Genomic DNA, 144179 nt, shown 5'->3' on the forward strand with positions numbered 1-144179 from the left:
AAGAACCAACCATATAATGTGGACCACAAAACCAGTCTTAAGTAGCACGGTTTATATTTGTAGCAATAGCCAAAAATAAACTGCATTGGACAAAATTATCGATTTTTCTTTTATGCCAAAAATCATTTGGATATTTAGTAAAGATAATGGTACATTTCCTACTAATATATCAAAACTTAATTTTTGATTAGTAATATGCATTGCTAAGAACTTCATTTGGACAACTTTAAAGGTGATTTGCAGTATTTTGAATTTTTTTTTTTTTTTTTTTTTTTTTTGCACCCTCAGATTCCAGATTTTTAGATAATGGCATCTTGGGCCAAATATTGTCCTATCCTAACAAACCATACTTCATTGGATTAAAATATAAAAATTATACTTTAAAAAAATATAAAAATTGCAAAAAAAAAAAGGGGTGCAAAGGCCATCAAACAGTGGATATTAATACTCCCGAGGTGTGTTAGTACATTAAATGTACATATTAGTACAAAAATAGTACAAATGTATACCTTTTGAGAGGGTACTGCCCCAATGACAGCTTTTGTAACTTTTTTACTGAGACTGAAACAGAAAAATCCACAAGCCATGTAAAAATCCATTGCATTTATCTTAGAATTAGAATTACGCTGCACAAAAAAATGCTTTTCTTACTTAGATTTTTTGTCTTGTTTCAAGCTAAAATATCTACAATTTCTTAAATCAATAAGGATTTTCTAGACAAGTAAAAATTATTGTCTTGTTTTCAGAAAAAAAAGTCAAAATTAAGTGAGTTTTTGCTTAGAACAAGCAAAATAATCTACCAATGGGGTAAGCAAAAAAATCCTATTTCAAACAGAAAACAAGATTTTTTTTTTTTTTTAGCCCATTGGCAGATTATTTAGCTTAGATAAACACACTTAATTTTCACTTGTTTTTTCTGATAATAAGCAATAATTTTTACTCGTCTAGAAAATCCTTCTAGATTTAAGAATTTTTTGATATTTTGGCTTGGAAGAAGAGACAAAATCTAAGTGAGAAATGCATTTTTTGCAGTGTACTAGTAGAATGATCCTCGAAGGAGGAAAGCCCAAACTGTGATTCCACAGAGAAGAGGATGCATAACAGCTCAGAAAAATGGTGGCACCCAGAGACAATGATAATGAAACCTGATCACAGACGATCTGTTATTGAACATTTAAGTGATCCATGGCTATAGGGCCGTCATGCTCCTAGTTTTTAGGGGACAGCAATGACAGCGCTAGTATGTCATCTGAAGACTGTGAAATGTGATAGTGGAGTCATTTTTGTTTAGTATGCATAGGGAACATCTTCAAATCCTGAAATAAATTATTAGAATGAAGCAAGCAAAACTGAACTGCAATGCCTGGTGTTTTCATGTTTTAAATTTTGACCAAGAAAGGATTCTCTTTTTCCTGAAAATGCTAGTTAATGTTATCACATTGGACCAAAATCTACTGACTTTGCTCACACAGAGTATAATATGACTGCAATTTAGTGCTACGTAAAAAAAGAAAAAATTTTTGAGAATAAAGTCGAAACCATGAGAATAAAGTCAAAATGTTTCAAGAATAAAGCAGAAATTACGAGAATAAAGTTCAAATGTTTCAAGAATAAAGTCTAAATTATGAGAATTAATTAGGATTATTAATTAGTATTAATTATAATTATTAGCAGAAATCATACCAGGTGTTGTACTCACAGGGACAGTTTTATTTTTTTTATAACTTTAATCTTGTAATTGCTATAAATTAATTCTAATAACTTTGACTTCATTCTTATAACATTTTGAATTTATTCTCAAAACATTTAGACTTTGTTCTTGAAACACTTCGACTTTATTCTCGTAATTTTGATTTTATTCTCAACATTTCGAATTTATTCGCATAATTTTGACTTTATTCTCAAAACATTTCGAATTTATTTTTGAAATACTTTAACTTTACTCTCATAATTTTGATTTTATTCTCATAATTTCTACTTTATTCTTGTCATTTTGATTTTATTCTCAACATTTCGAATTTATTCGCATAATTTTGACTTTATTCTCAAAACATTTCGACTTTATTTAAAAAAAAAAACTTCGACTTTATTCTCATAATTTCGACTTTATTCTTGTCATTTTGATTTTATTTTCTAAACATTTCAAATGTATTCTTAGAATTTTGACTTTATTCCGAAAACATTTTGACTTTATTTTCCAAACACTTCGACTTTATTCTCGTAATTTTGATTTTATTCTCAACATTTTAAATTTATTCGCATAATTTTGACTTTATTCTCAAAACATTTCGAATTTATTTTTGAAATACTTTAATTTTTTTCTCATAATTTTGACTTTATTCTCAAAACATTTCGACTTTATTTTTGAAATACTTTAACTTTATTCTCATAATTTCGACTTTATTCTCGTAATTTTGACTTTATTCTCTAAACATTTCAAATTTATTTGCATAATTTTGACTTTATTCTCAAAACATTTCGACTTTATTTTTGAAATACTTTAACTTTATTCTCATAATTTTGACTTTATTCTCGTCATTTTGATTTTATTTTCTAAACATTTCGACTTCATTCTCGTAATTTTGACTTTATTCCCAAAACATTTTTTTATGGATTTTTTTCCAACTTGTGGTCCGCATAATCAAAAATTATTGGTCTGCAAAAAGTGTCTCAGTGACAGTGTTAGGGATAAGTTATGTAATCAGATTACTTTTCTCAAGTAACCAGTAAAGTAACACTAAATTTACAAGAAAATATCTGAGTTACTTTTTCAAATAAGTAACGCAAGTTACTTTGTTTTCCCATTTATTCACTGACACCTCCCTTATCCCTATGTTGAGAAAAATTGTGAGGAGTGAGAAGGCACTTCCTTCAGCCTGAGCCTTATTAATTTCACTTTTGGTGTGAAAGGGCCTTTACAGTTGCCAAAAATATATCTTTGGGGTTTTTTGTTATTAAAAAACATAAGCAAGCCCAGCCCAGGTGATAAAAATATAGTAATTAATACAAAAGTAATGTAATCTATTACTTTCCATAAAAAGTAACTAATGCAATCAGTTACCTTTTATGGAGTAATGCGATATTGTAATGCATTACTTTTAAAAGTAACTTTCCCAACACTGCTCACTGATCTGAACTTATGCACCTTAGTTGTTGAGTGAAAAAAAAACATTATTTGTCAGTGGTTTTGAAAACATTCACTCAAAACCTGAGGTTGTTGATAATATAGCACAATGAGAGAATTACCAGAGTTTTACAAGCTAATATAACTTTTACAAGCAAATGTTTAGAAGTCATGCATCGATACAGTCGTCCATGTATTGCATTATGCATAGCAGATGAATTTGAATCATCAACTCTCTACACTGCAAGGATAAACTGCACTTTATCTCTGCGTCTAGAAGCACATTTTGTGAATCAGAGGTTGTTGTTTGTAGTCCTTAACGCACCAGATCCTCTAGATGTGCCATTTTCAAAGACAGGCTGACATTTAAATGGCTGTATAATACATATCTCATTAAATGATAACACTCTTTGGTAGAGTTGTGTTGACAAATTAATATTTTGTCCAATTTGAACAGCCACCCACACACAAAATTGGTTCTGCATGAATCACTTAAGCTAAACAACACATTTTGGCTTTAAAATGGCAAAATTAACCAAAAGGCGATGACTTGTGGGCACCATTATATTTGTATTGGTATTAACAGTAGGACTTAGCTAATGTAGAAGTATAATTTAGAATATATGGGCCATTTTAAAGAATTGGTCCAAAGTCGAGAGTTGGAAATGTCTTGAAAAAAAAAAAGTATTTTTCCCAAAAAATTGCATAATATCCAAGATACACATTTCTAGTAATTGTGCAGTTAATTCTCACATTACATTGACCTATTAAGATTTTGCTTACATCTAGATTTAAAATAGATATTTTTTGCTATTTCATTAAAATTTTTGAGAGGTTAATCTATAACAATTAAATTTTTACAATATTTCAAGTGTGATTTATATTTGTATTTTGAATTAATACAAAATACAAAATGTAGATCATACTGATTTCAAAGTTAAGGATTCATTAGTTTGAATACACATTGAATCAAACACTATCATAGCATCTTAGTTATAAATTCAATATACTTTCTTTTTGACAAAACATCCCATGTTTGGTAGTGACAGAAATGCTTTGTTAGCAACCACATCGCATTACAGAATTTTAACCTAGAAACTAAAACACTACTAAAACATACTAAAATACAAAAAAAAAATTGCATAGCTGTATTAAAATTTTGTTTATTTCCCCCAAATAAGGATTATGTGTTCCCTTTTGTCTCTACCGAAACAATGAAGATACGTTTCAGTAGTGACAATTTTATGGCATAACACCTAAAACCACCCAAAAACACAAGAATGTCTCTACAGAAACTCCACCAAATGTTTCGGTCGTGACTGTTTCGATAGTAACAATTTTCGATACTTTCGAAGCTAGCTCAAAGATGATCGGCACATGGTTAGCTAGCACAGTTCTAAAAAGTGGTATACATATAAAAACTAAATGTTATAAAATAACTCCCAAAAAACTGGGCTTAATTGCAGACAAAAAGGTGTTCGGTAGTGACGTTCCTTAAAGTTACACACCGATTTTTTTTCCTTTTGAACACATTTACCTCAAAACGATGAGACCTATCTACTCACACCTTGTAGTTATGAGAGAGAGGAACACATAAATATCGTCTCGGCCAATGGACTAAAACATACACTGTTTCGGTAGTGACATTTTATTACATAGTTTTATCATTTACAACGAAAATATATACAGTATCTCACAAAAGTGAGTACACCCCTCCCATTTCAGCTACTATTTTAGTTTATCTTCTCAAGCGACAATACAGTGTTGTTTTCGTCAACGATGACGATGACGAAATCATTTCGTTGATGCCACTTTTTTTCATGACGATAACGAGATAAAAATGGCTCGTTGATGACTAAAACATGACGAGACGTGTGTGAGTTTTCGTTGACGAGACGAGAATAGACGAAAATGTTAGTGGGTGGTCCGTCAGACGTTTAAAATGCATGACATTTCCGCTTATTGTGCATGCCAATCAAAACCTAAAAAGTATGCTATGGCAAGCCGTTTTAGCATTAAATACTCTTTGCTATACTAGTATGGCAAGCCGTTTTAGCATTCCATCCTTGTTTGTCTTTTATGTTCTAAAACATTCCTTCATTATTGTAATTATTGGTGAAAATAGTCGATCCGGAAGCTCACATTGTGTTGAACTATAGATCTGCTATTTTCAGAACTTATAAGTGACACTACCCAACAGCAAAATACTTACTGACCTACATTAATTTGTTAAAAGACTACTTTTTTCCCTTTTTTTGACTAAAACTAGACTAAAACCTTTTTGACTTTTCGTCGACTAAAACTAGACTAAAACCTTTTTGACTTTTCGTCGACTAAAATTGGACTAAAACTAAGAAGCATTTTAGTCCAAAAGACTAAGACTAAGACTAAATCTAAGATGGTTGTCAAAAACAACACTGCGACAATACTATAGAAATTAAACTTGGATGTATTTTATAGTCAATGCACAGCTTGTATAGCAGTATAGATTTACTGTCCTCTGAAAATAACTCAACATACAGCCATTATTGTCAAAATAGCTGGCAACAAAAGTGAGTACACCCTAAGTGATAACAGCAGTATGTTGTTTAACCATGCAAAACCACATGTCCTATTCATCATGTTTATGTTATTGTCTGCTTGACAGGATCATACAAAGTTGTGTATCTTGTATCCCAAAACACACCACCAAGATGACAACTGGCTTGCTGAGGAAGCTGAAGGAGATGGAGTGGTCTCCAGACCTGAACCCTATTAAGCACCTGTGGGGCATCCTCAAGCATATGGTGGAGAAGCACAATGTTTCTAACGTCCAGCAGCTCCGTGAGGAGTAGAAGAGGATCCCAGCAACAATTTGTAAAGCTCTGGTCAATTCCATACCCAGGAAGATTAAAGCAGTGCCAGATAACAATGGTGCTAACACAATATATTGACACTTTGGACAAGTTCACTTAAGGTGTACTCACTTTTGTTGCCAGCTATTTTGACAATAATGGCTGTATGTTGAGTAATTTCCAGAGGACAGTAAATCTTTACTGCTATACAAGCTGCACATTGACTACTCTAAAATATATCCAAGTTTCATTTCTATAGTATTGTCCCTTTAGAAGATATACTAAAATGGTTGCTGAACTGTGAGGGGTGTACCCACTTTTATCAATATCAAAAGATAACAGAAGGATCTTAATATACATCTAAGATTTGAATACTTAAATGCTTTTTAAACGTGTTTTTTGGTTGTGAGACAGCAGTTTGCATCAGCTCTGTAGAAAGGCCTATTAATCCTAAATTATGACAGCACAAAACTTTACGTAACAGCACAAACTTTATATAAACTTTAAATGTGGTCCTCAGGGGAAAAATGTAATGAGAAAAAGCATCTGATATGACTCCATTAATGTGTATGTACGGCTAGTGTAATTTGTGCTTACAGAGAGCGGCCCGTCTGAAGCTTGCTCTAATTAAACAGTACATGCTGTCCTGTAACACGAAATGTAATATTGCTAAAGTGGCGTGAAACCTGAGTGTGTGGTATAGATAGCAGATGTGTGGCGCTCAACCGTAACACTTCTCTTCATCACGCCGCTGATAGAGCCAATTACTTCTTCTCTGGTTACACTGCCTTTCTGAGTGGGGGGCAATTTTGATAAGAGCTTACTGATATATGTAATGAGTGACCTGACAAAAGCATGCGCAAGAAGCACCACAGAAGTAGTCCATACTTGTATATAATGGCTTTGAGTGTAAAACAGACCCATTTTTGCTCATTATTCACTGATTAGTCACCTATTAGAAGGTCTTAAATAGAGTTTGCAATTGCATTCAGATTAAAAATTATATGGCACAAGATTTGACTTCGTCTGTAGAGTCAGTTACTGAATTACATATATGCCACCTTTTATTTCATCAATGACAATTTATGTATGCATGTATTTATTTTCAAATATTTATTCCTTTAAAGCATGAAAAGAATCATGGAACTGTTAAGAAATTAGAATCAGTAAAATGCAAGTGTCTTCAGATAGGAAGGGAAAATTGTTTCTCTGTCCATTTATCCATTTATTCTCTATTTTTTCCCCTTACCTTCAAAAGTTCTCTGAGTCGAGTGGATACGGACCATTTTACATACAAAGAGGAAAGAAACAAAACCTTTCTTTGGCAAATGTGGCAGGTGAGCGGTCTAATTGGGGAATGCAGCAGAATGGGAGAGAGAGAGAAAGAAGAGAGACTTATAGAAGCAGCAATAAATTACAGAAGAATGGAGAATGGAAGAAGACACATCTGCTGTGTTATATAGTTCAGTGTGCATACCTTATATAGTTATACCTTATAACTATTTTAATATTTATATCTCATAACTTATTTGCTATTTAATTAGTGCTATATTATAAACATTAACTAAAATAAAGATGTTACACTGAAAACTCATAGAAAAAAAGTGAGTAATTGCAACTTTTTATCTCACAATTATAACTTTTTTCTTGCTATTAAAGTCAGAATTGTGGCTATAAACTCTGAATTCTGACTTTTTTTCTTGCAACTCCTGCATTCATCTTGCAATTCAGTTTCATGTTCTTTTTTTTCTTTCTTTGATCAAAAATAAATAAATAAAATATAGCTGCAAGCAACAATTACAGGGTCAAGCTTTACAGAAGCAAGCGACCTTGCAAGCATCAGACCAACTGCAGCAATGAATAACTGAAGCCATTTTAAGAAAATTGATGTGGTGTATTCTGTGTGAGGTGACAATGGCACAAAGTTTGGTGTCATTATGTCAAAGCTTTGCAGAGATACAGCCTTAGATGTAGTCTTGCATTATGCCTCAAATTTGTTGCAGTGCTGTACAAAAGCAGTTTTGTCTATCGACATGAAATGAATAAGTTTTTGTCAGCGCAGTCTGAAGATGATCTGATTCAAATTTGGTAAAAATCGGACCAATGGTCTAGGAGGAGTTTGAAAAAGTAGGTTTTCAACATAAATCAAAATGACAGACAGGAGGTTCGGCTGACTATGGCAAAATTGGTATCTATGTTCTCGGCATGATCCAAGGAATAGATTGAGACCAGTTTCATTCCAATAGGCTAATAAAACTCAAAAGTTATTAGCATTTTTGGAAATTTCATTATAGCTTTTAAACACAAGGTGGCACTGCCACAAAGCTTTTTGAGTACAGTTAGAGAATGGTGCCGAATATACTGCCCTCCAAAGGCAAAGTGCAGTAACTATGCGAACACTGAAACTGAGAAAAATGCCATTAAAGTTTTTTGACAGCTAGTCAAACACTCTCATTTCTCTGAAACAACGCTCTCGTTTCTCTGAAACAGGACAAAATTTAACCAGGAGACTTTGCCACGAGACAAAACAGTTGTCACAAAGTCCATTTTAAGCCTTAATTAAATTTTGACCAAATGTGTAGTTACTGCGCTTTGCCTTTGGAGGGCAGTATACATACTGAGTTTCGTGCAGATACACCAATGCGTTCATAAAATATAGCATTTTATGACAAAATTCAAAATGACCAACACCCAAAATGGCTGATATGGGAAAATTGGGTATGGTTCAACTCCTAATGAGATCCGTTTTGTGTTTTTTTTTTTTTCGATTTTGTGACCATTCAGAAGTTATAAGCAAAAATAGCCATTTTTCATATTTCCTGACAACTAAGTGGCACAATATGTCAAATCTAAACAAAACGTAGTTTGGCATCATGCCTCAACTTTGTATAGCGGTGCTATACAAAAGGGGTTTTGTCTATAGACACGAAATCCATAACTTTTAGTCTGACGATCTGATTAAATTTTGGTAAAAATCACTCTAGGAACAGTTTGTTTTGTAAGTATGTTTTCAACATAAACCAAAATGGCGGACAGAAACTTTGGTTTATTATGGCAAAATTGGTATCTATGTTGTCGGCATGAACTGAGGAATATATTGAGACCAGTTTCATTACAATAGGCTAATATAATTAGTGTTTTTAAAAATGTTATTATTGATGGTTAATGAATGGCTTATCACTCTTGACCAATTTGGCTGTTACCAAATTGATGTGGCATGATCTGTGTGAGGTGACAATGGCACATACAAAGTTTGGTGTCAATATGTCAGTTTAGTAGAGATACAGTCTCAGGTGGAGTTTGGCATGATTCCATCAAATTCGTTGATGCGCTAAAGGATAACCGTTTAGTATATCGACACGAAATCCATTTTTAAATCCTTTTTGCAGCATGGTCTGAAGATGATCTGAGTCACATTTGGTGAAAATTGGACCAATGGTCTACGAGGAGTTTGAAAAATGTAGGTTTTCAGCATAAATCAAAATGACGGACAGTTCAGCTGACTATGGCAAAATTGTTTAAATGTTCTTGACATGACCCAAGGAATATATTGAGATCAGTTTTTATTATAATAGGTGAAAAAACTCAAAAGATATTAGCATTTTTAGAAATTTCATTACAACTTTTTCAACACAGCTTTTTGAATACTGTCAGAGAATTGTGCTGAAGATACATACTGAGTTTCAAACATATACACAATGTGTTAATACAATATAGCTTTTTATGACTAAATTCAAAATGGCTGATATGGGAAAATTGGGTTTGACTCAGCATGCTGTACCGAATCTAATGAGATAAGCAAAAATAGCCATTTTTCATATCTCCTGACCAGTAGGTGGCACTGCGCCAAAACTGTGCAGGTAACCTCAGGTCATGGTTATTATAAAACACAAGAAGTTTGGTCTCAATACATTAAAGCATTGCAGAGATATAGCCTCACATCCATTCTGCGTGGTTGTCGTCAAATTCGTTTGTGCGTTATTCGAGAATGGTTTGACTAATCAACTTGAAATTTATAACTTTTTGCCAGCATGGTCTAAAGATGATCTGAGCCAATTTTGGTGAAGATCAGACAAAACGTCTAGGACGAGTTCAAAAAAGTAGTTTTTTCAAACTATTAAAAATTGCTTAAAAAAATTACCTTGCCAAATATCATAACTTTCCTGCAAGTGGTTCCATGGGCTGCCATAGACTTCCAGAGTGGAAGAAGAAGAAGAAGAACGCCAACGGATGCAATTGCTTGGTCCCTAATAAAAAATCTGCAGTGCAGCATTGCTGTATAGCAAGGATCCTCAAATCTGGCCCATGAGATGCATTTTTTTCTGCAGAGTTTAGCTCTAACCCTAATTAAACACTCCTGAGCATGCTAATCAAGGTCTTGAGGATCATTAGAGAATCACAAGTAGGTGAGTTTGATCAGGGTTGGAGCTAAACTCTGCAGTGCATTGGCCCTCCAGGGTGAGATTTGAGGAACCCTGCTGTTTAGCAACATCTTGAATTCTGGGGTGTTTTGTGCTATTGGTTTGTGTCACTCAAAAAATGTTTGATATTTAAACGATCCATAAAATGGAAAACACTCCAGAAGAGCAGAATCTCTCAGTAAAAGCTCATAAAACTCTGACAATAATGAAGCCTAAAATAGGCAAAGACAACACTTTCAGCGTCTTAATCTCGAGATTCATTAATAACTTCACATTTGTTGGCAATGAAACCCAGGGACATGCAGAAATACAGAAAGAGATTGAGAAAACCCCACGGGCACAGCTGAATCTTATTTGATTTCATGCAGAGCTCTCATGAAATAATCAAATGAGTAAGATATTGCTGCTGCGTCCTCAGGCTCTGTGTTCAACACTCAAAACAACAGAACAGGGAAAATAGAGATAATTCAGTGCTGAACTACGGGGACAAACTCATTTTTCTGAAGATATTAAATCACACACAGCCGCCCGCAGAAAGCTTTCAGGCCCTTAACTGTTTCTCTCATTTAATGAATTACACATCTGCATGTGAAGCTCTCTGAGATGTTTGCATTTCAAACCTAGAACTCAGAAATTATTTTAATCTGATGTTTTCTGCTAAAAAAAAAAAACTGTTTTCATGTGATGTTTTGTATCATCACTTCTGCACAAATTACAGTTTATGTCTCTTAGGTATTGCTAGATTTGCAAACTGTTCAAGTGTGATTTTGCCCGAGGTGGTTTGATTGGCCCGTTGAGATGCTGTGTGTTTGAGATGATGTTGTCTGATGATGGTTATTACTCTCATCTCTTGTTCTCGGAGTGGGCAGAAAGCCACGAGGCCGGTGGCAGGAGTGTTTGCCGGGTTAAATTGGGCTATTTATCTTGTCCGAGTGGAGGAAACGGATTGGCTTCTGCCTTACTGTCCATCTATCATTACCAGCTCCTCTGTGGAGCTCAAAACAGCATGCTGTATAATTCTACTGACCCCTTGAGTTCTGAGCAGAGCATGATCTTTTTGGAAATAGATGCACTAGCATAATATAGGCTTGCTGTCTTATGGAAAAGCATCAATGCATGGAAATCATGATGAATTACAGATGGGATTTCTGTAGGAAAGGAAACCTGCTTATGCTCTTTTCAGGGAAGCTATTTAGGGGTTATCAGTTTAACACATAAAATTACAGTTGAGGTCAAAAGTTTACATCCCCCTTTCAGAATCTGCAAAATGTTAGTTTACCAAAATAAGAGGGATCATACAAAATGCATGTTATTTTTTATTTAGTACTGACCTGAATAAGATTTCACATGAAAGTTGTTTACATATAGTCCACAAGAGAAAATAATAGTGGCATTTATAAAAATGACCCCGTTCAAAAGTTAATACTGTGTTGTTACTGAATGATCCACAGCTTTGTTTTTTTTTTGTTTAGCGATAGTTGTTCATGAGTTCCTTCAGAAAATCCAGAAATCCTTCAGGTCCAACAAATTCTTTGGTTTTCCAGCATTTTTGTGTATTGAACCCTTTCCAACAATGAGTGTATGATTTTGAGATCCATCTTTTCACACTGAGGGCAACTGAGAGACTCATATGCAACTATTACAGAAGGTTCAAACACTCACTGATGCTCCAGAAGGAAAAACGATGCATTAAGAGCCGGGGGTGAAAACTTTTGAAAAGAATGGAGATGTGTACGTTTTTCTTGTTTTTACTAAACATCATATTTTCTCATTTAGCACTGCCCTTCAGAAGCTAGAGAAGATACTTACATGTTTCCCTGAAGACAAAATGAGTGATCTTCAAATTGCAAAAGTTTTCACCCCCGGCTCTTAATGCATGGTTTCACTTAGTTGTCCTCAGTGTGAAAAGATGGATCTCAAAGTCATAGTCATTGTTGGAAAGGGTTCAATACACAAAAATGCTGAAAAACCCAATAATTTGTGGGACCTGAAGGATTTTTCTGAAGAACAGCAGGCAGTTTCACTGTTTAAGACAAACAAGGGACTCATGAACAATTATGAGCGAACAAAAAAGCTATAAAAAATTAAATGGATGTAAACTTTTGAACGGGGTTATTTTTATAAATACAGCTATTATTTTCTCTTGTGGACTATATGTAAACAAATTTACGTGAAATATCTTATTCAGGTCAGTACTAAATAACATGATAACAAAAATAACATGCATTTTATATGATCCCTCTTATTTGGGTAAAATAATTAACATTTTGCAGATTCTGAAAGGGGGGTGTAAACTTTTGACCTCAACTGTATTAAAAAATAACACTGATTTAAAAAAAACACTACTACTGTTCAAAAGTCTGAGGTTTATAGGATTTTCTGATGTTTTTGTTTTCTTTAAATTAAAGAAAATTTTTTTTAAAATATTATTACGATCTAAAATAGCTGTTTTCTTTGTGAATCTATATTAAAATGTAATTTATTTCTGTGCTCAAAGCTGAATTTTCAGCATCATTACTCCATTCTTCAGTGTCACATGACCCTACAGAAATCATTCTAATATGCTGATTTGCTGCTCAACAAACATTGCTGATTATTACTAATGTTGAAAACAGTTGTGTTGTGTTCAGAGCTCAGTTTGAAGGACTCTTGTATTATAACTCATAATAATAATCACTCTTTCCGCAGGTGGGTTTTATACTTCAGGGCTGAACTTTGTAAATCATTATTTGATCTCTCTTCCTTGACAGCTCTTTCATTTTCTTGGTTAGCTGTTTTCTCTGGATGCACCGCAGACACCCGACAGGCCTGAAAGACAGATCATCAAAAAGCTGAAGCGCCCGAGCCAAAAAGTTCTGCAAACTCATTCATATTTATTTGCTGAAGTAAGAAAGTGGAAAGTTCTCACTGCGGTACTTCTGCGACCCGACCAGGGTGGGTTTAACTTCACCCTGCTTACACTGCAGGTTGGTTTCATTATGATGTCTGTTAAAGAAAAAACCTTCAAACCGCTGCATTCACCGGCAGACTCTGCCCGCAGGCTTGGCCTCTCTGTAGGTTCAACAGCATGCGATGTGGAGCTCCTAATGAGACACAAGGGACTCACACTTAGAACCAGAATCTTCTCCTTCATGAGAGAGAAGGGCTGGAGACTCTCGAACAGGACCTGAGCGATGAACAGGACAGGGTGACAATGGTGCAGTTGGAAAGTGCAATAAGAGCTGTAAATTTGAGCCAGCGAACATATAAACTCTGTTTCAACACATAGTGAAAGCTTATTTTAGTTTGTTTATAGCTTTACTTTCAGCTGTTTACATCTGGTGATTGTATTTAGGCTTCAACATTCATTTGTGAAGATTATAATGATGAACAAAACATGTAAGAATCATAAACTTTTATTGGTCACAGAGTTTATTTTCTGCAATAATCCAGAAGGCAATAGAAAAATCCTATTGGATTTTTGTCAAGGGAACCAGGATGATGCAAACTAATATAAGAGGGTTTGGAGTTAATATTTTTGATCACCACACAATCCCAATATAATTTTTTTTCTAGTTTTGATGACTTTACTATTTACAGATAAACATATGTGTATAAAATAGTCATAATAAATATCTAAAGATTCTGGTAGTATAAAAAAAAAATCTAATAATAAAAAACAATTACTGCAAAGTTCCCAGCGCATTTTGCAGGCGTTTGTTGAAGCAGTAACTTTGGCTCCAGGCTGTTATTTGTCAAAAACACAAGTGCTGTCAGAGAAACAGCACAATGAGGATCTGGACTAACTGTGTTACTCGGTGGAACTGAACACCCGTCCGACTCCCGGTGGCCCGCACTGGCAGCGTCTCCACAGACAGCAGCGGCGCTTTGATGGAGTGCAGCCTGCTGGCAAATGCGGTTTCCCCTAAATTAGGCACTGAGTGAAGCGGTGCAGTGCATTTGTACAACCACACAGGAAAAAGGCCAGGGTGGCAATGGTCAACCAAAAATACAATAAACATATTTTTTATGCTATTCTCCAATGCTTTCCACGATTATAATGAGACGTTCATACATTTTTCTGATGTATACAACACCTGGAATGAAGTGCACTTGCAGAAAGACCTACTTTTATAATAGTTTTATGCTGCTTTTGTCTTTTCGGAGTACGATAGTAAAAACCAATGTTCTCCAATTTATAGAAAAAAGCAGCTCAATTATTTTGGTAATAATTAAATATTATTATATTATATAACACTATTATATTTTTTCCAGCTCTTTTTTGTTAGCCGAATAGTTAACTAACATGAACTAATAATGAGCAATATATTTTTACAGCAGTTATTAACCTTTGTTAATGTTATTAAAATGTTCCTGTTCACACAGCATTAGACTAATGTTTACAAATGGAACTTTTGATTTTAATAACGTATTATTACATGTTGAGATTAACATGAACTAAGATTAATAAACGCTTTAGTATTTGTCATTGTTAGGTCATGTTAACTAAATTAACTAAAGTTTTGAATTATAGATAGATAAATATATGTTTTCTGTTTATTTTATGTTAACTGTGTTTTTGCCAAGGCAACATCTAATTTCTGTTCAGTTGAAATACTAACATATCTAAAAACTAACAAATATTTTTTTAATAATTGTTTTTTTTTCTTTAAATCACAAAAACATGATTAAACTAAAGACAAAAAAATGGTAGCAATGAGGTTCCATTCGTAAACTTTAGTTCCCTTTCGAATGGTCTTTCCTGCATTGCTACGCATATGGGGGAAACTCCTGTTTACTCTGAATACTGAAGCCCGATTTGTTCACGTTTGTGTCGCTGCACAAACAAATGGCGCTTTAACCTGCTAAAAGGGGTGAAGCCGACTGCTATATAAGTCAGTTTTTCTCCTTCAGCGCAAAGATCATCTCCTCACCGGCCTTTGAAGAGAAGCAGTAGCAAGCCTACTGCTCACTGTAGAAAAGCCCCAGCGGTGGAAGATCGCCTCTCATCAGTGCTTCCCCTGAGGCCATTCTGCGAATATAGAGCAAATTTCTGAGCAAATTTCCTGAAACATTGTTTCAAATTTCACACAGCAAGGTATGGCTCATGCATTACTCAGACAGGCAAACAGAAGCCTTTGCATGACTCGGACAGACAAGGTGAATGCGTTGCTTGCCTGGGCAGCACTCACGCTGAGGCTGTGCTCACCAGGACAGCATGTTCATTGCGAGAACATGAGTCTCACCCTACTTTGCTTGCGAATTGCTGCCTTTTTTCATGAAGGTTGTCCTCCCCGTTCTGATCTCCCATTTCTTTCCTCCCAGGAGCCTAGGAGGGAGAAACAGCTGGGCAACGGGACTCAACGATCGGGCTCTAGTGAACTCACACCGGCACTGGTCCTGCGTGCTTCACTCCCTGCAACACCTTGACTTGCCTGTCTATTTCACACGTGAGGATCAGTGCCCCTCGATGGCTGCAAGTGGCTTGATCTCCTTCGGCAGGTCTGGAGAGCAAGTTGTCACTGATGACTCTATGTCATTGACCGCTTCAGACGGAGAAGAGTGGGCTTGTTCGGGTGAGAACCCCGACACCCTTCCTTCAAAGCAAACAACATGGCCTAGTGTGGACAGCAAGCTGATCTGCTTGGACCTCGGCTTGGACTGGGCAGCACCTGAAGAGCCCACCTGTGGCTGCTTAGATGAATGGTACCTGCAAAGACGACATCAACGATCCTGTAGCCAATGGCCCGCCTCGTTCTTCCTAAAGGTTCACATATAACTCACTAGGACGTGGCATGCCCTCTATTTGGCACATGTTCATACCTTCACTTCTGCCACTCTCACCACTGTTGATGATGAATATAGAAGTTATGGCAGGCTTTCCCTCTCTTGAAGAGGCAATCGATGTGCATTTCTGCCCTCCATCAGCCCTAGGATTTAAGGCCCATCCAGCTCACCCATATAAGCCCTGCAAGACTATATCTGCTCTCTCGGGCAGGGCTAAATCAGTGGCTGGCCAGACTGGCTCAGCACTTTACACGATGGCAGTGCTCCAAGTTTTTTTTGCCAAACATCTCCGTACAATGGACGAGTCCGGCCAAAGTGCTGGTGCCTTCAAGGAGCTGTGCACATTGACTGACCTGGCTCTGCGCACTACTAAAGCCACTGCACAGGCAATCGGCAAGGCCATGGCCAACCTGGTGGTGCTTGACTTAACTAAAATTACACAAAGGTATTAGCAAGCCATGCATCACTTTCGAAGCACTCCAGTTCGGCGGCTGGTACAAGTCGGCAGAGGGCTCCATCCTCCCAGCAGCCTGCAAAGTCCACACTACCTCCGGCCCAGCCCTAGCACAAGTCTGGGCTTCAGCTGCACCCTCAGACAGCTGAAGCTACCAGTTTCCTAAGCACCAACGACGTTGGACTCTGACCTGCAAAAGCCATCCTGATCTTAGTGCAGAGAGGAAGAGGGAGAGGGTAATTTCATGAGAGATTAGTCTTAAAGAAGTAATGCACACATTTTCCATTCCCCCACTAGAAGCACTGTTCAGGCTGGACCTGTTCTTCTCACCCAGCATGCACACTAGCAAACTACTGCTGTGATAGCAGACCCACATACTCAAAAGAGCACTTCTCATTACCGCGAGATTCAGTTTCCTGCCTCCTTGCAGCTACCAGCCACCCAAAAGACTCAGACCCCTTGCCACCCAGCTGCAGGCTTGGAAAGCCATCCCAGGTGTGTCAAGCTAAGTCCTGAAGAACACAGAATGAGGCTACTCACTCCAGTTCACTCTCAGACCCTCTCGTTTCAGAGGTGTCATCCAAAATTCAGTACAGGACAAAGTCTCTGATGTTTTCAGGGAAATACAATGTCTGCTTGCAAAAGGGGCCATATAGACAGTTATTTTAACAAACAGCGAGTCAGGCTTTTACAGCTGATATTTACTCGTTATCAAGAAAGATGGTGGGTTCAGACACATGCGTGGCACTTATTAAACGGCCGTTTAGGATGTTGATTTTGAAACAGATCCTCGCCCAAGTACACCCCAGGGACTGGTTTTTATCAGTGGATCTAAATTATGCCTACTCTCATATCCAGATAGCCCCTCATCACAGACCGTTCTTGAGATTCACATTCAAAGGGGTGGCGTATCAATATACAGACCTACCTTTCGGACTGTCCCTGGCCCCACACATTTTTTATGAAGTGCATTTACGTGGCTTTATCCCCTCTGAAACTGATGGGAATCTGCATTATGGGATATTATAACTACCTTGACGATTGTTTTGTGTTAGCCAGATTGAATCAGGAACTTCTCCTTCACAGGTCACTGCTGCTTAGCCACCTGGAGTGTCTTGGGCTAAAAATCAGTTCAGCCAAGAGCTCCCAGTCCAGTGGGTAGTCTTTCTGGGGACAGTTATTGATGCAGACCTGGACTGCCCCAGAACTGACAATTCAGCGGCTAATGGTTTTAGAATTGGGACTTGTTGTCCCCTTTTTTCCAGTGGCCTGCTCCACATACGTCCCCTCCAGTTTTGGCTCAAGGCCAGAAAACTGTCTCACACATGGCACCTGTGATGCCTTTGCCTCAGGGTAAACCCCCACTGTGTTAGAGCTGTGGCTCCTTGGAAAGAACTTTGCCTGTTTCAGACAGGTGTTCTGTTGGGCTTGACCACAACAGATGCGTCCAACTCAGGTTGGGGAGCACGGTACGAAGGCACACCGGCTTTGGCTCTTAGTCCAACCTGGAGCAATGTCTGCACATCAACGACCTACAGTTGTTGCCATTTTTCTTGCCATAAAAACCTTTCTGCCAGCCTTGAGGTGAAACCACATTCTGGTCCACTCGGATAACATGACTGTGGTAGCCTTTATAAATCACCAAGCTGGTGACAGGTCATATTCCCTTTACAGAATGGCAAGACACCTCCTTCTACAGCAGGGATAGGCAACATCGGTCCTGCAGTGCCAATGCCCAGCAGAGTTTAGCTTTAAACTCAGATTCAGCTGCTATCGGCAGCCCCTCTCAAAAGAGAGGCATGATCTGGTCTGAGCTGTGCAGTCTTCATGTTTAGTGCCTTCACAGGAGCCTTAAAAGCTTCCAGTGAGGGTGGCTAATACCATTTTGGAAGCTAGAGCCCTGTCTACAAGCCCTCTCTACACCCTTAAATAGTCCGTCTTTTCTAACTGGTGTGCAGCACAGAATTGTGATTTGTAATCTGTGTTATATAGTGTATGTGGCAGCCATCGCGGTCAGTCCCGAAATCGTGGCTGGCCAGTCAATTGGCAAAAAAGACATGGTTGTTAAGTTCTTGAGGTGAGCTCGAATGTTGAACCCACCTCGCGTTCATACTGTGCTGACATGGGACTTATCTATAGTCCTTAGGGCCCTATAAGGGCCTCCCTTTGAGCCCCTCCAGTTGAGCCCCCTATCGTAAGTCGTCCTACTTCTGGCATTAACGTCAGTCGAGTGTTGGTCAAGCGAGTGGGTGACTTGCAAGCATGACTTGACCAGTGCTTCATGCCTTGAGTTTGGGCCCAACGACTGTAGAGTTGTCCTCAAACCAAGACATGACTATGTGCCACTTCCTTCGTTCAGAGCACAATTTATCACCTCCTAACTCAGAGGACGAACATTCTTATGAAATGCCATTTACAGCCAGCTGGCTCCACCCCTTTTGGCTGGTTGAAGTGCCATTTGTTTGTGCAGCTACATGAACGTGAACAAATCAAGCTTTAGTATTCAGAGTAAACAGTAGTTTCCCCCATATGCGTAACAACCCAACACGTGTTCCCTTATTTCAGGAAACCACGGTTACATTAGAAACCGGAGTGTTTCCTACATTAGTTTACATGAACTAACAATGTTCATTTTTATTAACGTCATCCAAACTGCGGTACAAGACAGCAACTTCCTTGTTCCCAAGAAAGATGGCAGGCTCAGTCATATCCTCGATAGGACACCTGAACCACACACTTTTGAAACGGTTATTCAGAATGTTGACTTTAAGACAGATATTCACACAAGTATGGGGACTGGTTTTTATCGTTAGATCTGAAAGATGGCTACTTTCACATCCAGATAGCCCCTCATCACAGATCGTTCTTCAGATTTATGTTCAAGGGGGTGGCTTATCAGACGGTCTCACCACAGAACAGGTTCCCACTGCTCTAGAGTCCAGTGTTGGCGTGGTTTACTCACTCCATCAGACGCTTTGTATTGCTCTTGGTGATGTGAGGCTTGCATGCAGCTGTTTGGCCATGAAACCCCATTCCACAAAGCACCTGATGCATAGTTTTTGTGCTGTTATTAATGCCAATGGAAGTCTGGAAGTCTTCAGCTCTGGAATTGGCAGAGCGCTGGCAACTTTTACGCACCATACGCCTCAGCACTCGGTGACTCCGGTCTATGACTTTACATGGTTTTCTGCTTTGTGGCTGAGTTGCTGCTGTTCACTTCCACTTTCCAATAATATGAACCAATTTTTCTACAAATTTGTAAAAGCAGACTGCATGGCAATTAAAATGTTTGTCATTGTAATGGTAAATGTCTAATAAATTACTAAATGTTAGTAAAAACGGTAAAACAGTGTTAAAATACTATATCTAAAAATACTGTAAAAAGAAAGTTAATAACATTTTACAGTTTACATAGTTTTTATTTATTTATATTAGTTATGTATACTCTTTACCACCTGGGTTATTATAGTGGTTGTTTAGTAGTATGAGAGAATTTTAACTCTTACAGTTCAGTCTTAATAAAGTAATAGAACCATCCAAAAGAGAAGGTAGCGTTGAAACACGACTCTAGAGTGATGTGATTGATGTGATTTTGCTGTTAAAGGATAAAAGTTACCAGAGTTTCCTCATGGGAGTGTGTTCAACAGTGCAAAGCAGATTTCATTCATCTCTCTTAAAACTGAAGGATCTACTTGAGGAATGGCACAATATAAATCAAAACTGAACTGAGAACTAGGAAAGCATTATAGAACAATGAAGCTGTTTTGAAACTCAAACAGTTCCATTAAAGTCTCATATATATAAATAAGTGTGTGTGACCCTGGACCGCAAAACCAGTCGTAAGTAGCACAGGCATAATAGACAAAAATACACCACATGGGTCAAAATTTATAGATTTTTCTTTTATGCCAAAAATCATTACAATATTAAGATCATGTTCCATTAAGATATTTTGTACATCCCCTACCATAAATATATCAAAACTTATTTTTTATTAGCTTTATTTGGGTTTGATGAACTTGTTTGGGGTTATTTTGTAAATTTTGTCACATATTTTTTCCCAGTTTTAGTTTTGACCCACTATTCTACTTCACCAATGAAGTCTTGCCATGTTTTTTGTTTGCAGTCATGATGGTAAAGACTGCTGTTCCTAAAATACCAAACAACTGGGCTGTTAAAGTCTGTGGCATGCATCTCATCTATAGTGGGTCTTTCCATAATTCCTTCCACTCTGTTTATGGTATGCTACCGGTTCTAATAAAATGTCAAAGAACAGTTTGTGCCATTTCTCCTACAATTAGTGAAGTAGTGCTATTCATAGAGGCCTGTCACAGTTCACTAGTACATGTGCTTAATTAGCTTATTCATCCCTTCAGTGGCACAGCAGCCCTATGCAAAATATCAACTCACTGTACTTATAAATACCTTGCCTTACACAGCATGATTTAACAGCATGAAACAACATTTCCATCAAGCACAAGATCACCTAAAGTAATCATGCTGTATAAACATCTAACCCATCAATCAGGAAAGTAATAGTGTTCTATAAACTTGTGTTGAGGGTTTTCAAAATATTTCTGACTGTAACTACTCCTGAGCTTTCGGCCTATAGACACTTGCACTTCAAAACCTTAGGGTTGGTAAAAAAAAAATGTCATTTTTGATGTCAAAGAAGTCTCTTATGCTTACATGACTGCACTGCATTATTTAATTAAAAATCAAGTAAAATGTGACGTATCTTTAAAATAACCATTTCTGATTCTAAGATTGTAAAATGTATCAATATTCCAAAACATTCAAACTGTTTAAAGCCAACAATCACAGTTTGATTTAATCAACTTTAGACAATTTTCATCACCCCCATATTTAAATGCACCTGTTATTATACAGAAAAATTATGATGAGATCAATTTTGTCCTGTTTTTTATTTTATTTTTTGGCCTGCATTAGGCTAAACATTTTTTTTTCTTATGAACTCATGTCTATATCGTCTATTTGTAGCTCTCTGGTGAAGCAACACTGCAAAAATGCTTTTCTTAGATTTTTATTTCCAGTCGAAATATCTTTAAACAAATTTCAATCAAGAAGGATTTTCCAGACAAGTAAAAATAATTTTCATGCTTTCAGAAAAACACAACTCAAAATTAAGTGTGTTTTAGCCTGAAACAAGCTAAATAACCTGCCAGTGCGGTAAGAAAAGTAATTTTGTTTTCAGTTTGAAGTAAGATTTTTTTTGCATACACCACTGGGAGATTATTTTGCTTGTTCTAAGCAAAAACTCACTTAATTTTGACTTTTTCTTTTCTTTTCTGAAAAGTAGAAAAATAATTTCTACTTGGCTTGATTTAAGAATTTGTTGATATTTTGGCTGACAAGACAAAAAAAAAAAAAAAAAATCAAGAAAAGCATTCTTTGCAGTGAACATGACGGTTTGAGTATTTCAGAGTGTCAGCATTCAGATCAGACCTCAGTTTTCCTCAGACTGCTTTAAAATTTGACAAATAATTAAATGTTTCAGAGAACAAAATTATAATAACAGCAGTAAGTAAATCAAGTAGATTTCATGCTGGTTTTAAAATGAAGCAACCTAACTTTTCTGTACATTTCTGTGTGTTCCACACAAAGCCAGGCACCCTGATGGCACAGACGCTTGTAAAGGTAAAGCGTGTTCCCAGCTGTCACCCTGATGTTTGATGAAGCACAGTGAGCGCTGAGCATATTCAGGAAGATCTATGAATATATTTACTCAGTCACGTCTGGGGACACAGTGTTTCCCGTCACTCATTGGGCCACACATTGCTGCAAACTCATAAACTCTGGAGAAAGCGCACAGTTCCTAAGACAGAAAGTGAACCCAAACTACAAGTAACATGTTTTAAGTGCATGGAATGGCATTTAATGTGCTTGTAATGAAGCATGATGGGAATTGACATCATAAAAATATCTATTAAAAAGATATACAAGCCTGAAATCATTCAGACCTTGGTATACTATAAAAAAAAAAATAACACAACTCTAAAGGTTTTATACAAAAAAAAAAAATGTGATTCATGTGTCGTTTCTCCAGTGGTTTCATCACATCCGCATGTAGGCCACCTGTAGAGAGAGGATAGACAGATTATGTTTAGATCACCATACAACATACTACTCTAACACTGTATGCAGTATATAGTAAAACATGTACTCTGAGCAAAAAAATAAAAATAAATTGAGCATATGTAATACCTATCACATGCCTAAATGTGCAGTATATAATACACTATATTGCCAAAAGTATTGGGACACCCTCTTCTAATGAACAGGTTTGACTACTTTAGTAATTTCCATGAGCACAAATCTTAATGTTTAAGCATATAATGATATTCTAGTGTGCTAATTTTGTAGCAACAGTTTAGACAGGACCCTTTTCTATTCTAGCTTGGCAATGCCTCTGTGTATAAGGCAAGGTTCAAATAGAAATGATTGCTTCAGTCAGTGTGGAAGAACTTGACTGGTCTGCAGAAAGCAAAGTTCTAATTCCAGCTGAACATCTCTGGTGTTACTTTAAATGCAGACCTTGAGCCAAAACTTCATCACCAAACACCAGTGACTTGTACGTTTGGGTACAGTCATTTTAGACCAATCCAAAACTGTTGCAACAGAGATGGAAATACAATTTTGAAATTTTAAATATAAGAATTATGTTTCCATCTTTGTTGCTACAGTTTTGGAAGTTGTTTTTTTTTGTTCCAAAGAAGGGGGTGTCCCAATACTGTGTAGTGCATGTACAAGTCATTGGTGTATGGTGATGAGTTTTTGGCTTAAGATCTGCATTTAAAGTCACACCAGAGGAGTTTAGCTGGAATTATAACTTTAAAGTTATAACCTCCACACTGACTGAATTAATCAATTTATTTTTGCACCCTGCCTTAAACAGAGGCATTGTCATGTTAGAATAGAAAAGGGTCCTGTCCAAACTGTCGCTATAAAATTAGAAGCACACAATTCCCTAGAATATCATTATATGCTTAAACATTAAGATTTGTGCTCATGGAAATTACTAAAGTAGTCAAACCTGTTCATTAGAAGAGGGTGTCCCAATACTTTTGGCAATATAGTGTATTAATATACAACCTAATGCATGAAATACTATATTCCACAATGCAATGTGCTCAACTAGACTGAGGTGTTTAGAATAAATCGGAATTAATATTAGTGGTGGATCACCAAATGTTAAAAAAAAAAAAATGCAAAATGGTTATTATTTCCAAGATGACAGCTTAGTTTCACACTAAACTGGGTTTCGCTGGTCTAAACATACAACATGATGTGACAACAATTAGTGTACTACTGTCTGTCAATGCAACAAACTGCATCATTTCACACAAAGGTTGATAATAACAAACTGTTTTTATGCTTTCAAGACATCTGCTTTTGGAGTCTTCAGATACACTACCATTTAAAAATTTGGGATCAGATTTTTTTTTTTTTTTTTTAAGTCTGCATTTATTTGACCAAAAATACAATAAAAAAATTAATACTGTGAAATATTACAATTTAAATAAACCGATTCCTATTTCTATGTCAATATATTTTCAGATGTAACTGATTGCTGTGATAAAAGCGGTATTTTCAGCATCATTACTCCAGTCTTCAGTGTCACATGATTCTTCAGAAATCATTCGAATATGCTGAATTGCTGCTCAAGAAACATTTCTGATTTTCTGATGAACTGATTCATTCTATTTTCAGGATTCTTTGATGAATAGAAAGCACCAAAGGAAAAAAAAAATAATTAAAACACTTAATTTTGACTTGTTTTTTTCTGAAAACAAGACAATCATTTTTACTTGTCTAGAAAATGAATTTTTTGATATTTTGGCTGGAAACAAGCCAAAAAAAATAAAAAATCAAAGAAAAGCAATTTTTGCAGTGTGATGAATTTAAAGTATAAAAACAGCACTTATTTGAAAAATAAGTATTTGGAAACATTATAAATGTCTTTACTGCCACTCTTGATCAATTTAATGCATCCTTGCTGAATAAAAAATTGTGTTAGGCCCCAAACACAAAGACGTGACTTCAAAAACAGCAGCATTATCATTTTCTCCACCGGCTGAGAAATGACTAATACTGGGATCTTTACAGATTTACAGTAACAACCTGAAAATTAAAAAGTTGCCACATATGGCCGCTGTACTTCGATAGCATAATGTAAAAAAATGTGGCAAACAGAAAGGAGCGACATTTAACCAAATCAGCTTCATGCAGGATATGAGTCCTGTGATAAATGATGATGAAGTCTGGCTCAAGGATTCATCTCTGCTGTGGGTTCCTCTCAGCCTTCATTGAGCTTCACACTGCCACTAACTCATGCACAACATCCAACAAACTGTCAAACCAGCAGTATTTCAATTACATTCATCAGAGCTACAGCCGAGTGGTCCTACATCACACAATCCTACATCACTGTAACTCATATACACTACCACTTAAAAACGCACAATCATTGTTTTGTTTTTTGAAGAAATTACACTTTTCTTCAGCAAGGATGCACTACATTAATCAAAAGTGACAGTAAAGACATTTATAATGTTACAAAAAATAATGGCTGCCGAAAAACAGGAATAACTTACATTTGAAATATATTAAAATTAAACTGTTTTACCATTTTTTACCATATCATGGAGTTTTTGCCATTGTAGTGGACATTATATTTTAGTGAATTTCTATGAGAACTCACAAGTCACAGTTTTCTCTCCTTGGTCTTTAAAGATGGCTAAAATTAATTTAGTGAAAAATTGTACACATAATATTTTGTTATTGTCATTTAAATCTGAATATTTTTTTAATTGTTCATCATAAAGCAACATCTCAGGAAAATGTTATGGGTTTTCAAATCCAAATATGACTTCCTGTTATGAAACAGGACATCATTTCATACATGTTTTTATTATGCATTTTGGAAGACATAACAATTGAATATGAAAATAATTAATATATCAATGTTCTTATGAAATATTAGATATTCTTAAGAAAATCTGGCCAATTATTACTGCCATTGTGATTATTATTTTTTCAACATCCTGTCCCAACAGCAATACATTAATATGCAAATTAGATACAGTGTATAGATACACTGTGTTTAATGGGAAAAAACAGTTTATGCATTAACAAAATGGTATATCAAATCATTTTTGTTATATATTTTTTAACATAGTTTGGTATAAAAAATCCTGAAACCTAAAAATTGATTGGTAATTAAAAAAAAAAAAAACAGTTGTTTTTGCCTTTTTGATATCTATTCCATTTTATTTATTTATTTATTTATTTATTTATTTTTTAGAAAAACTGAGTCCTAGTAGAATAAAATCTGATTTTTCAAAAATGCAAATTTTCCATTTTTTCTAATGCCCCTAACAATGTAATGCAACGACATTTATTTTTTTAAACATTAAAAACTCATACCAATCCCAGAATTTCTAAACATGTATATAACAGTAATTGGATGAGAAATGAGTTTAAATGTGATGCAAACCAAACTATCAACATATGAGTGAATGTTGACTCTGGCATCACTGAAATAATGTGTCTCTGTAGCTCTGATTCTTTCAGATATTAGCTGGATCAACAATAGAAAACATCTATTCACGTAAACCTGATCAACGATAACCTTTCATTATCTATATAGGTCAGTGTGTTGCATGTGTCTGCTTGTTTTCAGCACAACAAAGGTGTTGAATGAACTGTGCACAGCATTCCCAGAGGCACATGCGCCTGACGATGCCTGTTTGCCATTTTATCATCAGAGCACTACAAAAATTGGCAGGATGAGTGATAGTTTTCCACTTGATGGAGAAAGTTCAATGCCTCCGCCAGCTACAGCAGAGCAAACACATGTTGCTAGCATGAGAAACAAGGTCAAAATAAACCACAGCAACAAAAGAAAGACCAAACAAGACGCTTGTTTAATTTCAGTCACCCTCTAAATGACCTGAGCCTTTTTTTAAACTCCACATGCACCACATAATTATTAATTATTAAAAACTAGAAGCAGACTTGTTCCCTCACACCTCAAGACCTTACAAAAGCTCCCCTTGCACACCTCTCAAAATGTAATTTTTTTCTCAGTAAGAATGCAAATGCAAATCCTGTCTCTTTTGAAGAGGATAAAGCTGCACATCAGCATCAGCATTATTTTCTTCCATGGGTCAAGCCCTGAAACTCTTCACAGTGAGCTGGGGGAAAAAAGACTGCCAAGAGACAGATGTTTTGCTTCCTTAATTGGGAGCAAATATGCTGGAGAAACAACAGAAACTGAGGCGTGCGTTTCAACCAGGCTATCTGCCCCATAACAACGCACATCTGCTTCAAAGAGATGTTATATTTTGTTTTGATGTATTAGGCTATTGAAAAGCATTCATCTTTTCCACTCCAAGGCTTTTCAGCTTAAGCGATGCAGACGAAATGTAGTAATGTCAGCTTAGCTGAAGGTGGGCAATTAAAAATTGCTGTCAGATGCGGTGATGGGTAACAAAACTTTTAGATAAAAACAACAAACACATATTGAAGGTCCTAAAGTTCTTATTCTGCTGGGTTTGTCTGCATCCTTAAAGTCCTACCTCATTGCCTGATATTTTAGGTTATTTTGGTAGGACACATCAACTTACCACTGGGGTACCTCAGGGCTCGGTATTTGGCCCCTTTTTCTTTCACGATTTACACTAAACTGATGGGACATCCAGGAATATCTGCACAGAGCTTATTTTCCGCAATAATCAGTCCCTCCAGAAAAACGCGATTATGCGATCGCATGATTCCATGCATAATCAGCCAAAGTCCGCATATTTATGCGGGGGACGCATTTTTTCAAATACGCCGCACTTTCGCCGCATAAATTGCAGATTTCCGCGCGCAAAATATGCGGGCTTGCATGATTTCATAATCCCATTTCCGTTTGGGTCTTTGTCTTCGTTCTTTCGAGTATACTATTGTGGTCGCGCGTTGCCGCGACGTTCTGTCTTGCCTCACTTCATTTTCGCCTGCCTGACCAGTCCACATCAAGTGAACTGGACATCGAGAGATTGTGAGACCCGAATATTAATCCGTGTGGCCGTTTGGCCATCCCCGCACTGTTTCAACTGGAGGACTGTGTTTGTGGGGTTCGTATGGTACCATTAGATTGTTGTGTGGATGAAATTATAAATTGATGTGAGTGGTTTGAATGTGGTCTGTTTGTTTATTGTTGGAAGCGTGTGCGAGTGTGTATATGTACGAGTGTGTGTGAGCGTAAGAAATCGGTACTAAGGGTTGTGAGTTTGCGTGATTTTATGGAGTAAATTTTGTTGTGTGTATATTGTTGATGGACCAGGTGTAATGTGATTGCATCTGTTATTTTGTTGCTTTTCTATTTTTGTTGATCAATTTTTCTTTTTTTTTGTGTTTATTGATTTGATTTGATTTGATTTATGGTCATTTGATTTTTTTTTTTTTTTTTTTTCCGTGTTTAGTTGATTTTGACTTATGACTATTTGATTGTATTATTTTTTGTGTGTGTGTGTGTTTATTGATTTGTGTCAATTTGATGTTGATTTTGTTAATTTTGTTGGACGGGCTAAGGAGTGCTGACCACTCTAGGTCCATGTTAATGGGTACCCTTGTTCACTGAGTGATTTTGTTCTTCTGATTTTTACACGTGTCATCTGAATACACGTGTGTTTGTGGTGAAATGAGTACATTAGTGTACGTTTGAAGTGCGTAGTGAAGTGGAATTGGGGTAGGTTGGTTATTTCTCCTTGCCATCTGATGTGTTACTTTTGATTTGTCTAATTTGTTAATTTTTTTGTTTTGATTTGGAAGCCATATTAACCCCTTGTGTCCTAAATTGTGTCTGTGTGTTTAGCTTTTATCCCAGTAATAATAAAATATTGTATCTTTTTTTCTATATTCACGTCTCTGCTCTATTCTTGTGGGAACAGACCTGGGTGTCTTTGACCATTATTTCCCTGGGAGAGATTCTCAGGGTGGAGTAGTCGATGTTATAATTATAATTGAGTCCAGAATAACGAAATTCACCCCTTACGGTGCTACATCTGGCAATAAGTGTGTTGGGGGAATCACTTTTTTCTCTCTTTTTCACCAAACCGCAGTTTTTGCAAGTTCCTGCAGTTTTTGCAAGTTCCCGCAATTTCATCGCATAAAATTGCATAAATATCCCGCATATTCAATCGCATTTTTTAAGAAAACGTGCCGCATAATCAAGGATTTTTGCCCGCAACAATCACAAAAAAACGCCGCGTTTTTCTGGAGGGACTGAATAATCTGAAAGCCAATGGAAAACTCCACTTGGTTTTTGTCAGAAGAGCCAGGATGGGTTGGCCTACAAAAACCATCACTACAGCACTCTTAAAAATAAAGGTGCTTTAAAAGTTTCCTCACAGCAATGCCGTAGAAGAACCATTATTGGTTCCACAAAATTAGTCAAAAACCATCTCTTTCTTACCTTTTTACAATCTGAAGAACCTTCTTTCACCAAAGAACCTTTTGTGAAACAGAAAGGTTCTTCAGATGTTAAAGGTTCTTTATGGAACCATTTACACTAAAAAAGGTTCTTCTATGGCATCGTGAAGCACCTTTATTTTTAAGAGTGTACTCTTCTAGACTATTTTGAGATTTTGTAATGCATTTCTCCTACTATTATTGTACAGTAGTCAACATTTGAAGTGGATCAAAACCTTTTTTATCAAAGTTGTCCTAAAACTAAAACAATATCCGTTCTCGTCTTAGGGCAACTTTGATTAACTTTTTTGATCCACTTCAAATGTTGCAACTGTAGTCACTTTGGATAAAGCATCTGCTAAATGAATAAATGTAATGAAAGTGAAGAGTAAGATATAATAAAGTGTACTGACGGAGCAGTCACGTGTTTGAGCGTGTTGTTTTTGACGGCAACTTTTTTGCTGGGACTTTTAGGACTTTTTTGTCTTAGTCATAGTCTTTTGACTAAAATGCCATTTAGTTAAATCCAATTTTAGTCTAAATTGTTTTTGTTTTAGTCTAGTTCTACTACAGTATATTTAGTCGGCTAAAATCTAATTAATTTAGAAACAGTGTATTGCATTTATTAAGCATTTCTCTAAAATTTCCAAACTCATTGTATAGGCTTCATATCAAGGTTTCATCAAGATTTAACTGCTGTGACACGCAACATGCCTTTATATCAAAATGAAACGAAAACACTTCTCATAAAGAAACAAGAACATGGTCTCCTTTTAGTAAAATACCAATGGTTATATAGGCTTATTCATTCTTTAAACATATTTCAAGTGAGTGATTTTCTGTCTTTCTTCTGTTGCTTGAATAAAATCAGTGCAACAGACAATAGCAACTAAATTAGGCTGCTGTCCCTTTAAAACCGAATGCTCGGATGCAATGTACTGATGCACGTCCAATATTCTCCCAACTGTTAGGTTTATCTAAGACGTAACCGAGTGTGTTAACGTGAATACTCGTCAAAACTGACAATTCAACATCATTTTTTGTGTATTTCTCAATTCAAGAGTAACTTACTCTTGCGCTGTGTGAGAGGCACTGCTTCGGTGCCTGCGTTTGTAAACCAGACCGAATCGGGTTCTGTTTGCGTCGTCAAACTTATCCATATGTCTCCTCTTCTCTTACTCCCAGATATTGACATTGTTGAACGTTTTATGAGACGAGCAGCAAATGCATGCCAGCTTATGTCCAGCAGGATAGATCAGGGTTGCCAGGTTTGGGTAAAATGGGTAAAATACACATTTTTTGGCGTGGTTCCCCTTGTAAAATTAGCATTCCAAGGGATAAATATTATGTTATCGGTGTCGTTTCAACCCACAGACATGAAAAACAATCTGCGGCAACAGTGTTAAAGTAGCCTAATTCCGTGGGAAAACCGCGGACTTGACAACATTTGGATGGATCAATAGCCTATGTTACAGTTCAAATGTTTTCGTTTCGTTATCCTCTCATTTTCGTCTGTGAAAAAAAGTTGTTGACCAAAAAAAAGTTGAATGACCTGATATGAGTTCATGCAGCGCAGGAATGCAGGCAGTCTGGAAGTGCTGGACATCAGAAGCTTCTGGAGCTCTTCACATGTGCTCTGAGGAAATGGCAGAGGATGAACACTAATGTCCTTCTCCCAGACATCCACAACACTAGAAAGAGAGAAAGAAAAAGACAAGATGAGTAAGAAAGACGGTAATGAAGGCACACACTTCTCACACTGCTTCTGCTAGAATAATTTCTCAAATCTGAGCTAAATGAAGTTGGAGTTCATCTACATGAAGACTGATTATTACTAAATAAACAAACAGTGGGTTTGCACTAGTGAAAATGCTTCTATTTTGCATTATTTTCCAGTTTAATATTTTATTACTAATTTTGTAGCTTTTTATTTCCCCATTCACTTCTGGTGATTGTATTTAGACCTTAACATTGTATTTAAATTATAAATTATAAGTTTCTGACACTAAAGACCCTATAGATCATTTATTTGTATTATATATATACACATACATACATACATACATGTAAATATTTATGTTATGTTTTTATGTGTTTATATACTAAATACATTTATAAATAAAATTAATTATATGTATTATATATAAATTATATAAATATGTACATGTACATATTTGTTATTATAATTTTGGATGTCATTATCACAATTAATCATTGCGTGTGTGTACATATTATAATATATATATACATATATTAATATATAAAATAATATATAAAAAACAAACATATAATAACAAATGTATGTATATATGTACCATATTTTAAAAAAATCAGATTTTTTTATATATTTTATGAAATATTTTAACATATCTATAAGTGCCATCTTTTATATAATTTAAAACAACTTAAAAAAAAAACTGTAAAAATTTACATTAACATTAATAAACAATTAAAGAAATACAACTGAGGTTATTGTATAAAATAAATCAAATGTTACAGCCTGATATTGAGCTTAACATCCACCTTTTTTTTTCCATGTAACAGTGGGTAACATTTTATGTCTGGTTTCTGGACAACATTTCAACACTATCATTGCTAATACTATTACTGAACTGAACTGAAAGAACACTGACTTGAGCTAAATAATTGCATTTGTCTGCTGTACAACTACTATACAGATGAGTTTGTTTCATAACTGACTCATTTTTTCAAATTTAACATTGCTTTCCTGTTTATTATTGTGCTGCTTTGAAACAAGCTGTATTATATAAAGCACTACAGAAATAAATATGACTTATGAACTGTTCTGTATTAAATTAGTTTGACTTTTTCTTTGTCATAATGTCACAGTGAACGGTTCTAGTTCACAGTGTTTCTGCTCAGGTCTCTGACAATTCAACCAATAAAACTAGGTTTTGCTGAACTAGAATAAAAATGATCAGGAACACTGAAGGACTGAAGGTGAAAACAGAAAGCGTTTCTACCTCTCTGCAATAACGCCACACCCGCAGAACAGCTGGACCTTAAATTATATTAATCTGACACTTTGAAACATTACCGTTTTAATCATGTCACGGTGATCTGTCAATATTCGCAGTGCTGAAGACAGCCAAGCGAGCGGAGAAACGGAGAGACTTATGTCCTGACACACATTATGGTGATGATCTATTCAGGACATTTCACTGACATTTACCCATCTGTGCTGCAATTCCACAGGATGCGCACATTCAGAAAAGCAGAGAAAACGCTGGAGAAACCTTGAGAGAGAAGCATCATAAACTACTACAATCAGGGTTTCTCCTCAGTCAGACACTCTTTTGTTGTAGTTGGACAAATACATAACACTAATTCATTTTGTTGATAATTTTTTTTATTTTATGTCAGGCACCCTTTTCGGTAACACTTTATATTAAAGTACACACTATGAACCATTAGTAGTAAATAGCATTAGTAAATAGTCAATTCATCATTTATAAATCATTATTTCTACAGTAATAGACAGTAGTAAGCAGTTAATAAATGCAGCTATAAACGCTTTGTTCTTGATTTTTAAACATATCTTTAATGTGTTTAATAACTGTATTTTCATACTTTATTAATGATCAAATCATAATTTCTAAATTAAGAGTTACATAATTCACAAATCAGTTATTTAGTTGCCATCAGTGGTTCATAAGATCATTTAGAAAGTGTAGCGAAATAATTCAGACATTTTAAATGCACTTTTCTACATATTATTTAGACATACAACAGTCACTCAGTGTGTTGATAAATGCTTTAACACATATTCTTACTGTAATTCATGATTAACTAGTAGGTAGTTATAAAACATTTAGTAGTTGTCTGTTATCTATTTTTGTGAGCTCATCTAGAGTGAAGACTATGCCTCGTAAAACTTTCACAAAGCAAAATAAAAGGCTCAGCTATCTTCTAAACAAAAAGGAAACAAACAGAGTAATACAGAACATAGAAATATTTATTTTAAAATGCAAAAAAACAAAACTGTATACTTGTTATAAAATGAAAAATAAACTTCTGCAATGTCAGAGAAAATGAAAAATTCCTGTACAGCTCCACTTAGCAGCAACATGAACCAAAGTCTCTGAAATCTGATATAAAGATGTATCTTTTTATTATTGTTTGTTGAATATACAGTATTTGATGTTCTGTTTCAGCTAATTGTTAGTCTTCAGTTTGAAATGTAGAATTTAATTGAAATTCATCACACTTGGCACATCTTTGTGACTGTGACTCACTGTTTGCACTGAATTTTCACTCCATGAATCTGAAACAAGAAAACCTTCTTACTACAGCAAAATATCTCGCTTATTTTCTTTATTTTCTTGTTGCTTATTTTGTTGACATATATTCATTTTGTTGCTTATTTTTTGTTTGCATTTATATTCTTGCTTATTTTTTGTATATTTTGTTGCAGAGGTTTATTTTTTCTTGTGTAGTGTATTTTTTGTGGTAACTGATTGTAGAAAATGTAACACTCAATTTAGAAATGATAAACTGATCATTAATAAACTATGAAAATACAATTATTAAACACTTTATAGATATGTTTAAAAATCAAGAACAAAGCATTTATAGCTGCATTTATAAACTGCTTACTACCACTCTATTACTGTAGAAATAATGATTTATAAATGATGAATTTACTATTTACTAATGCTTAACTAACAGTTCATAGTGTGTAGTTCTTATAAAGTGTTACCCAATTTCTACTTCAAAATGAAATGGTAAGTCCGTGCTAGGACTGTGCTTTGAAAAAAAAAAGTTGCTCCTTAACAGGATCTTAATGATTCAAGTCATCTCTTAAAGAAATAGTTCACCTAAAAAATAAAAATTAGCAGACATTTGCTCACCCTCAGGCCATCCAAGATTTGAAAAAATGTAGCATTCCATCACTTGCTGCAGTGAATGGGTGCCGTCAGAATGAGAGTCCAAACAGCTGATAAAAACACCACAATAATCCACAACCCTCCAGTCCATCAGTTAACATCTCGTGAAGCCAAATGCTGTGTGTTTGTAAGAAACAAATTCGTAATTAAGACGATTTAACGGCTGAGTCCTCTGTCCATAATAATGCCTCCTTCAGTGAAAAAGGTGGATTTTGATGTGTTTTGACCAAAGCAATGGTTTAAAGTTAAAACCTCTTGAAGATGGATTTGTTTCTTTTGAAGACACATTATTTTGATTCACAAGATGTTAACTGCAGGACTGCAGTGGTGTGGATTACTTGTGGTGTTTTTATCAATTGTTTGGACTCTCATTTTGACGGCACCCATTCACTGCAGAGTATCTTTTGGTGAGCAGGTGACAGAAAAGCTACATTTCATTTTGATGTAATGCTACATTTTTGTTTCTTCCCATAAAGAAACAAACTCATCTACATCTTGGATGACCTGGGTATATTTTCAGCTAATTTCAGCAAATCACCAAAGGACAAACAGATAGTTTGGATCATAATTCATATCAGTCCAGACACAATCTTGGTTGCTAAGATTTTATAAAACAAACTATAATATTTAATTTGCATATAAACATACAAAAGGCTCATTCAATTTTGTAAACAGAAGCTCAAATATGCTTGCTACCTAACTGATGACAGAATTTTAGTTTCGGATGAACTGTCCCTTTAACAGATCATTAAAATGCCTGTTAAAATGCCACAGTTACTACAGTTGGTGTTTCTAATAGCAATGTTTTCTAATGTCTTACTCATCAGTGCTGTTTTCAAATGTCAAGGCTGTCTTGTTGTTTGACATGTTTGACATGCTCTACAGCACTTTAAAGTAGAAATATTTCTACTTTAGTGTTCACAAACATTTTGATGCACGCTGCATACTAAAAAGCTGTGCTTTCTCAAAACGACAAGCTCTAATCTAATCTGCACTAAATGACTGGAGAGGTCCTGCAAGCGTCACTAGAGAGAAGTCTGTCATAGTAAAGTAAATATGAATAGTGTTCACAATAAGATCCATAGCATGCATTTAGAAAATAGATATAGTGAATTTAATTTCATGCTGAATTCTGAAGTGTCCAGGGCAGGCTAATGACTAAGTTTCGCAAGTTTGCAAAATCCATAAGCATTTATTCTTTGACAAATATGCAAGAGATCATGACCGCTAAAGCAAAGAGTTGAGGTCAAAAGTGTACATACACCTTGCAGAATCTGCAAAATGTGAATTATTTTACCAAAATAAGTGGGATCATGCAAAATGAATAAGATATTTCACATAAAATATGTTTACATATAGTCCACAAGAGAAAATAATAGTTGAATTTATAAAAATGACCCCTTTTAAAAGTTTACATACACTTGATTCTTAATACTGTGTTGTTACCTGAATGATCCACAGCCGTGTTTTCTTGTTTATTGATAGTTGTTCATGAGTCTCTTGTTTGTCCTGAACAGTTGAACTGTCTGCTGTTCTTCAGAAAAATCCTTCAGGTCCCACAAATTCTTTGGTTTTTCAGCATTTTTGTGTATTTGAACCCTTTCCAACAATGACTGTATGATTTTGAGATCCATCTTTTCACACTGAGGACAACTGAGGGACTCATATGCAGCTATTACAGAAGGTTCAAACACTGATGCTTCAGAAGAAAACACAATGCATTAAGAACAGCTTTTTAAACAAAATGAAGATGTACATTTTTCATATTTTGCCTAATTATCATTTTATCATTTAGTACTGTCCTTTAGAAGCTACAGAAGATACTCACATGTTTCCAAGACAACAAAATAAGATAAATTTACCCTGATCTTCAAATTCCAAAAGTTTTTGAACCTTTTTGAGCATTCGAACCTTCTGTAATAGTTGCATATGAGTCCCTCGGTTTTCCTCAGTGTGAAAATATGGATTGCAAAATCATACAGTCATTGATAGAAAGGGTTCAAATACACAAAAATGCTGTAAAACCAAAGAATTTGTGGGACCTGGAGGATTTTTCTGAAGAACAGCAGGCAGTTCAACTGTTCAGGACAAACAAGGGACTCATGAACAACTATCACAAAACAAAAAAACAGCTGTGGATCATTCGGTTAACAACACAGTATTAAGAATCAAGTGTATGTAAACTTTTGACCTGAGCTGTATATAATATAATACAGTTAAATTTTGCTCTGTGCACCCAAAGCACATCTGAGTTTTAAAACGTAGCATTCTAAACTAGTAGAAACTGTGCAACATTTGCCAACCACTGCTTTACCGCTTATACTTTCTGATGTTATATCCTTTATTTCCGACACCAATTAGTTAAAAAAATCTGACAGCAATCAGCAAACTTGAACATAACCTCCAAGCGGTGTGACGGATGAGTGTAAACAGCTCTGTTGATTATAATGGGGGTAATTTAGTGTTTGTTGTGTTCTGATGTACTGCTGACGTCCTGAACAGAGATGATGTGACTGCAGGTCGTTTGTCATTGCTGTCTAATATTGCAACTGCAATGCGATGTTGCAATTCAGAATATATCATTTAAATTATCTGGAAAGGAGTGGGAAAATATTTTTAAATACTTCATTTAATGTCAATAAGCATTTAAAAATATGTAAAAAATTAAAATTAAAAATTAAATTAAAAATAATCTGTCACTGGCCATAGTTTTTTACCTTAATATTAAGATTAGGCATCAAATAATGTGTTTAGTATCATTCATACATGTGAAATGGGCTGAGAATTAAACAAATAGTCATAATCTGGTTTAGAGAAAGACAGGAATCATCTTCGTGGCAGATTTTTCTGCTGAGAAAATGAGAATATAAGACTGTGCCTTACAAATGTTTGTCAAAAGCAAAAATGCTATGAAATGCATCACATTTTGTGAGAAAGTGTGTCTTGCTTGAGCAAAACAGACACTATTTTTGGAGTTTGGATTCAGCAAATATGAAGCAAGGCAGTGTTACTAAAACATTCACTGCTGGATTATACACCTCTATTACTGTGACATAAAAATGTAATAAATGTTAAATTAAATGTGTTAATAAATGCAAATTAAAAATGTATTAGTCAGTCACTAGAAGTATAAAGTTCATGCACACAGAGTCTGAAATTTTAATCTGAAATTTGTGTAACAAAATAAACACTTTAGAGGTGTTTTGACAATTCAGAGTCACTTTCATTCTTTGCATGACGAATTTTGACATATACGAAAAAAACGCATATGAAAATTATTTTGAACTAAGGCAGCAGTTTTTGGCCAGACTAAACTGCGATGTTAACCAGACATTATGTGGGTAGTCAAAAGTCTGGTTTCTGTTTAGACTATCCTCCATTTAGCATAACGGCTCAGGGCCTGTATCTGAACACCATGAATCATGTTTGATCCCCGCACCTCTACTTACAGCGAGGAGAAAAGACGCTGAAGCGCACCTCTTAGCGCAAGGTAGAAAACAGGCAGAATTAATGTACACTTGAAAACAAGGTGAGCGAGACAAGGTAAGAGGTGTAGAGAGTCGTGACGACCTTCTGGTGTCAGAGAGACAATGAAGTGCAGAACACACACCCACAATCCCTCTGTGATTCACCCGCTGATTCCAGCATATCCACAGCTCCTCAAGCTCTTACAATGGGAACATTACACATGTTGAGGGAGCATTTCTCTGAGCTTGTGCATTTACAGTCTATTCCTGGCTACTAGCTGCTGTACTTTCACAGTTTTTACAGTGGCAGCTCCTCCAATTTATTATTCTTTTTAAATCAGTTTTTGCTAATCTAAATGACCATTTTTAATTAGAGGCCAAGCTCAAATGGCTGTAGCCCTTATTGTATATGTACGTTACTCATTATTTTTGTCCAATGGGAGTCTATGGCAGTCCTATGAAGGGAATGTAGGAAAATGATGACATTTGGCACAATTGTAAAGAAGGCCATGAATAGTGATCTGACCAACTCTGGGGTCGCTAGGACCAACTCAATAGCGCCACCACCAGTTCAAATGTTCAACATTTAAATGGTTATAACTTTTGAACCCTTTGTTCTAGAAAAATTAAAAGTAGTACAGCAGATTACTCTCTTCATGCTGATCACATTCAGTAGCTTACATTATGATGCAACCTATTACAGTAGCAGTAAAAGCACAGTATTCTGTTTTTTCGCTACTCCTCCTTTAAAATTGGTCCAATTCTTCCCAAAATTGGCTCAGATGATCTATGGACTGAGCTGCACAGAAATTACTGAACAGAATTTTTAACTACAAGTGAAAAAAAAAAAGTTATGATATTGTGAACTTAACGAACTAACGAAACTTGGTACACTTCATCAACACCATCATCTGAGGATCCATGCCAAAGTTGAGAACAGCACCACCTCTGGATCATGAGATACCTAAAAATAACCTTTTTGCTTATGACTTTCAAACCGTTTGTCAGAAAATAATGTTCTTATTGTCTGTTTGTGAATATCAATTTTGCCTGAATCATGTGTCCGCCATATTGAAATCTGTCATACAGTAATTTGCAATATCTTTTGAAGCATTTGACATATCTGCACAAAAATCGGTAGGAAAAGTGTTTCAGAGATATAACGGTTCTTGCAAAAACACATAACTTTTGAAAATGTTGTCTAAACTTTGTTATTTTTATGTCTTTTCATTCCGTGAGTTATGCCAATTCTGACAATGTCTCATTTGTCATTTTCCAACAGGGTGTCTGTCCACCATATTGAAGTAAAACAAAAACTGTTTTTTCACTCCCACAGATTTTGCCCAATTTTGTTCAAAATCTGATCACATGATCTTTGCACAGAAATGACTGAACAGTTACTGGCCTAGTGTATATCTGTTTTGCATTAAAGGATTAGTTCGCTCCTGAAATAAAATGGCCTCATAATCAAATCAAGGTTTAAGGAAAAAATTCCAGGATTTTTCTCCATAAAGTAGATTTTAATGGGGATCAACGGGCTGAAGGTACAAATTCCAGTTTTAATGCAGCTTCAAAGAGCTCTACCTGATCCCAGCTGAGGAATAAGGGTCTTATCAAGCGAAACGATAGGTCCTTTTTAAAAAAAAAACAATTAAAACTGCAATGCGTATGTGTGTCTTGGAAAATCAAGTTGGAAAATACACGCAATTTGTTCTTCGTCTGTGTACTTTGGTTCAAAATGGTAGGGTAGGGAGAAAAACTCCATTTAATTTTCTCCTCCAACTTCCGCCTACGTCATGCATGACCTATTAACATGCCTACGTAATGCATGAGGTCCAACAATGTGAACTAGTGCAAAACAAGGATTTGTGGTTAAAAAGTAAATACATTTTTTTTTTTTTTTTTTTTTTAGAAAATTACACATCGTTTCGCTAGATAAGACCCTTATTCCTCGGTTGGGATCATGAAGAGCCCTTTGAAGCTGCAGTGGAACTGCAATTTGCAATTTTCAATCCATTGGCTCCCATTGAAGTCCACAATATGGAGAAAAATCCTGGAATGTTTCCTCAAAAACCTTAATTTCTTTTCGACTGAAGAAAGAAAGACATGGACATCTTGGATGACATAGGGGTGAGCAAATTATCAGGAAATGTGAACTAATCCTTTAATGTGTGTGTGCAAATTTATTTAGTTATAACATGACCAAATAAAACTAAACATAGCATCCAAAATATTGGACATATTTTTGGAACATTACAAAAACATTGCGTCTCATTATCAACCCAGTCGACACGTTTGCTGTTTGACCTTTTAAATGGTTTGTCTCTGATGCTGACACTAAGAAGAGCATGTAAAAAGTTAACTAAGACACAAGTGTTGTTTAGTGTGATTAATTGCTGATCGGTGTCAAATTTGAGACAAATTTTTAAGGCCTCTAAATTATCAACATGCCTTCTGCTGTCTGATTGATAGTTTAATTGGATGTTATCAAGTAAAAGTTCTTTTAGTATAATTGTGCATGTGCTTCATGTTTTTGCTGTCAAATTATTAAGTAAACATAAGCATAACTGTGTTATTGTTAGAAATATTTCAAAATCAGAAAAAACAGTAAGTCTCAAACATGATCATCAGTATTTTGTAGGGCTGGACCAGAATATTCGAATATTCGAATATTCGTTCGGTGGGTTGGCATTCGATTTAAAATTTTGAGATTCGAATATTCGGTTTTTTTTTTTCATACACCTTGCATCCCCCGCGAAACGGTTCTCATTCGCGCTTAAATGAATGAAGAAGATCAGACTGCTGCGCCACTAAAACAAGAAACAGCAAAAAAAAAAAAAAGAGAGAGAGAGAGAGAGAGAGAGAGAGAGAGAGAGAGAGAGAGACAGAGAGAGAGAAATTGAGTAATATTTAAGAGACACTATAATGTACAGTCGGACCCACTTGACTGGTTGAAGCAAAACTAGCGCTGTGACTGTCGTAATGACGAACCGCGCCTCTCCTTTAAATGCACGCAGTAAGCTGGCCGCAAAGCTCCAGCAAAAATAATCACCATGAATGTGTCGGGAAAAAGTAAGGAGATATTTGAATTATTTATTAATGAACTAGTATTTGACAAAAAGATGAAGTGGACGACCCTGATGCCATTTGCTCATTGGACTCGCCTTTAATACCTAAATGCATATGCATTAGGCCTATAGCTAAAGGAAGAGTTTTGTTTTCGATTTAAATTATTTGAATTATTTTTTTTATAGTTTCGGATGATATATTAGTCTTACCCTTATGAGCAAAAATTAAGTTTCACATAGCGCTTGCTGGCGCTTCATGTTCTGCAAAGCGTTCTTATATTTATGGGTTTTAATTGAAATCATGATGACTTGATCGTTACTTTAAAAAACAAAAACTTAAATTTAACAAATAAAAAGTGTTCCAAATATATTTCTAAATTAACTTTATAACCTAAGTAAACGAAAATAAATGTAATCACTTTGCTATTAAAAACAGCAGCTGTGTAATGGGGAAGAGAAAGAGAAAACAGACCGGTTCCAGTCAGACTCGGGCCAGTAATTCTGATGAGCTGTCGGAGAAGGTCCGGGCAAAGTTTTAGTAATGTTTGCAACGAATGTTTGTTTAATAGCCGATTTAACATTCTTATTTAGGCTAGATTCATATTTAAATGTATTATTTATTTGATTAATTTTAGCGTTTTGTAGGCTGATTGTTCACTGACTGAAGTGCTCAAATAAACACGCACGTTTGTTAATAATGTTTGGGCCTCATTTATTTTGGGTTTCAAAATAATATACTTAGGCTATGTATTTTATATAGGCTTATATACACAAACGTTATATATAATGTGTATATATATTTATTAATAAATAATTTAGATATGAATAATTTATTTATATATAAACACCGCGCCATTTTTTTCGTTCTTCTTTACCCTTTAAGGTGCCATAATTACTGTGTTAATTTCTGATTTGGGAGTGATTTGTTTGTTGAAAAATGTTAGGCTACCTTATTAAAAGTATTGCACTTAACAGACCTGTGTGTTTTGTATCACTAGCGCGGTTTCCGTTCATGAAGCATATAAGCTCTGCCTGCGTGAGGCACGCCGCATCCAGCAATGTTCTATTACAATTTATTAATTCTGAACGTGTGGTGTGTCCATATTACACCAACATGCAACACTGCACTCCCTTGGGTCCACAGCAAAAATCGTTTGGATGTACTGTTCTCGACATAATAAAAATGCAAACAGAAGGGCATATAGAGATTCCTGCCTTTATTAAAGAGAAGAATATGTTCAGCCCCTCCCACCGAAGCTTCGAATATTCGATGTTGATTACTACCGAAGCTTCGAAGCTCAAAAAATGGTATTCGGACCAGCCCTAGTATTTTGAGAAACGTTTATTTGTTCATCTCTCAATCATTATTGTATTGCATTGTATTATATGTTTTGAAAATTGAAATATCATCTTACTAAGCCATATTATTCATCATTTTATGTCAGCATCTGCTATACTGTTAATATAAATACCTAATTGATTTACATTACAAGCATCCAAATTTCATCTTACTTTTTGTCAATATAAATATCCAAATCTGCATCAAAATTGCATATTTTTGCTCAGTTTGAGTCTCTGAATAAATTGAGCAGTTTTTTCCTCATAATCTTGATACTCTTTTTCTGTATCAAATATTATAATGAACAAAAAAAACACATATGCAAACTAAGTTGTTTTACTAAGGTCTATAAAGATTAACATAGGGTGCATCTATTTCTAAATTATCCTTCAAACCCCCAAATGTCATTTCATTTACATGATGAGGTGTAATCTGATTAGATATGGACATTAATATGAGTAATAAACGCAGATGTCAGGGTGAACTATGACTTACTCTTTGAGTTTGCTGTCAGAGCAGAGGATGTACAGCACTTTGACTGCTTGAACGGCCTGACAAGACTGATGATCTCCGGGATGAACGTCATCTGCGGAGATGAAGCTGTCGCCCTTCGCTGCTGCGACAGGAAATGAGGCGACCAGAGCGTCTGTGTTCAGAAGCCACAGCTGATAATTAAAAGAGAAAAGAAATTACCTAAAGATTAGGTTAAAACGGGACATAATGTGTAAAAAAAAGTCTCTTTGTTTTCTTCTGTCAGATTGACCACTGTCATTGGTAAAGAAACTAGATGAGTAAAGTTCATAAACAAACTTGTCTGATGTATGAAAGTTCAAAATATATATATTTTTTGAAGATGTGGCAACACTTTAGATTAGAGAACACTATTATGGCAAGCCATTTTAGCCTAAAATATACTAAGCATTACTTGTCGTAATTGCATTTTTACTATTTACTAGTAACAACACCAACTAATGAGCTCTCTATTGGAGTTTGGAATTGTTACTAGTAATAATTCCATTTAGAGAACTCTCCAATTGATTTGATTAAACATATATTTAATATATATTTAATAAAACAATATATTTTTTTACCAGCAAAAATTGAATTATACAGCTCTGTAATTGCATTTTTACTGGTAATAATTAAATAAGAGAACTCTCTAATAAGAATTGTTACTAGCAAGAACTGAATTCGAGAGCTCTATTTGGAATTGTTACTAGTAAGAATTGAATTATAGAGCTCTCTAATTGAATTGTTGCTAGTAAGAACTGAATTCGAGAGCTCTGTATTTGGAATTGTTACTATTAATAATTGAATTATAGAGCTCTCTAATTGAATTGTTACTAAAAATAATTGAATTATAGAGCTCTCTAATGAATTGTTACTAAAAAGAATTGAATTATAGAGCTCTCTAATTGAATTGTTACTAGTAAGAATTGAATTATAGAGCTCTCTAATTGAATTGTTGCTAATAAGAACTGAATTCGAGAGCTCTGTATTTGGAATTGTTACTATTAATAATTGAATTATAGAGCTCTCTAATTGAATTGTTACTAAAAAGAATTGAATTATAGAGCTCTCTAAATGAATTGTTACTAAAAAGAATTGAATTATAGAGCTCTCTAATTGAATTGTTACTAGTAAGAATTGAATTATAGAGCTCTCTAATTGAATTGTTGCTAGTAAGAACTGAATTCGAGAGCTCTGTATTTGGAATTGTTACTATTAATAATTGAATTATAGAGCTCTCTAATTGAATTGTTACTAAAAAGAATTGAATTATAGAGCTCTCTAATTGAATTGTTACTAAAAAGGATTGAATTATAGAGCTCTCTAATTGAATTGTTACTAATAAGAATTGAATTATAGAGCTCTCCAATTGAATTGTTACTATTAATAATTGAATTATAGAACTCTCTAATTGAATTGTTACCAGTAAGAATTGAATTAGAGCTCTCTAATTGAATTGTGACTAGTAAGAATTGAATTATAGAACTCTCTAATTGAATTGTTACCAGTAAGAATTGAATTATAGAGCTCTCTAATTGAATTGTTACTATTAATAATTGAATTATAGAGCTCTCTTATTGAATTGTTACCAGTAAGAATTGAATTAGAGCTCTCTAATTGAATTGTGACTAGTAAGAATTGAATTATAGCGCTCTCTAATTGAATTGTTACTAATAAAAATTGAATTATAGAGGTCTCCAATTGAATTGTTACTAGTAAGAATTGAATTCGAGAGCTCTGCATTTAGAATTATTACTAGTAATAATTGAATTATAGAGCTCTTTAATTAAATTGTTATTAGTAAGAATTGAATTCGAGAGCTCTCTAATTGAAATGTTACTAGTAAGAATGGAATTTGAGAGTTCTGTAATTGAATTGTTACTAGTAAGAATTGAATTATAGAGCTCTCTAATTGAATTGTTACTAGTGAGAATGGAATTATAGAGCTCTCTAATTGAATTGTTACTAGTAAGAATGGAATTATAGAGCTCTCTAACTGAATTGTTACTAGTAATAATTGAATTCGAGAGCTCTGTATTTGGAATTGTTACTATTAATAATTTAATTATAGAGCTCTCTAATTGAATTGTTACTAAAAAGAATTGAATTATAGAGCTCTCTAATTGAATTGTTACTAGTAAGAATGGAATTATAGAGCTCTCTAACTGAATTGTTACTAGTAATAATTGAATTCGAGAGCTCTGTATTTGGAATTGTTACTAGTAATAATTGAATTATAGAGCTCTTTAATTGAATTGTTATTAGTAAGAATTGAATTAAAGAGCTCTCTAATTGAATTGTTACTAGTAAGAATTGAATTCGAGAGCTCTGTATTTGGAATTATTACTTGTAATAATTGAATTAAAGAGCTCTTTAATTGAATTGTTACTGGTAAGAATTGAATTATAGAGCTCTCTAACTGAATTGTTACTAGTAATAATTGAATTATAGAGCTCTCTAATTGAATTTTTACTAGTAAGAATTGAATTATAGAGCTCTGTATTTGGAATTGTTACTATTAATTGAATTATAGAGCTCTCTAATTGAATTGTTACTAGTAAGAATTGAATTATAGAGCTCTCTAATTGAATTGTTACTAGTAAGAATTGAATTCGAGAGCTCTGTATTTGGAATTGTTACTATTAATAATTTAATTATAGAGCTCTCTAATTGAATTGTTACTAAAAAGAATTGAATTATAGAGCTCTCTAATTGAATTGTTACTAGTAAGAATTGAATTCGAGAGCTCTATATTTGGAATTGTTATTAGTAAAAATTGAATTCAAGAGCTCTGTAATTGCATTTTTACTAGTAAGAATTAAATTAGACAGCTCTCTAATCAGAATTGTTACAATTAAAAACTGAATTAGAGAGCTCTGTAATTGGAATTATTACTAGTATTTGTACTAGTAACTGATTTAGAGAGTTCTCTAATTGGAATTGTTACTAGTAAGAATTCAACTGTAGAGCTCTCTAATTGAATTGTTACTAGTTAGAATTGAATTATAGAGCTGTCTAACTGAATTGTTATTATTAAAACTTTAATTATAGAGCTCTCTAATTGAATTGTTACTAGTAAAAATGCAATTACGACGTGTAACACTTTTAGGCTAAAACAGCTTGCCATATGGCATACACTAGTAACTACTGACTAGTTGCTTATTAGCATGCATATTACTGAAACATCTTCAAAAAAAAAAAAAAAAAATTTTTTTTTTTTTTTACAGAGTATTAGGTTTAATATCTGTACCAAAATCACAGCTCTGCCATCTGGGGTTTGGATGGAAAAGCGAAATATACTCTGTGCCGATGACAGCTCGACCAGCCGGGATGATAGAGTTTGCTCCAAGAATCGCTGCCTGTTTGAGACACAACAAAAACCCTCCAACTGAATGTGATCTACAGATGACACCAAAATTAATGAATCAAATGAACTCGCTAACCTTTCTGAATTAGGCTCGGACACTAAACTGAGTCGTGTTATATCACACTCTCCATCTTCACGTGGCTTCGCTAATATTTCAGTGATGTAAAACTTCAGCACCTCTGAAACACAAAGGACAGTGAAATATATTAAACACACAAAATTGCACATTATCAACAGCTGGAGGTGTACCATTATTAGAAATTGTGTGCATAATATGTGAGTGTGTTTCTTGTAATAAAGAACAAAGTTATAATATAATTCTGAGCTAAAAAAAAAAATGTTTTCCAGGCCAAATATTGAAAACTATTTTGGGAATGGAAATGAGTCTCAACTGTATACTGTGTAGAAAACAATGTAGAAATAGTAGGGATATGTTAGCAGATGTTGTCTAAAGCAAAACCCTAAATCATCTTCTTGTGCATTTGCAGACTGGTTTGTAATTAATTAGGTTGGCTTGAGAAAGCTAACCTACTGATTTGCTAATTAAGGTTTTTATTCTTCTTCTTAGACTAAATTTCTGAACGTTATCCCTCCTTTCAGCTTTCAAGCTAGAACCACAAAACTCAGCCCAGCTCTTCAGACTGATCTGACTAAGTGTGCTTTATCTTTTCAGACTGATCCGACTTATACTGCCCTCCAAAGGCAAAGCGCAGTAACTACGCATTTGGTCAAAATTGAGTTAAGGCTTAAAATGGACTGTGACAACGCTTTTGTCTTGTGGCAAAGTCTCCTGGTTCAATTTTGTCCCAGAGAAACAAGAGTGTCAACATGTTTGACTAGCTGGCGTAAAAACTTTAAAGGCATTTTTCGCAGTTTCAGTGTTGGTGTAGTTACTGCACTTTGTCTTTGGAGGGCAGTATAGTTTCTATAAAATTGAAGCTAACTACTTTCTAATCATGCTACCAACTTGCTAATAATCTAATATATCTATATACAGTTCAAAACTGAGCTTTTACACTGCAAAAAAATGCTTTTCTTACTTAGATTTTTTGTCTTGTTTCCAGCCAAAATATCTAAAAAATCTTAAATCAGGAAGGATTTTCTAGACAAGTAAAAACCTGTGTCTTGTTTTTAGTAAAAACAAGTCAAAATTAAGTGAGTTTTTGCTTAAAACAAGCAAAATAATCGGCCAATGGGGTAAGAAAAAAAATCTTATTTCAAGCAGACAACTAGATTATTTTTCTTACCCCATTGGCAGATTATTTAGCTTGTTTTAAGCAAAAACTCACCTAATTTTGACTTGTTTTTACTAAAAACAAGACACAAATTTTTACTTGTCTAGAGAATCCTTCCTGATTCAAGAAGTTTTTGATATTTTGGCTGGAAACAAGACAAAAAAAATCTAAGTAAGAAAAGCATTTTTTGCAGTGTACAGCTGCTTTAAACTTTCAAGCTAGGCTTTCTCAAGCTAACCTAATGTTTGTCTTGACAAACTTTTTTTTTATCTGGTTAAATTTGTAATATGTAATTCTGACTGGATTCTGCAGTCAAGTATTTTAGATTAACTACTAAACAGTTTAAATGGCTGTTGTCGAGTCACACACATCTACACAGATTGTTTCAAAGCAGTTTCACATTAATAAACAGGAATATAACAGTGTTAATGTTCATCAATTATGAAACAAATTTCAGCTGCACAGAAGATAATAGCGTCATTAAGTCAAGCCACATTTATCTCTTTATTGTTTTATACAGAACAGATGGTTTCGGAGCAGCTTCACATTAATAAACAAGTGAATAACAGTGTTATGCTGTAAATTTCAGGTAAAAGGCAGCTCTACAGAAGGCCATACACTGCAAAAAATGCTTTTCTAGCTGAGATGTTGTCTTGTTTCCAGACAAAATATCTAAAAATTCTTAAATCAAGAAGGATTTTCTAGATGAGTAAAATCCTTTTCTTGTTTTCAGTAAAAACAAGTCAAAATTAAGTGAGTTTTTGCTTAGAACAAGCAAAATAATCTGCCAATGGGGTAAGAAAAAAATGTTATTTCAAACAGACAAAACAAGATTATTTTGCTTGTTTTAAGCAAATATGCACTTAATTTTGACCCTTTTTTCTGAATACAAAACAATTTTTAATCGTCTAGAAAATGCTTTTTGATTTAAGAATTTTTAGATATTTTGGCTGCAAACAAGACAAAAAAAATCTAAGCTAGAAAAGCATTTTATGCAGTGTAGAGTCATTATTTAGCTCTGTTTACTTAGGTGAGAATTCAACTTTCAGTTTTGATGTTTTTGATCAAGATTGTTTGTAGTTTAGTCCAGCCCTATCGCGATTCTTGTCTTTCTGTCCCCAGCTGTAAGACCTCTTCCAATTATAATTAAGATTTTCTCATACTATTTAACGTATTTAAAACTTTTTATGGTCTCAAAATTGATACATGAATATCGGTAAGAGCAAACAGGATTTGAAAACTTCATCAAAGGGGAAGATTTCAATAGAGAAGACAAGAGTTATTCAGGTTTATAAAATCATGAGGGCGAGTTAATGCATGTTCATTTGTGAAATGGTGGTAAAACGCAAAAAAAAAAAAACTACAGAATTTTCAATCACTGCAAATAAAACTTGGCAAACAGCTAAACAGACTAGTTTTGTTTCAAAAGCACAGCACTTTTATAAACACCCAAGAGTGTAAAAACATTTCAAAGCATATTTGAGTCTCAGGCTGTTGGTAATGGAAACAATGAATGGCTTATATGCATCATGAGTAATGGATGACATTTTGATTTATATAGAAAACGCTCTGGTTTTCTTCATTTGCAATGGTGCGTTACCACAGTTATTATACTGCTTTGCTTTCCATACCTGAAGAGACTTCCTCTCCCAGCACCGCAGAGCAGCTCCTACAGGAAACCATCACACTCTTACTGCTGCGCTTCTGTTGTGGACACACACACAAATACTGCGGTCAAAGGCAAATCTGGTCATACGCTGATTTATATGGCAGTGGTTATATGTGACCCTGGACCACAAAACCAGTCATAAGGTTAAATTTTACAAAACTGAGATGTATATATACAGCTTAGTAAATAAGCTTTCTATTGATGTATGGTTTGTTAGGATAGGACAATATTTGGCCGAGATACAACTATTTGAAAATCTGGAATCTGAGGGTGCAAAAAAATTAAAATACTGAGAAAATCACCTTTAAAGTTGTCCAAATTAGGTTCTTAACAATGCATATTACTAATCAAAAATTACATTTTGATACATTTACAGTAGGAATTTTACAAAAAATCTTCATGGAACATGATCTTTACTTAATTTCCTAATGATTTTTGGCATAAAAGAAAAATCAATCATTTTGACCCATGCAATGTATTTTTGGCTATTGCTACAAATATACCCCAGCGACTTAAGACTGGTTTTGTGGTCCAGGGTCACATATGGTAAAGCATATTTCAGGTTCAGACAGTTCACCTGGCAGCCATATTCATAACAGCAAAAAACAGCAGCTACAGTGCCTTGCGAAATTTTTCATACCCCTTCATTTTTTTCACATTTTGTTATGTTGCTGCCTTATGTTAAACTACTTTAAATTACTTTTTTTTCCCCACATCAATCTACACTCCCTACTCCATAATGGCAAAGCAAAAAATAGGTTTTTAACATTTGTGCAAATGTATTAAAAATAAAAACTGAAAAGATCCTGTTGCATAAGTATTCATACCCTTTTCTGGGACACTCGAAATTTAGCTCAGGAGCATTCATATTGCTTCTAGATGTTCCTACACTTGGAGTGGAGTTAAACTGTGGCAAATTCATTTGAAAGAGTCTGATTTAGAAAGGCACACACCTCTCAGAAAAGGTCTAACAGCTGAAAATGCATATCAGAGCAAAAACCAAGTCCTGAGGTCAAGATAACTGCGTGTAGAGCTCAGTGACAGACTTGCGTTAAGGCGATGATCTAGGGAAGAGTTCAGATAAAAATCTGCTGCATTGAAGGTTGACAGAAGCATTCTCCATAATGGAAGACGACTGGAACGACTAGGACTCTAGAAAATATCTGCCAGCCCCCATCCAAGCTGACAGAGATGGAGAGGTGAAAAGGTGAGGCAAAGAATGGCAGATAATTGCCAAATGCAGATGTGCAAAGCTTGTCACATCATACCCAAAAAGACTTGAGGCTGTAAAGGTGCTTCAACTATGTACTGAGTTACTTTGGAGTTAATAGTGAATACTTATGCAATCTACTTATTTCAGTGTTTTTGCTTTGTCATTATTATGGTGTATGGAGTGTAAATTGATGTGGGGGAAAACTAATTTAAAGCAGTTTAACATAATGCTGCAACAAAATGTGAAAAAAATGAAGGGGTATGAATACTTTTGCAGGGCACTGTATTTCCAGCCATACAAGTACTTTGTACTACTTTTCTTTTTAACTGGATGTGTTGTGTTGCAGCTATTCAACCCTATTATACAAATTATTGTTAAATAAATAAATTAATTAGAAAGTAATACAAACTACCTTCAAATGTCAGTGTCAGTAATATTATTATTTTAAAAAAAAATACTTTTTTTTCAGTAAGGATGCATTAAATTGATCAAAATTGACTAAATATTTGTAATATTACAATGTTTCCATTTCAAATAAATGTATTTCTTTGTATTTCAATTAATTTAAAAAATCCTGAAAAATAAGTGTATGATGGTTTCCACAGAAATATGAAGCAATGTTTTTAACATTATTAAAAATCACAAATGTTTCTTGAAGATGATTTCTGAAGCATCTTAAGCAAAAAAAAAAAAAAAAAAAAAGATCAAAAATATTTACCTTAGTTTACAGGAAATATAAAGTACTGTTCAAAATTTTAGGGTAAGTTAATAATAATATAATTAATTACATAAGATAATAAACTCATCAAAATGTAGAGAAATACTTTAAATGTTATAAAAGATTTTTATTTCAAATAATTGTTCTTCTTTGGAACTTTCTAAACAGTTTTCAACATTGATAATCAGAAATGTTCAGCAAATGAGCATATTAGAATGATTTTTGAAGGATCATGTGACACTGAAGACTGAAGTAACGATGCAAAAAATTTAACTTTGATCACAGGAATAAATTACATTTTAAAATATATTCAAATAGAAAGCAGGTATTTTAATTAATAATAATATTTCACAATATTACAGATTTTACTGTCTTTTTAATTAAATAAATGCAGTCTTGGTGACTTCCCTCAAAAAAAAAAAAAAAAAAATCTTACTCTAAATTATGAATGATTGGGAAAATTCAACATAACATTGGTTAGTTTATTAATAAATTGTACACATTTTATAAATTTTAACTGGATGTGTCAGTTGCAGCCATTCAACACTACTATACAAGTTATTGTTAAATAAATAAATAAATAAATAAATTAGAAAAATATATATTTTACCAGAAAGACAAACTATTTTTAAAAGGTCAGGGTCAGTAAGATTACTATTTTGAAAAAAAAAAAGGTTATTGTTAAGTAAATAAATAAAATAGAAAAAAAAATCAAACATATTTTACTATAGTTAACAGGAAATATAAACTACTGTTCCAAATGTTAGAGTAAGCTAATAATAATAATTAATTAACTTAATTTATAATTAATTGATTACATACGATAATAAATTCATCAAAATTGAAGGAAAATATTTTTAATGTGACAAAAGATCTCAAATAAATGTTGTTCTTTAGAGCTTTCTATTAATAAAAAAAGTCTTAAATAATAAGCGTATCATGGTTTTCACAGAAACAACTGTTTTTAACACTGATAATAATCAGAAATATTTCTTAAACAGCAAATCAGCATATTTTAATGATTTCTGAAGGATCATGTGACACTGAAGACTGGAGTAATGATGCTGAAAATTCAGCTTTGATCACAGAAATAAATTGCATTTTAATATATATTCAAATATAAAACAGTTATTTTAATTAATAATAATATTTTACAATTGTACTGTATTTACTGTATTTTTAATCAAATAAATGCAGCCTTGGTGAGCAGAAAATACTTCCCTCAAAAACATAAAAAAAATGATTTTTTTTTTTTTTAAATAACTGCACACTAACATTTTTGGATGACAAAATAACAAGCCTAGATTACTTTAGGTCAAAATCTGCACACCTGTGACTTGCCATTTTGGTAACAAGGTAAAAAAAAAAAAATGCAACTCTCATATAACACGAACAGAAAATAAAACATTCTCATGTAATATTTATTTTGTCCTCCTGAGGCTGAACACTTCTTTTCACTAAGCATTTGTTAAAAAAAAGTGTTTCTCACTTCTGCAGAAAATCTGCAAGCAATTTTTCAACTAGTTTTCAAACTTCTGCTTCAGCCGTATGCTGAAGATATTTAGTTAAAAAAAAAAAAGAAATCAATAAGAAGGCATACAGCAATGTGCTGAAGTCGTTTAGGATTGAAAAAGCACTGGAAAGCGTGTTTTTATCTCCTCGGCATGACTACGGGCTACACACAGATTGAGCTTGAGAAATGAATCAATCCCTCTTAAAGACATGATCGGTTCTCCTCCGCGGCCCGGCCGACCGTAATGGTTTTAAGACTGGATTTCCTCCCCGCCTCTTCAGCTTTTACTATGATGAAAGGAAGCCATCTGCCTGCTCTGTCAAGCCTCAGGCTGTGTAAGTGAGATCCTTGCACTGCTTAGTGTGGAAAACTCACAACTGCATGTGTCTTTGTGTCAACAGCTCTGAAGCTTCACCATTTTGTCAGAAAGAAATCAGACTTTTAGCGCTTTGTTGCATTTGTAGCAGTGCTATTTTGCTTAGTTTAATCACAGATCTTTAAACTCTACACTACAGCCAAGGTTTCAAATTAACACTCGCCAAATGCGGGTAAAGATCAGCTGTGGCGGTTAACACTGTAAAATCATCTTTAATTCGTATATGTTTAGGGCTGCAACTAACGATTATTTTAATAATCGATTAATCTGTCGATTATTTTTTCGATTAATCGATGAATCGGATAAAAAACCAAGGGATTTACAACCCTTTATTCAAAAACAGAACTAAAATCTTTAGAAAGTGCACTAACATGTTGCTCCTTGAACTGTTATAATAATAATAATAAAATAAAAATGGACTAACACAAAAAACATACACATGTATGCTTTACATCTGCCAAATATATAGACTAAATAAACTAAAATTACTATCCGTCAAGACAGCGGCTTGCATGCTGCATTTCCCATCAAGAAGCCTTTTAAAATTAAATTCCTCAGTGCGCATTAAAAAAGTCATGTGACTTTGCACGCTGGAACGGGATAACTTGACTAACTTTCTGCTACATTCATTCTGCCATGGCGGTGTTTAGTGTCCTGCCATCAGCAGCGACCAGCTGGAAGAGTTCCGCATTCAAATGCACGCAAAACTGGCCTCAAAGCCCCAGCAAAAGTAATTACCATGAATGTGTCAAGGCAAAAATTAAGAAAATATTCGAATTACTTATTAATAAACTAGTATTTTCTGATTCAGTGTTGCAAAGATGAAATTGACGATCCTGCCATCTGCTCATTAATGCCTAATGCATCTTTATGGATTAGCTAATGAAAGAGTTTTGTTTTCGATTTTAATTATTTCGTTTTATAGTAAAATAATAATTTAAAGCTTTCTATAGATATTGTGTTTGTGAGGCAATTACCTGGGTTTCGGTTAATTATTGTGAAGCGCTCCTGTTTAAACCAAAGATATCAAGCGTATTCTGTTTGTTTTCTTTAAGAGTACACACAAACTAAGGTAGACCCTTTACAGTTCCGGCCCGGGTGGTAAATTACTCTTACCTTTATGAGCAAAAAATTCCACATTGCACTGGCGTCTCCATGTCCTGCAAAGCGCGCTTCTCTCCGCACAAACTTTGGATTTATATTGATTGAATGATTAAACTAATATTGTGATATGTTTAAGTTTTTTATATCAATGGATTTTAATTTAAATCGCGATGAATTAAGCAGGCTTTTGATCTGTCTGCCGCTGTTTGCTAGGTATAACTTTAAAAAACAAAAACTTGAATTTAACAAACAAAAAGTGTTCCAAATATATCTCTAAATTAACTTTATAAACTAAAGGAACGAAAATAAATGTAATCACTTTGCTATTAAAATCAGCAGCTGTGTAATGAGGAAGAGAAAGAGAAAAAAAGACAGTCGGACTGGAAATTCAGTCGGCCAAAAATTGATGAGCTGTCGGACAATTTTACAAGGAATGTTTGTTTAATAACCTATATAATATTCTTAGGCTACTTTCTTAATTAAATATATTATTTCTTTGATTTATTTTAGCGTTTTTAGGCTGCTTGTTAGCTGACTGAAGTGTAGGCTATATATAAAAAAACAACGTGCCACCGTCACAGCCCTATTCAAAACTGAGACGATTTCACCTCAGCAGAGCTCCTCTTTCTCCTTACGGTTGTGGTATGTTTTCGACACATTATACAGACAGACAGTGTTACAAAAACTATAGAAGTAGTTTTCTCCATCTCCACTATCCAACGACCCGTACAGCAGCTGTTTTGCGATCGAGCATTGGCTGCTGTGAAAGTACGCTAGCCAAAGTAGGCTTAAATATCAAACATGTTTGATATAAATCGGGGCAGCATATATATATATATATATATATATATATATATATATATATATATATATATATATATAATGTAGAAACGGTGCTTTATGCTCAAATGTTCCAGTTTTGCGCATAAGTTAAATTTGCATTTTTGGATGGAAACACAGTTTATGAGGTGCCGAACTCTGCTGGCATCAGTGCGGGAGAGAGACCGAATGTGTCCACTCCGCTCTGCGCTCAATTTTTTTTAAATATATATAATAACAACCAAATGTCTCTGCGTCGCGCGACACAACGAATCGATTATGAAATTCGTTGCCAACGCTTTTAGTAATCGATTTTTATCGATTTTATCGATTCGTTGTTGCAGCCCTATATATGTTCACTCATTAATTTATTGGGGAAGTTCATGCAAGCCAAATCTAGACAATTTTAGCGCAAATACTGAAAGGAGTAGTTCACTTTCAGAACAAAAAAAGTTACAGATAATGTACTCATCCCCTTGTCATCCAAGATGTTTATGTTTCTTTCTTCAGTCGTAAGGAAATTATGTTTTTTGAGGAAAACATTTCAAGATTTCTCTCCATAAAATGGAGCTCTATGGTGCCCCCGAGTTTGAACTTCCAAAATGCAGCTTCAAAGGGCTCTAAACGATCACAGCTGAGGAAGAAGGGTCTTATCCCCCCTCCGTTAAAACATAACTGTGGTTTATCACACCTGAGTTCAGTTTCTCTAGCCACACCCAGGCCTGATTACTGCCACACCTGTTCGCAATCTAGAAATCGCTTAAATAGGACCTGCCTGACAAAGTGAAGTAGACCAAAAGATCTTCAAAAGCTACACATCATGTTGAGATCCAAAGAAATTCAGGAACAAATGAGAAAGTAAGTAATTGACATCTATCAATCTGGAAAAGGTTATAAAGCCATTTCTAAAGCTTTGGGACTCATTATTCACAAATGGCGAAAACAAGGAACAGTGGTGAACCTTCCCAGGAGTGGCCTGCCGACCAAAATTACTCCAAGAGCGCAGCGACGACTCATCCAAGAGGTCACAAAAGACCCCACAACAACATCTAAAGAACTGCAGGCCTCTCTTGCCTCAGTTAAGGTCAGTGTTCATGACTCCACCATAAGAAAGAGACTGGGCAAAAATGGCCTGCATGGTAGAGTTCCAAGACGAAAAACCGCTGCTGAGCAAAAAGAACATAAAGGCTCATCTCAGTTTTGCCAGAACACATCTTGATGATCCCCAAGACTTTTGGGAAAATACTCTGTGGACTGATGAGATAAAAGTTGAACTTTTTGGAAGGTGTGTGTCGCATTACATCTGGCGTAAAAGTAACACAGCATTTCAGAAAAAGAACATCATACCATCAGTAAAATATGGTGGTAGTGTGCTGGTCTGGGGCTGTTTTGCTGCTTCTGGACCTGGAAGATTTGCTGTGATAAATGGAACCATGAATTCTGCTGTCTACCAAAAAATCCTGAAGGACAATATCCGGCCATCTGTTCGTGACCTCAAGCTGAAGCGAACTTGGGTTCTGCACATAGACTGTAAAAAATATGGACGTAGTATCCGTGACGTCACCCGTAGGATTCTGAAGCGCTATTTTGAAGCCTAAAGTGGGCGGGAGTCGGCCGTCGCCATCTTGGAATTGCGTCACCGCGCGTCACTCCCGGATAATCAAAAATGGGCAAAAAGGCGGGACGTGGGTGGAGCTTGTTGCTGAAACCACGCCAGTCTAGCGCGACAGTGGTAACAGCAGCGGCAATCCCCCTGTCACTCAAGTGACCACGCCCTTAATTATGCAGAACTTTAAGGCTTAATATAACTTAAATGGATGAGTTATAAAAAAATTCACCCCCCTCACAGTTGACATGAAGGGCAAAACTAGCTATATAGACCAAAACCATTTTTTGAACCAGGCTGTAAACATACTTTTTTCTGCTGTAAAGTTGGGCATTTTAACATGGGGAGTCAATGGGACTGACTCCCTTCTGCAGCCAGTCTCTAGCGGCCAGTCGATGAATTGCAGTTTAAGTCACTTCCGTGTTGGTTTCAATAGAGAGAGCGGGAGGTTGCCCCTTGGTTCTGCAGCAGGACAATGATCCAAAACACACCAGCAAATCCACCTCTGAATGGCTGAAGAAAAACAAAATGAAGACTTTGGAGTGGCCTAGTCAAAGTCCTGACCTGAATCCTATTGAGATGCTGTGGCATGACCTTAAAAAGGCGGTTCATGCTCAAAAACCCTCCAATGTGGCTGAATAACAACAATTCTGCCAAGGTGAGTGGGCCAACATTCCTGCACAGCGCTGTAACAGACTCATTGCAAGTTATCGCAAACGCTTTATTGCAGTTGTTGCTGCTAAGGGTGGCCCAACCAGTTATTAAGTTTAGGGAGATATGTTAAAGGGTCAAAAAAAGGCACACTTGGCTCCTTCGCGGTCAAAAAATGACTGACATAGGAAATGAACAGGAAATATGAAAAACTGCAATAATTCAGAGAACGTTTTGGTGGTACAAGCTACAAATCAGCCATTGTGCTGGAAAAAAAAGTGTTCAGCAATCAAGAAATTTTAATGAGACATGTAGCATTTATTGAAAAATAATAATTAAATAATTAAATACAAAGAATATGTGACCCTGGACCACAAAACCAGTCTTAAGTCGCTGGGGTATATTTGTAGCAATAGTCAAAAATACATTGTATGGGTCAAAATTTTTGATTTTTCTTTTATGCCAAAAATCAATAAGAAATTAAGTAAAGTTCATGTTCCATGAAGATTTTTTGTAAAATTCCTACTGTAAACATATCAAAATGTAATTTTTGATTTGTAATATGCATTGTTAAGAACCTAATTTGGACAACTTTAAAGGTGATTTTCTCAGTCTTTTTGATTTTTTTGCATCCTCAGATTTCTGATTTCAAATAGATGTATCTCAGTCAAATATTGTCCTATCCTAACAAACCATACATCAATAGAAAGCTTATTTACTGAGCTTTCATATGATGTATAAATCTCAGTTTTGTCAAATTTAACCTTATGACTGGTTTTGTGGTCCAGGGTCACATATATTAATTCTAGTGGGAAAAAAAGTGTTTTGTAAAAATTGTATAAATATTGCATCGTATCATTAAAAAAAAAAAAAATCCTCAAAATTCTAAATAATAATCACAAAATATTATTGAACAAAAATGTTTTTCATTGATTTTCCTGAAGAAAAAAAAGTTACTTTTTAAGGCTTTGGTCACTTTTAAATGCGAAAAAACCCCCGAAGAGACCCAGAGGGTTAAATGTAAGAATTTGACTCAAAAGATGATGCACATTTTTAGAAAAATGGCTTTAAAGCTAAAAACGAGTTTAATTTTGTTGGAAAATATTAATTTCTTTCACTGCAGTGAACTGGCCACATAGAATATGAAGAATATCAAAGAATTCAGGAGTCAGCTGTCCACACACAATAAAACACTCAGCAAAATATCATCTAATTATGCTTATCAATATCAGTATCAGTAAAATCCCTGAAAATATTGAGATTTTTTATTGAGAATATTTATGTCAATATCACACACCCCTAGTACTGACACCAATTGATTTGAAATGGTTGCTTTGTCACGTTAGACAGCCTCAAGCTGTTGGTTTATTCCATGTTTTTTTTTTTTTTGGCTAGAAGAAGTTATGAATGGCCAGTAACTTAAATTAGTAGCCAAGTTGAAGTTAATTTCAATCCCTGGCTACAGCATACCTCTGCAGAAGCTTTCTGAAGTGAGTTTTCTTCTCGTACGAGGGTCCGCTCACAGCTGCCATCCCGAGCCAGCAGAAGAAACGTGTCACCAAGCAGACAGTCTCCATCTCGCGGGAGCAGCTTCCTGTTTGCGAAGGGATCGGGGTGGCAGCACCATTCGTCCACTAATGCATTCCAGTTTCCATTGGGCAAAGGAAGCACTCGTCCAAAAGCCCTTTTAGAGTTAGAAGACAATTTGATAACAGCTGAATGCTAAAATAATGTGTCTGATGGTGAACGTATCACTGTTTTGATACATTACTTCACCAAATCAATAGAAATAAAAAATAAACACTCCTAACCTGTCTTGAAGCAGCATGGACCCACAAGATTGGCACAGGAAGGAGTATTTCACATTGACCTGCAGCTGTCCAATCACACTGCAAGGACCTTCTGGAGGAATAAATAAATAAACAAAACTAAAGCAGACTTTAGGAAACATGCCAAGAGATGATATTTGTTTGGATAACCAATGATTCATCTGATAATACAGATTAGATAAGATCAGAAAACACTAGCAAACATCTGTAGTATTATTTACATATTATTAGAGTATGAATATTTAATTTTCACTTTTTAAGGGGAGACACTGCAGGCAAAAAAGCTGTTTTTTTCATGCACCTGTCAAGTTTGAGATTTTGGGCTTTTTGTTTTTTTATAAAGTGTTTTTTCAGACTAGTGGAAAGAAAACATCCAAAAGACTGTTAAGACACTTTATCTATTTTAAAGGCCATTTTCTCAAAACTTTCTCATTTGCATATTAAAACCTAAAATTTTAGAAAACTTGTAAAACAAAAAATGTTAGCAATAATCAATGTAATCAATCTGCAGTGTCTTGCCTTAACTTTAGACTTTTTTTTAATTTAAGTTTAATTTTTTGTATTCTTATTATACATTTTTGTCATATATATGGGCCATTCTACAGATTTAGCTTAAAGTCTAAGGTCTTGGAAAATGTTGTATGAATGCAAACTGTATCACATACAAGGTGCACATTTCTAGTAATTGTGCAGTTGATTCTCATATTGTATTTTCAATATTTAAGTTTTGGATTATTTGTCCTCTCCCCAAATTTGTCACTATCAAAACACAGCAATACATAATTTAATAAGGAGGTTATATTGACCTATTTAGATTTTGCTTACATCTTCCTTGCAATTTTTTTTTCTATTAAAACATATTCAGAGAAAATTCAATAATAATACAATTTTGACAATATTTCTAGTGTGATTTATGAGATTTGTTGTATTTTGAATCCAATTATTATTATTATTATTATTATTATTTTGTAAAAGGCAAAAAGTTGATCATACTGATTTCAAAGTTAAGGATTGATTAGTTTGAATATACAGTGAACCAGACACTATTATGACATCTTTGTTGATAATTACTATACTATATTTTTGACAGTTTCAGTAGTGACAGTAATGTTTTCGTATAAAATTTTAACCCACATACTTAAACACTACTAAAACATACTAAAAATTTTGCATAACTGTACTTAAATTTTGTTGTAGTGGTGTAGTTAAAATCAGTCTCAGCCAAATGGCTAAAACATACAGTTTCAGTAGTGACATGAAATGCAGGACAAATATTCACTTTTTAAAATAAAATAAAAATCTAAAATGGAATCATTTTCATAAGTTTCAATAGATAATAAAATAAACATTTAAGATTTGAATACTTAAATGCTTTTTAAATGTGTTTTTGGTTGTTGAACAGCAGTTTGCACCAATTCTGTAGAATGTCCCATTTATGTCATATATACTGTACATGACATTTTGTCAAGTCAAAAAGTATCACAGGTTCCAAAAACATTAAGCAGCACAACTGTTTCAAATATAGACAATAAATGAGAATATTAGAATGATTTCTGAAGGATCGTGTGACACTGAAGACTGAAAATTCAGCTTCGCATCACAGAAATTAATTATATTTCAAAGTATATTAAAAAAGAATTGCAAACATTGTCAAAATAACAATAATGCTATAAATAATATGCTCAATTAAAAAAAAGGCTACTTAAACTGTGTTTTCTGGGATAGTTTTGAGTCAGCTGACTCTGAGTTGTTCTGACAGAAGGTCACATTGCTGGAATTGCTTTGTTCTTCATTAATCTCTGTTAATCTGGTGTGTGTGTGTGCAGCTCATGCTCTCATTATCCACATTCCTCAAGGAAATCCAATGAGAATCAAATGAGAGTGACTCTTCAAAGACTTCCACATGCTGACCTGGGTTTGGTGAGAAAGTGCACATGGATAATATTCGACATGTACCTGACGTCTGCTCCACCTTTAGCCGCAGTCTGAAGTGGGATCCGTGTTCAGAGTTTCCTGGACTCCTCTGGCACGACGTCTCCACCAGACTCACACCGGGTGTTAGGTTTATCTGATAGGTCCTGTCAGGGGTCTGGATGCTCAGGATGCAGTCTTTTTTGGACTCGATCTTCACATCTGCATCATCCCTGACAGCATCACTGCTGAGAGGGTCAAATAAAACATCAGTGGTGAAAACATTCATGATAATGCACTAGATTTCAGAGATGTTTGTCTGTGTAAAACATGCTGCCTCAATGCTAGGGTGTTGAAAAGTGTCCACTCAAGAGATTATAATAATCTGATCTCCAGATATTTCTTTCAGTTAAATCACCAGATTTTTTCCTGCTTTATTGTTTGCCATTAATCAGCTAAGAACAGCACATCTCTTGTCAACACAATTCAGATGTCATTCATACCGGTAATCTGATGTGTCACACTGTAAATTCCTAATCCCTGGGTTACTGTTAGTATTTGCAAATTTCCAGTGTAAACATGAATGACTAGATAAACACAAAACTACATTTGGATTTTGAGTTTTGACCACTGAAAATAGGTAGGATGCTAAATCTGGAGCTGCACTGACATCTCGATATGTCTGGGATTGAACCACTCAGGGCCTTAAAAATTAAGATTCCAAAAGAAAAGTTTCTTAAGGACCAGAATCTAAAATCATATTAAGATATCTTTAATACTATTTGAGATACAGGCACACCCATTTTGGAAAATAATATTTACAAGACTCAAACAGATATGTTCTATGCAATTATTCTGATAGAGGGAAACAATATACATTTCTAATTTCAACATTATTTCTTCTTCAGACATTGCTCTTTAAATAGCATAAGTTTCAGCTGTACACAAAGTGACCAACATTTGGTTTTCAATCACTGAAAATGGGTAACATTTAACAATATGTACATGGAGCCTCATTAAGATTCCCATACATCCTGAAAATTATGATTCTAAAAGAAAAGTTTATGAAGAACTAGAATCTAAAATCATATTGTGGTGTCTTTAATACTTCTTGAGTTGCAGGCAAGCGAACTTTGGCAAAATAATATTTGTGGCACTCAGACTTGTATGTTCAATGCAGTTGTCTTGACAGAATGAAAGGAGATACATCTCTAGTTTTAACATTATTTGTTCTTCAGACATTACTTTTTAAAAGAAAATAAGTATCATATATTTACAAACTGACCCACATTTGGTTTTTGACCACTGAAAATGTGTACATTTTAATGTTATACTCCTGGAGCCATATTGAAATTCCAATATCTCTAAAACCAAATTTCATAGGGCATTAAAAAAGAAAGGAAGTGTGTTAAGATCCAATATCTAAAAAGGCATTAAGATATCTTTAATACTTCTTGAGTTACAGGCATGCAAACTTTGGAGAAAAGAACTTGAAAAGTGCATTTTCCCCATTTTTGAATGGTCACCATTGGCACATAATGTAACTAGAGTCAACAGATTTTACTAATAGAACTACCATTCTTTGTGTAAAAATAACATGATGCTGTCATCTTTCTGAAGTCATTTTTACACCCCTGTAATTTGACTCTGAATCTCAGGTCCGATCATGATTTTAGTTTTTCGAGCTTGTAGAGATCTCAAACTTTCCAAATCATTTCCAAAATATTCCTTTTAACTTTCAGTTCTTAATTCAAGCCCTATAAGAATCAATCCATTTTACAGTTTAACCTGGGACATCATATTGTGATATCTTTAACACTTCTTGAGCTACAGGCATGCAAACATTGGCAAAGTAATATTTATGGCACTTAATCAAGTATGTCAAATGCAGTTGTTTTGACAGATGGAAACAAGATACATCTTTAGTTTCAAAATTATTTGCTCTTCAGACAATCTTCTTGAAAAGAAAACAAGTGTTTTATTTTTGCAAAGTGACCCACATTTGTTTTTTGACCACTGAAAATGTGTACATTTTAACAATTTACTCCCGGAGCCTTATTGAGATAGCAATATCTCTGCAACTGAACCATGTAGGGCCTTAAAAATTAAGATGCCAAAAGGAAAGTGTGTTAAGATCCTATATCTTAAAGGATATTAAGATATATTTAATAGTTTTTGAGTTACAGGCATGGAAACTTTGGGGGGGAAAAAAAATTGCAAAAAGTGCCTCATTAATGAATGGTCACCATTGGCACATAATGCACCAAAGACAGCTAAAGTCAACAGATTTTACTAATAAAACTACCAATTTCTGTGTAAAACATCATGATGCTTCCATCTTTCTGAAGTCATTTTTACACCCCGGTAATTTGGCTCTGAATCTCATGTGAAAATTGCCATTTTGACCTCCCTCTACAAAATAGTGGATCTCTCAGTAAATATTCATCCATGACATTTAATATTTTGGCTTTCATCACTATATATATTATTATTATTTATTTCAACAATATCACTTAATTGTCTAGATTCTTAAAGAACTATTATGCATGCAGGGTTAATAAGATAATATTAATGAACAAACTACACAAAATATTTGTTTTTAGAAATCCATTTCTCACACAAAATGACTTTAAAAAAAAGCTTTTTCATTTCAATATTCATATACATTTTTACCTTAAAAATTACCTGTTTAAAACTGCCATCTAGTGTTAAAATAATGCACTACTGACTGTTTGAGTGTAAAGCTACAGTGTCAGTAGCTTTGTAAGAAATGATAAACTGTACTGTATCCTCCACTAAATATGTTAACAAGTACAATAAACTGGCTACTACCAGAAATTATTATATTTTTAGTTTTCTCTGGAGTTGTTACGTGATCTGGCGAAGCTTGCATTCTGAAAAAGTGCAACCTATTAGAGAGTAAAGGTAGTAATTAAGCTTTACTGCCAATACATGTCATGTAAATAGTTTCTTGCTACTTCAGCACATCCTCTGATGAACCTCTGGACAAACGAACTGCAAGAGATAACGTAAAAGCACACTTTACCCAACGAACAAAATGCCACTTTGCAGCTTCTGTCTGAGCTCAAGAAAGACGAGGTCTTGTTGTGTAGTCTCTTCCATTTATATTCCTCACCAGGAATATATATATATATTTACACTACAGAACTGATTCATCCAGCGATTTTACTGAAGAATCCCACGCGACATACAAAACATCGTGACAACAAATCTCTGCGACACAGGAAATACCTGATTTCAAATTAAAAGCTCTCAATAAAAAAGTCCTCAATAATTACTCCTAAAATTATTTTCATGTATTCAGATAACACTAGAAACTCCATGTATTATGATGAACATTTTTATATCTATTTTATATGTATACAGTACAAAAATAAAAGACTTAACAAATCATACGTGACGTAATATATGTTAGTATTTATTAAGTTGTGCCTAAACATTCATAAGTGTAAATTTACTAACAACAAACTCAGTTTTATAGTTTTGTTGACTGAAATATGTATTTATGTAAGTGTTCGAGACTTTGGGAATAAGAAAGCTTTAAGAACTTTGAAAGTTTGTAAATTTTACAATATATTTATTTGATTTTGTGTATGCATACATGTATGTATATATGTATTTTGTTTTTTAAATGTAATACCTTCCTCTCCCTGGCGCAACTATTTTTGTTTGTTATTTTGTCTTTCTTTTTCTTTTCCTTTTTTATTTTTGATAACATGTTATATGTTATTGTTCCTTGAATAAAAAAATAAATAAAAACGAGCAAAAAATAAATAAATAATAAAAAAGCGATTTTTAAAATACAAATTTAAAACCTTTATTAATTATTTAAAGAACTTCTAACATTAAAACTGTTCAAATGCATCTTAATTTTTTTTTTAATTGGTTTAATATAAAAAGGCTCTCTTTCTTTAACATTTCTTTTGTTAAAAAAAAAAAACTGGCAGAAAGACTTTCGCGGTAGTGCAGACTTGCGCACGCGCATTTTCAGCGCGCGTTCTTGACGTCAAACAGCTCGCTCTCAGTGGTGGCGGGAGAATTTCGAGTGTTTTGTTGATCAAGTTCGTCTTCAGGAAAATACAATTTTTCAGGAAAATGTGGAACCAAGGTATGTTTTTTAGTTATTGTCTGTGTATAACACGCTCTAGCGTCTTGTTTACCGAGTTTTGCTAACCTGCTAATGAGAATCCTCCAAGCTCAGTCAGTGAGTGTGTTTTAGTCAGTCTTGTGTTGTCAGGATGTCTGTTACACGCACTACAGTCATGCTTCACAGTAATGTTGGTATTGTTTTCATACATGGAGTATTCTCAGTGGAAATCGAGAATGTTTATATTTTGGCAGGTAAATACGGTGAGGCCAGTGTGGCTGGATACACACAGTCTCCAGGAGGATTTGGGTCACCAGCCGCCTCTCAGGGAGGAGAAAAGAAAGGGGTCAGTCTCCTTCAACTTTATATGAAACCTGACAGAGATATATGTCTGTGTGTGAATGTCTATAATATACCTCAAAACCAACAAAAGTAAAACCAGAATCCAAATGTTGCCTAAAGAGACTTATTTGTATGTAGAACTAGTAATTTTATGAATACAGACAGTACATTTATGCACATTTTAACTAGTTATAATAATTGAGATATATTTGTTTACATTTGAAATCCTTTTTTATTATTATAAAGTGTTTATGCATTATGGTATATGGTTTTTTTTAATCCAAAGTTAAAGTTTGTGGCTTTCAAAGTTATCTTTTATCAGATATGTTTAGTCTCTTTAGAAAATAGACCAAAATACAGATGTCTTGTTTGATATCGGTGTTGGTTTGTTACTGTTAACTAAGTCTAAAACTATTAAAATAATTTTTAGTAATTGAAATAATGCACACAAAAAAAATTGTGTGTGTGTGTGTGTGTGTGTGTGTGTGTGTGTGTGTGTGTGTGTGTGTGTGTGTGTGTATATATATACACACACACACACACAATTTTTTTTTTGCATTATTTCAATTACTAAAAATTATATATATTTATTTATTTTTTGAAATGCATATGAGACCTTAAATGTAAAAAATAAATGTTGCAACTACTTTAAATGTACAGATTACTAGTTAATTACTAAATCAGAAATAGAAGTAAATGAAAGCTAAATAGAAATATGAAAAATCTAAATTTTAAAATTATTTTTGTAATTTTTTACAGTATATGCTTTTTACATTCACAGTTAAAGTTTGTTGCTTTCAAAGTTATTATCTTTTATCAGCCATCTCTTGCTTGGGAACAGTGTTGTTTTGTTAATGTTAACTAATCCTAAAACTATGAAAATACTTTCAGTAATTGAAATAACGCAAAACAATATATATATATATATATAATAAAATGCATATGTGAGACCTTAAATGGGAAAAAAAGATGTTGCAACTACCTTAAATATATGAATTACTAGTTAATTACTAAATTGGAAATAGAATGCTAAATAGAAATATGAAAAATAATTTAAAAAATACCAATTTTTACATTTTTATTTTATTAATATAAAGTATTTATGCATTATGGTATGTTTTGTTTTTGTTTTTTATCCAAAGTGAAAGTTTGTAGCTTTCAAAGTTATCTTTTATCAGATATTTTTATTAGTTTTAATCTCTTTAGAAAATAGACCAAATACTGATGACACTATGTCTTGTTTGGGAATGGTGTTGGTTTGTTAATGTTAACTTAACCTAAAATTATTAAAATAATTTTTAGTAGTTGAATTAAAGCTAAAAAAGTATATATTATTAAATTGCATATATAAGACCTTAAACGTAAAAAAAAAAACACTTTAAATATATGAATTACTATTTAATTACTAAATCAGAAATAGAAGCAAATGAAAGCTAAATAGAAATATAAAAATTCTAAATTTTTACATTTTAAATGCATTTTTTAAAACTAAAATAAAGTATATGTGCATTATGGTATATGCTTTTTTTATTCAAAGTTAAAGTGCTCTTGCTTGGTCACAGTGTTGTTTTGTTCATGTTAACTAAGCCAAAAACTACTACAATTTTAAAGTACTTTCAGTAATTGAGATTAACCTAAAAAATAATTTGTGTATATATTAAAATGCATAAATGAGACCTTAAACATAAAAAAAGATGATGCAACTACCCTAATATACGAATTAGAAATAGAAGTAAATGAAAGCTAAATAGAAAAAAAATAAATTTTAAAATAAAAGCTTGTTTAAAACATTCATATATTCATGTGTGACCCTGGACCACAAAACAAGTCATAAAGGTCAACTTTTCTAAAATGAGATTCATATATCATCTGAAAGCTGAATAAATAAGCTTTTGATGTAAGGTTTGTTAGGATAGGACAATATTTGCCTGAGATACAACTATTTGAAAATCTGAGCGTGCAAAAAGTCAAAATATTGAGAAAATCACCTTAGCAATGCATATTACTAATCAAAAATTAAGTTTTGATATATTTACTGTAGGAAATTAATAAATTATCTTCATGGAACGTGATCTTTACTTAATATCCTAATGATTTTTGGCATAAAAGAAAAATTGATCATTTTGACCCATACAAAGTATTTTTGGCTTCTGCTACAAAAATATTGGCCATTGCTACTTAAGACTGGTTTTGTGGTCCAGGGTCACATATATGTAACAATGTTAGTATATATAATGATAATATAACCCTGCTTGTAAATGTGTACAAATTTTGCTGTCCACAATAAGAGTGTTACTATCCCAAAAGTTCCAGGGGTATGGTTAATTTGATCTATTTTTATATGAAATATGTGGCATATATTTTTTTGACAGGTTTTGGCTGACATAGACATGACATTCTACTATTCTTGTTTGATTTTACATCTAAATGTTGTAGTTTTCGAAGCTGAGTGTCAGTAAAGTTGTGATGTTTGTGTGTGTTGTGTAGAGAACTCGAGCGCAGCAGATCGTTCCCTGTACTGTGTCCCAGCTGATGTCTGCGGTGCAGGCGGAGGATGTCTTTAAAGTGGGAGAGGTAGAGATCGCACAGGTGAGTCTGATCTCTTTAACACAAGATCACACAATGTCTGCATTTTTTTAAATAATATAAAGTATTTATGCATTATGGTATATGCCTTTTTTCATCCAAAGTTAAAGTCAAAGTTATTATCTTTTATCAGATATATTTATTATTTTTAGTGTCTTTAGAGAATACAACAAAAAATACATAAATATACATATATGTACACAATCTTTTGCTTGGGAGCAGTGTTGTTTTGTTAACTTTAACTAAGCCTAAATAATTTCATAAAATCACAAGATCACAAAATGTCTAGGGAAGGAGTCCTCAAATAGCAGGCTGTGATTTGGTTCCAACCACACCATGAAACATTTTAGAGATTTTAACAATTAAAAGTGTAATTCAAAATAGAGCTGCTTGATTTTGGCAAAAATCATAATCACGATTATTTTTGGTCAATATTGTAATCAAGATTATTTAGCACGATTATGTCTGAGTCCAAAACTTGATATTATTGATTAATTTAAAGATAGCAATACAGTAGAAAAAAAACCACACAGTTTAAAAAAACATTGAATGCTTTTATGCAAGTCTAAAGTAGTCTAACAATACTACAGAAATTGAATGTAAAATTAAACGGCGTCTTCACTGTAATAGTTAAACATGCTTTGTTTTTTTATTAAAACTACAAAAGTCCTTCATTCAAGAGCAGTGGGTGATTTTTCTATTTGTATTTTTGTTTTATTAAGCACAAAGATGGCAGAAGGAATAATATTTGTTGCTTTAAGTGCCACACAGATCCGATATACTGTTACACACATATTTTCATTCTCAACTGTTAATGATAATTTAAGACATAACTGACAATGGTTTACATGAATAATCACCAAGCGCCTCAATTTGAATTTTTTTGCGTGTATTCGACCGTTTAGGTGCGCACCTTGAGCTAAAATATAACTTTGCATGTCTGTGTTCTGCTCCGTCTCTGAGCGCATACACGGAACAGCGCAAGTTGTCTTAAGCTATATTAAAAACACAACATCAAAAAAACATTAAATCAAGCACATCCCATTTTATTGATGATTTGCATGTAAAATTAGGCCTTTATGGAGGGGCGTATTGCACCGCTGGTAAGGGGGCTGAATGGGGCATAATAATCATTTCATCTGGATTACTGCATTTTCATGATCATTTGAAGCAGAAATCGAAATCAAACTGAATTTCGATTAATTGCACAGCCCTAATTCAAAATAAGGGTGCAAGAAATGAATATATTTATATCATTTCATGTAGTTCATCAATATCACACGAAGATTGCCCTTTTTTTCCTTCAAAAATCAGCATGACTACAAATGTGATATTGATTTTATACACCAATTCAATAATGATAAAAGACATTTTAGACAGGATATTTCCTATTTCTGCTCAATTTCAGCAATCAAAATAATTTGAAACAGCCACAGCATTGTTTTTTCATACCAAAGTTTTGTTGCTAAATGAATCAACCGTTTAAATTATATGGTTCAGTCGCAAAGACTTGTTAACCCTTATTAACAGCGACTTTCTGCTGGTTTTAATTTCACATTCAAAGTATCTTTTCACTTTTAAAATAATTTTAAAATACAGCTGCATTAACATGTGTAAATACTTCTAAATGCCACTTCGTATGCAACTTCTGAAAAAGATAAATTTTCTTGATACTGATTAGATTTGTTTGGTAACAGCTCAATTGATGCAGCACTTTTAGAAAAAATGGCTTTAAAAAGTAAAAAGGCCCATAAATGCTAAACATAAATGTAAACTTATTGAAAGAATAAATTTGATCACTATTGAAATTAGTAGTTAAGTTTGTTTTCTGCTCATGATGAGAGCATTTTAATTACAACATATGTTGTTTGTTTTTACTAGATACTTGTTTTAAGCAAACTATAAAAATGGTCCAGACTTCAACAGAAAAACCCTGAAAGTACAATATTTTTTTTCCTCAGTCACATAACCTACATGTCCAAATGTAAAAATAATAGCCTGTAAAAATGATTTTCTTTTTCCTTTTACAAAGTACTGTTTTTGCCCAGATGGAAATTCATAACTATTCCCAAAAAATATTTTTTTTCACAAATATCTTTGTTTTCACTGCTATACAGTAGAAGGCGCTATTACACATCTTTTGATAGAGTATTGAATCTCTGATTAAAACAAAGTGAAGAAGCAGAAGCAAGCGATCGCATATGTAAAATAATGAGATCGTCAGACATTAAACAGCATATAAATCAAAACGGCCCAAAATTACCGGATAAAATGTCGACACAGCAAGTGGTTTAGGGCTGTGAATCTTTGGGGGTGTTGATTGAAGCAATCGACTCATCTGTGTTTTGATCATCGATCTGAATCCGAACCGGATGTAGTCTTTGCAAGTCAAAAAACAGGACACGCTTTAAGAGCTTTACTGGATGAAATATGTGTTTTAAAATGGTGTACATTTGTGCTGTGTACCGCCTGAGGACGCTCTTAGTGGTCCATCTGTCACAGAACCACTTCTCTAAATAACTACCCTTAAAATACCACAATGCCACAGTATGTGAGTGTGAGAAGAGAGACCAGATGAATTTTTGATGCTCTGAACAAACTCATCTTTTTATTTTATTATAGATATGTTTTAATCACTATTCCGTCTAGTATTTTTGTATTTATTTATTTTTTTAAGTAGGTAGGGCTGCACTATGAACCATGTTTTAATTGTGATCGATTTCTGCTTCTCTCATTTAAGCAGAATTGCCTGAGATTACTTTTACGCTCATTTATCCTGGATATGTTTCATTTCACATTTGTGCTATCTTGCATTGGCAACAAACCCCCACAAGCATTAATGTTTGCAGTAACCAGATTCCAAAACTTTAAATCCCTAAAAAAGGTATTTTCTCTTAAAACAAAACATTTTCTGCACAGTGGTTTACTTAATCTTCCCAACCTGGCAACCATGTGCATGCGCTCTCTCTACATTACAGAAAAAACACTGATGATCTGAAAATAACAGCAAACATGCATTAAGTGAAATGAAAGGCACTGTGTTTTCTTTCGCATGGCTGTTTGCTCTTTTCTGCAACGAAATTATTCCTAATAATTAAAATTTGAAAAGTAAAAAAATACTAACTTAAGTCAAATTCAAAACATGAAAAGTTGTGTTAAATGTGTCTGCATCTCTTGACGGCTCTAAGAAATAGCTGTCTTTACATGAATACCTCTCTGTGTTTAAGTGTGCTAAATGTAAACTCCTCGGTCATAATGATGAAACAGGAAAGTAGTTGTGTCAGCTTCATGGCTGATACACTTAAGCAAGCATTTTCTCTAATATGTTTTCGCGTAGGCGAAGTTAATTAATAGCTGTTTTGTCTGGCACTGTCTAGGTAACTATTGTTGGTATCATCAGAAGCACTGATAAATCCACAATCAACATCCAGTATAAGGTGGATGACATGACAGCAGCTCCCATGGACGTGAAGCAGTGGATCGACACAGAGGTACTGGTTTAAGAGTTGTAATCTAGGGCTGGGGTGAAATCGATTCACATATACATCACAATTCAGTCTTCTAGCGATTCGCATCGATTCACAAATGTCAAAAATTGATTTTCTAGTTCAGCGGTTCCCAACCGGGGGGTCGCGACCCACTAGGGGGCCTCAGTGATCTTCCAGGGGGGCTGTGAGATATCTTAAAATTAATTTAAATATGATCCTATAGTTGTTTAACTTCATTATTAATGTGCTAAATGAGAATAATAAAAGCACGGCCTCTCTCATGTTCTGTGATTGATTGCTTCAGACTCGGCGGAGCAAGCCTCATCGTTATACAGACTGAATGGCAGCTCAAAACTTCCGAACGCTGTACGCAAACTACTGTTACATCTCTCGGCTGCATGCATGAAGCAAACCGTCGTGCTAATGTTAAGGTAAAAACGATTAGTGTCATCATAACGAACTTGCGCGTGCTTAATGTACAGGGTTTCCGCGAGGCATTAAAAAGCATTAAAAGTCATTAAATTGATTTTGCGAAAATTAAGGCCTTAAATGGCATTAAAAAGCATTAAATTGTTTTATACAGGCATTAAAACTTTAGATAGTGTTGAAGAGACAAATATTACCAATTTATCTTGAATGTAGCCTGTATAGTTAATAACTTTGATTCACTGTCGCGAAGTATGATAAACACGGAAGCAGTTTGGTAATTGCTTCTGGCCGGTCCAAAATTGTGTGACTTTTTAAGAGCGGCCAGTTTTAAGAGTTAAGAGTTCAAAGTTTCTGAAATTTTTCTGTTCAGAATTGATATTTGAAATTTTGAACTCTGCAAATAAACGCTGACATTTTAAGCTGTCTCCTGATCCATTTCTAATTATGTTCAGCAGAGTAATGTATGATCATTGTTGCCTCATTGTAAGACCGCATGAAAAAAATGGATTATAATATTCACACATTCATACACATCCGTGTTAAGTTATTGGTTGCGTATGGCATTAAAAATGTTAGAAATGGCATTAAAAAGGGCATTAAAAGGCATTAAATAAGATTTGAAAATCCTGCAGAAACCCTGAATGTATAACACTCGTGTATATCAGAGTCGTACATGAGACACGTCGTATTGATTAACAAACTATGGGCGCTCTCGGGGCTCTGATCCCTATCGTATTTTTGCGTGAAATTTCAAACATTTGCCTGGTTGTCCAAATTAATGTGAGTGTTTTATAATGGATGCTCACCCATAGAAGAGGAGTGAGGCTCGGTGTTTATGAGCATCAGGCGCGCACTGACAGGGTTCACTGATCCCGTCTTCGTCGAACCTTCACATCGATGTGTGTCAACAGATTTAGAATGTATTTGCTGTATTTTGAATTATTTTATTATTTTTTTTAATCGATACAAACGGTAGCTGTTCAGTCAGTGGGGATAGGTTTAGTGGTCTTTTTAGTTTTTAGTTTAGTGATCTCCCTGTTGTACGGCAGGTTCACATATTTAAGAAAAAGTACTCTTAAGTTGTAAAGAATGTCTGAATTAAAATAATTTTAAAAGTTAGAATTGAGCAGAGGTATTTTTTAAAGATTATAAGGTATATTTAAATTTTAATTTAGAGTTTGTTTGAATTGAGTTTTTTTATAACAAGCAATAGAAGAATAATAAGGCAAAACAAATGTTTTGGTTAATACAAAAAGATTTAAAAATAAATACCTTTTTCTTTACTATTGAAGTACAGTATAAGAGGTCATGTCAGGCATAGTGGGGGCCTTGCAAAATTGGCCGGAGAAGGAGGGGGGCCCCGGAGTAAAAAAGGTTGGGAACCCCTGTTCTAGTTAATATAATAATAATAATTGCAGCATGATGTTGGAACAAAACTTTGCTCGCTTTTCTAAATGTAAACTACAAGGTACACTATTTGTTATCTAAACACACAAAAGGTGATCAAAAGTACAGAGACTGTGCCCATGATAAACAATGGAAAACATTACATCATTACACAAACAAAACATTAGTCTGTTTGTGTAATGATGCCATATAGTGCTTCTGACTTGACAGACAGCTCTCGTTAAACCCGTGAAGTGAATGTAAATCCCGTCTCACTTTAAATCTACATTTCTCAAAATTCCATTCCTGAAAATCATAGCTATCATCCAACTTCAGATAGCCATAGCTTTTGTTACATTCAAGCTATGGACAAAATACGAATAGTTTTGGAAAGGGGTTTTATATGCTATCAAAACCTAGAAAGGTACAATTTCAGCATGTGTTGAGTTTTCCTAGATCACATCACATCACATATACAGGTGCTGGTCATATAATTAGAATATCTTCAAAAAATTTATTTATTTCATTTATTTATAACTTGTATTATGTATACATTCATTCCACACAGACTGATATATTTCAAGTGTTTATTTCTTTTAATTTGGATGATTGTAACTGACAACTAATGAAAACCCCAATTCAGAATCTCAGAAAATTAGAATATTGTGAAAAGGTTCAGTATTGAAGACACCTGGTGCCACACTCTAATCAGACAATTAACTGAAAACTGCAAAGGCTTTTAAATGGTCTCTCAGTCTAGTTCTGTAGGCTACACAATCATGGGGAAGACTGCTGATTTGACAGTTGTCCAAAAGACGACCATTGACACTTTGCACAAGGAGGCCAAGACACAACAGGTCTTTGCAAAAGAGGCTGGCTGTTCACAGAGCTGTGTCCAAGCACATTAATAGAGAGGCGAAGGGAACAAAAAAAGTGTAAAAAAAAGCAATATGGATAAGCGCACCTTGGAGAGAATTGTGAAACAAAACCCATTCAAAAATGCGGGGGAGATTCACAAATAGTGGACTGCAGCTGGAGTCAGTGCTTCAAGAACCACTACGCACAGATGTATGCAAGACATGGGTTTCAGCTGTCGCATTCCTTGCGTCAAGCCACTCTTGAACAACAGACAGCGTCAGAAGCGTCTCACCTGGGCTAAAGACAAAAAGGACTGGACTGCTGCTGATGGTCGAAAAAAAATGTTCTCTGATGAAAGTAAATTTTGCATTTCCTTTGGAAATCCCGTTTCTTAAAGGGATAGTTCACCCAAAAATGAAAATTTGCTGTTTATCTGCTTACCCCCAGGGCATCCAAGATGTAGGTGACTTTGTTTCCTCAGAAAAACACAAACGAAGATTTTTAATGAAAACTGGTGCAGTCTGCCAGCCTTATCATGGACGTGGATGGGCACCAAACCTTTAAAAGTAAACAAAAACATGCACAGACAAATCCAAATTACACCCTGCGGCTCGTGATGATACATTGATGTCCTAAGACACGAAACGATCGGTTTTTGTGAGAAACTGAACAGTATTTATGTCATTTTTTACCTTTGATACACAGCCACGTCCATCTGTCATGAGCACGAGTTTGGCATCAGTCACGTCACATGTGCACGCGCTCTAGCGTAGTATACACAAACGCTGGAAGCCGCGATGTATACGACACTCATTGTTTCCACAGTGCACAGAGATTGTGGGTATAGCGGCTATTCAAAATGGTAATTACTTGCGCGTATCCTGATTGTTCAAACAGATTTAAAGCTAAAAGATTACGTTTGCTTGTGCAAACTCATCCGGGACTTTTCACCGATTTCCCCTTACGGTGTAGCACACTTACGCCAGAATGCGTGCACAAGTTACGTGACTGATGCCAAACTCGTGCTCATGACAGATGGACGTGGCTGTGTATCAAAGGTAAAAATGATATAAATACTGTTCAGTTTCTTGCAAAAAACTATCGTTTCGTGTCTTAAGACATCAATGTATCGTCACGAGCCGCAGAGTGTAATTTGGATTTGTCAGTGCATGTTTTTTGTTTCATTGCTGCAGTAATTCAGGCAAAAGGAGCCCCAACTAAGTATTGAGTGCTGTACATGCTCATACTTTTCATGTTCATACTTTTCAGTTGGCCAAGATTTCTAAAAAGTCCTTTCTTTGTATTGGTCTTAATATTCAAATTTTCTGAGATACTGAATTGGGGTTTTCATTAGTTTTCAGATATAATCATCCAAATGAAAAGAAGTAAACACTTGAAATATATCAGTCTGTGTGGAATGAATGTATACATTATACAAGTTTCACTTCTTGAATGGAATTAGTGAAATCAACTCTTTGAAGATATTCTAATTATATGACCAGCACCTTTATATAAACCGTGTCCCTAAGAATCTATTTGAATTGAGCTGTGAGGTAGCAAAAGATTCGGATGAAATAGCTCAACACAAGAGCCAAAGGAAACAAACGCTATGACATGTGAAATAAAATGTCATGTATTAAAGAAGAGTGGCTTGATTAAGTGATGGAAATAGCGGATGATGGGCACAGAGTCAGGTGTTTGTGCAAACTGTACTTCATAGGGATGTTTAGATGGCTATAAAAGTATTTACATGTTCACATTTATTTTTTTATATTTAACTTACATAACTTGGTTTAAATGCTGCTTTTTGTTTTCAGTTCTATTCAATCAGTTTAAATGCTTCTGATTGTCTTGATATTATATTATGTTAGGTCTATATTATAAACCTAATAAATAATTTACCTATTATTGCCATTTCTAATACTGCTTTCCTGTTTTAATATACTTTGAAATATTATTTATTCCTGTGATGCAAAGCAGAATTTTCAGCATCATTGCTCCAGTCTATAAGTGTCAAATGCTCCTTCAGAAATCATTCTAATATGCTGATTTATTAATGTTGGAAACAGTTGTGCTGCTTAATATTTTTCGGAACATGTGATACTTTTTTCTTTGATTGAATAAAAAGAACATTTATTCATGTGACACTGAAGACTGGAGTAAAGATGCTGAAAATTCAGCTTGGCTGCATAGGAATAAAGTATAATAAAAATATTTTAAATTGCAATAAAATTTTCCAATTTTATTTTGTGAAATAATGTTTAGTATTTTTATCAAATAGATACAGCCTCGAGGAGCATTAGAAACTTTAAAAAAAACGTTACTGATCCCAAACTTTTGAACAGCAGTGTACTGGACTGTAAAAAAAAAAAAAAAAAAAAAGTTTTCTCTGGTAGCATAAAATGTACATCATTTACATCAAGGGTTAAATCAAATATAAATAGCACATTTAAATTAAAAGTTACACACTTTGTGTGTGCGCTGTACAGGTCTGGTGGCCGAAATGTCTGCGCAATAGAAAATTTTTGGCTCAGATGATGCACAGCAAATTTGAAAGTGTGAAGTTCACACTCGCTGTGTAAAAAATAACACTTTTTAAGTGTTTGTATATGTCCCCACCTAATAGAGTTGAACTAACGCTTTAAATAGTGTTACTTTTTTAGTTAGAAACAACACTGTAAGTGTTCACCATTAACACTATTAGTGCTTTTTCCTTCTCATTTACAACGAGTAAGGGTTTGTACGAGCATTGTATTTCAACACTGATTTGTCATTAAATGTAATCTGCATTCAGTTCAACTAAAAATTCATAATGTGCACATTCAATAACAGCCAACGCATTGTATCAGTTTGAACCTTTATTTTCAACAATGACACATCTTAGAACCTTCGAAACAAAGATAAAACTCACCATCATATCACCCATCTAGGGTTGGGAATCGAAAATCGATTCCGATTCTGTAATCGGATACTTAAGATAAAGAATCGGATACTTGTTATAAAATTAAAATTTCGATTCCTGGGTGCATTTTTTCATCTAGTGATCTGCCAGGACCTTGCGTGGTAATGTAAACATCAGTCGATAAGATCGCGGTAAGCGTTTAAAAGTGTGGCTACGCTTTGTAAAAACCGAAGACAAATCTACCGCTGCACGCAAACTTCATCTTAGAGATCTTCAAGGGATGGATTTTAGTCCTGTGTCCGCCTGCTCCAGAAGGAATATATGTTATTACGTCCCGCAAAAGCCCACATAAAAGTAACTTATAAGTTACCCCCGCGGGAAGACAGGTATCTACTTCATCTCTTGGCTGCATGAAACAAACCCTCCCGGTAATGTAAAGTCAAAGATGACCAGAGTAATAGTAACAAACTCGCGTGTGCCTAATGTATTCATTCTTGTATATCAGACTCGTACATCAGGTTTTTGTGATCACAATTTTAAACAGGTAAACTCCTGGAAAGTCCAAGGATCGTGAAAGCATTCAAACAGTAAGCTAAAAACAATGATAATAATGCAGAGAATAGTGACTAATAAAAGTTATTTGAAAAACATCTATGACCTTTGAAACATGTCTAGTCTTCATGCTCTATGTCGAGTATGGTTTCACTAATAATAAACATACATTTGCTTAAAGCAGAGGTCTCAAACTCAATTCCTGGAGGGCCGCAGCTCTGCAGAGTTTAGCTCCAACCAGGTCCAACTCACACCTGCTTGGAAGTTTCTAGTAATCCTGAAGATCTTGATTAGCTGGATCAGGTGTGTTTGATTAGTGTTGGAGCTAAACTGTGCAGAGCTGTGGCCCTCCAGGAATTGAGTTTGAGACCAGTGGCTTAAAGCATCCATATTTGTCCATGCCCATGTAGATTAGAGTATTAAACACTTTAAAAAGTATTAATTTAACGCACATTTAGGACAGATAAAAATGTGTGATTAATCACGAGTTAACTCATGAAAACCATGAGATAAATCTCTATTTTAAAAAATGGAATTGATTGATGCCCTGGTTTCTTTATTTGGTCTTAAAAAGGTCTTTAAAAACTCTTACATTCACCGTCATCAAACTTGCACAAATCTGATCAAATTGTTCCAACATCCTTATTTCTAGAAGAGATCTGGAAAAGTCATGGCAATTGACTGATCTAAAACTTTGGGAACCCAGAAGTTAATGACCTCCATATTTTTATTCATAAATTTCTGTTGTTTGTTTATTTCATTTAGTTGTTTTTCTTTGTTTTTCCAGGACATGGGAGTTGATAACTCAGTCATTCCTCCAGGCTCTTACGTCAAAGTCTCCGGCAACCTCCGCTCTTTTCAGGTCAGAACTTGTGTACAACTAATGTAAAGCAATGCAAGTTAAAGTTGCTTTATGTACTCTTACTTGTGTAAGTTAAAGTTACACTGTTTAATTATGAAAACAGGATTTCATGTGCATTCTGCAGTTTGAGAAATGATAGAATCTTTTTACTTCATGCAGTCAAAATCACCAATGAGCAATGAACGAGTTAGACTTGGCTTTTCATATAAAAGAGGAACAGAAAACCGCTCTCTCATATCGTTCCTTTGCAAGAAGGATGTTTTTGCTGTTTTGCCGACTGGATACGGCAAGAGTTTAATCTATCAGTTAGCTCCACTGGTAGCTAAGCGTATGGGGTGTATTTTTGTGATTGGTCGTGGCGTTATCCAATTGCGTGGAGTGAGAGTTTCAAATGCATGCTTGGTGCCGCCCCTCGAGTTAGGCCCTTTTCATTGCTCTATTCCAGACCCTTAATCTTAATAGATTAGGGTCTGGATTTTTTCCAGGCTAGTGGTTTTCAGTTTTTGCTGGAAAAGTCTTAGTGAAGCCGACAGGTTCATAACTCTTGAAATCGTGTAACCCTACTGGTCCATTGGTCTCTATTCATCATGGCCTTCTAAACATCTTTAGTAATATGTGTATGATTATGACCCTCGCCTGTGTGTTTTTCTCTATTTCTTTCATCTGGTTTCTCCTTCTCAAAGTATTGAACGTGAGTGTTGAGTGTTTTGGTCTCGTTGCAGAATAACAGGTCTCTGGTTGCGTTCAGCGTCCGAGTGCTGGAGGACCTGAATGAAGTCACTTCACACATGCTGGAGGTTGTGAACGCTCATATGCAGCAGAGCAAACCACAGAATATGGTGAGACTCACGTGTCCTTCTCTCCTTACACTTCTGCTTTTCACTCACTCATACTGTAGCTCACAGCTAGTTGACTGGCTTCTTTTATGTCTTAAAATATACGGCTCAGAATTTAAGCCTATAATAAATATTTTGGGTCTGAGATGTAGGGGTTGCATTTATTTAGGAGCACCAGTGCGACCAGTGCAGATTTTTGCTAGTTGTAAAAACCAGGCACAACCAGTTAAATGTAAAATATTCTTTATGGTCAGAACATGACAAAAACTTCATGGCTTTTGAATTCTTCACAATTATCCGGTCAACAAAATAAATATCTTAATAGAAAAAAAAGTTATTTCTTAGTTTTAATGAGTAATATTGTTTCAAATCAAGAAATGGGTTTGTGTTACCTGATAAAAAATATATATTATTATTATTATTATTATTATTATTATTATTATTATATATTTTTTTTCTTTTAGAAATCCACATTTGATTGTAGCTTGAGGATGTAGATGTAGATTTATCAAAATCAGTAAAAAATAGTAGCAACCTCATTTTTATATGAAATGTTTTGTTATTCTGACAGTTTGAGTTGTTTATTTATTTTTATTTAAATGAACCATTGCTCTTCTGTGACTATTTAAAGGCAGGTTTTCTCAAATTAAAAGGTGAAGTTCTGGTGAAGTGACTCTCTGGAGATGAGGTTCATGTCCTTATATAGTGAGACACAGACGAGCGTCACGCACACATGAGTTTGTGCAGCAGACCATACAGACTTCACTTTTAAAGAAGTAGACTTTTAGCACTGTAATGTTGACAGACACTAGTCCATATCATGCCTTTATTGTACAGCCCTATGTTTCATTTAATCATTCAAACTCATAGGGCTCTAAATAATAAAAAATATAATATTGGAATATAATCTTCAAGCTGCCATAGGGGAAAGCAGCAAAATATTGACCCGGCTAATTTCATTGTGTTGCATTAATGTTTTGTTGTGACTGTAGTGTGTTTGATAATAGACGTTCTTTCTTTTATAGATGGGAGGAGGTGGAGGAATGAACGTGATGTCCACATCTCATACTAGCATGAGCAGCATGGGCTCCACAGGAGGCTATTCTGGTGCTAGTATGATGCTAGTCAATGGTTTAAGTGCCAACCAGAACCAAGTGAGTCATTTTACACGAGATGAATGTGTGTGTGCACTGCCAGTCAAAAGTTTGAGATCAGTAAGACTTTTAATGTTTAAAAAAAAGAAGATTTTCTGCTTATCAGTGTTGCAATTATTTCATCACAAATACAGAAAAACAGTAATATTGTGAAATATTATTGCAATTATAAATAATAGAAAATATATTTTGTTCCTGTGATCAAGCTGAATTTTCAGCATCATTAATTCAGTTTTCAGTGTCACACGATCCTTCAGAAATTATTCTAATATGTTGATTTATTACTTTTATTATCAATGTTGAAACATTAAAAACAACAGCATTTATTCAAAATAAAGATCTTTTCTAACCATATAAGTCTTGCCATCACTTTTTGTATCAATTTAACACATCCTTGCTGAATAAAACTATTAATTTCTTTAAAACCAAAAAGAATAAACATGTACTGACCACAAACTTTTAAATGGTAGTTTATATTGTTACAAAAGATTTGTTTTAAATAAATGCTGTTCTTTTTAACTTTTTACTTATTAAAGTATATATAAAAAAAGCTTTAAGCATCACAACTGGTTTCAACATCACAGGAAGCAGTATCTGCTGATCTGATCTTTTTAAAACCGCCTTTTTATCATGTAGGATTATTAATAGCAAAAAGTGTTTTGTTTTTTTTGTTTTATTGTTGCACAATAGCTTACACAGCACAAGCCTGATTTCCACAAACACATTTCTATATTATTTTGATTTTAAAATCCAAACATTGTCATTGAAAATGCTTATCAGCATAGTGATTTATTTTTTTACACAGTACAGTAATCTTTCATAAGATTAAACACTAAATATAAGAAACACATTATTCAATACATTTTACTTTTGCATTTACTTCTAGATTTATGTATTAAGTTGCTCAAGCAAGTGGCAAAACATTTAAACTGCTTACTTTATCACAAACATTCTACATTTAAAAAATACTATTGACAGAAACGGTCATTTCTACTGCCTTTTATTTTGCATTTAAATCTTTACAAGTAATCCTGTTGTTAATCAAGAACTTGGTTTTTCTACTCCACGAGTGCCATATAGTATTGCCTTGTTTATCTAAAAATGCTCTTTTCCTTTAAACCTAGCCAAAAACCTACAATGCATTGACTGTGAAGCACAGTAGACTTGAATTATATGCATTTATGGTGAAATGGTGACATTTTCATGTCAATCCTTGGTCATATTTACCGCAAACAATGCGGAATAAAATAACAGCCGATAGCTGATCAGTCGGAGCACTCCTATTTAAAATATACCCACGTAGAAAACGTTATTTTACATTGAAATATTTTTACACAATATTAGTTTTTTCTGTATTTTTGAACTAATAAATGCAGCCTTTATGAGCATAAGAAACCTCTTTAAAAGCATTACAAATCTTACTGATCCCAAACTTTTAAACAGCAGTGTATGCTTTTTTTTAAATCCATTTATTTCCATTGTAGTTCCATTGTATTGTCTGTTGTGTTTTTCTGATGTCGTCTCTGGTCTTTGTGCAGGTTTTGAGTCTGATCAAGAGTTGTCATGAGCCTCAAGGCATCAGCATGCAGGACCTCAAGCAGAAGCTGAACAGCATGAGCGTCACTGTCATCAGGTACAGCGTCTCCTCATGGGACATTTCTCTAAAACAGAAAGGGCTTTTGTAGTGGATCCTAACCAAGAAAGGGATTTGACGTTTCTCTTCCTCTTTCTTAGTTTTAGTTTCTCTTCTTTTTAGTAGAATGTGTTTTGAGAATAGCACGTCCTTTATTTCCCTGAAGAAGCTTCCTCTATTCTGTCATAGCAAGGCTCGTGTGAGATCTTGCATGAACATGAGCCAAATTCTCATCATATTTGCAACTCGGTGGTTTGTTTCCTAATCTAAGGCTTGATTCAGTTATTGTGTAGAAATGGGATTTCAGGTGCAGGTTTTGTCTTTAACAGTGTTATAATTTTGGATTTAATTTCATTTGTATCTTTCATACAGTTTTCAAACTGCCGTTTAATTTCAGTTTTGGTTTTGTCAGTTTTACCAGTAAATTTGTTCAACATTAATGCACATTTTTATTTCATTATAAGTTTAATTATTAGTCATTCTAGTTGCATTTTGATCCAGAGAGGTTAATGTCCTACACAAATTTCTTCTTAGCAAATAATCTTAGTTTTTGTGTGAACTTCACCAAAATTACACACAAATTATGTTTTGTTTTAGGGCTGCCACTAATGACTATTTTTATATCAATTCATCTGTCAATTAATGTATTGATTAATCTAAAAACATTTTAACTTGCAACTTTGCCATTCAGTATTGGACCATTAAAAAAAAAAAAATGATTTCCTCAAAAAACGCAAATTCTTTACAACTGAAGAAAGAAAGCCATGAACATCTTGGATGACAAGAGGGTGAGTACATTATCTGTAAAAAATTCTGGAAGTCATCTTCTCTTTTAAATGAGGTAAGGGTTAAAAAAAACACTTGAAGAACAGCATGTAGTTGGTCTAAAATAAGCAAAACCTTTCGACTATAAAGTCGTCTTCAAACCACAACAGATGTACGCATGTATCAGGAAGGCCTCTTTATTAAAAGAACTAACCACAAACAGCTTTTTTCAATGCAGTTATTAGATGTACATCATCTAAAACAGTCCAGCTCCACTCTCAGAGCTCTCAACTTTGTTTCTGAACTGATTCTGGGCCTGTATTCACAAAACATTTTATCTTAGCACTTAGAGTTCTCCTAAATAGCAGTAAAAGTTTTTATTCATAGAAATTTAGAAGCAATTTTGTGTAGGACATTAACCTCTCTGGGTCAAAATGCAACTAGAATGACTAATAATTAAACTAAGTTGGTTTAAATCTTATTTGACAAATAGATCTTTTTCTGTTCGTTTTTCCGGCTTAGAATCACCTTCTGCTTCTTTGCCATGTGGCATACCACAGGGCTCAATTTTAGGGCCATTGTTATTTTTATTGCATTTATTTCCTCTGGGCTCCATCTTTAGAAAGCATGGGATCCGCTTTCATTGATATGCGGATGACTGTCAAATCTATTTCACATTTAAAGCAGAAGGATGGGATCAGGGTTTCCGCGGGGCATTAAAAAGCATTAAAAGTCATTAAATTGATTTTGCGAAAATTAAGGCCTTAAATGGCATTAAAAAGCATTAAATTGTTTTATACAGGCATTAAAACTTTAGATAGTGTTGAAGAAACAAATATTACCAATTTATCTTGAATGTAGCCTGTATAATTAATAACTTTGATTCACTGTTGCGAAGTATGATGAACACGGAAGCAGTTTGGTAATTGCTTCTGGCCGGTCCAAAATTGTGTGACACAGACTTTTTAAGAGCGGCCAGTTTTAGCCTCTAAGAGTTCAAAGTTTCTGAAATTTTTCTGTTCAGAATTGATATTTGAAATTTTGAAATCTGTAAATAAACGCTGACATTTTAAGCTGTCTCCTGATCCATTTCTAATTATGTTCAGCAGAGTAATGTATGTTCATTGTTGCCTCATTGTAAGACCGCATGGAAAAAAATGCATTATAATATACACGCATTCATACACAGCCGTGTTAAGTTATTGGTTGCGTATGGCATTAAAAATGTTAGAAATGGCATTAAAAAGGGCATTAAAAGGCATTAAATAAGATTTGAAAATCCTGCAGAAACCCTGTATAAAACATCTCTTGACATGCCTAGATGATATAAAAGCTTGGTTGGCTTTAAACTTTTAAAAGTTTAATGAAAAGAAAACAGGTTTTGGTGTTTGGCCCGAACGGTCCCTGTGACCCTTCTTCTGTTTATTTGGGACCCTTGGAAGTATATTTTAAACCTGTTGTAAATGACCTTGGTTTTAAGTTGGACAGTGATTTTAAATTGGATAGTCAGGTTAGAGCGGTGGTGAAATCCAGTTTTTATCAGTTAAGGCGACTGGCAAGAGTGAAATCTTTTCTTTCTAGGCAGCATTTTGAATCAGTGATTATTTCCCGTTTGGACTATTGTAACTCACTTTATTTGGGGGTTAGTCAGTCGTTACTCTCACGTCTGCAGATGGTTCAAAATGCTGCTGCGAGACTGCTAACAGGAACCCGTAAAAGAGAGCATATGTGACCCTGGGCCACAAAACCAGTCATAAGGTTAAATTTTACAAAACTGAGATATATACGTCATATGAATACTCAATAAATAAGCTTTCTATTGGTGTATGGTTTGTTATGATAGGACAATATTTGGCCGAGATACATCTGTTTGAAAATCAGGAATCTGAGGATGCAAAAAAATCAAAATACTGAGAAAACCACCTTTAAAGCTGTCCAAATTAGGTTCTTAACAATGCAAATTACTAATCAAAAATTACATTTTGATATATTTATAGTAGGAATTTTACATAGAATCTTCATGGAACATGATCTTTCCTTAATTTCCTAATGATTTTTGGCATAAAAGAAAAATCTAAAATTTTAACCCATGCAATGTATTTTTGGCTATTGCTACAAATATACCCCAGCGACTTAAGACTGGTTTTGTGGTCCAGGGTCACATATAACCCCTGTGCTGGCCTCACTGCACTGGCTGCCGAAGTCTTATAGAGTGGATGTTAAAATTCTGATGTTTGTTTTTAAATGCCTTCAAAATCTTGCCCCGCCTTACCTATCTGAGCTTCTCCACCCCTACACACCCTGTCGGTCTCTTAGGTCAGCTGATCAGCTTCTCCTGGAAGTACAGAGTTCTAGGAGGAAGCTCAGAGGGGATTAAAAAAACAGTACAGAAAACCATTTATTAGTGGTTTTAATTGTTAAAAATTTGATAGTTTGTAATATTTGTTATGATTTTTTATTTTTATTTTTAGAAGAGAGGATAGGCCTAGTTTGTGATTTGGTCTTAGTGACTTAGGAGTCCTCTTCACTACTCCTAATGTTTCACAGATTTAGGAGCTAGTATTAGCACTGAAATGCTTTGTGAAATACTCTTAGAGCAAAAATTTAGGAGTCCTAAATTAAGGATTGACAAGCCCATTATTTTTAAGATTTTCTCCTGAATCGGCAAGTTATGAGCTACTTTTAGCCTTAAGATGTTTTGTGAGTACGGGAATACCACACAGTCTGCACCAGTTAAAATAACAATGCTGAGAACTGCAATAACAATTTCTCCCATTTAATTCATAATGGCATTCTTATTAAAACAAGTGCCTTTTCATTAGTACATTTATTATTGTCCATCTCGCTCTTATTCTAGTTACGCTCAAGCTACGGGACAAAAAAAAATGCAGCAGTGTGAATTAATGTGTGACAATACGCAGAAGTGCAGACTGTTTACCGCATTGTAAATTCTAACATAGTGATGAATATGAGATGTTCGTGACAGCAGTGATGTGTCATGAACAAGGCGAGCGATGAGCGCTAAACTGATGAAGTCTCAACCGCAAGAGAAAACTACCAGGCTAAGCAATTATAGAGATGTTAATGATCACAAAAGTGAATGCCCAGTCACATTTATTATAGTAAGATTTCTGCTTGTCTCATTGCTTACGGACAGCAGCGCGTGTTCTTTTGCATATCTTGCAGTACATCCGTCTTAAGACAAATACAAGAGGCATTCTGTACATGTGAAGTGTTTTAGTAGGGATGCATTGAATATTCGACAACCTAAATTATTCAGCCAATAATAGCAAAAAAAAAAAGCTGAATAAGCTAAAAAGTTGAATAAATTATAGCGAACAATGAAGTGACACGATCAAATAGAGATCTGCACTTATGCAACAAACATGTGGTCAGTGTAGAAGCATTTATAAAGTGTCTGAGAAAGATGCAAAAAATCATTACAATCACTGACAGCGAGAGACTGTTTAGTATCGCATAGTTAGTACGTCTTCCATGAGAAGAGAAAGGGCTGGTTGTAGCTGGTTACTGTATGATGACTGAAATCGCAAAATGGCCTTAAACCATTAGTAAATAAACTACTGAACATTGTTGTCTAATACATGCACCAATTGTATTTATTCTGACAGCTCTGCATGAGCTCCTTAGTCAGGGTCCAAAGTACAAAGCGTGAGGAAAATCTGCGTGATGAGAATCATTCATAAATCTGCTGCTGTCAGCAAAAAGCAGTACTGAGGTCTTGTTGCGTGTTTCCGCCAAAATAAAAGTCAACATGTTAGCATTGTTATTTTACTGTTGTTCTGTAAAATAAAATAAAAAGGTAGGACAAACATAATAATCATTGCAACAGCTCTATTAGTACATTTATTATAACATTCTCCATTTATTTGTACATAAAAAAACTAATTAATTGAAGAATGCGGTCTTTAAAATCACCAAAGAATATTATTTTACTAACTTATTCATTTTAAGTTAAATTGTGCTTTGTTGGTAGGCTATAATATCTACTAGAATGTTAAAAATGTTCAGTGGTAAGTAAATATTTTTAAATGGTTGTTTTGTAATTGATTGATTTTTTTTTTTGAAAAGCAAGACAAAACTGTAAAAAGCACATTTTGGCTATTTAATTTATGCAATGGTGAAAAAAAAAAAAAAGGCAAAATACATGGGGGAAAAACACGAAAAAACATTTTATTTTTCAGTTTAATTTTATTCGGCTTCGGCCAAGAATTTTTATTTTGGTGCATCCTTATTTTTTTGTAAATCTAAAGTGATAAAAACAGCAAATAAAACAACATCTCATTTTGAGCTGATAATCTACATTACAGCTCAATTTTAGAATAATTGCTTTTTTTCCATGATTCTCAAAGAATCTCTTCTGCTCATCAAGGCTGCGTTTATTTAATCAGTAAAAGCAGTAATATTGTGAAATATTTTTACAATTTGAAATAACTGCTTTCTATTTGAATGTATTTTAAAATGTAATTTATTCCTGTGATGCAAAGCTGAATTTTCATCATTTTTCAACATGATCTGTCAAGAAATCATTCTGATATGCTGATGCGAGCACCTGTTATAATTGACTGCCTAAAATGTTTGCGCAAACCATGAGATATTTTTTTTAGGATTCTGTGAATAGAAACTTCATAGGAGCATTCATTTGAAAGAGCAGTCACATTTAACCACAATATTTTTTCACAGCTTACACTGCTAAACGCCATTTCTCTGTGTAATGCTGAACAACTTTATGCAAAAGCCATCTAAAAATACAAACCGATTTCTACGTGTAATATCTGTCTGGTGCACCTACACCATAATCGTCATAAATGCTAGTTGTTTTCACTCCAGATTAATTCTCACTTCTCTTTTTACAGGCAAATTGTGGATTTTCTCAGCAACGAGGGACACATTTTCTCCACCATTGATGAGGACCACTTCAGATCAACAGACAATGAAGCCTAGTTACGTTTTTCATCAACATTTGTGATACTTAAGCCAATTCCAATACATAGTTTTAATGAAAAAAACAACAACAACAACAAAAAAAACAGTTCAGGTCATTTCAATTAAAGCATACTTGTTTATTTTTTTTCTTTAGAGTTCAGCGTGTCCATAAAAGTAAGCAGTGAAAAAGACTGTCTAATTTACAATAAATGGTATATTTCTTCAACCTTGCATTGTCTTTAAATATTTAACCACATTAGGTCATTAGGTGTGGCTGCAGCGGAGACCTCTTTTGCTATGAAGACAGCAGAATACAACTAATAAAAAAGGCTTTCATGGGGGTTTTTAATTATTTCTTCAATAGACTCGTAGTCATGCTCAGAGTCAGAGTTAGAGAGTCTCTTTGCTGTTTTTGGAGGAAGAAAATGAAAAAAAAAAAAAAATAGATTAGTCTACATTATATTTTAGCTTCCTGATGGGCTGTTCCAAATATTAAAACTGATGCAACAAATGTCTTAAATTGCAAAGGGAAACCAACCTGAATTGGGTCCTGCTGTGGGGCTTTTCACATACATATTGTGCGGACTGACGTCTGTTATTGAGAGGCTCTTCCTAGGCAACACTGGTGGAGGCTGGTCTGGTATCTGTTGGAGTTTCACAAGAACAAAAAATGTACAATTTTATAAGCTGCTGAGCCAGCTAAACAAATGAGAAAAGAGGAACGTGACGATACTGTTGTTTGTTCAGTAATACACAAGTGCATAGTAACCATCCCACAAGTTTGAAGCAGACTTCATAAGTGACTATTTATGCATGTAAGACTTAACCCATGAATAGTTCACCCGAAAAAAGAGATTACTCAATTACTCAACCTTGTGGAGTTCTAAACATGTTTTGTTCCACCAAACAAAGGAAAACAATTGGCATTATGCTCTTGTTCACATACACTACCAATCAGGTTTTTGAAAAGTAAGATTTTTAGTCTCTTCTGCTCACCAAGCCCACATTTATTTGATCCAAAGTACAAGAAAAACTGTATAATTTAGAAATATTTTTACTATTGAAAATAACAGTTTTCTATTTAAATATATATTTAAAATGTCATTTGTTTCTGTGATTTCAAAGCTGAATTTTTAGAATCATTACTCCAGTCTTCAGTGTCACATGATCCTTCAGAAATCATTCTAAAATTCTGATTTGCTGCTCAAAAACATTAATGTTATTATGTTGAAAAGAGCTGAGTAGTTTTATTTCAGGTTTATTTGATGAATGGAAAGGTCAGAAGAACAGGATTTATTTGAAATATAAATCTTTTAATCACTTTATCAATTTAAAGCATCCTTGCTAAACAAAAGTCTTAATTTCTATATTTCCTTCAAGCTTTTCAATGGTATATGAATAATGTTACAAAAGCTTTTTATTTAAGATAAATGCTGATCTTTCTATTCATAAAAGGAACCTGAAACCATTTTTCTCAGCTGTTTTCAACATAATAAATGTTTGTTGAGCAGCAAATCAGCATATTAGAATGGTTTCTAAAGGATCATGTGACTAAAGTAATGATGCTAAAATTTAGCTTTGATCACAGGAATAAATTACATTTTAAAAAGGTATTCAAATAGAGCTTTACTGACATGAGTGGTCCATACAACTTCGTGCAATGCCCTTCGAAATATAAATAAATGCCTAATATAATAGTCACATTTAGTTTTTTTTGTTTATATCCTAACTGACCGCAGTGCTTTAAATCTGAAGTGAAAATTTAAATAATTAACTGATAATTAAATTAAACCCTCCCAAATTTTGATAAATATATACATATTAATTCTCTAAGCAACACAAGAGTGTTTCTTTTCTCAAAGCAACCGTGTTTTGAAAGAACAAACTGTAAATGCGTCCAAATGCCACTTCAGATGCAGCTTTTCTTCCAGCTTTGATACCTATCCTATAATGTGTTACTATTCTAAACAAATTCATTAAACTTAACAATTTGACATTTAAAGATGATGTGCGAAAAGAGGTGCTCTTATAAAGGTGAAATCAGTATAAGGGAGGAAAATGATTTCTATCACTAACAGGAAGAAATATTTCCTAAATGCATTTAGTTTATTACATTGATTATTTGTAGAGAAATGTCTTTAGAAATCCATTATGCTCTGCAGTATGTGATCTACAGTTGTGCTTAAAATTATTCATACCCTTAGTAAATATGATCAAATGTGGCTGTGAAATTACATCTGCATTATTAGTTTTGATCTTTCATTAAAACTTATACAAAAAATGTAAAATCTAAAGTTTAACCTAGGCTTTAAAAAATTTCAAGTGGGGTAAAAACACATGATCTTTTTTTTTTTCTAATGCACAATGGCCACAATTATTGGTACCCATAGAAATTCTGTGTGGATTTATTTTCATAGCCGCCTTTGATCATGTTTACCAGAATCATTTTGAGCAAAACTGTATGCATGGACAGCGTAATTGTTTGTGGATATGGTTAGATATGTAATATATACAGTTGAAGTCAAAAGTTTACATACACCTTGCAGAATCTGCAAAATGTTAATTATTTGACCAAAATAAGAGGAATCATACAAAATGCATGTTTTTACCTAGTACTTAGTACCTGAATGAGATATTTCAATGAAAGATGTTTACATAAAGTCCACAAGAGAAAGTTGAATTTATAAAAATGACCCTGTTTAAAAGTTTACACACCCTTGATTCTTAATACTGTGTTGTTACCTGAATGATCCACAGCTGTGTTTTTTTGTTTGGTGATGGTTGTTCATGAGTCCCTTGTTTGTCCTGAACAGTTAAACTGTCTGCTGTTCTTTAGAAAAATCCTTAAGCTCCCACAAATTCTTTGGTTTTTCAGCATTTATGAGTATTTGAACCCTTTTCCAACAGTGACTGTATGATTTTGAGATCCTCGAAAAAAGCTCACTGATGCTCCAGAAGGAAAAAACATGCATTAAGAGCCAGGGCTGGAAAATTTTTTGAAGTTTAATAGGGCAGTGTTGTTTTCGATGACGATGACGAAATCATTTTGTTGACGCCACTTTTTTCCATGACGATAACGAGACGTTGACGAGATAAAATTGGCTCGTTGATGACTAAAACATGACGAGACGTGTGTGAGTTTTCGTTGACGAGACGAGAATAGACGAAAATGTTAGTGGGTGGTCCGTCAGGCGTTTAAAATGCATGACATTTCTGCTTATTTTGCATGCCAATTAAAACCGAAAAATATCTGCCGCTATGGCAAGCCGTTTTAGCATTAAATACTCTTTGCCATACTACTATGGCAAGCCGTTTTAGCATTCCATCCTTGTTTGTCTTTTATGTTTTAAAACATTCCTTCATTATTGTAATTATTGGTTACATTAATTTGTTAAAAGACTACTTTTCCCCCTTTTTTTGACTAAAACTAGACTAAAACCTTTTTGACTTTTCGTCGACTAAAACTAGACTAAAACCTTCTTGACTTTTCGTCGACTAAAATTGGACTAAAACTATCACATATAGAAGTGACTAAAATTTGACTAAAACTAATAACCATTTTAGTCCAAAAGACTAAGACTAAGACTAAATCTAAGATGGTTGTCAAAAACAACACTGTAATAGGGTAAATATCTTGTTTTGTCTTCGGGGAAACATGTAGCATGTTCTGTAGCTTCTAAAGGGCAGTACAAAATGAAAAAAAAGTATGATATTTAGGCAAAACAAGAAAAATATACACATCCTCATTACTTTCAAAAGTTTTCACCTCTGGCTCTTAATGCATGGTTTTTCCTTCTGGAGCGTCAGTGAGTTCCTCAGTTGTCCTCAGTGTGAAAAGATGGATCTCAAAATAATAAAGTTATTGCTGGAAAGGGTTCAAATACACAAAAATGCTGAAAAACCAAAGAATTTGTGGGACCTTAAGGCTTTTTCTGAAGAACAGCAGACAGGGACTCATGAACAACTATCACTAAACAAAAAACACAGCTGTGGATCATTCGGGTAACAACACAGTTTTAAGAAGTGTATGTAAACTTTTGAAAGGGGTCATTTTTATAAATTCAACTATTACTTATACTTGTGGACTATATGTAAACATCTATCTGAAATATCTTATTCAGGTCAGTACTAAATAAAATATAACATGCATTTTGTATGATCCCTCTTATTTTGGTCAAATAATTACAATTTTGCAGATTCTGCGAGGTGTATGTAAACGTTTGACTTCAACTGTATATAATTCTGCAAAATATCTTTTGTTTTACAAATCATGTATGGATCTAAAACAAGATGATGATCACAACTTTACCATGTAAGTAGTGAGCAATAGATTTTTTCATAATTCATTAACATAACCCACAGAGGGGAATTTGGACAATACGTTAATAGATAATTCCATACTGGCTCATCTAAGAATGACTCATTATGAAACCTAGATATTCATTTTTGAAGTCTGCATTTCTGTATCAGTGGGTGAATGCTTACATCTTCTGGCGGAGATGGAGCAGGAGCCCTTTTGCCTTGTGTCTGACCCAACGAAAGTTTGTCGAGCTGTTTGGTCACAGTCCTCCTCTGTGATTTAGATCCAGGCCTGGGGGACTTTTTAGGCACTTCTGAACTCGACGGCTTCCTCTTTGGTGGACGAGGAGGTGGTTCCTCAATTTTGCTTATGAGTTTATGATATTCATAATAGAATTTCTCTGTCACCTCAGTGACTGTCTCTACATGGAGTTCTGGGGACTCATCACTGGACCATGGCAGATGATCGGAGGTGAAACAGAGAGACATTTGTAACCAGCGTACCGGCAACTCAAAGCACCATTCTGGTTTATTTGGCAGACTCGTCAAAACCACAGTCTCTGTGAACATCTCCTCAAGCTTAAGTGCTGATAACCCCATTAGAGGATCTTTTTCTAGCCCTTTATCCCGAGTCACAACTTTAACATCCAGAGGTAAAGAGCTGCTCAGTAAATCTGATAATTTATACTTTTTGTTGTCTGAAAGCTTTTCTACAAAGTGACCTGCCATGAACAGCGGCAGAGAGATTTCCTCACTATCGTCTTCCTCATCGTCCTCATCCTCGTCGTCCACCTCCATAGTCCGTTTGCAAATTAGACTTTCTACTTTCTGAGCAGCTCCAGAATTATCCTGGAGTCCATCCGCCTGCACCATTCTTAAAACCTCCAGCTGCTCGCCAACGCTGAGCGCAGGCATTCCCTCTTCCTCCACCGCCTCACAGTGCCGTGTCACACTTACTTTTAACCCTGGAGACTGAGTGAATGCCAAGTATAGCTCATACACTGATTCGAATTCCCTGGCTCTTCTTCTCATTCGTCCACCGTATCCCTCTGAGATGATGAAGTATTGTTTTCCCTTCCTTCCTTGTGGAGTTGAGGCTAGTATCATTGTTGTTGTGCCAATCCCATGTAAGACGAGGTGCTTGCCTCTCTGCAGTTCCTGGAACCAGCTGCAATTAAAAAACTGATTGCCTTCTGGGCCGTCAAGGATCTCCGCCATAGTTGGGAAGGATGCCTTTGGCTGACTAAAAACTTCAGTCATTGATAGAGGAGTTATGAAAACTAAGTCCGGGAACTGATCTGTCACGTCTTGGACATCCACTTCCAGGCTGGATGGGAACTTGACTACGTTCTTCCTCACTATATGTGTAAAAAAGAAAAAGAAAATCATGAACAAACATTTATTCCAAGACCTTTTTTGCGCTTTAAGCCTTTATGATTAGGGTGTCCAATCCTGCTACTGGAGAGCCAGTATCCAGATTAGCTCCAACCTGCCGCAACACACCTGCCTGGAAGTTTCTAGTAATTGTGATTTAGGATTGGAGCTAAACTTTGCAGGATAATGACCCTCCAAGAGCACGACTGGAGTTTCATTTGTGGACTTCAACTCTGCAACTCAGCACACCACCATGTAGTTTTCAGGTAAACTAAAAGACCTTGATTTGCTTCAAAAGATAACGGACCACCTGGAGTGAGATTGGACACCTCTGCCCTACAGTGAGGGAAAAATTATTTAATCCCCTGCTAATTTTGTACGTTTGCCCACTGACAAAGACATGATCAGTCTATAATTTTAATGTTAGGTTTATTTGAACAGTGAGAGACAGAATAACAACAAAAGTTATAAATTGATTGACATTTTAATGAGTGAAATGTTGAAAAACATGACTTAGTACTTGGTAGCAAAACCCTTGTTAGCAATCACAGAGGTCAGACTTTTCTTGTAGTTAGCCACCAGGTTTGCACACATCTCAGGAGGGATTTTGTCTCGCTCCTCTTTGCCGATCCTCTCCAAGTCATTAAGGTTTTAAGGCTGACGTTTGTAACCTTCAGCTTCCTCCACAGATTTTCTATGGGATTAATGTTTGGAGACTGGCTAGGCCACTCCAGGACCTTAATGTGTTTCTTCTTGAGCAACTCCTTTGTTGCCTTGACTGTGTGTTTTGGGTCATTTGTCAAGCTGGAATACCCATCCACAACCTATTCAATGCCCTGGATGAGGGAAAGAGGTTCCCATCCAAGATTTGATGGTACATGGCCCTGTCCATGTATTTACAAATATCATCCCTTTGATGCGGTGCAGTTGTCCTGTCCCCTTAGCAGAAAAACACCCACAAAGCATAATGTTTCCACCTCCATGTTTGACAGAGGGGATGGTGTTCTTGGGGTCATAGGCAGCATTCCTCCTCCTCCAAACACAGCGAGTTGAGTTGATGCCAAATAGCTTGATTTTGGTCACATCTGACCACAACACTTTCACCCAGTTCTCCTCTGAATCATTCAGATGTTCACTGGCAAATTTCAGACGGGCTGTACATGTGCTTTCTTGAGCAGGGGGACCTTGTGGGCGCTGCTGGATTTCAGTCCTTCATGGCGTAGTGTGTTACCAATTGTTTTCTTGGTGACTATGGTCCCAGCTGCTTTGAGATCTTTGACAAGATCCTCCTGTGTAGTTCTGAGCTGATTCCTCAGCATTCTCTTCATTAAAACTCCACGAGGTGAGATCTTGCATGGTGCCCCAGACCGAGGGTGACTGACAGTTATTTTGTGTTTCTTCCATTTGCGAGTAATCGCACCAACTGTTGTCACCTTCTCACCAAGCTGCTTGGTGATGGTCTTGTAGCCCATTCCAGCCTTGTGTAGGTCTACAATCTTGTCCCTGACATCCTTGGACAGCTCTTTGGTCTTGGCCATGGTGGAGAGTTTGGAATCTGATTGATTGATTGTGTCTGTGGACAGGTGTCTTTTATACAGGTACTCCCTTTAAGAGAGTGCTCCTAATCACAGCTTGTTACCTGTATAAAAGACACATGGGAGCCAGAAATCTTGCTGATTGATAGGGGATCAAATACTTATTTCACTCATTAAAATGCAAATCAATTTATAACTTTTTTGTCTCTCACTGTTAAAATAAACCTACCTTTAAAATTATAGACTGATCATTTCTTTGTCAGTAGGCAAATGTACAAAATCAGAAGGGGATAAAATTATTTTTCCCATCACTGAGAACTCATGGAGAACTCCAACATCCCAGCCTCTAATAATTAACATTAGTGGACTTGAACTTGAAAAATAGTGTGTATGGTTGTCTTTTGTGAGGGGTTTGGCCTGTATAATTCAGCCAATCCAATGACGACTTCGAAATTCCTGAAGTGTTTAAAATTTTGTAATATCAGACTGATTACATGTGCAATGTGGCAGGGGCAGTTTCTTCATTAGGGTGATAGGGCGTCACACCACCAAAGCATGAAAAGGAGAGATTTTTTCTTTTTCTTTCTTTGCTCTGTTACTTTGGTCAAATGAAAATAAAATGTGGAGCTTGACCACTTGGTGGTGATATAACAGGAAGAAAAGAAATGGCTGTAACTAAGCACCCATTAGTCTGATTGATTTGAAATTTGGCATGCAGTGTCTTTGTCCAAAGTCCCTTTCATATTTATAAGGGTTTGGTGGTATCTCAATAAACATGGCCGCTATCAGCCAATCAACTTTTGAGCAACTAGTAAATGTGGTTGACGAAGGCTGATCGGAACGAAACTCGATGGGCCTGTTTGGCTCATGGCTGTAGAGGTCTGTAAGAAATGTGAATGAAGCCAGCCACTAGGTGGCATTATCAGTTTTTACGCCTCGTTTATCACACAATTTTTCACACATACACACAATATTTATATCAATTGTTAGGTCTCCTCATTCTGAACAACTTTGCTTCTAGAACCAATGCTGTCAATTGAAGGGTTCGTTAAATATTTGACATGATGTAAAAAAAACAACAATTTTTCAAAACTTGTCTTAGACGGTTCGTCCGAATTTCAACAAAATTTATACAAACTGTCTTCAGATGGTCTTAACAAAAAGCTACCAAAATCTTTTTGATAGACTCAACCGTTCTCGAATAACACACAAATGAATTTGAAGAGCTCGCCGAAGTAGACATAAGACATAATCTCCTGAGGTTACCTGCACAGTTTCTGCACAGTGCCACCTTGTGGTCAGGAGATATGAAAAATGTCAAAATGGATCTAAGCCTGTTTTTCTGCAATTCTTTGGCCTATTGGCACCAATCTATGTGTCATTGTCACTCCTTGTTAACCACACCACATCACTTTTGGAGGAGGGATTTTTTTTTTCACATTCAATCATAGTGTTCAATCACAGTTACGCTAGCTTTCACAATAAAGTCCAATAATTGTCAAGTCATGTTCTGTGTAGTAACGCCTTTTTGGGCAACTTCTCTCAGACTGAGAATCACTTCAAAAGTTCTCATAGACTTTCATACATCCATTTTTTTTAAACTGCAGGCACCGCAATGCAATCTCTATGGGTTCTGGGAGGGCTAGCACTAACATGCTTTCGTCATCATACGTAACTTAAACTTGTGCAGCTTATTAATAAAGCAAAACAGTATTACCAGTGAAGTTTTGATAGATGATGATTGTAATGAAGGTAAAGACAACTACAGTCAGTGACTTACAGGAATCGTACATTATTAGACACAAGTCTGTTGTTTTAGTATGATCGCATGTCTGGCAAGTGTTTTATAATGGACACTCACTGAAGAAGCATGTTTTCATTGGAGTTTGCTATGGACAGAAGTGTTTATATTGGTATCTACAGTCAGTATGAAAGAGGAACTGTTCACTGGTCATGTTGAGCTGCCTTCAGATCACCACATCAACTAATTTAGGTTTTTTTTTTTTGTGTGTGTGTTTTGCTCTGTTTTATAATTCTCAATACAGATCTGTATATAGTCATATAACGTTAAATCAACAGGGATAGTGGTCTGTTGGTGTCCCTCTGTGGTTCTGATTCTGCAGCTTGACTTATTTATATAAAAAAATGGTCTAAACAAACATTTTTTTTCTCCCAGATTTTGCTGTTGCACTGTATACCTTAACTTTGAATTAGTACAATTATTACAAAATGTTTTTATTTTTCTTGAAAAAAGCTTGCAGAAAATACAGTTTTGTGAAAGCCACCAGCCACCACTTTAATGTGGATTACGTAATCAGATAACAAAAATAAAGTACTTGTAATTAGATTAAATTACATTTTAAAATGTTCGTAATACAGACTACATATAATTTAAACAATGGGAATAAATTATTGACAATTCAATGATTCTCCTTAATTCATCTGTCTACGTTCCACTGTCAAACATGGTGGTGGGAACCTAATGTTTTGGGGGTGTTTTTCAGCCGATGGACCAGGGAACCTAATCACAGTAAAGAGCATCATGAAAAAGGAGCAATACATCAAAATTCTCAACAACAACATCAGGCAGTCTGCAGAGAAACTTGGCCTTGGGCACCAGTGGACATTTCAGCACGACAACAACCCAAAACACAGCAAAAGTGGTGAAGAAATGATTAGCAGACAAAATATTAATGTTTTGCAGTGACCCACTCAGAGTCCTGACTTAAATCCAGTTGAGAATCTGTGGAGGGAGCTAAAGATCAGGGTGATGGCAAGGAGACCCTCCAACCTGAAAGAGTTGGAGCTCATCGCTAAAGATGAATGGGCAAAAATACCAGTGGAGACATGCAAAAAGCTGCTCAGCAATTATAGGAAGCATTTGATTGCTGTAATAGCCAATAAAGGCTTTTCTATTGATTATTGAGAAGGGTATGAATAATTTTGGACATGCCACTTTTTATTCAAATGTAAATAAAAGATGAGTTATAATAACTTACAAACTACAATTTTTGTCAGGTACTTTGGAATCAGTAATTTGTAAGTAATCTACCCAGCACTGATTCTCAATCAGTGAAAAATACTTAAAATGCATGGCTTGTTGGATGTAGCAACAGTAATGGGTCTTTACAAAGGTTCAATTTTGCTCTAACATCTTGGCCTGTAGTTTTCAGGTAAACCCAAAGACCTTGATTACCTAGTTGAAGTGTATTAGATTAGAGTTGGAACTAAACTGATGATAGTGGACCTTCAGGAGCAGGATTAGACACCCATTCGAGTGTGTTAGAGTTGCAAATAAACCGTTGTCAAAAGTCCCTTTTAAGGAAGTCCGTTCACTCTGCGGCCAAATTTGCAAACCCTAGTGTTTGATCAAATATTATCTAGTTTGTGTAATCTAGCATCATTATTGCGTAACATTAGTCTGGTTGGACACCGGTAGGTTTCATGGGGTTGGTATGGAGCCAACCTCTCTGTGGGAAAAGTACTTACAAATGTAACATGTAAAACTGTACTTACTGTGCATAATGGCACTAATTTCATACACTGGACTGAAAACCAACAAGCTTCCGCTGCTCTTCTCATTTGTACTGCAAAAGCGCCGACAGCTCAATCTGGACGATGACATGATTTCCTGTAGAGAGTAACCACGGTCAATTTGACACTCATAAAAGTCTCCTTTGAGGGACAGAGGAAGGAGTATCTCTGCTGAGGCCATGTTCTGCCCCACCAGCTGACACCGTGCCAGTCTTATTCCATTTTTGGCGACCTCCACTGACAGCAGGGTCAACTGTTTTCCAGCAGGTAGTGTAAAGTTGTCTATCGTCAGCTCATTTTGGCTTAAGAAGGTGAAGGAGCCGCAGGCGTCTACTCCAACAGGACACAAACCCACAATTTCCTCTATTGTATTGTAGGGCAAGTCCTCAGCGACGAGTCTGAAATTACCTAGAAACATGCACAATGTGTTAAAATCAATAAACTTGCCCAGATAGCTTTTTGGAAAGCTTGAGTTCTTAACTACCATGTCTTATTAATGGATGGACAACAGCTTTGGATTAACAAGCTGATTCTATACTTAAATATTTTTAGGGGTTCAAGCACTTAGTGGTGAAACCATATTGTAATTGTAAGTATTTTTGGTAACACTTTAGAATAGGTAACACCTATTAACTAATAACTATGACTTATTAGCATGCATATTACTAGAATATTGGCCATTTATTAGTACTAATTAAGCACATATTAATGCCTTATTCTACATGACCTTATTCTACATCCCCAATCCTACCCAATACCTAAACCTAACAACTAATTTACTAACTATTAATAAGCACCAAATTAGGAATTTATTGAGGGAAAAGTCGTAGTTAATAGCTAATAGGTGTTACCTATTCTAAAGTGTTACCGTATGAGATCATGTAGAATAAGGCATTAATATGTGCTTAATTAGTACTAATAAATGGCCAATATTCTAGTAATATGCATGCTAATAAGTCATAGTTAATAGTCAATAGGTGTTACCTATTCTAAAGTGTTACCGTATTTTTATTCTTCTTCTTCGCTAAAACTGATCAGACCAAACCGTAAAGCCTAGAGAGCTAAATCCTGGTCAGATGGTCGTAGTATTGCTTGCTAAGTTTTTTTTTTTTTTTTTCTGAAAGTCCAGTTTTTCTGCCAATGAAAAATTTTAAACTCCTTATAGGCCATTTGTGTGATTCACTTAAAACTTGGCATACATCATGTGGAGACCAAAAAGTTATCAAAAGAATTTCGATCTGTGATTCGCGCTAGCGTCAGGATGCCAAAACGTTCAAAGTAGGCGGGGCCTCTTTTACTAAAACGGTTGTAACTCTTGAATGGAATGAGATATTTTCACCAAATTTGGTAGACGCGTGTTAGAGCTCTATCTTTGGTCAAATAAAAAAAAAATATGGAGCTTGACCACTTGGTGGTGCTATAATTGAAAAAAAACATGAAAATTGCTGTAACGATGCATACATTACTCTGATTGATTTGAAATTTGCCATGCACTGTCTTTGTCCAAGGTTCCCCCTTCCATATGTATAAGAGCACTGGCGTTTCTTGAAAAACATGGCTGCCAGCAGCCAATCAAATTTGAGCACCTAGTAGATGTGGTTGATGAAGGCTGATCGGAACAAAACTTGATGGACCTGTGTGGCTCATGGCTCTAGATGTCTGTAAGAAATTTGAATGAAGCCGGCCACTAGGTGGCGTTATCGGGTTTTACGCCTCATTTATCACACGATTTTTCACACATACACACCATATTTATATCATATGTTGGATATCCTCATTCTGAACAACTTTGCTTCTAGAAGCACTGCTGTCAATCGAAGGGTTTGTTAAATATTTAACATTATGTAAAAAGCTACTTCTTCGAACTAATCCTAGACGGTTTGTCTTATTTTCAACCAAAATGTATACAGACCATCTTGATATGGTCCTAACAAAAAGCTATCAAAAGCTTTATGACAGACTCAACCATTCTTGAATAACACACAAATGAATTTGAAGAAGAGCTCGCCAAAGTAGACATGAGGCTATATCTCCTTAACGCTTTATTGTATTCAGACCAAACTTGGCGTTTGTTATGACTGCCATGTCCTGAGTTTACCTGCACAGTTTCTGCACACTGCCACCTCGTGGTCAGGAGATATGAAAAATGGCTAAAAGGATCTAAGCCTGTTTTTCTGCCATTCTTTGGCCTATTGACCAGTCTGTGTATGTGTCATTGTCACTCCTTGTTAACCACAGCACACCAATTTGGGAGCAGTGTCAGCTATTGGTCAAAAGTGATAACTCATTAAATAATATTTCTACACTTTTTTTTAGTAGTCCTAAAATGTTTAGAATTGCTCAAGGGTCTTAAATTGCTTAAACCCTGCTGATTGCTGCTTGTAGCTATATTTATGTAATTGTTCTCAGTAATCAATTTCCTTTTGAATTTCTTCTTCTGCATGATCCCAACTTAAAGCATTGCTTTGTTTGAACATCCTGGCACAATATAATGAATAATTGATAGGATAGGACATCTGTTTGTCTAATAGCAGGGAAACCTGTTTGAAAACCATCTTTATTTTTTGGAATTCCATTTGGTGATGTTAAAACTATAGAAGCAACACACTTTGCCAGTAGATTTTTCCAGTTTACTTCTAATCACATGGGCTGTTATTTACTTAATACTGTAAACATACATTGAATAACACTAGAAGTGGTTTAACTACTCAATTCTAGCTTGTAATATTTTACTTCTTCTAACTACTCTTGTTCTATCATGTTGTTGTTTAGTGGCTCACCTGAATATCCAGTAGGCAATTCAAATGAAGTTCCAGTGTCAATTTCCTCACAAGATACAGACAGGAGCTCTAAACCAATGATCTTCACCAAATCTCCAGTAGATAAACACACTTCACTTCCTGAAAGCTCATATATGGAACCTGAAAAAAAAAACACATAGTTATGCCCTATTTGCATAAGTTCCTGAGTTAACTTTAATCAGAATTTCCTATAAAATGTTAAGATGGACTTTGATCACCATAGCCTTGTGAGAACCATAAAAAGTTGTACATTTCCTCTTTTTTAAATCATTACATTGTTTTGGAGCAAGAAAGAAATGGCTTTATTTTTTATATGTATGTAGAGGACACCATGCAGGACTAAGTTAATAAGAAAATGTGACCCTGGACCACAAAACCAGTCATAATGGTCAATTTATTGAAATTGAGATTTATAACACATCTGAAAGCTGAATAAATAAGCTTTAAACAATAAGCAAGTGATGTATGGTTTGTTAGGATAGGACTATATTTGGCTGAGATACAGCTACTTGCAAAAAAAAAATCTAAATATTGAGAAAATCACCTTTAAAGTTGTCCAAATGAAGTTCTTTGCCATGCATATTACTAATCAAGAATTAGGTTTTGGTATATTTACAGTAGGAAATGTACAACATGTCTTTATGGAACATGATCTTTACTTAACATCCTAATGATTTTCACCATAAAACACAATACAATGCATTTTTGGCTATTGCTACTTAAGACTGGTTTTTTGGTCCGGGTTCACAAATGAAAACAAGATAATCAGTATACAGTAAATGTTTAGGTTCCAAGCTATTTTTTTTAATAGCCTAAGTAGAATGGGTATATTTGTAGCAATAGCCAACATATGGATCAAAATTACAGTTTTTTCTTTGTTTAATGCTGAAAATCATTGGGATGTTAAGTAAAGATCATGTTCCATTGAGATATTTTGTAAATTTCATACTGTAAATATATCAAAACTTAATTGTTGATTAGTAAAATGCATTGCTAAGAACTTTTTCTCACTATTTTCAGATACCAGCTATTCAAATAGTTTTATCTTGGCCAAATATTATCCTATCCTACCAAACCATCAATGGAAAGCTTATTTATTCAGCATTTGCAAACAGTGATGACTTTTTTTCTTTTTTTTTTTGTGGGCAGCGCTTATCTGGTTACAGAAAATGATGGTTTTCAAGTAGCAGTCTATAGAGCCTTCTAATAAAAGAATAAAAAAAGGTACATTTCAGTTTATATTTCACAATTCTGACTTTATTCGCAAAATTCCAAGATTAAATCTCACAATTTTGATAGGGAAAAATAACCCATCATTCCTTCTTTTCCCCTCTGCTCTGGCTTTTTTCCCCTGTGAATTGACAAACGCAAAAAATAATAATAATAATAATAATTGTGAGATAAAATAAATAAATGTTATGTAAAATGTTAATAGTAAATAGGTTTAAATAATATTAAAAGTATTTAAAAGTAGAGTAATCATGGCAGTTTTCATGCGTTTAGCTTCAAATTTGCTACTTTAAATGTTTATACGGTATATCATTTATTTCCCAATTCACTTATTATATCTACCTAAAATGCCTGTATGAAACTGAAGCATGTGTGATATAATCATATAAACATAATGACCTTTAAAAGACAAAAGTATAGTCCCAGAACCTCTCCATATCTCTGCATTTCATAGAATTGTGAGAGTATGGACTAAATAGATCTTCCTTTGTGATAACGCATAGTACTGATTATACTTAAATGCCTTTGTTTTATTTTACTTCAATCCTTTACCTTAATCAAATGTACAACATTCTCTTTATTTAAAGCAGTGGTTCTCATATTTATTGTATTAAAAACAACTTTGTGGGTAAAATCAACAATTATGAGTTTATATTGCAATTCTGACTTTATTTCTCACAATTGTGAGTTTATATCACCAAATTCGGAGAAAAAAAAGTCATAATTGCGAGATACAAACTTGCATTTGTGAGAAAAATTATTTCTCACATTTCCGAGTTTATATCATCAATTTCTAAAACAAACAAACACAAAAAATTCTGAATTCTGAGTTTTTATCTCGCACTTCTGGTATTATTTCTCGCAATTTCTCGTTTATTTCACCCAATTCTGAGAAAAAAGTTAGAATTGAGTTTGTATCATGCAATTCTGGGGAAAAAAAGCTGAATTTCCTGAAAAGAAGTTCCTCAAACTCGCATTTGCGGAAAAAAAAAAAGAATTGTGAGTTTCTAAACTTTGTGTTTGCTCACAAAAACGTTTGTGACGGAAATAAAGAGGTGAAAGAAAAACATTTTTTGAGGGAAAGGCAAACACTTTCTAGAAAGAACGCAATACTTTTGTGAGATATTTTTTTTCATAGATTTGCAAAATTAAGAAAAAAATATATATTTCTCACATTTCCAAGTTTATATCATTAATTTATAAAAAAGGCAGAATTCAGAATTTCTAATGCAATTCTCATCCAATTCTGAAAAAAAAAGACAGAATTGCGTATCACGCAATTCTTGGGAATAAAGCCAGAATTTCCTGAAAAGAAGTTCATCAAACTTGCATTTGCGAGAAAAAAAGTTTATAAACTTTGTGTTTGCTCACAAAAATAAGGGGTGAAAGAAAAAAAAAATTGAGGGAAAGACAATATTTTTGTGAGCAAACACTTTAGAAAGAATGCAATACTTTTGTGAGATAATTGTTTTTTTTTTCATACAGTTTTGCAAAATTAAGAAAACAAAAGTTTTTCTCACAGTTGCGAATTTACATTTTACAATTGAGATCCTGACTTCTGACTATTTTGTAATAAGTAGTGAATATGCTTCAGGGAAATGCATCGGAGTAAACATATACATTTGAATTAGGAAATGTAGTGGAGTGGAAGTAAAAGTAGGCTGAAAAATAAAAACTCAAGTAAAGATACTCCCAAAAAATACTTAAGTACTGTAACAAAGTAGTATTACTTTATTACATTACACCACTTCTGCTGACAACCACTGAATAAAGTACACAGTCCTGACTTTTGCAGTTTTATGCATGTCAAAGCAAATTCAACAGATAAATAAACCTATAATACTGCATAAAAAGCTTCAGTATGATTCAAAATAACAATCAAATGCATATCCTGATGTATAAGTAGCAGCAAACTATGTATATACTTTATGTTTGCATTTGATTTGAGATCATCCGCTGTAAGAAACAATCTTTAGAAACTATTGTTTTTTGAAACAACACAGATGAGACTAAACTCGACTGTTCATTTGGTCACACATCTACTGACTGAAAATGCACAGCGTAAACCACAATGAAAAAAAACACTGACAATGAAAAAAAAAAGATCTTAAACCACATGTCCTGTTTGGGGTTGAAGAGACCCTACAGCCATTGCAATAACACAAAGACACCGTTTACACTTAAGTATGAAATGCTAACTTGGTGGCACGTTCCGCAAATCTTACATTACTTTCAGAGTTTCAGAGATCCCAGGCATAAAACATGACAGGTTTCATATGCATGTTTCACTCCGTGTTTTCAAATCTAAAACTAGGTCAGATTTACTCTAAACAGAAGCAATATAGTGGACAAGCCACATTTCTCATTAAACAGTGCATGCCTGTTTAATGAGTTTAATTTCAACATTAGAATTATTTATTATCATTATAGAATTATGTGTTTACATTATTGTAGATCAACAGGGTCAAGTCAATCTCAACACAGCATAGCTTTAAGAGAACATTCTTGTTCCTTTTTTGCAAAATGATAATTCTTCTCATATAGATGCAACTAGAAGAATTATTAACAATGGACATACTTATGAACACAGAAAAACTGTGCGAAGAACAATATTATCTTGCATCTTCTTTTGTGTTTTTTATGTCTTGAGAAAAAAAAACATACAGAATATGCTAAAGAGAGAAAGATAGAGTAAAATCACATAAACCTACCCTGGAAATAAACCCCAGAGCAGATCTGCAGGATGCGGGGAAGACTCTGTTGATCCAGACATTGGATGAAGACTCGCAGAGAGTGGAGGTCTCCCATCTCTCTCAGCTCACAGACAGTGACGCACTGAGCTGATATTCAGCTTACGCACACAAGACTAGAGTTCAGAGAGGAAGTCTCACAACTCACCCAGAACCACAAACACCATCGCGAACTGCACACAAACCTTTTATTTGCATATATTATTTATTTATTATTTTTAAATAAAAACATCACATTTAATTTCAGATATTATACATCTACTTTGCGTTTTAATATATAACAACAACGTTAAAAATTAATGTTTATGCGGTTTCACTTGTATTGTCATCCTGTGTATACAACCGGAAAGCGAAGTTCCAAATCCTTTTATGGCGAAGGCTTAGCTCATGAATATTAATCAAGCAATGCTCCTATTGGTTAATCTTCCAAAAAAGGCGTTGACTCGCGGCTGCCATTCACCGCTGAGGCATTCGCTAATTCGCCAGTTTCCTGACGCCCGTCTGCTTTTAAACCAATCAATCGCGAGTTCTGAGGGATTGTTTAATATTCATGAGCCGGAAGACGTTCGCAATTTGAGTGGATTACCCAAGATGCTCGGCGTGCTTGTAGCAGGGGAGAATGAGTGACAATGGCAACAAATACCACAGCAAATAATTCATCTTTCGACTGTCCATCATGGTAAAAAACACTCCAGTGATTGTTGGATTTAATGCATGAATAAGGCTTTATCGTATCCAGCATAAAAACAAAACATTCTTATAGCGAAGTGTTAGCTTTTGTGCTCTTTAGCAGACCTACGGTCACATTTAGGAACTCAAACATGTTTTTACAAACTGCATTCTTTCCGTAGAAGATATAGTATACACTGTTGATTTATTCAAAGTGAATTTTCCTAGAGAACATATAAGGTGCTTTAGTCTTTGTTTATGTTTAACATTTTAGTGGATGCACATTGGTAGATGATTTTGAGGAGATGTTCATGACTTGATTTCATTTCAGGGCAGGAAAGCCTCCAGCAGGATTGCATTTGGACGTGGTGAAAGGAGACAAACTTGTTGAGGTATTACATTGAGTTTTAAGAGTACTAGTTAATGGTCTGACTGTTTAATATATGTGTTATGCATATGCATACATGTATACGTGCAAAAGTGATTTTATCTCCAAAGAAAGCACATTAAATGTAAGTAAAGTGTCTACTTTTAAAGTTTCAAATACGTTTTTGGCAATAAGATAACAAATTTGGTTGAAGTAATGTTACTTTCTCATTCAGTGTAACATTATTTATGTACAAATTCAACAACATGCTTATTCTGACTTGTACATATTAAAATATATGAAAGAATAAGGGAGCATATTACATTTGATTGACAAATGGGCAAAACCTAGGATAGTGGCAAGTTTTAAAACTGTAGAATTACAACTTATTAGTCATAAATTGATTTTTGTTGTGCATAAGCATGACAAGATTGTTACACGGAATGACATTTTAGTGGGTGTCTTCTATAAAGTAGGGAAAAATGTATTTATTTTTTTATTTTTTGGAAAAACAACAATTTAAAGCAATATTACACTTTTTTTTACACTATTTATTGTTTTTATGCTTTTATGTGCGTCTTTGGCCTATATATATATAACCCCTCACACCCGGGTCCTACCGCACCCGCTCTGAGCTGGTCTCGAACCCGGGTCTCCGGCACGGGAGGCGGACGCACTAACAAGAATATATATATATATATATATATATATATATATACCGCCAGTTAAAAGTTTGGGATCAGTACAGTTTTTTTTATGTATTTTAAATGCGTTTCTAATGCTCATCGAGGCTGTTTATTTGATCAAAAATACAGAAAAAAAAAAGTTATATTGTGAAATTATGACGATATAAAACAAAGTTCTTCTATTTTAATATACATTTAAAAAACAAATTTTTTTCTTTGATCAAAGCTTACTTTTTTAGCATCATTACCCAAGTATTCAGCATCACATGATCCTTAAACCATTTTAATATGCTGATATATTATCAGTGCTGGAAACTGTTGTGTTAATATTTTTTGGAACCTGTGATGCTTTTATTTTTGTTTATTTTTTTATTTTTTAGGATTCATTGATGAATACAAGGTTAAAAAGAACAGCATTGATCTAAAATAGAAATATTTTCTAACAAATTTACACAAATTTACTGTTCAATTGTTTAAGGTCAGTACATTTTTCTTCTATTTTATTTTTGAAAGAAATTATTACTTTTATTCTGGATGGATGTGTTAAATTGCTAAAAAGTGATAGCAAAGACTTGTATTGTTAGAAAAGATTTATATTTTAAATAAATGCTGTTCTTTTAAACTTTTTATTCATCAAAGAATCCTGATAAAAAAAGTATCACAGGTTCCAAGAAATATTTGGCAGCACAACTGTTGCCAACATTAATAATAAATCAGCATATTAGAATCATTTCTGAAGGATCGTGTGACACTGAAGACCGGTAATAGCTGATGAAAATTTAGCTTTGCATTACAGAGAAAAATATTTTAATGTATATTTAAATAGAAACCATTATTTTAAATTGCAATATTAATTTGAAGTATTTATTTGATAAAATAAATGCAGTCTTGATGCGCTTCAGATACGTATTTAAAAACCATTGTAAGTCTCACTGATCCAGTGTGTATAAAGAGACTGACAGCACATCCAACATGTGACAGGGATGCACCAGATACTGACCTGGCCGTCTGCAGCTCAGTTGAGTTTTTCATACTGAGGCATGCGTGATCGTGGCCGTCAGGTCCAAATGGTGCTACAGAAACACAAGACCCTGAGATTTAAGCTCTGAGAGGAGAGTTGCTCTCTCAGGTGTTATAACTCTAGGGCACATTGTGACATTTGTGACCCTGGACCACAAAACCTGCCATAAGGGTTCTTTTTTTTAATATATTGATTTTTATACGTCATCTGAAAGCTGAATAAATTCGTTTTTCATTGATGTATGGTTTGTTAAAATAGGAACATATTTGGCCAGTTGTGAAAATCCCCTTTAAAGTTGTCCAAATTAAGTTCATAGCAGTGAATGTTACTAATCGAAAATTAAGTTGTGATGTATTTATGGAAAGGAATTTACAAAATATCTTAATGGAACATCATCTTTGCTCAATATCCAAATGATTTTTGGCATAAAAGAACGATTAGTCATTTTGACCAATTGCTACAAATATACCTTTGCTACTAAAGACTGGTTTTGTGGTCCAGGGTCACATATTAACACAAATATTGTTGTTGTTGTTATTATACGAGTCATTTTATATCATGGGAGCTTAGATTGTGGTTTATGTAGTGTGCCATTAAAAGTGTCTCCTGAGAACATTTAAAGCAGGACACTACAGATGATCAGGGTGAATAGATATCAGCATATCACAGTACAATTAAACAATGCATTTTGTACTATTCCATTTCTCAAATGTTAAGCAAATGAGGTGTTATCTAATTTAATATGTACTCATTTGCATACAATTTCGAAATCTGAACACTGGATAAAGCTAGCTTCAAAATTCTTTCGCTCTGTTTAATCTTTCATTTTGTTGACGCATTAATGTAGTCAGAAAATATTGTCAACAGCATGGACTGTTTTAGGAATTAAATGAGATCCTGGACCACAAAACTAGTTGTAAGTAGCACAGAGATTTGTAGCAATAGCCAAAAATACATTGTATGGGTCAAAATTATTGATTTTTCTTTTTATGCAAAAAATCATTAAGATATTAAGTAAAGATCATGTTCTATGAAGATATTTCCTCCAGTAAATATATAAAAACTTAATTTTTGATTAGTTGCGTGCATCGCTGAGGATTTCATTTGGGCAACTTTAAAGGTGATTTTCGCAATATTTAGATTTATTTATTTTTACTCCCTCAGATTTCAGATTTTTAATTAGTAGTGCCTTTTAATTTCACTGATTGCAAACATAAATCTATGTAGTCTGTTATTACTGTGGATATTTCATTTAAGGAGCCCTGATAAAACACCTCCCATATATTACAATCAAAACATGCTTTAAGTTCAAAGTTATCAGAAGACCAAACTCTGATCACCATTTTTCTCTGGTTTACTGCTTTTCAGCTTGGATTTATTACAAGATGTACCACATTGTGATCAGAATTTGCAATTGGTGGTCTTATCCTTAAAACATAGGCACTGTCTATATTTGTTCTTGACCAAATATTGTCCTATCCTAACAAACCATACACAACTGGTTTTGTGGTCCAGGGTCACAAATGATATTAATTAGGTGATTAGGTGAAGGATATATGAACAAACCCTTCTGTAAAAGAGAGGGAAAAAAACATCATTTAAACATCTGTGTTGTATTTAAAATATACAGACGCAAATAGATAGTGTAATAAAATCAATGCTTAAATGTGTATTTTGGATGTTTTCTTTCCACTAGTCTGGAAAAAGACATTATAAAACCAAATTAGCCCAAAATAAACTAAATTGACCATTGCATGGAGGACAGGGAAAATCTGTAGTACCTTGGCTTAAATTTATGGGATTCAGAATCAAATTTTAGATCAATTTGCACTATTTATGTGTGACAAATCAAGTGTAAATAAATGTTAAAAGGCAAAATAGAAGCATTTTCAGTAGTGGACTGTGTTACACCAGACAGAAGAGGACTGTCTTTCCTTTTCTTGGATGCAACCTGGATTTAAAATTGTTGAAGGATCAGCTTATTTACACCATTTCAATTTACGTACTCGCATACTGCCCAGTCCTAGCCTCTTGTATCTGATTGTGTGTGTTGTTAAAGTACAGTACAGTAGTCAACAACAAGTGGATCAAAGCCTTTCATCAAAGTTGTCATAAAACCAAAACAATACTCGTTTTTTGATCTACTGTAATTTTGTCAACTGCAAACAGCCTACTGAAGTGGTCTCTTTGCAGAAACTGATCATTGATGAAAAGAAGTACTATTTGTTTGGGAGGAACCCAGACGTCTGTGACTTCACCATCGACCATCAGTCGTGCTCTCGCGTGCATGCGGCTCTCGTCTACCACAAGCATCTGAAAAGGGTGTTTCTCATCGACTTGAACAGCAGTAAGTGCAGCCAGACCAATGACAAACATGTCGTTTCATATTGATAACCGTAGAGAAGGATACAAGTGTGTTTGTTGACTTTCTGCAGCACATGGGACGTTCCTCGGACACATTCGCCTGGAGGCCCACAAGCCCCAGCAGGTTCCCATCGACTCCACTATGTCGTTTGGTGCATCCACACGTGTTTACACCATTCGGGAGAAACCTCAGAGTCAACCGGGCACCGGCGTCGGAGATGGTAAAACTGGTGATGATGAGGAGCTGAAGGGTCTTCTGGGACTTCCTGAGGAAGAAACTGAACTGGAGGTACATGTCTGCTCTGCTAGCATGTTGTGTCAATCGCGTTTACACACTGCCTCCGAAACATTCATCGGTCATAAAAAAGAAAAAAAAAGCTCATTGGTGGTGAGAGGAGTGAAGAGAATTCATGTTATTTGAAATATGTAGTCATTTAAAGGAACACTCCACTTTTTTTTTTGGAAATGGGCTCATTCTCCAACACCCTCCCCCCAAGGTTAATAAGTTGAGTTTTACCATTTTGAAATCCATTCAGCCGTTCTCCTGTTCTGGCGATATCACTTTTAGCATAGCTTAGCATAGATCATTTAATCCTATTAGACCAATAGCATTGCGTTCAAAAATAACCGAGTTTCGATATTTGTCCTATTTAAAATTTGACTCTTATATCGTGTACTAATACCAGCAATGTAAAAAGCATTTTGTACCAAAGCTATGATAAATGATCCAGTTTAGCCCACAGACTGTGCTCGCTGTATGAAGAGTTTTGCAAGATTTCTATCAAACAAACAAACGGACTCTTAAAGGTCAAGGTAGCAAACACCCAGTTTGACCTGCATAAACAGGAACTTGAAGAACCTCATGGAAGTATCTTATCTGTACCTCCTTTTTTGTATTTAAATAGGCAGAGTTGAAAAAGTCATTGGTTCTGAAGTTCAATGTAGATGATATCTGCGTCTATCTAGCCAAAAATCCAACTAAATATAAACAAAATACAATCTTGGTCAATGTGAAACTGTTTCAAGTTCACACAAAAACTGTCTGTATGCATTCCTGTCAGCTTCATTCATTGCAAAATGAACCAGAGTTGTTCATGGATGAAGTCCCCATTAAAGTTGTAAAAGAGACCAGGTTTCTTGGTTTTACCTTTGACAGCAATCTTTTACTTTTTTACATTAAATTACTTAAAAATAAATGTTTTAAAGGTTTTATCCAAAACCCCTTATTATTTTGTGCAGAACTTGGATTCAATCCAAGCTGGACTATGCAAGTTTCATTTTTGGATCAGCCAAGAAATTTGAAGCTGAAGTCTGTGGAAGCCAATGAACTTGGAAATCAGATGACTAAAGTTTGCTTTACAATATGCAATCAAAACGGGGAAGAAACGAACGAAGAATTCAATGATATAAAAAGAAAAACAAGATTTTAAAGTTTTAGCGCTGTTTAAGACAGATTTATACAGGCATAATGTGTCTACAAAGAATAATTTCAAGTATCACAGGTCTGTTGCAATGTATACATGTCTCTCTTTCTTTATTTTTTTACTCTTTTGGCAGAATCTGACTGAGTTCAACACTGCTCATAACAAGCGCATCTCCACCCTTACCATAGAGGAGGGCAACCTGGATATTCAGAGAACCAAGAGGAAAAGGAGGAACTCCAGAGTGACCTTTAATGAAGAGGATGAGATTATTAACCCAGGTAGAGTGATCAGCCGTAAAGAAAATTAGCATTTTAACTGGCCTGCACCTCAGTGAACCAAACCTGTGGCAGAATACCACTAGCGGTAGTATGCAGAAGTACAAGGTACATCATTACCAAATATTAGAACCATTTATCAAATAAATATTGCAAATATGGAAACATTTGTATTTGCGCTGAATGAGGCATACATGATCCCATAAATGAATATCTAGGAGAAAAAAAAAAAAGAATAATGCTGGCCTTTATGAGATTAAGTGAAAATCTTATTTTGAAATGTCTTATTAGTTCCAGCTGCTTGTACAAAAAGATGAGAAGAAAATATGCAATTTTAAAACAATCAACAACATAATACAATATAAATCCATAGAAAAGAATGTCATAATTAATCAACAATAGATCATAATGTGAGTTATTCACTGATTGTGAAGTGCTCAAAGAATAAAATAAAAACTTGAACTGCACTTTTTTCGGTGATGGAAGATTGTGAAAAATCCTGATTTACATTTAAGATAAAGTTTACAAACACCTTGCAGAATCTGCCAAATGTTAATTATTTTACCAAAATAAGAGAAAACATACTAAATGCATGTTATTTTTTTTAAAGTTAGTACTTACCTGAATAAGATATTTCACATTTACATAGTCCACAAGAGAAAGTAATAGTTGAATTTATAAAAATGACCCCGTTCAAAAGTTTACATGATTCTTAATAGTGTGTTGTTACCTGAATGATCCACAGCTGTGTTTTTTTGTTTAGTGATCGTTGTTCATGAGTCCCTTGTTTGTCCTGAACAGTTAAACTGCCTGCTGTTCTTCAGAAAAAAAAATCCTCAGGTCCCACAAACTCTTTGGTTTTTCAGCCTTTTTGCGTATTTGAACCCTTTCCAACAATGACTGTATGATTTTTGAAGACAACTGAGAGACTAATATGCAACTATTACAGAAGGTTCAAATGCTCACTGATGCTTCAGAAGAAAAAAAACGTGCATTAAGAACAAGGGGTAAAAACTTTATGAATTTGAATATCAGGGTAAACATAAATAATTTTATCTTCAGGGGATCTTGTAAGTAGTTTCTGAAGGGCAGTACTAAATGAAAAAATATGATATTTAGGCAAAATACAAAAAATGTACACACCTTCATTTTGTTCAAAAGTTTTCACCCCAGCTCGTAATGCATCTTTCTGGAGCATCATTGAGCGCTTTAACCTTCTGTAATGGTTGCATATGAGTCCCTCGGTTGTCCTCTCTATGATTTTGAGATCCATCCTTTCACACTGTCATTGTTGGAAAGGGTTCAAATACACAAAAATGCAGGAAAACCAAATAATTTTTGGGACCTGAGGGATTTTTCTGAGGAACAGCAGGCAGTTTAACAGAACTCATGAACAACTATCACTAAACAAAAAACACAGTTGTGGATCATTCAGGTAACAACATTTTATAAATTCAGCCATTATTTTATTTTGAGCACTGTATGTAAACGTCTTCTATGTGAAATATCTTACTCAGGTCAGTACTAAATAAAAAACATAACATGCATTTTGTACGATCTCTCTTATTTTGATCAAATAATTAACATTTTGCAGTTTCTGCAAGGTGTATGCAAACTTTTGAACTTAATCGTATCACAGAAAGCCATTATCTGTGACCCTGGACCACAAAACCAGTCTTAAGTCGCTGGGGTATATTTGTAGCAATAGCCAAAAATACATTATATGGGTCAAAATTTTTGATTTTTGTTTTATGCCAAAAATCATTAAGAAATTAAGTAAAGTTCATGTTCCATGAAGATTTTTTGTAAAATTCCTACTGTAAATATATCAAAATGTAATTTTTGATTTGTAATATGCATTGTTAAGAACCAAATTTGGACAACTTTAAAGGTGATTTTCTCAGTATTTTTGATTTTTTTGCATCCTCAGATTTCTGATTTCAAATAGATGTATCTCGGCCAAATATTGTCCTATCCTAACAAACCATACATCAATAGAAAGCTTATTTATTGAGCTTTCATATGATGTATACATCTCAGTTTTGTCAAATTTAACACTTATGACTTGTTTTGTGGTCCAGGGTCACATATGACTTAAGCCTTGGCTCACTATTTTTGTGACTTGGCTTTTAACAATATTTGTGTTCTAAACTCTCTTAGAGGACATCGACCCCTCTGTTGGACGTTTCCGAAATATGGTCTCAACAGCTGTGGTTCCTATTAAGGTAACTTCTCAAATTCCAAGTTATTTACCCGTAGGCAAAAAAGTGATTTGCATGTTTACATGCTTGTTTTTTACTCAACAGAAGAAGAAAATGGGCAGTGGCAATGCGCTGGGAATCGAGGAAAGCGTGACCCGACACATGCACACGTTCCCTTTGCAAGGTGGACTCTACAGAGACCTTCCCCCTGCCAGTCATGAAGCCCAATCCACAGGAGCTCCCGGCGGAGCCACGATCCTGGGAGGACTGCCGTTACCCCTGCCCAACCCGGCCCCAGATGTAGATCTGGCCCAGGAAGCCCCGCCACCCCCGCTCGTGCTCAACCCCACACCGTTACCCGGCCCATACGCCTCTGACCCACTTAGCGAACCCCGCAAGAAGAAGTACGCTAAAGAGGCATGGCCTGGCAAGAAGCCCACGCCGTCTCTGCTCATTTAGCTGTGTATTACTAATATCAGGATGAGTCTGACTCTTGACTCCTCATGAACTGTAATCTTCAAGCTGGCGAACAGACTTTGATTTCAACTGTACTGATTTAATGCAAGGATTTTGTAAGTTTTAAAAAGATGAGGTTTTCTCCAAAAATGAACAGTGACTCATTTTCATGTCATCCCAGATCGGTATTCCTTTCTTAATTCATTGAAATGCAAAAGACAGAATGGCCTCATTTTCACAGTTCAGTAAAAAAAAAAAAAAAAAAAATTAATTTTGACTTTTGCTCTGTTCCACAGATTAATCTGGTCATGGCCATATAAATCATCCATTTTGTTTTGTTAAAAGGAACTGCTTTGACATTAGATCTTTTGTATTTCACAGGAAGGTTTAATATAAATGATTAATTGATTTTGATCGATCTGTTTAAAACACCAACTTGAAAGTGGGGGAATTTTATCGAAAAGCAAACAAAACTTCTCCAAACAACAGTGTGTCATGTTTAGTCTGATGGAAGGGAGTTTAACTTTTAAAATTTACTTCCTTTCTTCTTCTTTTTTTATATCCCTATTTATGTAAAACGCTCAGAAGATGAATCACTAGACGGCAATAAGTTGTTTCAAACTAGCTGTTTGGCCGTCACACTTGCATGAGCATCAGATCTGGTAGTTCTTCCACAAACTGTTATAGGTTTCAAAATGAAATTAGTTTCTGCAGTATCATAACACTTTACCTTGTGAAGATTTTTACCTCAGTTGTTCTTTAATTTCCGCTTTGCCGTGGTGTTTCAAATTAACTGTAGGCCATGTGGTTCATCAGGGCTCAATGCAGATGGTCTTCACTGTTAAAGAAAGAAAGAAATAGGAAAAAAGAAAGTTTTATACGTGTTCTTTTTGGTACATTTGCTGTTTGTACATACCACTCTCAATAAAAGCCAGTGTATTTTTATATATTTAAACTGATGCCCGAAGTCTTTACCTTCAACTAAGAGGGTGGCTGCTCATCATATTTTGTCGTTTGGAACTGGTTTGACTTTCAATCAAGAAGCCAGCAGCCATGTGATTTATAGATGAAGACTATAATGCTAAACATCACAAGTCCGTCCTGGCCTCTTATTGCTACAACATCTCTTTACTTTGCATGAACACCTTCCTGAAAAGAACTGACAGTGTTATTTTCACATTCAGTTGAGGTCTAAAGTTTACATACACCTTGCAAAACGTTAATTATTTTAGCAAAACAAGAGGGATAATACAAAATGCATGTTGTTTTTTATTTAGTACTTACCTGATGTGATTTCACATAAAATGTTTACATATAGTCCATGAGAAAGTAATAGTTGAATTTATAAAAATGACCCTGTTCAAAAGTTTACATACACATGATTCTTAATACTGTGTTGTTAGCTGAATGAACCACAGATGTGTTTTTTGTTTAGTGATAGTTGTTCATGAGTCCCTTGTTTGTCCTGAACAGTTAAACTGTCTGCTGTTCTTCAGAAAAATCCTTCAGGTCCCACAATTCTTTTGGTTTTTCAGCATTTTTGTGTATTTCAACCCTTTCCAACAATGACTGTATGATTTTGAGATCCATCTTTTCACACTGAGGACAACTGAGGGACTCATATGCAACTATTACAGAAGGTTCAAATGCTCTCTGCTGCTCCAGAAAGACACAAGATGCATTAAGAGCCAGGGAGTGAAAACTTTTGAACCGCATGTATGTGTACATTTATTTAAAAATAAGTTTAATTTTCCCCTGATATTCAAATTCAAAAAGTTTTCACCCCCTGCGTTAATGCATTGTGTTTCCTTCTGGAGCATCAGTGAGTGTTTGAACCCTCTGTAATAGTTGCATATGAGTCCCTTGGTTGTCCAAATACACAAAAATGCTATAAAAAAAAGAATTTGTGAGACCTGAAGGATTTTTCTGAAGAACAGCAGGCAGTTTAACTGTTCAGGACAAACAAGGGACTCATGAACAACTATCAATAAACTAAAAAACAAAATTAAAAAACAGCTGTGAATCATTCAGGTAACAACACAGTATGAAGGATTAAGTGTATGTAAACTTTTGAACAGGGTCATTTGTATAAAATCAACTATTAATTTCTCCTGTGGATTATATGTAAATGTCTTTTATGTGAAGTATCTGAATAAAAAATAACATGTATTTTGTATGATCCCTCTTACTCTGGTAAAATATTTAACATTTGCAGATTCTGCAAGGTGTATGTAAACTTTTGACCACAACTATATACAGCTGCAAGAAAGCAACTGTGTGCATAGCACAACACACATGCACCATGAACAGTAGATTTTGACATCTAAACTGATTGTGACTGTGTCAATATATAAAACCTTTGCTGGCTAACTTCCTGTTCTTCACCTGCACCCTGTATGTTATTTTCGGAGACTGGTGTGAGACCCCATAAATCCATTTGGTGGCTTTTATGTGGCTTCAGTTTGTCTGAGAAATTAGATCATTTTGATTAGACATAAGAAATAAAATACTTTTTTTAATCAAAATATTTTTTTCTCCCTTTGTCTACCTTTTCAACATCCCCTGGCTGAATTCTGAGGTGCATTAAAATTCACAAACCAATTTATTCCGTGGGGGGAAATGTTTTTTCTTTTTTTTTTTTTTGGTTCAGATTGAAATTTACATAATATCCACGACATCTGTGACTGGTGCACCTCTCTTCAGGATTGTGGGTTGTTTGACAAATACATAAATCATATGATAAATCATTTGAAATCAATGACTTTTACAGACATGTATATAATTTCTTAACCTGAAAAGCTCATTGTAGGTTTATAGTGATTGTACTGATGATTATATTTGTTTGAGGACAAGATGAATGGGATTTTTACATCCAGATTTCTTTTGCTGTGCACCACTAACAGGAAATTATTTGTATTTTATCGTTCCACACTGCAGAGCATGTGGCTTCTTACTTCTGCTTCTTACTTTTGCCCTGCACTTATTCGACGCAGGTGATTATCAGAAAGCCAAATTCATCTCTTTCAGTCATGCTTGTAAATTAAAAGCCCTTAAACATGCATTGCTTTTTTGTATGTATATATATATATATATATATATATATATACAGTCAAGCCTGAAATTATTTATACCCCTGGCAAATTCTGACTTAAAGTTACTTTTATTCAACCAGCAAGTTTGTTTTGACTGGAAATGACACAGAATTCTCTCAAAAGTTAATAAGGCAATGTACAAGAGGCATCATTGTAAAAAAAAAAAAAAAAAAAAAAACATTTTATTTACATTTGAACAAAAAGTGGCATGTCCAAAATTATTCATACCCTTCTCAATAAGCAATAGAAAAGCCTTTATTGGCTATTACAGCAATCAAGTGCTTCCTATAATTGCTGAGCAGCTTTTTGCATGTCTCCACTGGTATTTTTGCCCATTCATTTTTAGCGATGAGCTCCAACTCTTTCAGGTTGGAGGGTCTCCTTGCCATCACCCTGATCTTTAGCTCCCTCCACAGATTCTCAACTGGATTTAATTCAGGACTCTGGCTGGGCCACTGCAAAACATTAATGTTTTTGTCTGCTAACCATTTCTTTACCACTTTTGCTGGTGCACAAGGCCCAAGGCCAAGTTTCTCTGCAGACTGCCTGATGTTGTTGTTGAGAATTTTTATGTATTGCTCCGTTTTCATGGTGCTGTTTAATGTGACTAGGTTCCCTGGTCCACCGGCTGAAAAACAACCCTTTTGCACTGTAGCCACTGGAACTTCAAAACATTTAGATATAGTCTTATAGCCCTTTCCTGACTTGTGAGCAGCCACAATGCACAGCCGCAGGTCCTCAGTGAGCTCCTTTGTCTTAGCCATGACTGTCCACAAACCAACAGCAGAGAGCTTCTGTTTTTCACCTGTTGAGTTGATTTAAAACAGCTGTTCCCAATGAATCAGGTTAATTAGGATGCTTTAGAACAGCTTGGACTATTTGGAATTGTATAGAACTTTGGATTTTCCCATAGACTGTATGACAGAAAGGGTATGAATCATTTCATACTTTTTGTTCAAATGTAAATAAATTATTAAATATTTATAAAAATAAATATTTTTTTCCACAATAATGCCTCTTGTACATCGTCTTATTATCTTTTGGGAGAACCCTGTGTCATTTCTGGTCAAAAAAACTTGCTGGTTGAATGAAAGTAACTTTAAGTCAGAATTTGCCAGGGGTATGAATAATTCGGGGCTTGACTCTCTCTCTCTCTCTCTCTCTCTCTCTCTCTCTCTCTCTCTCTCTCTCTCTCTCTCTCTCTCTCTCTCTCTCTCTCTCAATATATATATATATAGTAGTCAACATTTGAAGTGGATCAAAACCTTTCATCAAATTTGTCCTAAAACCAAAAAGAATACCCGTTCTTATCTTAGGACAACATTTTGATCCACTTTGAATGTTTATTACTGTATTTATATACATATGCATATTCATGCCCATGGGTGACATGTTAATTTACAAGAAATACATGATGAGGGTGAGATTAAAAATACAACATACATACCCAGATGAATCAGTCCCAGTCATAATTATCCCTAAAATACAATACTGAAATAAAAAATGAACTGGTTTAAAGAGAGAGACAAAAAGTAAATTCCTTTTGTTTAAAAAAATAAAATGAAAAGCAAAAACACAGAGGAAGATGCTCATTGAACAGTTATGATGTGTATTTTAAACTGTAGGTCAATGACTATCAATGATTTTTCTGATCTTAGTGTTTGCGAGATTACTGACATACAATATAGGGTGATATTGTAAACTGGGACACTTCTCGCCATTGACTGTGACTAAATGATTAAAACGTCCCAATTCTGCTTACATAAGGTTACATACCAGTGCTGTGAAGGAGAATCAGGATCAGAAGCATCACCATTTACTCACCCTCACATCGAAAACCCTCATTTTGTAATACGTGTGGCTTCCTTTCTTCTGTGAAAGACAAAGGCAAATATTTTGAATGGTGTTCTTAATACAATGAAAGTCAATGCAGTCAAAACCACAATATGTTCCTTGATTATTTAATAATTTGTTCCAATTCTTCATGGGAGTCTGCATGAATGGCCAAAGTTTGGAGGAACTGCCATTTTTCTGCTTAGTGATTTCAGTTCCCAAGAATTTCTGAGCTGGGGAGGCGAAGAGTTTTTACAAATTCAGCCATCACTCTTAAATTTAGAGGTATAATAATATAAAATTGCACTGTTTGTAGTCTGTTTTAAAGCACTGATTCACTGCTTTTTTGAAGACTGTTATAAATATGACAAAGAAGGCTGATATATAGTGTTTTGGATTATCACAACACAAAATCTGAAGAATTTTAACTGTCTTGTTTTAATTTTATGGATCCATGAGCTTGACATGTGGGCCTTTACTGATGAACTATTGCATGAAGTTGCTATATAAAACACAGGTAAATGACTCAGAAAAGACTAAAGTAAAACTACTGCATCCTAAGCATTTTGTTATACCATTTTATATTGTTCTGAGCAATTTATTTGCCATTTTTATTTACTTTCTTGTGCAATTTTTTTTTTAATTTATTGTCTATTGTTTATTTTTTTGTGCATATCGCCATCCACTGGCCTTATATGACCAGTGAGCCTCAATCTTTTCTGACACTGAAGGATGATATCTTAATATCTTAAAACCAAATCCCTTTGCACCACCTGGTGCACTTCAGAGAAATAACAGAAAGTATTACTGTATTTTCTGCATTTTTATGGAGCCAAAAACATGACCTCTGTAGGATCATTAGATGGCTGGAGCCTTTTATCAAATCTGTTGCAGATTAAACCAATTTTATTAATGGAGACATAATGAACAGGTACACACTGTACAAGTATTCAGAAATTTATTTAGACTCCAGTATGAAATATATTAGTCACTTATTAACTTATTAACTTTAAGGATTCTTATTTTGATACTTCATAGATCCAATGCTGAATCCATTCTGTAGATGTTGTTTAATAATGTATCAGTAAAACTAAAGTTCCGAATTGAATGATTAATTGATAAATAGTATCCATCCACATATCTTCTGTAAACTTAAAATGTTAGTGTAGTATCAATAACATACCATTATATTTTTTTATTAAAATGTAGCTTTTTAGATTACATTTTAATTCTAAACTTCTAATTCATTTTCGTGTTTTTGTTGTTCAGTTTTAATTATTGCTATTATACTTGTTATTAACATTTTGAATTTGAATAGTAAATGTTGAATCCATCCTGTGAAATAATGTGGATGTCGGTGTAGTTTCATTATGTATTAGTAACTAGACTGAATGATTAGTTAATGAACAGTATTCATTCATTTTTATTAATAATAAAAAAAGTTATTATTATTAGCTTTTCATTCATTTTATTTTAGTATCATTGATGCTATTATATTTTTTATTAACATCTGGAATTTTTTCTGTTGTTGTTGTTGTTCAGTTTTAGTTATTTGAGGCTTCATGTAAATAATAAATGTGAGAACCAACTGGGTTTAAGTTTAGTTAACAATAAATTTGAACCCTAATTAAATAATGCCTAATGTTTTGATGTTAATATTTTGCCTCTCTTCTCCTTTCTCTATTAAAACAGCTACATGCTGTTTTAACGCTCAGTCTGGACCGGATCTCTGTAGCATCCATGCTGCGTGTTCAGCTCCTCCAGAATCCACACAGAGCCCTCACTCACGATCCAGAGTGAAGCACAGTGAAACGCCTGATTTCCACTCATCCTCACTATAGTGTCCAGCTGTCTCTGCAGCTGCTCACCCTGTGTACAGAATTAAAACCAGTTACCTACATTTATCCTGACAGTCCAATCCAATTGTCTAATGAACAAGAAGTCATTGAGATGAGTGTGATGTGATTGGCCACCTGTTGACTGTAACCAGGGATGCCACTCAATGTCCTGTAAGCTGGTACGGTCATCCGCTGCTCCTTTAAGACACCATCTAATCAACTGACGGCAATCTGTGACACGCAACACAGTACATCAGTAACACAACATCAACTACTTCTCGCTCTGGCTATGATTTCTGTCTGTGAACGGCTGAATGTTTGCCATCTCTTGCCTGCAGACAGGCGACTAGGGAAGCGCAGTCTGCGAAGCCTTCGTGTGCTTCTGAAAGGCAGAGAACCGCACAGGAGCTTGTAGAGCGTCACACCCAATGACCAAGCAGTAGCTGGTCCTGCACGATAGCTGTGGGAATGAAACCACTCCGGAGGGGCGAATGAAAGAGTGCCTGAGAAGAAGAAGAAATCAGCTAAAATGGTTACAGTCCAAAACAGAAACTCATCTTATATTGAGATCTTGTACTAACCAACCTGCAAACTCTTTATACGCTGAGTCCTTCAGGAAGTGTCCACAGCCAAAGTCCAGCAGCTTGATCTCATTGGTATCGGTGCATATGAGTAGGTTCTGTGGCTTGACGTCCCGGTGCTCCTCGTCTTTAGTCACGTACTTGATGGCGACCTGCAGAGATATTAACCATAGTAAATTACACCTGCTCATTATGACAATAACCTCATGCTCTGTACAGATTAAATACAGTTTATGTGTCATGAATAAGGAGAAAATGTCTTACTGGCAATCCATCAGAGCTGAATCCACAGAGCCGAATCCACCTTGACCCAGCATTGGGCCCTTTATATGTGACCCTGGACCACAAAACCAGTCATAAGTGTAAATTTGTCAAAATTGAGATTCTTACCTCGTCTGAAAGCTGAGTAAATGAGCTTTCCATTGATATATTGTTTGTTAAAATAGGACAATGTTTGTCTGAGATACAACTATTTGAAAACCTGGAATCTGAGGGTGCAAAAAAATCTAAATATTGAGCAAATCGCCTTAAAAGTTGTCCAAATGAAGTTCTTAGCAATGCATTTTACTAATCAAAAATCAAGTTTTTATATATTTATGGTAGAAAATTGACAAAATATCTTCATGGAACATGATCTTTACTTAATATGCTAATGATTTTTGATATAAAAGAAAAATTGATAATTTTGACCCATACAATGTATTTTTGGCTATTGCTACAAATAAACCCGTGCTACTTAAGACTGGTTTTGTGGTCCAGGGTTACATATAAAGGGCCCAATGCTGGGTCAAGGTGGATCACATATATGCATCTGCAACGTATGATCACAAGAAATGTCTTCAAGACAAAACAGGTTTCTAAAATTACAATTTTTTACATCAATAAGTGAACGACAAGCCATGTAATAATTAAGCAATGTCTTGAGAATAAGCCTGACCTTCACAATAGTGTTTGGCGGGTCTCTTGTATGATAAAAAGTGTAATATCTGTCTGGTGCACCTACACCATAATCGTCATAAATGCTAGTTGTTTTCACTCCAGATTAATTCTCACTTCTCTTTTTACAGGCAAATTGTGGATTTTCTCAGCAACGAGGGACACATTTTCTCCACCATTGATGAGGACCACTTCAGATCAACAGACAATGAAGCCTAGTTACGTTTTTCATCAACATTTTTGATACTTAAGCCAATTCCAATACATACTTTTAATGAAAAAAAAAAAAAAAAAAAAAAAAAAAAACAGTTCAGGTCATTTCAATTAAAGCATACTAGTTTATTTTTTTTATGATCCTGGAACGCCCAGATCCTTAATTCTGTTGAGATATAAAATAAATGCACTAAAACATGACGCATTATTACTGGTTTAAGCTGGTTTATGCTGGTCCTTTGCTGGATTATGCTGGTCTTTGACCAGCACATGATCAGCATAAACCAGCTATGGACCAGCATAAACCATTTCTAAAACATATCTAACAGTCTTATAAAAACAGAGTCTAACAAAACAGCTTAAAATAATACAATATAGAATATATTCTTTACACTAGAATTGCTACCTTAAAAGACAAGAAACTCTATGGGAGTTTTTAACTTTAAAGGGGTCATCGGATGCCCATTTTCCACAAGTTCATATGATTCTTTAGGGTCTTAATGAAAAGTCTCTAATATACTTTGGTTAAAAATGCTCAGTAGTAGTGTAAAAAAACACCCTTTTATCTTGTCAAAATCAGCTCAGCAAAATATCAGCTCATTTTATCGCATGGGCCCTTTAAATGCAAATGAGCTCTGCTCGCCCCGCCCCTCTCTGCTGAGGGATTATGAGCTGTAATGTTTACTTTAGCCACATTTAGCCGCGTTTATTGGCAAAACTTGCCAACAAGCACATTATTAAGAAAAGCCATTTGCAAAGATGCATAAAAAAAAAAAAAACTTATACTCACTTCTGCTGTGGGTGAAGCTGCATCAGGAATGATTCACACGAACATAGATGCAAATGTAGATCGGGATTGGCGCTTTCCTTTTAAAAACAAAAGTAACGCTGTCCTCTGCCTCTTAAGCGGCTCAGATGTCAGCAGTAAATGACGACTGCTTTGTTCATTATTACATCCAACAACAGAACACCTCAATCGCCCAATTAGAGTCTTCCTCTGCACCTGAGTCACACAATGGCGATCGTCTTCGGACAGTTTCAGCTCGGTGAGGGCGGGGCTAAGGTAAGGTGCTCATGTCAATCAACTGTGTTTCGTCACACCCACAAGAAGCTGAGAATGACCTGATTTTAAAAAGTGGATATTACTTTTAAAGATGAAAAAATACTGCGGTCAGGCCAGCCGCCAAGTCGAAAAGCACAGTCAATCTAGCCGCCAATATATTTCGACGGTCGCGCATAAACAGCGTATTACGGTAAATGCGTCCGAGAACTGATCCAAATGGCAGAGCTCGTCTAGAACGTGATTTTTACCATAGCGCTCATATATACATATACATATACATATACATATATATATATATATATATATATATATATATATATATATATATTCTCTGTTTCTGCTTTTACAAAGCTATAAATATAAAAGTTCTAGATTGCACAGACTACTTTCACCTCAGATTGAGAGTGCACCTTGCCACAGTGCTAGCAGAAGAGTTTCAGGATTATCTGATGTGGAATTACAAAATAAGAGCCCACCCAAATCTGATTTATACACTATTTTCTCTATATTTTAAAAAGCTATAAAAATAAAAGTTCTAGATTGCACAGACTACTTTCACCTCAGATTGAGAGTGCACCTTGCCACAATGCTAGCAGCAGAGTTTCAGGATTATCTGATGTGGAATTACAAAATAAGAGTCCTCCCAAATCTGATTTATACACTGTTTTGTCTCTAATTTAGGAAACTATAAAAAATAAAAGTTCTAGATTGCACAGACTACTTTCATCTCATCTTGAGAGTGCACCTTACCACAGTGCTAGCAGCAGAGTTTCAGGATTATCTGATGTGGAATTACAAAATAAGAGCCCATCCAAATCTGATTTATTTGTTGTTTTGTCTCTACTTTAAGAAGCTATAAAAATAAAAGTTCTAGATTGCACAGACTACTTTCACCTCAGATTGAGAGTGCACCTTGCCACAGTGCTAGCAGCAGAGTTTCAGGATTATCTGATGTGGAATTACAAAATAAGAGCCCACCCAAATCTGATTTATACACTATTTTCTCTATATTTTAAAAAGCTATAAAAATAAATGTTCTAGATTGCACAGACTACTTTCATCTCAGCTTGAGAGTGCACCTTGCCACAATGCTAGCAGCAGAGTTTCATGATTATCTGATGTGAATTTACAAAATAAGAGTCCCCCCAAATCTGATTTATACACTGTTTTGTCTCTAATTTAGGAAACTATAAAAATAAAAGTTCTAGATTGCAAAGACTACTTTCATATCATCTTGAGAGTGCACCTTGCCACAATACTAGCAGCAGAGTTTCAGGATTATCTGATGTGGAATTACAAAATAAGAGCCCACCCAAATCTGATTTATACACTATTTTCTCTATATTTTAAAAAGCTATAAAAATAAAAGTTCTAGATTGCACAGACTACTTTCACCTCAGATTGAGAGTGCACCTTGCCACAATGCTAGCAGCAGAGTTTCAGGATTATCTGATGTGGAATTACAAAATAAGAGCCCTCCCAAATCTGATTTATACACTATTTTCTCTATATTTTAAAAAGCTATAAAAATAAAAGTTCTAGATTGCACAGACTACTTTCACCTCAGATTGAGAGTGCACCTTGCCACAATGCTAGCAGCAGAGTTTCAGGATTATCTGATGTGGAATTACAAAATAAGAGCCCACCCAAATCTGATTTATACACTATTTTCTCTATATTTTAAAAAGCTATAAAAATAAAAGTTCTAGATTGCACAGACTACTTTCACCTCAGATTAAGAGTGCACCTTGCCACAATGCTAGCAGCAGAGTTTCAGGATTATCTGATGCGGAATTACAAAATAAGAGCCCTCCCAAATCTGATTTATACACTGTTTTGTCTCTATTTTAGGAAACTATAAAAATAAAAGTTCTAGATTGCACAGACTACTTTCACCTCAGATTGAGAGTGCACCTTGCCACAATGCTAGCAGCAGAGTTTCAGGATTATCTGATGTGGAATTACAAAATAAGAGCCCATCCAAATCTGATTTATACACTATTTTCTCTATATTTTAAAAAGCTATAAAAATAAAATTTATAGATTGCACAGACTACTTTCACCTCAGATTGAGAGTGCACCTTGCCACAGTGCTAGCAGCAGAGTTTCAGGATTATCTGATGTGGAATTACAAAATAAGAGCCCATCCAAATCTGATTTATTTGTTGTTTTGTCTCTACTTTAAGAAGCTATAAAAATAAAAGTTCTAGATTGCACAGACCATTTTCACCTCAGATTGAGAGTGCACCTTGCCACAGTGCTAGCAGCAGAGTTTCAGGATTATCTGATGTGGAATTACAAAATAAGAGCCCATCCAAATCTGATTTATACACTATTTTCTCTATATTTTAAAAAGCTATAAAAATAAATGTTCTAGATTGCACAGACTACTTTCATCTCAGCTTGAGAGTGCACCTTGCCACAATGCAAGCAGCAGAGTTTCAGGATTATCTGATGTGGAATTACAAAATAAGAGTCCCCCCAAATCTGATTTATACACTATTTTCTCTATATTTTAAAAAGCTATAAAAATAAAAGTTCTAGATTGCACAGACTACTTTCACCTCAGATTGAGAGTGCACCTTGCCACAATGCTAGCAGCAGAGTTTCAGGATTATCTGATGTGGAATTACAAAATAAGAGCCCACCCAAATCTGATTTATACACTATTTTCTCTATATTTTAAAAAGCTATAAAAATAAAAGTTCTAGATTGCACAGACTACTTTCACCTCAGATTGAGAGTGCACCTTGCCACAATGCTAGCAGCAGAGTTTCAGGATTATCTGATGTGGAATTACAAAATAAGAGTCCCCCCAAATCTGATTTATACACTATTTTCTCTATATTTTAAAAAGCTATAAAAATAAAAGTTCTAGATTGCACAGACTACTTTCACCTCAGATTGAGAGTGCACCTTGCCACAGTGCTAGCAGCAGAGTTTCAGGATTATCTGATGTGGAATTACAAAATAAGAGCCCACCCAAATCTGATTTATTTGTTGTTTTGTCTCTACTTTAAGAAGCTATAAAAATAAAAGTTCTAGATTGCACAGACTACTTTCACCTCAGATTGAGAGTGCACCTTGCCACAGTGCTAGCAGCAGAGTTTCAGGATTATCTGATGTGGAATTACAAAATAAGAGCCCACCCAAATCTGATTTATACACTATTTTCTCTATATTTTAAAAAGCTATAAAAATAAAAGTTCTAGATTGCACAGACTACTTTCACCTCAGATTGAGAGTACACCTTGCCACAATGCTAGCAGCAGAGTTTCAGTATTATCTGATGTGGAATTACAAAATAAGAGCCCTCCCAAATCTGATTTATACACTATTTTCTCTATATTTTAAAAAGCTATAAAAATAAAAGTTCTAGATTGCACAGACTACTTTCACCTCAGATTGAGAGTGCACCTTGCCACAATGCTAGCAGAAGAGTTTCAGGATTATCTGATGTGGAATTACAAAATAAGAGCCCACCCAAATCTGATTTATACACTATTTTCTCTATATTTTAAAAAGCTATAAAAATAAAAGTTCTAGATTGCACAGACTACTTTCACCTCAGATTGAGAGTGCACCTTGCCACAATGCTAGCAGCAGAGTTTCAGGATTATCTGATGTGGAATTACAAAATAAGAGCCCACCCAAATCTGATTTATTTGTTGTTTTGTCTCTACTTTAAGAAGCTATAAAAATAAAAGTTCTAGATTGCACAGACTACTTTCACCTCAGATTGAGAGTGCACCTTGCCACAGTGCTAGCAGCAGAGTTTCAGGATTATCTGATGTGGAATTACAAAATAAGAGCCCATCCAAATCTGATTTATTTGTTGTTTTGTCTCTACTTTAAGAAGCTATAAAAATAAAAGTTCTAGATTGCACAGAGTACTTTCACCTCAGATTGAGAGTGCACCTTGCCACAATGCTAGCAGCAGAGTTTCAGGATTATCTGATGTGGAATTACAAAATAAGAGCCCACCCAAATCTGATTTATACACTATTTTCTCTATATTTTAAAAAGCTATAAAAATAAATGTTCTAGATTGCACAGACTACTTTCACCTCAGATTGAGAGTGCACCTTGCCACAATGCTAGCAGCTGAGTTTCAGGATTATCTGATGTGGAATTACAAAATAAGAGCCCACCCAAATCTGATTTATTTGTTGTTTTGTCTCTACTTTAAGAAGCTATAAAAATAAAAGTTCTAGATTGCACAGACTACTTTCACCTCAGATTGAGAGTGCACCTTGCCACAGTGCTAGCAGCAGAGTTTCAGGATTATCTGATGTGGAATTACAAAATAAGAGCCCACCCAAATCTGATTTATTTGTTGTTTTGTCTCTACTTTAAGAAGCTATAAAAATAAAAGTTATAGATTGCACAGACTACTTTCACCTCATATTGAGAGTGCACCTTGCCACAATGCTAACAGCAGAGTTTCATGATTATCTGATGTGGAATTACAAAATAAGAGCCCACCCAAATCTGATTTATTTGTTGTTCCCCTTCAGTCGAATCACTTCGACGTTACATTGGGATCTTGCTTGAGAGACCAATCATCTCTGAGCCTTATTCAAAAGGTCAATGAAAATTGGCGAGTGCTGTGTGCGTGCCAGCCACACCCCCGTACATACGGGTATATAAGATGGCGGCGCGCACCACTCAAACAGACTTCAGAGCCAATGGTTCGAGCCGTCTACAGCTGTTACTACGAGCGATTCATCTGCCGTCAGTTCTTTGAGAGTTCATGCTCTCTCTCTGCTGGTTTTTGCCAGATCTAAAAGAGTGTCTTTCATCCCGCGGGCTGCCGTTTTCACGGCATCAACAAAGCCTTTGCAAACCAGCGAGCAGCCCTGGCGAGTGCACTGCTGCCCCCGCGGCTCCTCCCTGGGCAAACCGGGATCACAAAAGAGCAATTTCTCACGGCTGTTAAGACGTTCTTTTCAGAATGGCTTTTCGACTGTGCGTTTCTGGGTGCGGTAGTTTCCTCTCCTCAGCGGACGGACATGAAAGCTGCCTCACGTGCCTGGGCTTCGAGCACGCTGACGCAGCTTTCATGGATGGTTCATGCCCACACTGTGAGAGCATGACCATGGACACGCTGAAGTCCCGCCGCTCGTTCACGAGCCGGCTCCCCCCGCCTTCCTCCCGCAGTCGGCCGTTAAGCCGTCAATATTTTCCGGCCGCCGCAGTGAGGCCTGGGGGAGACATTCAAATTACCGTAAAGCCCAGCGTGATTACTCTACATCAGCGTGACCCCGTCGAGTTCCCGCAGCAGTACGCTTCCCCACCTGCCAGGCTGAGCGTCTCCTTCGGTGCTCCTGCAGAGAATGAGATGTCTAACGCAGCATCAGAGGGAGAGTCAGATGGTGAGACGTCTTCTCCATTGGCGCAGCGCCCCCTCGTGGTCGCTGCTCCTTTGGAGACTGATGTAGAGCTGTCGGCTATGCTCCTCCGGGCCGCCAGGGGGATCGGTTTGGAGGTTTCCAAAGAACCTCCGTCCAGTCCTTCCAGGCTGGACGATTGGTTCCTGGGGGGGGCACCGGTGGCCTAAACCAACACCAGCTCCGTCCCCTGCAGAGATACTCGCAGCCCGACATCGAGCTCCCCGTGGGAGAGGGACGCCGCCCGTTTCTCAGGGTCCTGCGAGGAATACCCGCAGGCGAGCCACGAAGCGTCCCTGAGGCGGGGACTCCGGAGGTGGAAAAATCCGCTCTTTGGGGGACGCGGACATTTGGAGTTGCCGGGAGTTGCTGTACACAAAAAGAGTTGGGTATCTCACCTCCGGAGCTCCGGCCCCGTGTTTCCTTCCTGAGCAGCATTTCCACTCCTCGGAACCAGACACGGAGCCGGATGTCGTCAGCGTGGGAATCGGGGAAGAACGTAAGCGCTGCTCAATGCAGCCAGACTTTTCTCCAGGACGTTTATCCTTCTGGGATCAGTCCCCTTTCCCCCCCAGGCTGCCCCACCGCGGTCACGTTGGTCAACGTTCCCTTGATACCCCTGTCGACTCTGCTGGGAGCCTGGTTTCAGCTTCCCAGCCCCTCGCAGTGGTTGATACGGGCGGTACGTCTCGGCTATGCGATTCAGTTCGCCAGGCGTCCCCCCAGGTACAGAGGCGTGTTTCACACTACTGTTCAATCAGACACACATGCCGCTGTCCTGTGTGCGGAGGTTGCAGTCCTACTGGCGAAGGATGCAATCAAGCCTGTCCCTCCAGCCGAGATGAAGTCAGGGTTCTACGGGCCCTACTTCATCGTGCCCAAGAAGGGCGGTGGGTAAAGACCCATCCTGGATTTCAGAGCACTGAATCGGCCCCTTCTCAGGCTGCCGTTCAAGATGCTCACTATGAGGCGCATGCTCACATGCATCCGCCCCCAGGATTGGTTTGCAGCCATCGACCTGAAGGACGCGTACTTTCACGTCTCGATTCTTCCTCGACACAGACCCTTTCTACGGTCTGCTTTCGAGGGTCGAACGTATCAGTACAAAGCTCTCCCATTCGGCCTCTCCATCTTCAACTATCTCGACGACTGGCTTCTCATAGCTCACTCGCGAGATCTGTTGTGCGAACAGAGGGACCTGGTGCTCCAGCACCTCAGCCGTCTGGGCCTTCAGGTCAACCGAGAAAAGAGCAAACTCTCCCCAGTGCAGAGGATCTCTCTTCTCGGTGTGGAGCTGGACTCGGTCGAGATGACAGCCCGCCTCACCAACGAGCGTGCGTTGTCGGTGCTAAACTGTCTGGAAACAATCAGACAAGAAACAGCGGTTCCTCTCAAAACATTTCAGAGGCTCCTGGGGCATATGGCAGCTGCAGCCGCGGTCATGCCGCTGGGCTTGCTTCATATGAGACCACTTCAGAACTGGTTATACGATCGAGTCCCGAGATGGGCATGGCACCGTGGCGCACTCCGGATTGGCGTTTCCCCGCAGTGTCGCCGCCTATTCAGCCCGTGGTCCGACCCTGCTTTCCTACGGGCAGGGGTGCCCCTAGGACAGGTGTCCAGGCACACCGTGGTCTACACGGATGCCTCCACCATGGGTTGGGGTGCTGTATGCAACGGGCAAGCAGCATCGGGCTCCTGGACAGGACCTCGACTGCAGTGGGATATCAATTGCCTCGAGTTGCTGGCGGTGTTTCTGGCCCTTCGCCGCTTCCGACCGGTGTTGCGTCAGAAACACATGCTTGTTCCTACCGACAGCACTGCGACTGTAGCTTACATCAACTGTCAGGGTGGTCTTCGCTCCCGTCGCATGTCACAACTTGCCCGCCGTCTGTTCCTTTGGAGTCAAACGTGGCTGAAATCGCTACGTGCCATTCAAATACCAGGGGAACTCAACCGTGTGGCTGATCAGCTCTCACGGCAGTCCACCCACCCTGGAGAATGGCGACTCCACCCCGAGACAGTCCAGCTGATTTGTAGCCATTTCGGGGAGGCCCAGATAGATCTGGAAAATCCCCTTGAGGAAGGACCATTCTTTCTCAGGAGATGGGCACAATTTGGCACCCGCGTCCCGATCTATGGAACCTGCACGTCTGGCTCCTGGACGGGACGCATCAGACCTCGCTGGCCTCCCACAGGCCATAGTAAACACTATCACTCAGTCCAGGGCTCCCTCTACAAGGCAGGCTTATGCACTAAAGTGGGGTCTGTTCGTCGACTGGTGCCCCTCTCGAGCAGAGGACCCCCAGAGATGCACGATTGCAGTTGTGCTTTCCTTCCTGCAAGAGATGTTGGAGCGCAGGCTGTCCCCTTCGACTCTCAAAGTGTACGTTGCGGCCATCGCAGTGTATCACGATGCAGTGGATGGAACATCCCTAGGTAAGCACCCACTGGATGTGAGGTTCCTTAGAGGTGCCAGGAGACTCAATCCTCCCATGCCGCACCTCGTACCCTCTTGGGACCTTTCCGTCGCCCTTCGTGGCCTGCAGGACGCTCCATTTGAGCCACTCGCCTCAGTTGAGCTAAAAAAAATATCTGTCACTCAAGACAGCGCTCCTGACGGCGCTGGCCTCCATCAAGAGGGTAGGGGACCTACAAGCCTTCTCTGTCGACGAAGTGTGCCTAGAGTTCGGGCCCGGCGATTCTCATGTTATCCTGAGACCCCGGCCCGGGTTATGTGCCCAAGGTTCCCACCACGCCTTTCCGCGATCAGGTGGTGAACCTGCAAGCTCTGCCCCTGGAGCCCCTTGTCTGTTTTGGAGGTCAGCAGAAAGGGAATGCTGTCTCTAAACAGAGGTTGGCCCACTGGGTGGTCGAGGCCATCTCCCTGTCTTATTTATACCAGGTAAAGCCATGCCGCTTAGGACTTCGAGCTCACTCAACAAGGAGTGTTGCCTCGTCCTATGCGTTGGCTCATGGCGCCTCTCTAACAGACATCTGCAGAGCTGCGGGTTGGGCGACACCTAATACCTTCGCCAGGTTTTATAACCTCTGCGTAGAAGCCATGTCTTCTCGTGTCTTAATATAAGACATCAGGCAAACGGGAGACCGGCTGGTGCCGGCTTGCTGCGCCATTCCTTCGGGATCCGTGCGCCATTTCCCAGCTGTTCCCTCCAAGAAGCGAACCTGGGTCCTCCATGCCCCGCAGTCAGCCTAGTGTGGAGTAGTTACTGACTGTGCTCCTGCCGTGTCTCCTTCGCCCCGCAAGGTTGTGGCAAAATACTTCAGTATTATTCCCCCGGTCAGCCAGAAGGCCGTGGTTTCCCTCGTGTATCCCTAGCCCCTATGGATACATCGAATTATTCTCATTCCACATGTAAAATATCTCATGTGCTCCGCCCCCCCCAACCCCTGCTTCAGTATAACTGGCATCCCTGTGGGGTCCCTACTCGGCCCCCAGGGCGTTGGGAAGGTTACGTTACAATAGCCGCCTGCGGTCACTTCTGAAAGGACCTGCCTGCACGTGGCGTTGGCATAACGCAGCGTCAGGGTCGTGGCCTTTTCCATGGGTCTAAGTTCCCAATGTAACGTCGAACGGAGACGTTACATTCCCCTGCCACGACCTGACGTTGCGCTGACGCCGGGCTCTCCCGGCTCTTCATCAAAAGCCTGTTTGAGTGGTGCGCGCCACCATCTTATAAACCCGTACGTACGGGGGTGTGGCTGGCACGCACACACCACTCGCCAATTTTCATTGGCCTTTTGAATAAGGCTCAGAGATGATTGGTCTCTCAAGCAAGATCCCAATGTAACGTCGAAGTGATTCGACTGAAGGGGAACAACAAATAAATCAGATTTGGGTGGGCTATTATTTTGTAATTCCACATCTGATAATCCTGAAACTCTGCTGCTAGCATTGTGGCAAGGTGCACTCTTAATCTGAGGTGAAAGTAGTCTGTGCAATCTAGAACTTTTATTTTTATAGCTTCTTAAAGTAGAGACAAAACAGTGTATAAAAAGATTTGGGTGGGCTCTTATTTTGTAATTCCACATCAGATAATCCTGAAACTCTGCTGCTAGCACTGTGGCAAGGTGCACTCTCAATCTGAGGTGAAAGTGGTCTGTGCAATCTAGAACTTTTAGTTTTATAGCTTCTTAAAGTAGAGACAAAACAACAAATAAATCAGATTTGGGTGGGCTCTTATTTTGTAATTCCACATCAGATAATCCTGAAACTCTGCTGCTAGCATTGTGGCAAGGTGCACTCTCAATCTGAGGTGAAAGTAGTCTGTGCAATCTAGAACTTTTATTTTTATAGCTTCTTAAAGTAGAGACAAAACAACAAATAAATCAGATTTGGATGGGCTCTTATTTTGTAATTCCACATCAGATAATCCTGTAACTCTGCTGCTAGCATTGTGGCAAGGTGCACTCTCAATCTGAGGTGAAAGTAGTCTGTGCAATCTAGAACTTTTATTTTTATAGCTTTTTAAAATATAGAGAAAATAGTGTATAAATCAGATTTGGGTGGGCTCTTATTTTGTAATTCCACATCAGATAATCCTGAAAGTCTGCTGCTAGCACTGTGGCAAGGTGCACTCTCAATCTGAGGTGAAAGTAGTCTGTGCAATCTAGAACTTTTATTTTTATAGTTTCTTAAAGTAGAGACAAAAAAACCCAAATAAATCAGATTTAGGAGGGCTCTTATTTTGTAATTCCACATCAGATAATCCTGAAACTCTTCTGCTAGCATTGTGGCAAGGTGCACTCTCAATCTGAGGTGAAAGTGGTCTGTGCAATCTAGAACTTTTATTTTTATAGTTTCCTAAAGTAGACAAAACAGTGTATAAATCAGATTTGGATGGGCTCTTATTTTGTAATTCCACATCAGATAATCCTGAAACTCTGCTGTTAGCATTGTGGCAAGGTGCACTCTCAATCTGAGGTGAAAGTAGTCTGTGCAATCTAGAACTTTTATTTTTATAGTTTCCTAAAGTAGACAAAACAGTGTATAAATCAGATTTGGATGGGCTCTTATTTTGTAATTCCACATCAGATAATCCTGAAACTCTGCTGTTAGCATTGTGGCAAGGTGCACTCTCAATCTGAGGTGAAAGTAGTCTGTGCAATCTAGAACTTTTATTTTTATAGCTTCTTAAAGTAGAGACAAAACAACAAATAAATCAGATTTGGATGGGCTCTTATTTTGTAATTCCACATCAGATAATCCTGTAACTCTGCTGCTAGCATTGTGGCAAGGTGCACTCTCAATCTGAGGTGAAAGTAGTCTGTGCAATCTAGAACTTTTATTTTTATAGCTTTTTAAAATATAGAGAAAATAGTGTATAAATCAGATTTGGGTGGGCTCTTATTTTGTAATTCCACATCAGATAATCCTGAAACTCTGCTGCTAGCACTGTGGCAAGGTGCACTCTCAATCTGAGGTGAAAGTAGTCTGTGCAATCTAGAACTTTTATATTTATAGCTTTTTAAAAGCAGAAACAAAGAATATATATATATATATATATATATATATCATAAATGTATATGTATATATGAGCGCTATGGTAAAAATCACGTTCTAGACGAGCTCTGCCATTTGGATCAGTTCTCGGACGCATTTACCGTAATACGCTGTTTATGCGCGACCGTCGAAATATATTGGCGGCTAGATTGACTGTGCTTTTCGACTTGGCGGCTGGCCTGACCGCAGTAAAAAAAATACCCCTGGGTGGTTGTGTACACAAACTGCCAACACACATTAATGTTCAAACAGCATGTAAAAGTGAGTTTTGCATCCAATGACCCCTTTAAATATAAGTTTTAAAATCACTGAGAGGGTACACTTACTTCTAATAAGATGAATGGCTTTCATTTCTTTCCAAACGTTTGTTCTCTGAGTGTGTAAAGTTAGAGAGTTGGTGTATTATAGTAAGGGCTAAGTTTAGGGTTGGGGTAGTTGTAGACGTTAATAGAGGCATGGATCGCTTTATGCCAGCTACAAATGCACATGCACAGCTATCTGTAGGTGGAGGTTTGAGTTGCCAAACGTCAGCCTCGAAACCTTAATGACTTGGAGAGGATCGGCAAAGAGGAGTGGGACAAAATCCCTCCCAAGATGTGTGCAAACCTGGTGGCCAACTACAATAAACGTCTGACCTCTGTGATTGCCAACAAGGGTTTTGCTACCAAGAACTAAGTCATGATACTTATTTCACTCATTAAAATGCAAATCAATTCATAACTTTTTTGAAATGCATTTTTCAGTTTTTTTTTGTTGTTGTTGTTGTTGTTGTTATTCTGTCTCGCTGTTCAAATAAACCCACCATTAAAATTATAGGCTGATCATTTCTTTGAAAGTGGGCAAATGTACAAAATCAGCAAGGGATCAAATAATTATTTTCCTCACTGTATGTGTATTTACTCAATACTGCATATGTATGTCTTCAAATTGCTTTTCACTGTAAATAATCGAACAAATAAAATGGCAGATGACAGAGATGTACGTGTGCAGACTTCACATTTCCCCTAAATCACAAAGAGACAGATCCTAAAGTCTTTCCTAAATATATCCTAACCCAATTCTCAAATATTTAAAATGTCAGTGGCTCAGTCTCAACCCCATTATTAGTCTTTCAATAGTTTGCATTGACAGCATATTTCAGTCAGATTCACTGCAGTCATTTCAGTGTAGGTCTACACCTTAGCATGTCACATAATTTATTAGTTAATTGTATACTTTTGCATGATAAAATGCTCAGATATTAAGTTTTCTTGTCCAGGCATTGTATTGTGTCATACATTTCATTACATGACAATGAAGTCACACTTAATAATAAGTTTTAATGTCAAATACATGACCAGTCAGTGCTTACATCCTTCAGCAGTAACAGTTTCTTTGAATGAGTCTACAGGCTCCTGATGGTGTTGATGCCTGAAGCGTACAGCAGAGGGGGTTCATTCACTGTATTCCAAAACTACTGTCAACCTCAGTGACGTTCATTATGGAAAAAAAAAAAAAACTTTTCAAAATATATAAAATGTTTCAAATGTAACATTTTCTCCACAGAACAAAGTAAGAAAGTCATACAGCATTGGAATAACACAAGGGTGAGTCAACAGATGTTTTATTCTTGGATAAACTATTCTAAGGATCACTTCAAAGTTTAGTTCAAATGATGTAAAACTGAATTTTAAAATACATTAAAAAGGCAATGCACTTTTCAAAAAACAAAAACAAGCTAATTTACACACTTTTTTTAAAATCTCCGTTAAGACTAATTAAAAATTACAAGATTTCATCCGTATTCATTCCACCTTTAGCTTTAGAATGAATGTAGTAATGTGGCTGAGGCAAAAGATTCATTCAGTACATCAAATTAATTCATATTGCTTGGACATTTTTTCTTAGATTTTTAAAATGCTGTGTTGTAAATACAGTATTACAGACAATCAAGCCTTGTTTAAACTTCTAGAGCATTTAGTGAGAGCTGGTGACTTCTGGTGCCATGAGTAAAAGCAACCAAGCAGTACATAGTGACTAGCAACAAAATTTGTGTGAATGGGGCTTGAAGGAACACTCCACTTTTTTTGGAAATAGGCTCATTCTCCAACTCCCCCCGAGTTAATAAGTTGATTTTTACCGTTTTGAAATCCATTCAGCCGTTCTCCTGTTCTGGCGATATCACTTTTAGCATAGCTTAGCATAGATCATTGAATCCTATGAGACCAATAGCATCGCGTTCAAAAATGACCAAGGAGTTTCGATATTTGTCCTATTTAAAACTTGACTCTTCTGTAGTTATATCGTGTACTAAGACCGGCGGAAATGCAAAGCTGCGAGTTTCTAGGCTGATAAGATTAGGAACTACACTCCCATTCCGGCGTAATAGTCAAGGAAGTTTGCTGCCGTAATATGGCCGAAGCAGGCGGAGTATTATCAGAAATGAGTTCCCAGCTAGTTTAGCATTTGCACATGTGCTGCGTGGTATTACTGCTCCTGCTTCAGCCTTATTACTGCAGCAAACTTCCTTGACTATTACGCCGGAATGGGAGTGTAGTTCCTAAAAATTAACTTATTAACTCGGGGGGAGTTGGAGAATGAGCCTGTTTTCCAAAAAAAGTGGAGTGTTCCTTTAAGGACCGAATTCACTACACAGTTGGGCCACTTCAGTGAGTGGTATTTCAAAAACCAGTATCTTTTTCATTAACCATCCATTTCCAAGTGTTAAATGTGTATTAAATATTTAAATTAAGTCATTGTCATTCTTTCCAAGGCAAAAACACCTCCCAACATGTCAAAGAGGCTTTATGTACCGCTACCTTATCGTGAATAATTTTCTACTGGTTTGATCTTGATGTGAATCCCATTGATTGATCTGAGCACGATTTGAGGGATCATCTTCGGGGTGTGCTGGGGGTCTTTAATCAGGCGGTATTTCTTCAGTGTCAGCGCCACTGCCACTTTCATCTCATTCATGGCGAAGTTCTGTCCGATGCAGTTTCTGTAATCAAATACACATCAGAAGATTCATTAAATGTTTATCTACAACTGTTACATCATTTCGGTTTTGTAGTAGTTTACTTAATCACAGTCACAGATAAGTACAATTTATAAAAAATACTTGAAGAAATAAATTACAACCACTGTGCATACTTTAGCATACTTTAAAAGAGTTACTATGGAAATAATAAAATTATATCCTTAAGGCGAGACACTGCATGTGAATAGGGTAAAAAATAACTAATAGTTATCACCTTACTTATCCAGTTGATTAATAACTGCAAACATTTTTTGTATTACAAGTTTTCTAAAATGTTAGGTTTAAATATGCAAATGAGGCATTATTTAATGAATTATGCGCTAATTTCTAGTACAAAAATCTAAACACTGGATGAAGTCAGTTTCAAAATTCTTGTTTAATTTTTTTGACATATTAGAGTCAAATGTTTTTACAGAGGGGATTTGGGGTATCTAATTTCGTCACTACATAATTTAGAAAATACTTAGAACAGACAGAAAACACTATATTTCTTTTACCATTTTTTGGGGAATAAAATGTATAAAATCAAGCAAATTATAAAAGGACAAACCCCTCTGTAAAAACCTTCAGGATATAGACAGGAATAAAAATGTAATGTTTGGTGTGTGTATGTGCTGCTTAAGTGGAGATTTATGGCTCAGTGTAGAAGAAAAAAATAATTTTAAGAAAAATGGCCTTTAAAAATAGGCATTGTAATTGAATACATAAAATGCAATTAGCTGAATTTTAGAGTTTTTTGACCCACAACTTAAATTCACTTTAATGTAATTTCTATTGAAACTTGCATGTCATGTATTTAACTATATTTCTAATTACACATTTAAAATGATGATGTTGCAATTCAGTACCTTTAAATATGTTAATTTAATACGGAATAACATGCTACAGTTACAGCATGATAAAAGTAAGCACTTAAGTAGATTTTCATTACATTAATATTATATTATAGTTATTTAAATAATAAACTTTAAGATTTGATGTGCACTAACAGCACACATTCATAACAGTTAATGGCAGAGACAAAAATGCTTTAAACTGCAGGCATGTGATGGAAAAGCTCACACAAGAAAAGTTCTGTTCTTCATGCAATTATCTTTCATAAAACAGCAGTTCATAGTGACTTTTGTCAAACTGCTGGAAGGACAAAAGACCTCATGCATTTAACATGAATGTAGTTCACAAGAGCAGTTTGTTACATTCCCAAGTCTTGCAATAAAAAATAAATCTACCTCTAAAGATTACTGTTAAAAACATGAGCTGCATCCAAAAGGGGAGGATGTTGCTACAATTAATAGTAATATTTTTTAGTGTTTCTTACAGGTCAAGTTTCAGGTATAATTCGTTTGAAGTAATGGTGCTTCATATAACATTATCTAGAGTGTTAATGATAAAGCCCTGTGACGTTTGTACTGGCTACTGTATACAGGTCACCACGACACCATACAGACTTTATCAGAATTTGCTGATTGTCTATCTTTTCTATTGATGTTGATAGCATTGAAATACTGCAGCAGAATGATGATATTTCAGATCATTATCTAGTCATGTGTATACTCCATACAGCTAAAGTTGTGAATTCAACTCATCATTAAAATATGGTAGAACCATTACTTCTACCACAAAAGACTGCTTTGTAAATAATCTTCCTGCCTTGTCTTAACAAGATTAAGGAAAACAGTCCAACACTGTGGTATAATGAGCACACTCACGGCCTAAACAGAGCAGCCTGGAAAATGGAGCGCAGCTGAAAGAAAACAAAACTAGATATTTCATATTGCATGGAGGGAAAGTACTTCCTCCTGCAGAAAAGCCTTAAAAACTGCTAGATCTGATTACTTTTTATCTTTCACAACACAAACCCAGGTATTTATTTAGTACAGTGGCTAAATTAACAAAAAATAAAGTATCTACAGACATTGACATTTGCCAACACTGCAAAAAATGCCAAAATATCTACAAATTCTTGAACCAGGAAGGGTTTTCTAGACAAGTAAAAATTATTGTCTTGTTTTTAGAAACAAGAGTTACATGACTACAACATTCTTTTGAATAGACAAGAAACTTATGTTGGCATTAGTAGAAGTGCATTGGCATGGTTCAAATCATATATATCTGACCGTCATCAATTCGTACCAGTTAATGATGAGGTATCATATTGATAACAAGTGCAGTATGGAGTACCTCAAGGCTCAGTATCAGGACCAATGCTTTTTACACTTTACATGTTACCCTTGGGTGATATAATCAGAAAACACGGTGTTAGCTTTCACTGTTATGCTGATGATACTAAGCTCTATATTTGTTTGTGGCCCAGTGAAACCAATTTGGAAAACTAACGGAATGCATAGTCGATATAAAAAAAAACTGGATGACTAGTAATTTCTTACTGCTAAATTCTGAATAAATAAATGATTGATGAGGTATCATACTGATAACAAGTGCAGTATGGAGTACCTCAAGGCTCAGTACTAGGACCAATGCTTTTTACACTTTACATGTTACCCTTGGGTGATACAATCAGGAAACATGGTGTTAGCTTTTACTGTTATGCTGATGATACTCAGCTCTTTGGGGCCCGGTGAAACAAACCAATCTGGAAAACTAATGGAATACATAGTCAATATAAAAAACTGGATGACTAGTAATTTCTTACTGCTAAATTCTGAATAAATAGATGTGTTAATTAGCATACCAAAAACCTCTGCATGTAATAACCTAAAACGCTGTCTAACACTTGATGGCTGTTCTATCAATTCTTCATCATCAATTAGGAACCTAGGTGTGCTATTTGATAGCAATCTTTCCTTCGGAAGCCATGTTTCTAGCATTTGTAAAACTGCATTTTTCCATCTCAAAAATATATCTAAATTTCGACCTATGCTCTCAATGTCAAATGCAGAAATTTGCGCTGAATAAACAAACTCCAGCTGGTCCAAAATGCAGCAGCTAGAGTTCCTACTAGAACCAGGAAGTTTGACCATATTGGTCCAGTTCTGTCAACATTGCATTGGCTCCCTATTAGACATTGTATATTACTTATAAAGCCCTTAATGGTTTAGCTCCTCATTACTTGAGCAAGCTCTTGTCGCATTATAGTCCTTGACATCAACTGCAATTTTTGTGAATAATGACTTAAATTTTAGTTTGTTTACTACCTTACTATACTATACTATACTATACTATACTATATGAGTACAGAAAACTTGGAATGCAGTGCAAGAGTCATATGGGCAACTTGATGTTTTTTGAAGCTTGGAAAAAGTGGCTAAAATGAACAGTCATTGTACTGAAAGAGCTAGTAGAAAAATCTTCCTGTTCTGTTCAATAGAAAAAAATAAAAAAAACATTGAAAGCTTGTTTTAACCATGGGATAAAAAAATAAAAAAGGTAATTGGGATTTTTTTCCCTTACAATTCCGACTTTTTTCGCCGAATCATAATTGTGACAACATAAATGCAGAACTCAGAGATCTAAACTTGTAATGCTGAGAAGAAAAGTCCAAATTGTGAGGTATAAACTTTTTTTCTGACCTTTTTATTATTTTATTCTGTGGTAAAAATAGGCTTCCATAAAAAAAAAAAAACAGCATGCATGTTTTGAACACAAATGTAAATTTTTGAGCGTAAAGCATTTTTTTAGCATTGGCAACCATCTTGTTGCTGTTTGCTCTCATGAGGGTTAAAAGGAGGTCGGAGACACAGACGCTCCAAACTCCAAACCAAAGAACAGCTCTGTACTGTGTGGCTGAAATGTAAGTGAATGACCCACTTGCTAAACCGCTCATGTCTCTTCTACAAACCTGGGTCCAGCAGAGAAAGGCACGAAAGCATGCGGTGACCTTTTAGCAACATTCTCCGGCAGAAACCTCAACGGATCATACACCTGTGGACAACACATCATATTAAACACATTTAAAAGAAATACATTAAAGAAACAAAATGATTACATTAAAGAAATGAAAGCATTCAAGAAATCCTTGTAAAGTGTAAATAAATACATTGTAAAAATTGGTCAGCAGCATTTGTTACCTTTAAGACCTATTTCTACTTGATTCAAATGGATAGTTTACCTAAAAATTTAAATTCTGTCATTAATTCTCACCCTCATGTCATAACAAACTCATAAGACCTTTGTTCAACTTTAGAACACAAATGAAGATATTTTTGATGAAATCTGAGAACTTTCTGACGCAGAAGAGAAGAAATTGTTGAATAAAAGCATTATATTTATTTTATTAATTTCTTTGCACACAAAAAAATATTCTTGTAGTTTCATAAAATTAAGGTTGAACCAATGATTTCACATAGACTATTTTATCGATGTCCTTACTACCTTTCTGGGCCTTGAGCATGTTAGTTGCATTGCTGTCTATGCAGGGTCAGAAAGCTCTAGGATTTCATCAAAAAATATTTTAATTTGTGGTCTGAAGATGCACAAAGGTCTTACAGGTTTGGAGCGACATGAGGGTGAGTAATTAATGACAGAATTTACAATTATGGGTAAACTAACCCTTTAAGTCATAAAAATTAGTTTTGTTAGTATAAAGTAATGTATTTGGGTTGATTCCGTTATTTTAAATCATATTTCTGACCATTATATATACAAACATGTTAATATTTCATAATATTATAAAGTCTTATAATTTATATATTTTTGATGACGTAAATATATAAGGTTTATGATCAAAATATTGTTTCGTATATTAATAGTACAAACATATCCTTTAATTTTTTTGGTGACGTGTATTTCGATTATACAGTATGTCACAAAAGTGAATACACCCCTCACATTTTAGCAACCATTTTAGTATATCTTCTCAAGGGACAATACTATAGAAATTAAACTTGGATATATTTTAGTGTAGTCAATGTGCAGCTTGTATAGCAGTATAGATTTACTGTCCTCTGAAAATAACTCAACATACAGCCATTATTGTCAAAACAGCTGGCAACAAATGTGAGTACACCCTAAGTGATAACAGCAGTATGTTGTTTAACCATGCAAAACCACATGTCCTATTCATCATGTTTTTGTCTGCTTGACCGGACCATACAAAGTGTATCTTGTATTAGAGCAGTTAAAATGAGGTGCTTTAAGTACAATTCTCTCATACTGACCACTGGATGTTCAACATGGCATCTCATGGCAAAGAACTCTCTGAGGATTTGAGAATTAGAATTGTTACTCTCTACAAAGATGGCCAAGACTATTAGAGGTTCAGTAACACCCTGAACCCCAGTTACACTACAGTGGTCAGGGTCAAATAGAGGTTTTCCAAGATGGGTTCCATTCAGAACAGGCCTTGCAAGGTCGATCAACAAAGTTGAGAACTAATTCTGTGCATCAGGTGCAGAACCTGGCTCACAAGAAAGCCCAGAAACAGTTTGCTGAAGACAACAACAGCATGAATTACCGGAACCATGTCCTGTGGTCTGATGAGACTATAGATAAACTTGTTTAGATCAGATGGTGTCCAGCATGTGTGGCGATGCCCTGGTGAGGAGTATCAAGAAAATTGTGTCTTGTCTACAGTCAATCATGGTGGTGGTGGTAGCATCATGGTCTGGGGCTGCATGAGTGCTGCTGGTACTGGGGAACTGAAGTTCATTGAAGGAAACATGGATTTCATTATGTACTCTACATTCTGAAACAGAACATGATGCCTTCCCTCCAGAAACTAGGTCGAACAGCAGTTTTCCAAAATGATAATGATCCCAAACACACCACCAAGATGACAACCGCCTTGCTGTGGAAGCTGAAGCTGAAGGTGATGGGGTGGCCAAGTATGTCTCCAGACCTGAACCCTATTAAGCACTTGTGGGGCATCCTCAAGCGTAAGGTGGAGAAGCACCATGTGTCTAACATCCAGCAGCTCCGTGAGGAGTAGAAGAGGATCCCAGCAACAACCTGTGCAGCTCTGGTCAATTACATACCCAGGATGATAAAGGCAGTGCTAGATAACAATGGTGCTAACACAAAATATTTGGACAGATATGGACAGGTTTATTTGGGGTGTACTCACTTTTGTTGCCAGCTATTTTGCCAATAATGGCAGTATGCTGAGTTATTTTCAGAGGACAGTAAATCTACACTGCTATACAAGCTGCACACTGACTACTCTAAAATTAGGGATGGACGATTCTTTTGATTTTTTTGATTAATTCGAATTTACGTTTTAAGACGATTTAATTTTTTATTAAACCGAGGTATCGCGATTTTTTAATAAAAATATTATATATATATATATATATATATATATATATATATATATATATATATATGCATGTATTCAGAACGGAAAACAAATAACGCGTTCTGGTAAAATAACACGAGTCACTAAGGGGACATGATTAGCTATGAAAAAATATTTTAGTGTCTTACCACCACCTGCTGGCAGATCATTTCATTTATTTAAATCATTTAATATTTCTGTGTTCAAAATTGTATATTTTTGTATACGATATAAGTGCAAGAGAAAAGC

The 144179-nt window shown here is 35.5% G+C and overlaps 5 protein-coding genes and 1 non-coding gene across 7 annotated transcripts in view; 3 read left to right on the top strand and 3 right to left on the bottom strand.

The window, feature by feature from the left end:
* Positions 1 to 21838: 21838 nt before the first annotated feature.
* Positions 21839 to 63598, bottom strand: ube3d (ubiquitin protein ligase E3D). Of its 2 annotated transcripts, none has more exons than XM_073847732.1 (10): positions 63425 to 63598; positions 60424 to 60623; positions 58450 to 58540; positions 58109 to 58322; positions 48601 to 48673; positions 45811 to 45913; positions 45618 to 45726; positions 42353 to 42522; positions 30629 to 30767; positions 21839 to 22695 (listed from the first exon to the last, which is right to left on the bottom strand). In XM_073847732.1, exons 1-10 carry the CDS (start codon positions 63499 to 63501, stop codon positions 22675 to 22677), a joined length of 1197 nt encoding a protein of 398 aa, XP_073703833.1. In that variant the 5' UTR covers positions 63502 to 63598; the 3' UTR covers positions 21839 to 22674. The 2 variants fall into 2 exon arrangements, with proteins under 2 accessions (XP_073703833.1, XP_073703832.1); XM_073847731.1 differs by having other exon boundaries at positions 21840 to 22695; positions 60424 to 60626.
* Positions 63599 to 64390: 792 nt separating this feature from the next.
* rpa2 (replication protein A2) lies at positions 64391 to 87329 on the top strand. Its single transcript, XM_073847089.1, has 9 exons — positions 64391 to 64507; positions 64741 to 64832; positions 67316 to 67417; positions 70792 to 70905; positions 77817 to 77891; positions 78614 to 78730; positions 79753 to 79881; positions 81420 to 81514; positions 87154 to 87329. Exons 1-9 carry the CDS (start codon positions 64495 to 64497, stop codon positions 87239 to 87241), a joined length of 825 nt encoding a protein of 274 aa, XP_073703190.1. The 5' UTR covers positions 64391 to 64494; the 3' UTR covers positions 87242 to 87329.
* Position 87330: 1 nt separating this feature from the next.
* themis2 (thymocyte selection associated family member 2) lies at positions 87331 to 104817 on the bottom strand. Its single transcript, XM_073847088.1, has 6 exons — positions 104708 to 104817; positions 100746 to 100886; positions 97948 to 98373; positions 91709 to 92880; positions 87762 to 87867; positions 87331 to 87629 (listed from the first exon to the last, which is right to left on the bottom strand). The coding sequence occupies exons 1-6, from the start codon at positions 104802 to 104804 to the stop codon at positions 87541 to 87543; spliced, it is 2031 nt and encodes a 676-aa protein (XP_073703189.1). The 5' UTR covers positions 104805 to 104817; the 3' UTR covers positions 87331 to 87540.
* Positions 104818 to 105325: 508 nt separating this feature from the next.
* ppp1r8b (protein phosphatase 1, regulatory subunit 8b) lies at positions 105326 to 115164 on the top strand. Its single transcript, XM_073847130.1, has 7 exons — positions 105326 to 105425; positions 105747 to 105807; positions 109683 to 109836; positions 109925 to 110142; positions 111411 to 111555; positions 113713 to 113777; positions 113859 to 115164. Exons 1-7 carry the CDS (start codon positions 105376 to 105378, stop codon positions 114210 to 114212), a joined length of 1047 nt encoding a protein of 348 aa, XP_073703231.1. The 5' UTR covers positions 105326 to 105375; the 3' UTR covers positions 114213 to 115164.
* On the top strand, positions 107452 to 107621 carry LOC141343457 (small Cajal body-specific RNA 1). The gene has a single exon (XR_012356761.1).
* Positions 115165 to 136266: 21102 nt separating the features above from the next.
* The window catches only part of cyp4t8 (cytochrome P450, family 4, subfamily T, polypeptide 8), a 21159-nt gene continuing 13246 nt past the window's right edge, over positions 136267 to 144179 (bottom strand). The window contains exons 11-12 of the mRNA XM_073846709.1: positions 141498 to 141580; positions 136267 to 137659 (exon numbers count right to left, since the gene is read on the bottom strand). Coding sequence (XP_073702810.1) covers positions 137479 to 137659; positions 141498 to 141580 — 264 coding nt within the window. The 3' untranslated portion in view covers positions 136267 to 137478. The remainder of the gene's footprint in view (positions 137660 to 141497; positions 141581 to 144179) is intronic.

The sequence above is a fragment of the Garra rufa genome, chromosome 9, assembly GCF_049309525.1.
Source record: "Garra rufa chromosome 9, GarRuf1.0, whole genome shotgun sequence".
Classification (NCBI taxonomy): Eukaryota; Metazoa; Chordata; class Actinopteri; order Cypriniformes; family Cyprinidae; genus Garra; species Garra rufa.

What these genes read in the sequence shown, in the direction of transcription:
- ube3d (XM_073847731.1), bottom strand. Translation starts at nt 63,501, where the DNA reads ATGGAAGAGACTACACAACAAGACCTCGTCTTTCTTGAGCTCAGACAG. An exon ending in TCCGAGCCTAATTCAGAAAG is followed by an intron (nt 45,727 to 45,810) that starts GTTAGCGAGTTC and finishes TGTCTCAAACAG; the next exon opens with GCAGCGATTCTTGGAGCAAA. An exon ending in TCTGACAGCAAACTCAAAGA is followed by an intron (nt 30,768 to 42,352) that starts GTAAGTCATAGT and finishes CTCTCTTTCTAG; the next exon opens with TGTTGTGGATGTCTGGGAGA.
- rpa2 (XM_073847089.1), top strand. An exon ending in AGAGCAAACCACAGAATATG is followed by an intron (nt 78,731 to 79,752) that starts GTGAGACTCACG and finishes TTTCTTTTATAG; the next exon opens with ATGGGAGGAGGTGGAGGAAT. An exon ending in ATGAGCGTCACTGTCATCAG is followed by an intron (nt 81,515 to 87,153) that starts GTACAGCGTCTC and finishes CTCTTTTTACAG; the next exon opens with GCAAATTGTGGATTTTCTCA.
- themis2 (XM_073847088.1), bottom strand. Translation starts at nt 104,804, where the DNA reads ATGGGAGACCTCCACTCTCTGCGAGTCTTCATCCAATGTCTGGATCAA. An exon ending in ATTGCCTACTGGATATTCAG is followed by an intron (nt 98,374 to 100,745) that starts GTGAGCCACTAA and finishes GCATGTTTCTAG; the next exon opens with GTAATTTCAGACTCGTCGCT. An exon ending in CACAGCAGGACCCAATTCAG is followed by an intron (nt 87,630 to 87,761) that starts GTTGGTTTCCCT and finishes CTCCAAAAACAG; the next exon opens with CAAAGAGACTCTCTAACTCT.
- ppp1r8b (XM_073847130.1), top strand. Translation starts at nt 105,376, where the DNA reads ATGGCAACAAATACCACAGCAAATAATTCATCTTTCGACTGTCCATCA. An exon ending in GGATGAGATTATTAACCCAG is followed by an intron (nt 111,556 to 113,712) that starts GTAGAGTGATCA and finishes AAACTCTCTTAG; the next exon opens with AGGACATCGACCCCTCTGTT. An exon ending in CAGCTGTGGTTCCTATTAAG is followed by an intron (nt 113,778 to 113,858) that starts GTAACTTCTCAA and finishes TTTACTCAACAG; the next exon opens with AAGAAGAAAATGGGCAGTGG.